The 130118-nt window shown below is 38.4% G+C and overlaps 1 protein-coding gene and 1 long non-coding RNA gene across 9 annotated transcripts; one reads left to right on the top strand and one right to left on the bottom strand.

Moving 5' to 3' along the window:
* The first annotated feature begins 9534 nt into the window (after positions 1-9534).
* Positions 9535-38247, top strand: LOC123382900. Its single transcript, XR_006592038.1, has 3 exons — positions 9535-11200; positions 17160-17264; positions 37905-38247. It is a non-coding gene; the product is annotated as an uncharacterized LOC123382900 (long non-coding RNA).
* Positions 11526-125369, bottom strand: CAMSAP2 (calmodulin regulated spectrin associated protein family member 2). Of its 8 annotated transcripts, none has more exons than XM_011290950.3 (18): positions 124806-125369; positions 102402-102661; positions 63777-63938; positions 51527-51610; positions 41750-41782; positions 38811-38952; positions 38362-38501; positions 30591-30687; positions 28471-28564; positions 24728-24810; positions 23844-23913; positions 21249-23451; positions 19825-19961; positions 19249-19469; positions 18023-18122; positions 17142-17257; positions 15212-15330; positions 11526-14471 (listed from the first exon to the last, which is right to left on the bottom strand). In XM_011290950.3, the coding sequence occupies exons 1-18, from the start codon at positions 124942-124944 to the stop codon at positions 14166-14168; spliced, it is 4506 nt and encodes a 1501-aa protein (XP_011289252.3). In that variant the 5' UTR covers positions 124945-125369; the 3' UTR covers positions 11526-14165. The 8 variants fall into 8 exon arrangements, with proteins under 8 accessions (XP_011289252.3, XP_011289253.3, XP_019677511.3 ...); XM_011290951.3 differs by having other exon boundaries at positions 18023-18095; XM_019821952.3 differs by having other exon boundaries at positions 30594-30687.
* Between the last annotated feature and the right edge of the window lie 4749 nt (positions 125370-130118).

The raw sequence follows: 130118 nt of genomic DNA, 5'->3' as shown, positions 1-130118 counted from the left end.
GGGCTGATGGCTCAGAGCCTGGAGCCTGTTTCCGATTCTGTGTCTCCCTCTCTCTCTGCCCCTCCCCCATTCATGCTCTGTCTCTCTCAGTCCCAAAAATAAATAAACGTTGAAAAAAAAAATTAAAAAAAATATTTCATTACATAGAATTAGAGTATACATAGAATAGACAGTGTGTGTGTATATATACATACATATATATATATGTGTATGTATATATACACACACCACATTTCCTTTGTTGATTTGTCTACCAATAGACACAGGTTGCTTCCATATCTGGACTTTTGTAAATAATGCTGTAATGAGCATAGGAATGTAAGTATCTTTTTAAATTAGTGTTTTCATTTTTTCTGGTTAGATTCCCAAATGTGTGATATTTCTGTTTTTACTGAGGAACCTTCATACTGTTTTCCATAGTGGTTGCACCTGTTCGCATTCCCACCGGCAGGTGCATGGAGGTTCTCTTTCCTCCACATCCTTGCCAACACTTGTTATTTCTTGCCTTTTTGGTATTAGCCGCTTTGGTGTGAGGTGATCTCTCGTGGTGTTTTTGATTTGCAATTCCTTGACGATTAGTGATGTTGAGTATCTTTTAATGTGTCTGTTAGCCATCTGTATATCTTCTTTAGAAAAATGTTTGCTCAGGTCCTCTGCCCATTTTTTAGACTGGATTATTTGGAGCGCCTGGGTGGCTCAGTCGGTTGAGTGTCTGACTTCAGCTCAGGTCATGGTCTCATGGTTCATGAGTTTGAGCCCTGCCCCAGGTTCTGTGCTAACAAACAGCTCAGAGCCTGGAGCCTGCTTCAGATGCCGTATCTCTCCCCCCACCCCCCAGCTCATGCTCTGTTTCTCATAAATAAATGTTAAAAATTTTTTTAAATTGGATTATTTGTGTTTTCTGGTGTTGAGCTGTAAGTTCTTTGTGTATATTGGATATTAACTCCATATCAGATACATCAGTTGCAAATACCTGCTCCCATTCAGTAGGTTGCCTTTTCATTTTGTTGATGGCTTCCTTTGCTGTGCAAAAGCTCTTTATTTTGGTGTGGTCCTGCTTGTTTATCTTTGCTTTTGTTCTGGGTCCGAATTCTTCCTAGCAGACATCCCTCCCATGAGATACTGTGCTGGAACCCATGTTTCAATATGTGTGCTCTCCCAGACCCCACCACACTGTCACCAGGAGCGAGTGACTGACCCATTGGGTGGATTATCAATTTTATTTGATTCAGTTCACTTAACAGTGAGCTCCTTCATGTGGCAGGCACTGTTTTCAGGCATTGAGAGAGAGATGCCACCTTGACCTTGGAAGTTCGTTGTTTAGGCAGGGGAGATAGATACATATACAGTATGTGCAGGGGCCAGCCTGCCAGAAGTCAAACTGGTGAATGTGAAAAGCAAAGTTCTCTTGGAGCTTAGAGGAAAGAACGGTTACTTCTGATGGGAGGGGGTATCAGAAAAGGTCTTCCAGGAGACGGTCCTGGAGTTTAGGTCCAGGAAGGAGCTGAAGCGTGAACAGAGCAGCAGTACATGGGCCCAGTGTGACCAGAGCCCAAGGTGGGAGGAGGGTGGCAGGAGAGGAAGCAGGGAGCAGATCACAGGGTGATCTTGATTTCATTCTGTAGGTAGTGGAGAGCCACTGGACCTTTGAGAGTAGGGCATGACATCCGTCTGTTTTGAAAGGATCACTGGCAGAACTATGGATTGGACAGGGTGGAGGCCCAGGCCCCCGAGTGGACTATTGTGATTATTTGTGTGGGGATAGGGAGCATATGAAATAGATTACTGGCAGTGGGGACAGAAAAACGAGGATCTGTTCAAGGGATCATTGTAACATTGTGGATCTCAGCAGAGAGGAGTCAAAAGATGGGTCTGGGTGGCTGTGTTTGGGAACTGTATGAATGCTGTTCTTTGGGCCCGGGAATACAGAGAGGCTTGTGTGTGTATGGATTCTGTTTCTTGTTGATTTGAGGTCGGGTGATGAAATCATGTATGATCAAACCGGAGCACTTCTGAGAGTGAAAAAGGATCTATGGTAATTAACTCAGGCCACAAACCAGGACTGTTCTGGGCAAACTGGGACCTACGGTCACCCTAGCTTGAGGTCCCTGTGGCCCATGGGAATGCCCAGGGAGTGGGAAAAATTACGGAGAGTTGGGCATGTCTATGTCTAGGTTGTTCTTGTCAAGACTGTTTCTGCCCGGCCAATTACAAGAGGGGGACAGGCACGCAGGAGAAGAGGCCAGGGAGTCGTTGGTTTCTGGCCCGTCCCTCCATGGGCATCCCAAACCTCAGGCTTGAGTTTCCTCTGAAGACCACCCAGAGAGGGTGAGAGCCAGTGGGCTGCTGGAGACTCAGAGCGGTTTTTCTAATGTCTGGTCCCACGGTTGCTGGTGAGTGGCACTGAGGCTGGGTGGCCTAGGGGGCCTCAGCCTCCTTCCCTACAAGGCTGGCAAGGACAGCACTCGCTTGCCAGAGCCTGGGGACAATCGGGGACGGGCCCGGTGCTGCTGGACTTCACCTTCCCTCAGGCATAGTCAGTCTGGGGCAGAGAAGGCATGAGTGACCGTGAAAGCTAGAGATGAATGGGCCAGGAAACCACCAGGTGAGAAAGAAGAATGGGGCAGGGGACTGAGAGGGAAGCCTAGGCAGGGGGTTGAGGGGGAAGGAGAAGTAGGTTGTTTAGCAAAAACACAGAGATTCTGGCTTCCTGGGGCTGTGGTCTCATACCCGAGGGAAGTCTGTGGCCTAGGGCACGTGGTGGATTCTCTGTGCCGTGGCCAAGTCCTGTGGGCCTTTGTGGACCTGTCTGGAGGGGAGGAGGCATCAAAGACTGGATAGATTTCTATCCAACTTGCAGTGACCAAGGCTAACTAACTCCACGATACTCTCTCTCTTCTCCTCCTCAGGGGGACTCCCCACAGGATTAGAAACAAGCCAACGAATAGAATATTCTTCCTGCTTAGCTGAGAATCTTGGCCAGTCTCTGACAGGTGTCAACAAAGCAAAGCAGAAGTGGTCTTCCCTCGTTCTCCATCTTGCCCTGGCCTCCGTACCTTATGGGCCTTCCTCTCTCTGGACCGACTTTGTTATGTGGGTCAGCCTCGCCTTGCGCATAGAGCTTCTCTCTGTCCATCACCATGATTGGTACGAGCCTGAGAACAAGCTACGTAACAAAATACCCATTGCTTTGAACTAGGTTACTTTCAAGAGTAGGTTCCTTTAATTTCTGCCCTTTTATGAGCTATATGTGTAAGCTCTTACATCTTCTCCCCCGCCAATTTTAATTTTTCCGTACACAGAATTTTAACCTTTAGGGAAAATTTTGAACGTTATATTTGCCTTTTTCATGATAAAAGCCATGTAACTAGATTGCAGAATATAAAACAAGCCAAGTCCACTCAGGCCTGGTACTGCACTTTGGTGAATTTCTTTCCGACCAGAGAAGGAGAGAATTTATTTGTAATCCCATATTCTTAGATTTTTTTTTTCACATTCCATTTCAGAGGTTCTCCACATATTTTTTTACACAGCTACTTCAGAGTCATTTGTAATTAGAATGTACATACTTTCATAGGCTGCTTTTTTTGATTAATGCCATATAAATCCACATTTTTCTAGGCTGCTTCTAATACTTTGATTTTGAATATTTTGGATTTTTCTAGTGGTTTTTTTTCCTATTCTAGAAATTTGTAACAAATAGTTGTACTTATGAACTTTTTCTTTCACATCGTTCTCATGATATAAGGTAAAAGTCTGAAAATGGCTTGATATAGATGCTTATAGTGACAGTAATTGTATGGCATTGTACAAGGGTAACAGGTTCAACATAGTCGTGTCAGAAATATTCATCAGCAAAATATACTTTTTCCACTTTAATAGGTAATGAGGTAAAAGTGGTTCCCCATTTTAATTTACATTCCCTTGAATATAAATAAGATTCAAAGTCTTTCTGTACTTAATTCCTCTTATGTGAACTGTCTAATCATGTCCTTCATACATTTATCTACTATAATCTTATATTTTTTATGTATATGAACTATTTAGGATTCGGCATTATCCCATTTATTTTTTAATGTTTATTCATTTTATTTATTTATTTATTTTTATTATTTTTTATTTAAAAAAATTTTTTTACATTTATTCATTTTTGAGAGACAGAGAGCACAAGTGGGGGGTGGGCAGAGAGAGGGAGACACAGAATCCGAAGCAGGCTCCAGGTTCTGAGCTGTCAGCACAGAGCCCGATGCGGGGCTCGAATTCACAAACTGTGAGATCATGACCGGAGCTGTCAGATGCTTAATCGACTGAGCCACCCAGGCGCCCCCTGTTGTTTTTAATTTTAATTTTTTTTAAATTTACATCCAAATTAGTTAGCATATGGTGCGACGTTTCAGGAGTAGTTTCCTTAATACCCCTTACCCATTTAGCCCATCCCCCTGCCCACAACCTCTCCAGTAACCCTCAGTTTGTTCTCCATATTTATGAGTCTCTTCTGTTTTGGCCCCCTCCCTGTTTTTTATATTATTTTTGTTTCCCTTCCCTTACGTTCATCTGTTTTGTCTCTTAAAGTCCTCCTATGAGTGGAGTCATATGATATTTGTCTTTCTCTAATTTCACTTAGCATAAGTCCATCCATGTAGTCGTAAATGGCAAGATTTCATTCTTTTTGATTGCTGAGTAATACTCCATTGTATATATATACCACATCTTCTTTGCCCATTCATCCATCAGTGGGCATTTGGGCTCTTTCCACACTTTGGCTATTGTTGATAGTGCTGCTATAAACATGGGGGTGCATGTGTCCCTTTGGAACAGCATCCCTGTATTCCTTGGATAAATACCTAGTAGTGCAATTGCTGGGTCGAAGGGTAGTTCTATTTTTAATTTTTTGAGAAACCTCCATACTGTTTGCCAGAGTGGCTGCACCAGCTTGTGTTCTCAATAATGTTTATTTATTTTTGAGAGAGAGAGAGCACAAGTGAGGGAGGGGCAGAGAGAGAGGGAGACACAGAATCCGAAGCAGGCTCCAGGCTCTGAGCTGACAGCACAGAGCCCGATGTGGGGCTCGAACTCACGAACCGTGAGATCATGACCTGAGTTGATGTCGGACGCTTAACCGACTGAGCCACCCAGGCGCCCCAAGCATTATCCCATTTAATTCCAATATTTTTCCAGACTTTTTTCTTAGCTGTTTTTCTTTTTTTTTTTTTTTTTGGTTTTACATTTTCATAAGGTCAAATGTGTTGCTCCTAGCAACTTCAGAGTTTAGAATGTTACTTTTTCTTTGATCTGAAAACATTCAATTCTTGTTAAAAATAATTCTCTAGCATCTTTTTTAATCTACCTAAAGTGTAATTTTTTTTTTAGATTTCTGTCCAATTTTCCCAACACTGTTGAATTAAAAATATTGTTTTAAACCCTGCTGTGTTGTGATGTCAAACTTATCAAATACGTATCTTATATGTCATTGTGTCTGCTTGTGGTCAGTGAGCAAACAGAACAGGTCAGATTATTAGCGGCACGAGTCTGGCTTCTGCATCACTTCATAATGTGACAGCGGGGCGATCTTGGGCTCCAGTTTCTACATCTTCAAATGGGTGGGATTCTGTGTACCTGATTGGGTGTCGTGAAGGTCATACTAGCCCCAGCGGAATGAAGGCCCTGTCCCCGAGTGGGGGATCCGGTAGAGGCCCTCCCCTCCCTATGGGCTCTGCACCTGCACTCCCAGCACACTGTGTTCCAGCCTGCACCGCGTCACGGAAGACCGCCCTTGTGTTCACCTGTCTTGATGCCAGACTCGCCTCCTCACACCACTTCTCCTCCCCTCCAGGACATGATGCTTTCTTTGCACACAGTGGGTGATCAGCAAATAATTTTGGGATTGCACTGGGAATCCAGGAGATAATCCCCATGGGGGAGGGGGGTCTTTGAGCCTTAGACAACCAGAGCTCCCTGGGCCTGGCGTCACCGATGGTGGATTTCACAGAGTGATAGAATGCTGCAGACAAACTGCTGACGGGACCAAAGCGCAGACAGATGGCATTACGCCAGCGCAGCTGTGGCCGACAGGGAGGTTAACGGTGACGACTCCGCGTGCTGAGTGGGAGGGCGACCTTGAAAGCCATGTCTCCTTGGGCGTCCACACCCTCTCTTGCTGAGTTATTGAATTGGGAATGGGTAGTCCTCTGTTTTACTCACTGTTCCTGACTGGTTGCCAAGATGAGGTTTCCCATAGACCACATCCCCTTGAGCCGCACAGGAGAAGCTGTGTGTGTGTGTGTGTGTGTGTGTGTGTGTGTGTGTGTGTGCGCGCGCGCGCGCGCGTGCGCGCATGTCAGGCGGGGGTAGTAGATTAAAAAAGGCAAGGACAGTCCTTGCCCCTGCCCTGCAGCCTAACCACCTGAGGGATGGCGGGCACACACCAGGGAAGGGACCCCACCCTGGATGCCGGAGGCCACGCAGAATGTTTCAGATGTTTCTTTCCGAAACTTTCAGATACTAAATCTGGGGTGGCCGGGAAAGGACAGCGTCTGAGTTAGACATGAGTGTTTGGGTTCCAGCCCACGCTGCTGAGGGGTGACTCAGTGTGAAAGCCTTGTGGCCCACAGCTGTGTAATGGTCCCCCGGCCTGATATCCCCCAGACTTCATATTGGTCCTTAGGAGGCCTGGGGGAGGAGTTAGGGTGGAAGTGGAGGGTGAGGGGAAGAGTGTGGCTTTCAAGGAAAGTAAGGCTCCCATCTATCTGCCCTCCCTCGCAGGTTTCCACAGCTCAAAGGTTCAAGGCAAAAAAACCAACCCGTCAGAAACTTAAAAGACCAGCAGCAGGGAAGTCCCTTAATATAAAAATGGACCCAGAATTTGTTTGGAAAGGAAGTAACATTTTCTCTTTGCAATGATTCTGCCCACAGAAGCTTCTAAACTGGGACTTGCCATTAACTTTTCAGTGACTTCACAGAAAGTTGGAGTGGGAAAGTTAGTGTGCATTTCCAGTCATTCGCAGCAGGTATTCAGCAGTGTTCCCTGTGCGTGGATAGGGATGCCCCACCCCAGTGCTGTGATTCCACCACTGACCAGGGAAACCAGTTTCTAAGGTCACCTTCAATTCAGACTGACTGTAAACAGCCCCTTCCTACCATGGGGCAAGCACCTTCTTTCTTTTTTTTAATTTTTTAAAATTTATTTGTGAGAAATGAGAGAGAGAGAGAGAGAGAGAGAGAGAGAGAGAGAGAGAATCCCAAGCAGGCTCCACAGTGGCAGCACAGAGCCCAATGCAGGGCTCCAACCCAGCAACTGCCAGACCACGACCTGAGGTGAAATAAGAGTCGGCCGCTTCATCAACTGAGCCACCCAGGCGCCCCAAGGACTGTGTGTCTGTCAGGCAGCATTATGGATACCAAGATTTCGACATGGTGCTTCCTCTCAAGCAGCTCACACACTACCCGAGAAAATGAACTATACATATCTTTGACGTGAGGCTGACTGTGATATCCTGCCTTCTATCAAGGTCAGAGCAGGTCAGCCTCTCTGAAGAAGAGGTGTGTTTATAGGAAGGAGCACTTACAACATGGCGAGTGAGACCGTTAGTAGTCCCAAGTGCCAAAGGGTTACAGATCACAACACCCCAGTCCCCTCCTCTCTCACCCCCATCATGATACTTCTCGTGATTACTTTGATGAGTTACCTTGAAACGTCAATTTTTTCTGAGTTTTAGTGTGCCTCTTGGGGTGTCTAGGAGATGTTCTGATGTCGCTGAAAAGCCAAGTTGGGGCAAGCCTGTGAGGGCTTTAAATGCTGCTCTCAGGAGTCTGAGTTCTATACTGTGATCGTAAGGCCCTGTGGGAGTTTGTGACCGGTGAGGATGACAAAGTGAAAGCAGTGTTTGAGGAAAATTGAGTACTGGTTGGCGGGACTGTTTGGGGCGGGGGGTGGGGGGGGGCGGGTGGCAACAGAACTAGGGAAGGACTACTTGGACGCTCTTGCAAAGTTGAAGTGCCTGGACGCAAGACTGGTGGCAGTGAAAATGAGGAACAGTTTAAAAGTGTGAAGACTGACGGGATTTGGTGGTTGTCCGGGCATAAGACGCCTTCCCTGTGGGAAAGAGGAAGGAGTAAGAGAAAACGTGAAAGGTTCCGGCCACGGTGGCTACATGTGCGCCAGGAGGGAGTCGGTTTTACTAGGAGGTTGATTCGTTTTTTGAGGTTGAAGACAACGGAATTTCCAGGTGAAAGGCCAAGATGGACGTTGGATGCACGAGTGGGACCACAGGCCGCTTTCGGGGCTGGAAATGGAGATTGCGGGCCGAGGGGTCGGTGGAGCTGGTACTGGTGGCCTTGGACGGAGACTAGGAGGACGAGCAGGGCACGGAGGAGAACTGAGCCGTAATTCGGGCAGGGGCAGAGTACGAGGAGCTAAGAGAGAAGGTAGGGAATTGGAACGTCGCTGTCACAGCCACCAGTGGTTTGAATTTTCAAGCTGCACTTGGGTCCCCTGAAATGGTATGTGTGAACCACAGAGAGAGAGAGCAGGGAAGTCAACGTCGAATTTCCATTTTTAGGGCAGGAGTATCTATAGCAGGAAATTCGTGGGGGCCTAGCAGAAATCAAACTAAACTTTGGGCGTGATTTTGAAGTTGACCCAGACAGTACGAGGCAGCCTTCTTTCATTTATTCATTTGACAAATAACTTCGGAACACCTGTTGTGTTTAGGCACCGACTGTAAGGATAAAGAAGCTAAGCATGAACTGCCTCACGTGCAGATGTGTCCGTGGTTCTCTCAAGTGTTCAAGGTCAGCCCTCTGAGGGGACTGCACAGCCGGCCTTTCTGTGTCCGGTGGGAGGGGACAACAGAGGAGCGAAAACAGTGCCAACACAGGTGCCTCTGGCTAAGGAAGTAAAGAGGACGCAGTTGACAATCAGCTAGTATTGTCAAGCGATGATGATCATAAAGTAGGCCTCTAAGAGGCTCAGCTGCCAGAACCGAGGTCTCTGCAATTCAAAACTCAAGTCGAAAGAACACTAGGATGTGGCATCTTACTGGCTTACCTGCCCTTTACTTTGGGTCCACACTCTATTAGCGCATAGAGTTTATCAGATGTTTGTAAAGGTCTAACCGCATCCGCCCCCAGACAGCGGGCTCCTTGATGGAGGAGCCCCCGTGTCTTTGTGACCCGGTCTCTTGCACCTAATTACGGTTTTCTGGATACATCTGATCAGCCTGCTGGCAGCATTCATTTATTTCCACCACACCTGTAATTTCTCCATTCTTCTGTCCTTAGAAGAGATGTTTGAGAGCACAGGAACACTAGTCTGGTATTGGCTGCTGTTGTGTGGATGCTGGTTACAGTTATTAGGCGAGTTCTCAGTTTTCCTTCAATGGTAAATACGTTAGTGACCAGTGCAACTGTCATGCTTTTAAGTATTTTTTTCTTAGAAATTTTTTAACGTTTACTTATTTTTGAGAGAGAGAGAGTGAGCGAGTGAGCACGAGCGGGGGGAGGGGCAGAGAGAGAGGGAGACACAGAATCCGAAACAGGCTCCAGGCTCTGAGTGTCAGCACAGAGCCCGACACGGGGCTCGAACCCACGAACCGCGAGATCATGACCTGAGCCGAAGTCGGACGCTTAACCGACGGAGCCACCCAGGCGCCCCCAGACTTCTAAGTAGTTTTATTACAGCAGTGGAAAACATGCAGTGTGTGGCACAGTGAAGGGGACGTGAAATCGAATTTAGGCTCCAGCTGTGATGCTGCCTGCCACCTCCTAGCTCTGGGTCCCTGCTAGTTCCTGACCTTTTAAGCTTCATCAACCTCATCTGTGAAATAGAGATGTTAATGGCTCTTCACAGACAGCAAAAGAAATAAGTAAATAATAAGACACTTTAAATCCTAAAGCAGTATTAACGTGAAGAGTTTCGATTTACTTCAGGCTTGAGAGCCGCACTTCCTTTCTCATGTAAACATGCAAACTGTAAAGTATGAATAACTGGGTGGAGTCAGGAATCACTGCAGCTGAATATAATCGTAAACTGTGGCACAGCCAACGACACATGCCATCCTGTGTGTCGAGCCCTGTGATGCTTCTGATGCCAACAGAGGCTACTGAAGAAAGGAACAGATAGCCACCTAAAATAACGGATTGAGGTTAAACAGAAAAAAATACGTCAGTGCTTTTAAGTACCGTGGTGACTTTGCTTAACATGGTTAAAAAAAAAAAAAGCCTCAGTGGGTCTTAAAACATTTTTTTGTCAACTTGTTTGCTTGTATCTTCTTCAATGGAAAGTGAAAGAAGTCATTTTTTTTTCCTTTTTCTGACATAAAATAAGCCACTGTGGATAGAGGAGTTTAGTTGCAAATAGCACAGTGACATGGGACAGAAGCACAGACTAATACTTGCTGTCTGAGCGTCTGGACTTGGAATCCCGAGGTGCTCGCAGGCCCGCATACCACACGGGCCAGAAGCACACAACCGAAGCTAGAGGCTAGATAGCCTCACGGGAAGAGCAGCTGGGATGCCCCAGCCCAGACACACACACCGCTCCCTCCCCCAAAAGGACTCGGAAGTTTTCATTTGCTTCTTTTGAAAGCAAAACTGTCCTTTAACGAGATACAGATTTGTATTTTAAGCACTTCTACACTTCCGAGGGATGACAGAACTTCACACTCATTTTATACGTGTGCTTTTCCAATGCCTGACTCTTAGGTCAGAGTATCACAACTACGTTTCTTTCACTGGATGTTATTCTTTATTACCTCTGTGTGGACAGGTTACAAAATAAAAACGCTCCTCTGCACTGCAGAACATTTTCCTCTGCCTAGTTAGGAACTATCGAGTAGCCAGATCGTGGAGCACCCTCTTAAATTATGTGTGGGTTCTAAGGCACCTTGGTTTCTGTGTCCTTCTCCAATACTGCCTGAGTCTTACGGTTAAGTATTTTTATTTCTGAAAATTACATTAGAAAGTATTGTGGAAGCACGGCTCTGTTCTGAGCTTTGAGTACCCTGTCAAAGGATCAAGGTAGAGAGCCATGCTTCTGTTTAGCAATGGCAGATATTTCTTCAGGTATATAATTATTAATGGAGATTTTGTCGTTTTGTTATCAGGTCTTTTTTTTTTTTTTTAATTGCTCCGGTCTGAATGAACAGAATCCTCAAAATCAAAGTGAAACTTACAGAGTAAATCAGGAACTGTTTTGGCTACGGTGAGTTCATCAGCCATTCAATTTCAAAGGTACAGAGTGTTAACTGTGGTACAATTTAATGATTCACCAAAGGAAAGTGATTTCACATGGACAGAATTAACGTAAGATGAACAGAAGCATTTATACGCCACTAGCACAGAAAGTTATAGACTTTTTAACACTGCCTAAGTCAGTATTCAGATAATGCCTAATATCATTAAAAGTTGCCTCTTCAAACTGTTACGTTTAAACATAGGTTAAGAGATAAACCATACGATGAGTTCACCCGAGTTCAAACATTAGGGGAAAAAAACCACAGTTTATTCAGGAAACAGAAAAGGCGTCATTTGGTGCCATGCTTTTTATTCAAATGAAAGGGGAAAAACTACACTGTACCAGGAAATAGCAAATAGGACAGTATCTTACAGCACAGCATCTTAAAAAAACCTGTAAGCAATGCTCTAGAGTGGACAGGTAAGCACACCATACGCCGTACATTGCCCAACAGTGTCCATGAAACCACAATTAAAAAGCTGAGTTTGGCTTTAAACAGCCAAATAAAAACTGTAACAGTCATTCTAAAACAAAACTGAAAAGTCAAGAGGAATGAAAAGCTTTCCAAAGCTGGGTCAAATAGCAGAATTTGACAGGCTGCACTGGAAACCATGACAGGTGTGTGGCAAGACCTAACCGAATAATCGTCATAGTAATTTGACCTCTAATGATGAAAGCACCAGTGTGTTCCAACAAGGTTGATGGAAATCTCCAGACTTTATGAAATGGCATAATTTTCCTTTGTATAGTTTTTAAAACATAATTTTTTTTAAAAAGCTGCACCATAATAAAAAAAAATCTGCAGACTTAAAGAAATATATCCATATTCCTTCTGCATTAATAAAGTAAAATATTATACTGAGAGCAATGAACTTTTGTAGCAGTGTTCACATTCTACCTTTAGACATTATGGACATTCATTGTTGAACACACATAAATTTAAGAAAGGGTGGTCCTACTTAGTTTTAAACAGTCCCTCCACTGTCTTGCCATCCAATTTTTAAAAATTTAATGGCCAGGTAATATCCCAAAGAAGATGGATTTGATAAGGGAAATCTGATTGAAAAGAACAAATTTAGTCATGTAAAGTGCTTATTCTCCTTTTGACTATTATTTACCATATTTTGATTAGATTTACTATTTTTTAAACTAGTCTTAATCTAAACATGTATCTGACAATCATTTCCTTCTGTGATAGAAACTGTTGTCTGAAAGGTAAAATGTGCAATTCCCCATTCTTAATATTCATATATTATATACACAATATGTATACACTTAAAATATAAGAGTTACATATCCTGGTCTCTTACATGCAAACAGTAGATCACAAATAGTTTTGAGCTACACATATATCTTGCACAGGTATTGGAAAAAAATCTGAAATTTTCTTTACAGTTTTAACAAATATACATAAATATAAGAACATAAATTACAGTAAAATATTGACAGCGTTTGAGAAAATGTTGATAACCCAGATGCACTGATGCCTAAAGGCCTTATAATAATAGAAAAGTACAGTTCAGGGACATCTCATTCCTATTCTCTTTTAAAATAAGTAAATACATCATATGAGATATTAGTTATTTCTCTAAACACCTCGATTAGAGAAATGTATATATTTTAGTCTCTACTTCCCACAAAAGAAAACAAACCCCGCATCTCATTTATGATACAATACTGTCTCTCCCCTCTACGTTTACACAGTTATCACAACACTGAAACATAACAGGGTCACATGATCATTCAAGTCTTTTCCTGAGAATGAAGTTTTTCCCCAACTAACCCTCTGATATACATTGTTAAAGGAACAAAGATCATGAAGAGAAGATTTCAAGTGTGTACTTTAGGCTGTTCCACTTGAAGAGAATAAAAAAAGAAAAACTCAATATAAGTAAAATAATGTGAAGCTATTTTAAAATTAAAATGTAGCCCTTTGTACATGTTTAAAAATCCTAAATATAATTTTTATGTCAGTTATAAATATAAGGGAAAGACCTCTCAAGAACTTGTGACAGAGGCCCTACATCTTCAGATTGAAAGACTACTCTCAAAGTGTCATTTACTTCTGCCAGCTTATAAAGTGACTTACTTTAAAAGAGATAGAAAGCCTTTTTTGTTAAAAGAACGATCTAAATTATTGTGAGTTGGCCAGAAGTGGTGTAAAAACAGCACTGATTTAATCAGCAATTTCTTATACACATTCTTGGTTAAGCTCATGTGGTTTAAAGCGAACCTACTAGCAGCTCTTGACAAAACCTCCTCTTATTTAACAGAGAAATGTTAATACTTGAGTGAATAATAAATACAGAATTGTAAATACTTAGAATAATTCTTGCAAATGCTCTAACACCATTAAAACATGAGGGTTATTGTGAAACTAAACACTAGTGTTTCTCTTAGCATCGTAAGAAAGGTGCAAGTTACCTCTGAAGGCGCATTTCCTACGCTCATGGTCTCCACATGAAACAAAATACAAAGGTATCTTAGAATAAACCTCCAGGAGAGAAAAAAAAGCAAAATCAACTATCTGAAGACAAGCATGTACATTAAAAGGTTAAAAAAAAAAAAAAAGGAACAAATAAAACATACAGTTTGTAATCTTAGCCACATCTCAACCCTAAGTCCAACTAGTGTCCGTGAGAATTCAATGCTTCAGTGTGTCTAATATCAAGCAGGTAAACCCGATGACACAAATCTCCATTTGTGAATCAAAACGTGTCCTTCATCACCTGGACTTGGACTTACCACCTACGTCAGCACCTTCTGCGCTCCAAAATACTGTGGTTTACATTCCAGTTGTTCATGACAACAGAGCTTAGTGTTCAGTCTCAATTAATAAAAGTCTTGTTGGCAATTAGAAAGATTCTCTATAGGCAGGAAAGATGAAGTGCAAATTTACCGTAAATGTTCTGAAGCAGATATTTCCCAAGTCCTATGCTTTAGTGGGTAGGAGTTTCTTGGGTGTTACTGGTCTCTTGGTCTGCCATAGATGACTATGAATGGTAATGGCATCGACACTGGCAGATAAAGTTTTAGCAGGTATGTGGCTAAACTGTTTCCTGTCAGAATTATATTTGTAAAGTCCCTCAATCATTTTTTTAGTGATGGATTTAGGGCCTATCCCCGTCAGTTTATTAATTTCTTCAGTTTCTGGGCAGTAAGTATACAAAGACCTGAATTGGCAGCCTGAATCCCGGAACAAGATTAGAAAGTTGTTGGCATCTGACTTCTCCATTTCCTTTAGAATGAAACAAAACAAAACAACAATAAAAACTCTTAAACATTTTGCTGTATAAAATTTATATAACTAATTCTGAATAGGCAAGATACAATGTATAAGAGCAAACTACATTCTAATTAAAAATGTATGTGAACACATCACTACTGAGGTTCGGTGGGCTTTCTGTGAATATTATCATGTAGGAAACTTTTTGTTTGTTTATTTTGAGGCAGAGCAAGCGAGAATCCTGAGCAGGCTCTGCACTGTCTGTGCGGAGTCTGATGCGGGGCTTGAACTTATGACCCATGAGCTCGTGACCTGAGCTGATATCAAGAGTCAGATGCTTAACCGACAGCCACCCAGGTACCCCTGGTGTAGAAATAGCTGCCAAATCTTGATCTTAGTCAAACAAGCATTAACAAACCAGGCACTGATGATCTCCTTTGCAATAAAGCCTCATTTTAAAAAAGGAAAATTATGTTATTTACACTTACGAAACATGAATGAGTGACTGGACAAAAAAAAGAATTTATAATTTTACATTATCATCCAAGTCCATCCCAATCTTAATGAAGCCTGCAGTCTTCTAGAAAAGTGAACTAATTCAATCTAAAATTAAAACGTAGTTACAGATCTTTTATATGCTGTCGAAATCCCAGCAGGGGATGAAGAGCATTTTCTCTTGGATTGATAGGAAAGATTCTTAATTACAATTTTACAGTTGTTGCCAAATTTAATTTTTATGCAAACATGCTTACCTCCAGTATTTTTTTCTTCTGACCTTCATTTACTTTTCCAGCCAAACAGCAATGAGCTAAAGCATTTTGTATTATGTGCTTATTGGATTTTGCACTGGGTTCTTTGTAGAGCTTTGGTCCTGTAGTAAGAATTTAGAAGCAAAATAAAAATACCATTCCTAAGTGAGAAATACTAGGATGTTTAAATGATACAACTGTTTCTATACTGAGGAAACACTATAACAAGAAGTCAAATTCTGTGTTTGAAGGCCTCTCCTGACCGGCTGTATACTCCATTAGTAAAGTCTTATCCACACAGGGATGTATCTTGAGGATATTCCCAAAGCTGCTCTGGGAGAGTAGTGCTGCAAATTAGACATCGCTAGGATTGTCACACTGTCTGCGTCACCTTTCTCAGATCTGATAAGGTTACTGGTGAACTTCAAGGAGAATGGATCCGTGAACAAATATACCTTTTAAAAAGACAAGAAAAAGCTACATCTTTTTCTTCTTCCACATATATTAGTTTTTTAAGCATTTGCTTTCTTTAACCAATGATACTCCTTGGTCTGGAAAGCACAGAAGCACTTTCTGCCATTTTCCTGGAACTTTCTACTATGAAGGGAACTTTCTACTATGAAGTCTCCTCGATTCATACTAACTAAACTCTATCCTGGAAGGCAGGGACTGTGCCTTACGCTCAGTAGTGAGCTGAGAAACCAGTTTTTTTTTGGGGGGGGGGAAATTAGCATTTACCTATTTCTGGGATATAAATTATTCCTACCATGGCTAATATCAAGCTGCCAATGGTTTTACAGCTTGCATAATTCCTGAAAATTTAACAGTTTAGCCCTACAGCAGGAGCTGGTCGGGCACATCGCTGCTACTCTGTAGCTCTAAGTTTGGAACAGCAAACCTGGTAAACATGATTGTTAAGTGAACCTAACATAGAAGCAGAGGGGAAAACCACGGAAATACTGTCCAATTCCAAGCATTAAAGGCCACAGGAGGAGGCTATTAAAAGCCACTGAATAGGGAGGGGGAAAGTAACAGAGTGAAGTACACATGGAAAGTTGGCAAGTTCTAGCCTCCTTAGACCTTCATGGGGCTTCCATTTCCAGTGGGTCACCAGCAGATGGAGGCACTCTCCACTGCCCCCTGCTCCACCCCTGCATGTCCTTCTGTGCCTTTAACACTTCAGATCTCAACGGCTGCTCACATTTCTTCTCGTTTTCCCTCCTGCTGCACTTCTTTAAAACCATCTTACCTACATTCTGTTACTCAACTTGCTTTTGCTTCAATAACGCCTACCCAAAGGCTGGAAGAGGACCTGATAGAGATATGTGAGGCTGGATGATCTCCTGGATCCAATGCATTCTTCTTCTCTTTTAGAGCCCCTTAATACTTTTTGTTTTTAGTAGGCTCTTTGCCCAACTTGGGTCTCAAACTCACAACCCCTAGATCAAGAGTCACATGCTCTACCGACTGAGCCAGCCAGGTGCCCCACCCCCCCTTAACATGTTTTAAAGATGCACAACTCTAGATACCTGAAATTCCGATGTTAGAGAGGCCTTTGTGGATTCTAGCCTTTTCTTGGTACTTAGGACCTATGTATTGCTGAATAGAACCTCTCTCAAACTTCTTCAGACCCAAACCACAACACAGAAATGGCCAGCATTTTAAAGAAGTAGACGGATGAGGTGTAAATGTTATTGCTAATTTTGTTTAGAAATTGATCTCAATTCATCTGGGACAAGTCACTACCTCCCTAAGTGCAACTGTATCATTGAAACTGAACTCCCTGTAAGGGACCATCTGCACTCAGTGTTCTTGATCATACTTTCCCATGTCTAGACCAAGAGATGAGCCCATGAAACGGTAGTATAGCCTGTATTTATTCTCATGACTGTGTTAAATTAAAATGTCTCTCTAAAAATGGACAGACACTAACCCGTGTATTCTGTTCCAGAAGCCACTGAAGAAGTTGTTGATGCATTTTCCCAGTCCTTTTCCCCATTTCGACTGCCACAACGACTTGGAGACAAGAAGCCTTCTACAGACTCGGATCTAAATGGTAAATAAAATATTTTTTATGTCTCAAACAAAAGAAGAACATTTGGGGGCCAGAAGGGTATATGTGACAGTGCCAACCCAAATCATCCTGGAAGCTTACAAGTCAAAAGATGCTGTAACTGTCTTACTCATAGCTATACATCCAAGTGTCTGGACACAGCAGGCGCTCCATAAGTCCTTGCTGACGGAAAGGATGAGTGTTTTCCATATGAAAATTGGCAGTTACTGGCTTAGGATGGTAATGCAAAGATTAAAACTCAACGCTGATGCCTGTCACTACTAACACTCTCTTTATATATGGGTATTATAGTATAACGTAGTAAGATATGACCTTTAGTTTCTAATCTATATCTGACAGAGACAGTAATACAAAAGAGATCTTTCCTAAGTCAGGCAACCTACTTCGGAAATATTCTAAGGGGAAAAAACTATATTGCATGGGAAATAAACTAGAGAGGCTGGCACTGACATAAAACATGTGCTATTTCTGCACACTGATTTTATCACAACCATATCAGCAATTACTGTCAATGTTTTACAGTTTATAAAAAGTACCTTATCAATGTCAGGAACTAAAAATCTAAAAGATAAAAAACAGTCAAATATGAATAGACCTCTTTATATGTAAATTTCTTTTAACAGAAACACAAATAGTCCCAGTCAGCAAAACTAAAAACTTGTGCTATGATTCATTCATTATAAAATATAACTGTGGGGAACATATTCTTTCTATGAAAAATGTTCACATTATGGATTTACCTTGGTGTCCTCTTGCCTGAATGCACACTCTCGTTATCACCTGTGTTCAGTGATGCCAAAGAAAGGCTAGAGACTGAAAAAACACGATAAATTCGTGATCCTGAATAAAAACAAAATTAGAAATTTAAAAGGAGCAGCTAGAAAAGAGTCTGTTCATTAGAGAACACCAGCATATGAAAATTGAGCTTCTATAGTTTTTTTTCTTTTAATCTAAACACATAATATGCCTGCATGCATATATACACAATTTATATTAAATTAGCACACACACAATTAAAATTAGCAATGAACTGGGGCGCCTGGGTGGCTCAGTCAGTTAAGCATCTGACTCTTGATTTCAGCTCAGGTCGTGATCTCACGGTTTGTGAGATGGAGCCCTGCCTTGGGCATTGAGCTGACCGTGTGAAGCCTGCTTGGGATTCTCTCTCTGCCCAACCCTCCTGCTTATGTGCACATGCACTCTCTCTCAAAATAAATAAACAAACATTAAAAAATAAATAAAATTAGCAATAAATAAAATTAGCTTTTAAGAAATAACAGTAAAACTAACTGTTGTTAGGATTTATTCCACAAGGAAAGTGGTAATATACATTGATACTTTAATCATAAGAAAAAAGTTAACAAAAGAGGTCTCTTTAAACAGTCAATGTTATGTTATTTTCTCTCAGTTTTAGAATCACTATGGGAATACTCTAAAATTCTCCACAGTGTTTAGTTTTAATGCAAATTTTTTTAAATGTCTATGCATGTTAAATTTTAAGAAAAGACACATTCTCTAAGTTCCAAAAATTATAGATTTGGACGTTTGACCATTTCTGTCTTAAAGGAGGGACTCATGAACTCTTGTTTTTATATTCCTTATTATACCAGTGTGTTTCTACATATTTCCATGCACACAATGTTTATCCTTAAATGTACGAGTATAGAGAGGGTAGTTAATAATTCAGAGAGATTATATCTGAGGGCAGAGCTCCCTACTAGGTTAGTATTTAAATTGCATGTTTCAGCATTCACATGTGTTCTATTGAATATATGCATGCACACATAACACATCAAGTCATTAATGTGCTCATTTGCTTTGCTCATTTTGGTTTTCCAAATAAGGAGCATGCATCATCTCAAATAACGGATCCAATTTAGCATACCAAGGCACAGTTGAGTTAGTATGACAGAGCAGGCTGGTGTTTTTTTTTTATGAACAGACTCTTCATGGTAAGCTGTGTTACCTGGAGGACCTTTTATTGGTGTTTTGGGAGATTCGATATGGTCTCTGTGAATAGATTTGGGACGCTGTTTTTTTTGTTTTGCTATTTGAGGACGGGGTTTAATTACTGTGTCCATGTCTTCCATCAGCTTCAGTTGTTTTCGCCTCATATATTCTTGTCTGATAAATTCCCTGCGTGCTCTCTCGTCTTCCTTCTTCTGGCGCTCTTCCTCAGTTTTACGCCTAAGAAACCAAATGGTTAAATTTCTTATTCTGTATACTAAAGAAACCAGACACTGGAGAGTATGTGGTGTGAGAAGGGAGAATTATTATATTTCAGCACCTTGGGAAAAAATGGTTTGGTTAAAATATGCTTGAGATAATTTAGAATGTTAAAATATACATAAACATACCATTAGTAAATGACTGCTTTAAAAAAAATATGTTTGTGTGTAAAAACCAGTGAAGTTATCTTAAACCAACGTTTCTGGAGAACTTTACTTTGAAATGCCTCAAACTGAGGATAAAAATGTACAAGCAACCAATACTCTGGGAAAAGAAAGCACCAGAAATCAGCATTAATTCAGTTGTCTATTACCTTGTCTCTTCTTTCTTATGCTCCATTTCCGCTTCCAGCTGCTGCTTCCGAAGCTGAGTCTCCTTCTCCCTCCGTAGTCGCTTCTCCAACAAAGCTGCCCGTTTCATTGCCATATCATTTTCTGCTTTTTGATCATCCTAAGTAGGAATTCATTGAAAAACATGAAATGTTGTAGGCACCTGTATTCTTATTTTCAATTGTGGTCACATTTATAACTGAAAATATGAACTAACTATCCTATTCCAACCCCACCCATGGACACATTGCAGAAATTATGGAGGAAGAAATGAATTAAACTTAATTACATGTTTTCAAAACCTATTAAGTTCACAAAGAACAACCATAAAAAGGAAATAAAGAAAAGATTTTTTTGGACCCTAATAAATAACTTAAAAGTAGGGAGTTTCCCCTCAGTTTTTAAAATTGCATTAAAATTGGGGCGCCTGGCTGGCTCAGTCAGAAGGGCATGTGACTCTTGATCTCAGGGTAGTGAGTTTGAGCAGTCCCACGTTGGGCGTGATTACTTAAAAATCTTAAAAAAAAAAAAAAACGGCATTAAAATTTTGCTTAAAATATATACTCAACAAAGAAAACTCAAGTAAAAGCACCAAAAAATTACCTACACAGTTCTATCACATAAATGATGGAATGGAAATGAAGGTGTAGATGTGTTTGCCCGTTGGACATTAAAGCATTTCCTCCCCTCTGTGTTCCTTTCTCTGCAAGGAACAGAGGTAACAAGGGTCTCCAAAATTAGTAAACTGTATCCAATCATGTCTATAGTCGTATTCTACTAAAAAAGTCATTTTACATGGTTAGGAGACAAAATATGACTCATGTTCAAATTTCTAAACATTAAAAGAGGCATAAAGGGCAATCACCCTGAGATCAACTTTAAAATAAGTTACAAATTTCCAATATTAAATAACCAAAAGTAGAATTAGCAGTTGTAATCACTTCAATATTCTTGGGTTCTTATTCCAGTAGGATTTGCTGTTTCAATTTAAAATCTTTTTTTTTTTTTTTTTTTTTTTTTTTTTTAGATTTTTAAGAAACAAACATAAGGAAAGATGTTGAAAATTAAGAAAAAAACAAAACCTAAAATACGCTTACATACAATGTCAGGTTATGTGCTTTTCACAAACTGGCAATCTTTGAAGAAATCCAAATAGCTGAACATTTTTTAAAAGGCTTTTGTGAAAGTGAGCAAGAGAGGCAGTGGAGCAAGAACAGTGTATCTACACACGTCTGGTGGCTGTGGTGAAAGGAGGCCTGTTCGCTGTGCTTTAATGTTACTATGGTCCACCAAGGGGAACACCAAAGTGTATTTCAGGGTTAATGGCAGCTTGTAACAAAAGGGGCTACAACGAAAAAAGCTACACCCATCTAATGATAATGCCTAAAACTGGGAAGATTAGTATTACCTTAAAAAAGAACCCACAGCATACTTTCTGGTCATCATCAAATTGTTCCTTATCACTTTCTCCATCATATTTTTCAACGGATACATCAGTCTTTTCAGGAGGTTTCAGATCCGAGAGGGAAACTTCAATCAGATTAACATTTTTTGGAGCAGCAGGTGGGAAAACAGGTTTAGGAGGAGGCTCTGAGGGTTGGTTCAGCTGGTCCTCATTTGGTGTCAGACGTACTGTCTCTGTGATAGGCTGCGACAGGACTTCAGAAACTGTGGACTCAAGAGGCTTGATCTCCTTTTCTTCTGGGTTATGTACATGCTCTCCCAAAGTCCCTCTGGGTTCCAATTCCTCCTTTTTAACTTCTTCCTTAGGTTTGGATTCCTTTAACTGAGGTTCTCCATCATCCCCAAAACACACAAACGACCTAGTCTGAATAGGAACTTGACTTGGTGAAAACCTCCGTAACCGAGGAAGACTATCCACAGACCGAGGGGGCGTCAGTGTTCGATTCAAAGGTGTTATTTTTAATTCATTTGGCCTAGGAGTCCTTTGATTCTTAACAGAAAAAGATGTGCTCTTCCTGTTGGAAGACTGTGGAGATGGGTGGGTAGGACGGGGGGAGTCTGACGAAAAGGGTGCGATGGTTGACGACAGGCCCGCCTGCCTGGAGGGTTTAAAATCTCGAATCTGTTTTTGTGGAGAGGGTTGAGGAGGTGAAATCACCCAGGACTGTTGCTCCCTCATCTGCATTAACATCTCCTGCTGAAGGGACAAGCGCTGCATTTCTTGTTGTAGGAAATGCAGAGATGAATTTAACTTTTCAATGGACTTTGTATATTCTAAGATCTCGCTTTCGTTTAAAGTTTCCTCTGAGGGGCTTGCCAGGTTCCACTGCTTCTCTGGATCAACGGGTGTGGTTGGAGACTTTAGCCATTTGGCTTGAGGATTCTCCATGCTTTCTTTGATATCTGCCAGAGACTTACTCCTCTGTCCATTAGCCTTTTGCAAATCCTTTTCTTTTGCTCGATCAGTATATACTTTCTCATCTTCTGCACCGGCTGCTTCCTCTCGAAGAGGGGAAATCCCTTCCCCTTTCTTTTTCACAACAGTAAGAAATGCTGTCCTTCCCATTTTCTGCCTCTGTTTAGTAAAAGCGGCTTCCATTTTCTTCTTCTGGGCTTCTATAGCACGTCTCTTTTCTTCAAGTTTCATCCTGAGATGCACCATTTCAGAGGCCAACAGCTGGGTAGTGTCCCGTCCTTGTGGAAGGCCTGTTTCTTCTGGAATTTGTCCCCAAGCAACTACGTGAGGGATATTAAGTTCAGAGCCCTCTGGTGTAGTTTTCTGAGAACTGCTTCCGCTACTTTTCCCATCAGTATGGTTCAGTTTCCTGAATTTCTGTTCTGCAAAGCTGGTCATTTTAACTCCAGAACTAGAAGAAGCACTGCTACCTGGCTGAGACTTGGTACTTACAGTACTTGGACAAGGACTCAAAGCTTCTCTGGGATTGCAGGTTCGAATATCATAATCCTGAAGAAATTTAGAGGCATCGTCCATGTCAGAGTCTAAGCTTACAGTATAATCTCTCAAAGAAGAATCTTCATCCATAGTTTCAGGGATGTCTTCAGAAGGAACATGAATTCCAGTGTCTACTTCAGTATTGTCAGTTATGGGACTCAAGGCACCTTTTGTATCAGTTATGTTATCAGGACTAGACTGATTTAGCTTGATGTTTGAATTTAGGATACTCATTTCCTGGTTATGAAGAAAGAAGCCATTGGCAATCTGATCTGGCTGAGATGTATGGGGAGATTTTTCAGTATCATGAATTATTTGTAATGCTTCTTCAATGCTTGGTGTCTCAATCTGATTGCCAAACTCATCCAGAAGTACTCTGTTTTGTAAAGCTCCATTTGGAAGCTTATAATGAATATTCTCATTAGAATTTAGTTCATTTGTATTAAGCGGCATGTAAGATTTGAGGTCACTGTGACAGTCTGTATTAAGTTCTTCTTCAATGCTTTCTGCTTCCTCTTCTCCATTTACTGGCTTGAAGGACAAATTTTTCCTAATATTTTTAGATACACGATTATTGTTCAGAGTAAGTCCTTCATTACTAATAGAACGAGTGATTCCTCGGTTTGGAGTGGATCTGTGTACAGTATTTTCTTTATCAAAAGAAATATCAAACGAAACTCCATGCACTGATGATCTAAAAAAAACATTGAAAGAGAAAATCCTTAAACACTCCCAGAAATGATTTGGTAATCCTTGAATAATTATTTGAAGTGATACTTCCTTTCTTTTCCCATTTCTCATAATCCTATTGTCCTCAAGGTAAGCATAGGGCTACCAGGCGACCTTTAACAAATTTAGCCCCATTTGCCTGTATTGCCCTTTTCAAAATTAGGTACTAATTAAAAGTCTACTGCAACTTGGCTATCAACAACAGCTATCAACAGAATTAGCATTTCTTTCTCTCTTTTTTTAATTACTGAAGTATAGTTGACAATGTTACATTAGTTGCAGGTATACAATATAGCAATTCAAAAAACTGCACTTGTTGATAATGTGAATATACTAAAAATAATTCCCTCTGTTTACCTTTTCTCTTTGGGCCACGTCCCTATGAAACCATCAACATAGGACATAGATGAAGACCTTCTAATTCCTCCTTCAAATGCAAAAAAGAAAAAGTCATTGAAAGTATGTAAAAAATTTTAACTTACAGCAACTTAACAGATTTCAAATATTTGCAGATTAATAGCACTAAAAAGTAAGTAGTTATATATGGAGAAGCAGATAATCATTTTATTAAGAAAAGCAAGTACATCCAAGGGATACAGGTGTGCTGTTTTGAAAGGACACACGCACCCCCATGTTTATAGCAGCACTATCAACAATACCCCAAGTATGGAAAGAGCCCAAATGTCCATCGATGGATGAACGGATAAAGAAGATACACACACACACACACACACACAATGGAGTATTACTTGGCAATCAAAAAGAATGAAATCTTGCCATTTGCAACTACGTGGATGGAACTAGATGGTATTATGCTAAGTGAAATTAGTCAGAGAAAGACAAATATCATATGACTTCACTCATATGAGGACTTTAAGAGACAAAACAGATGAACATAAGGAAAGGGAAACAAAAATAATATAAAAACAGGGAGGGGGACAAAGCATAAGAGACTCGTAAATATGGAGAACAAACTGAGGGTTAGTGGAGGGGGTGTGGGAGGGGGGATGGGCTAAATGGGTAAGGGGCCCTAAGGAATATACTCCTGAAATCATTGTTACAGTATATGCTAAGTAATTTGGATGTAAATTAAAAAAAAATAAAAAAAAGCAAGTACAGAGAAACAGATCAACCTATTTGTGTGTATGTAACACTTCAAAAAAAAAAAAAGACTGGATATTTTTATTTACATTTATTCTCAATCATTTCCCAGTTAACCAAGGCTTTTTCAAAAATATTACCTGAGGCTGAAGAATGAGCTTGGGGGTGTGAATGTCTAGAAGGCAAATGATGATGAGAGTGTGTAAATGCAGCTCCTTCCCCACTGCAATGTAAAATAAATTAAAAATGTTTTAACATGTTTTAGTTCTTTTATATAAACTTTGCATAAAATGGCTGAAATTAGAAACATTATCACCTCTGATTCTTTATCCTAAATAAAAAAAATTAAGAAAACAATATACTGTTTAAACCAAAGTAGCAGTGCATATATGTATCTATATTTTATGTCTTTTAGTCAAAGAGCCTGAAATATTTTCATACACACCTCAGTGTCCTTGTGAGGTGAAATATGGCATATTATTTTCATTTTACAAATAGAAAAACCAAGAAATGAAGAAGTTAAATGAAAGTCATCCATCAGTTTGAAATATCTTGGTCAACTTTAAATCTCTTGAAAATACAAGTGTAATAAAAACCCTTGCAATAGATCCTGGAAGCCTCCCTGCTCACATACCTCTGTCTGTACATCTCTAACAATTACATCAAAATCAATATCGCGAGCTGCACCTTGAAGACTTCAATTCCTATAAAGATATGAAGCTTTCCTGTTATTTCTTCCTATTTAATTCCACCCTATTCAAACTAACGCAGGGGATTAGGTAGTCTAGTTCTCCAATTAATAATGACATTTGGCCTAAATTTTTCTCCAAGTTTCAAGTGTGTCGTAGCCTACCATGTAGTCAAGTGCACAAGTTAAGCATCCCCACCCCCAATGAGTTGAGAATAAATTGGGGGAACAGGTTGTATGTAGTGACTCTGTAGATCCCTCAAATCACATTATCTTTTGGCTATTGTAAACTAAGAAGATGCACTAGTCAACCAAAAAGTTCAAAAGTAAACAACAATGAATGCTCAATCAGTGAGCAAAAGCTCACTAAAGGCAACAACACTTGACGAACTTGCGTGCCTTTGTTCTCTCCAAAGCAGATGTTTATCTGCTTCCCTGTGCCTTTCCTCCCTGAACTGCAGATCATATTTTCTCTCAGTTTTGTCTGTGATCGTTTGTTAGGGACTATCAGGGAATACTCAATTGCCCCGTCATGTTTGTTTGTTAACCCTGCCTCTAAAATCACCCAGTTTCTACTCTCCCTTACATCTATGATGGGAGGCTGATCCTGAATATACAAGTTGGTAATTAAAATATATTCACTCTCTTCTTCTCCAAATAATGGCTAAAGCGTTTTAAATTCCTATTAATTGTTTCACTTCCACATCTGCATAGAGACTTTTGATCTGGTGTAACTGCTGAGCAACTTAGTAGCCAAGTGTGTGGAGTAGCTGCTACAAATGTCTTTTGCTTTTTCCGTCTTCCTTTGTTTTTTTTTCCCCTCATAACTTCATTATTTAGAGGCAATCGTGTTTGTACATGTGACTGCATTATTATCAGAAAGTGTCGAAACTTGACTCCTTCCTGAAAAGCGGTTTATTTTTTTTTAGAGAGACAGTGAGTGAGCGTACAGGCAGGGGAGAGGGGCAGAGTGAGTGAGTGAGTGAGTGAATGAGAGAGAGAGAGACAGAGAGAGAGAATCTTAAGCAACATGGGGTTCTATGCCACGACTCTGGGATCATGACCTGAGCTGAAATCAAGAGTCAAACACAACCAACTGAGCCACCCAGGTGCCCCTCCTTCCTGAAAAATTCTACAATGGGAGAACTCCAGTGAACCGCATGGAGACTTTCAGAAATGAGAGGATTACTAGGATCCTAGACTGACAGCTACACAGTATCTCTTCAAGGAAAAGAATTTAGACATCCATCTGTAGGGAAAATGAGTAAGGACAGCCACTCAGCTTATCCGAGAAACAGAAAAGAGAGTTTTCCAGAGGGTCTTAAGACATTTTCCAGGATCAGAAATGTGAAAAGTGTCCAACTCAGATTCCTAGAAATAATAATTATGGGGTAATCGAGTCTTGAAGTGGAAAGTTTTAGAGATTTTATTTTTTTAATGTTTATTTTTTTTTGAGAGAGAGAGAGAGAGAGAGAGAGAGAAAGTAGGAAAGGGGCAGGGAGAGAGGAAGAGAGAGAGAGAGAGAGAGAGAGAAAATATGAGTGAATGAATCCCAAGCAGGCTTTGGTGCTGTCAGCATGAAGCCTGACACGTGGCTCAAACTCACAAACTGTGAGATCATGACCTAAGCCGAAGTCAGATGCTCAACTGACTGAGCCACCCAGGCACCCCATAAATATTTTAAAGATTTAATAGTACAAGAGTTAGAACCTAGAATACTGAACGCCTTCTAAATTTTCAAAGAAAGGAAATGTCACTATGTAACCAACCTAGGAAAACAATGAGGAAATTAACACGTAGAAAAATGTTTCCCATGGGAAAAAACATAGAGAAGCTCCTAGATTAGCAATATCTTAACCTCTTCCTGGAAAATCTCAGGCATAGTTACAGAATAGAAAACTTAATGGAAGTAGTAAGACAATTCATAGTAGTAAATCAGAGGGTAAGGGAAGGAAAATGCTTTCTTAATTTGTAGGAAGTACTTCACAGACATCAGCCAGTTCAGAGGTAAGAAGCCCTCACAAAGGGATGAGGGTGTTCTGAGGGTTCTGTCAAGGTCCCAGTTTCACACTCATTTACACCCACTTGAGAGAGTGTGTGAGCAGTGGGTGACAGCTCAGTACAAGCTCATATTTTTACATTAAGCCAAGAATTCATAAAGTATTTTCAATGTCTTACTCATCATTTTAAAAATGTATTTTAATGGATTTGCTTGAATTTCTAAAACACCACAAAATACCTCGATTTAAAACTTTAAAAAATCAGATAAATTAGGGAGTCCAAAGTCAATATAAATGTTAGGTTCTGATAAATACACATAAAAAGCTACTTATAGGATCTGCTGAAAAACATTTTTAAACAAACTAATGTCTTTACCACATGTTTGGGTCAGAAATCAGGATTATCCTGATAGTAAATTTTTACTTTGCTTTGAATTCAGTTCCTGATATTAAAAACTAAAACATTGCATATAAAGATTCAGTATTACAGTAAACATTTTATTGTGATCTTTGATTAGCTATAGTAACCAGCAAAGAAAACAAGAGAGAAAATTAATGTCAAAGATTTTAAAAAATCATTAAGGGGCGCCTGGGTGGCGCAGTCGGTTAAGCGTCCGACTTCAGCCAGGTCACGATCTCGCGGTCCGTGAGTTCGAGCCCCGCGTCAGGCTCTGGCCTGATGGCTCGGAGCCTGGAGCCTGTTTCCGATTCTGTGTCTCCCTCTCTCTCTGCCCCTCCCCCGTTCATGCTCTGTCTCTCTCTGTCCCAAAAATAAATAAAAACGTTGAAAAAAAAATTAAAAAATAAATAAATAAATAAATAAAAAGAAAAAATCATTAAAAAGTTTTAAATACAAACAGAATTTTAAAATTTCCCTGAGGCCTGAAAGTTGCCTACATTTAAGCAGTTCTCAATTATAAACAAGTTCTACAGCGAAAGTATGGTTTTAAGCTGGTTATCTGAACTCAGAATGTATTCTCCCACTTTTCAGTGTGATTCATAAAAACCTATTTAAGAAACACTCATTTCTGCGTAAATTTCAATTACATTTAAGTTAAAACAGGCTATAATTCCGTAAGTTAATTAAAACTTATTTCAAAGTGCAACTGAAATTTTAAAAAGTAACAAAATTTTATTTTTATTTCATTAGCAAGTAGAATGGAAATAGTGAAAATAAAGTCACTCTGGAATCTACCTTGAAGTGAAGTCAGAACTACACGAACCGTCCACAATGTTTGTTTTGGCAGCATTCAAGACAGGAACTGAAGGCATATCGTTCATAGGTTCAGCTACAACGAAAGATAAAAGCCTCAAAATTATGTACTTAGCATGTTCCAACATTATTTCATGAATTAATCCCAATTTTTCTTTATTTAAAATTTTCTTCTTAAATAATTTTCAAAGGTAAATTTTAAAACTCTTCCTAAACTGTTCTGGCTTAAAAAATATTCACTTGATTAAGGCTAACTGATGGGGGTAGGGCAGGGAAGAGGCCTAACATAAAATAAATACAGACATTTAAAAAATAAATCTGAATGTCTAATTTTGCTGAAGCTCTTATAGAATCTGTTACATACAGTCATTTTTGTCCCTTTATGAAATAGCTAGTATTTTGGTAATCAGGAGACAGAATTTCACTGGTCAATAATTAAACCCATTGGTAGAGTTTACATTTTTGTAAATAACTCGGGGGAAGACTCCATTTACTTTTTGCCTTTGAAACCTAATGTAATGGCTGTTGAGTATTTTGAATAGTGGGCTTCACAGATAAAAATCACAGAAAGCAGGGGCGCAGGCCTGGGTGGCTCAGTTGGTTGAGTATCTGACTTCGGTTCACTTTAATGTCATGATCTCACATTTCGTGAGTTCGAGCCCCACATTGGGCTCTGCACCAACTGCCTAAAGCCTGGAGCCGGCTTTGGATTCTGTGTCTCCCTCTCTCTCTCTGACCCTCCCCTGCTTGTGCGTGCTCTCTCAAAAATAAATAAAACATTAAAAAAAAATCACAGAAAGCAGTGTATGTGAAAATCTATATTAATTGTGAAAAGTTGTACAAATATTGGTTATGATAATTACTAAAGACACCTGACTTCACTTCATGGCTTTAGGGAAGATCTCAGTTTATCTGTAGGTATTCTTTGATACAGGATGGCTTAATATTCAGAGTCTGCCTTAAGCAGCTTAGAGATGGAACAGATGAAATACTCTTTTCATTGCGTATTTCACAGAATTTTGCCTGAGATGGAAAGCTGGAAGCAAGCTCATTCTACTCACTGGAGTTACATGCCTCTCCTTTGACTACATCTTTTTTCCTTCTTCTTGATCTCCTTCTTTTAATGTTCTTAGAAGGGAGGATACAGGGAAGAAAACAAGGTAATGGTGAGAAAAATACCAAAATCTGGAGCCCAGGAAAGCAGCTAGGTAGCTGGGATGCACAGTAATCATGTTTTGTGTTTGGCAGGACACCCACTGGCAGCAGAAAGAACTGGTCCCATAGTTATGCTGGAAGAAAGTTCTTTTTATTTGTTTTTTGTTTATGTATTTTTGAGAGACAGAGAGACGAGCACAAGCAGGGGGGAAGGGCAGAGAGAGAGAGAGGGAGACAGAATGTGAAGCAGGCTCTAGGCTCTGAGCTGTGAGCACAGAGCCTGACGGGGGGCTTGAATTCATGAATTGGAAGATCATGACCTGAACTGAAGTCAGACACCACCCAGGCATCCCTGGAAGAAAATTCTTTAGTGGAACTAAACTTATAATTTAGGATTCCTTTTTCCCAATAGAAATAAACCTCTGGTTTCATAATGGAAGCCAATAGAAAATCTGTTTGTTTAGAAAAATGATTTTTTTTGTTCTTTATTTCTAGGGGTCTTTACGGTGACCCTCTTATTCCGTATTAGTTTCCTTATGTGCAATCAATACAGCATGATACTGTAATAATCATAAAACATACCAGGCTTTATATATAATATATATATATATATATATATATATATATATAAACCTTTTTATGGTTTAATGGTAAATTCAAATTCTAGATTAAAGCCAAGCCATCACTTAAGTGGATTCTAGGGAACAATATTAAAAATTCAGAATCTAACGGGGAATAAAAGCTAGAGATGGGGATAAAAGATACAACAAGAAGTAGGCAAACAGCTGAAGCTAAAAGTTCCACCACACAAGGCTTCAAATTCAGAGCCGTTCTCTCCTACATCACCTGTATCTCAGAAAATTTACCTGTTTTATAACAATAATAGGATTCTCTCAAATAGAATAACCAGGTGAAGTTATATAAACTTTGTTTACAGGAACACTTACTACCTCCTTGTGGACGAACAACACGAGGCTGAACAAATGATGGCTTCACAACTTCAAACCACCAGAAGAGTTCTGCCATGAACACCAAATAATTACTCTACATAAGAGAGTTAAGAAAATCAGAAAAAAAAATAAGTAAAACTTGACCAAGAAAGTAACGATAAATATAATTTTATTGTTTTACTTATTAAAACACAGGTTTAAATCTCATTCATCATTGGACTATATTTACTCTAGGTTATTAAATCTGGGACAGAGTATTAACACTTTTAGGTAAAATTTATCACAGCTATTCAAAACCTCTTTGCTGCTTTTCTCTACATTTCCAGGACTGCAGTCCAATTTATGTGGCAGGCATTGATACCTCTGTGTAGAACTTTTAATATGTAAGATACTCTTCATCCAAAGTCGGTAAAAAGAAAAACAGCCTTTGACACCAAAGAGTGTCTATCATTTAAAAAAAAAAAAAAAAATTAAGCTCTTTCCAGATTCCTAGAAATTTCTCCAAACCTTAACCAGCTATCTATTGGCTTGATGATGCTAAACTCAACAGTAATTCAGGTACTAAATAACAAAAAGATTCTAGATTGTTAAAATTACTAATTTTGAAATACATTATTTATATAATATATCTACCTAACTTTGAAAAGGTAATAGTAAGTTAACAAGGTCATTTGCCTCTTATGATTTATATTTGAAAACGTGAATAACCTTTAAAATAGCTTAAAATTATAAGAAATACAAGAAAAGACTAAGAGGGTCCTCAAAAGCACATTTCTACTACAAGCTTATATTTTAAGATGTATATATCCTGAAAGCTATAAACCATGAAAAGTTATTTTAATTGTAGGCATCTGGCAAGTTTAAAATATAGCACTATACAAAATCTGTTTTTATAATACTTAAAATAGTATGCCTTTAAATTGTGGGTATTTGGCATCTTATTGTTACTACTGATTAATATTTAATGAGATCTTATTTCATATTAAATTTCAGTTTTCAAAATTATCATTGGAAATATCAGTGTTTTCCAATGCCTTGCCCTCCTACCTGTTAATTATGAATAATCCTCAGAGTTCTATATACTGTCATTTAGAGTTCATCCATTCTCTGTTTTCTCATATTTAAGCTGGTGACTTTCAAATATTCATCTCTTACCTGACAGTTCCAGAAGGCTACTATGTGTGTAGGAAGTGAGAGAAAGAGAAGAGTCAAGGGTGACTTAGGTTTTTGTCTTCAGTAACTTATAGTTTCCCATTTAATGAAATGGGAAAGATTGGGATAAATAGGTAGTGGAAGGAATTCTGAGTTAATACTCTTAGATGTTCATTAGACATTTAAGTGGACTTGTCAGGTAGGTGGTTGAATGCAGGAGTTTGGAGTGTTACACAATATCAGGCATGATTGGTGAAGAGAATTTGGTAAGTTTCCTACTTTCAGCATTTGCTTTGAACTATAAATTCCCAGAATATTCAAACATATACAATATATACTATTTTAAGCAGTCATTAAAATTTGATATTTTTAGAAAGGAAATGAGAATGCTCATAATCCCTAAGGCTATGTGTTGGATCCCATCCCTGCTTACCTCCTCAGAAACTTTACATTCTTAATTATATTTTTTTCTCCTATATATTTATCCTTCCCCTCAACTGAATCCTTCCTACTTGGCTTTTAAACATGCTCAAATCTCCCACATGAAAAACAAAAGAAAACCCTTCACTCAGTAACTCCCCATTCTCCGGTTTTTCCTTACTCCCACCTTCTTACCTCTTCACACACTTCTCTATGGTAGGCCTGTGCTAACGATCTCCTTTCATCCTTCCTGCTCCCTAATCCACTCCAGTCTGGCTTTCAGGTGCATCATTCCTCCAAAACAGCATTTGCTCAAGTCACCAATGATTTACATATGTTGCTAAATCAAACAGATTTTTCAGTCTTCATCTTACTTGACCTCTCAGCAGCATCTGATATTCCTGATGTCTCCCCTCTTTGTAAACTGCCATCCACGCCCGTCAGCTACCAAATAACTCCCATCTGTACTTGCATATGCAGTGGTCTACAGAGCATTCTCTTGGATATTCCAAAGGCACCTCAAATGTCCAGAACTGAACTAATGATCTTCCCCACAAATCTGACCTTATTCCAGTCTTATCTCACTGAATGGCATCACTATCCCAGTATGCAAGCGAGAAATCTAGGAGTCCTCCTTGATGCCTCCTTCTTTCTCCCTCCACATATCCAGTTCATCACCAAAGCCTGCAAATTTTGCATATCCTAAATATTTTTGGAATCCACCTACTCCTCTCCATATTCATAATTACTCTGATTCAAACTGTTTCCACCTCTTGTTTAGAACACACTAGCTTTCTGACTATTAAGCCAAACAAACTTTTCAAAGTATAACACCCCTTCCTCTACTTCCACTGCTCTTGGGAAACTGGTTATGGGCTTTAAGAAGGTACTTGATTGGGTCCCTTTTTAATTTCTCCAGCTTCATCTAATACCGTACTTTCCAGGGTTCCTCAGACTATCAGACTATAAAGTCTAGAAGGACAAAGTTCATGTTCATCATTACATCTTCAGTTTTTAAAACAGTGCCTGGGGGGCGCCTGGGGGCTCAGCTAGTTAGGCTTAGGACTCTTGATTTTGGCTCAGGTCATGATCTCATGGTTGTGAGATGGAGCCCCACATCAGGCTTCACTCTGAACATGAAGCCTGCTCGGGATTCTCTCCATGCCCTTCCCCTGATCATGTGCTCTCTCTCCCCAAAACAAAACAAAACAAAACAAAACAAAACAAAACAAAACAAAAACAATAAAAACCAACCAACAAACAAAACCAGTGCCTGGTACATAATAGATGGCCAATAAATATTTATTGAATGAATAAATATATAACAAAAGGTCACCTGGCAAAATACCAAACTGTTGACAGGCAATCTCTCTGCGAATAAGATCACCATGATTTACAGTTTTTCTTTACACTTATCTCCACAGGGTATTTTCTAAAGCCAAAGTACAAAATTATATTTAAAGTATTGGTCCTAGGTTCCACTCTACTAGTGTATAGTTAACTAAAAGCTGTCTAGATCTTTTGGAAAAACACTAAGTGTTCAACTAAATTGTCAATTGATAAGAAATTAATATTTTAATGACTCTGGTGTTCAGTATCACTAAACATGGGAGAAATGCAAATCAAAGCCACAAGGAGATAACTACCTCACACTTGTTAGAATGGCTATCATCAAAAAGATAAGAATAATCTTATCTTGGCAAGGATGTGTTGGCAAGGATGTGGAGGAAAGGGAACCCTTGTACATTGTTGGTGGGAATGTAAACTGGTACAGCCACTATGGGATGCAGTGTGGCAATTCCTCAAAAAATTAAAAATAGAACTACCATATGGGTCTAGCAATTCTACTTTTGAGTATTAATCTGAAGAAACGGAAACCAGGATCTTGAAGAGAAAATCTGTATTCCTGTGTTCACTGCAGCATTATTCACAATAGCCAAGATACATACATACATACATACATACATACATACATACATACATATGGAAACAGCCTAAATGTCTGTCAATATCAGATCAATGGGTAGAGAGAATGTGATGCATATATACAGTGGGATATAATTCAGCCATGAGAAAGAAGGAAATCCTGCCATTTGCAACAACACTGATGTACCGTGAGGGCATTATGCTAAGTAAATAAGTCAGACAAAGAAAGACATATTCTGTATGATTTCACTTATCTGTAGAATCTAAAAAACCTGAACTCAGAAACAGAGAGTAGAGTGGTATTTACCAGGGACTGGGCGGTTGGGGAAACGGGGAAATTTTGGTCAAAGGGTAAAAACTTCCAACTCTAAGTGAATAACTGGGAATCTAATGATTATAGTTAATGATACTATATTGTATACTCAAAAGTTGCTGAAAGAGTAGATCACCACAAAAAAGAAACGGTAATTATGTTACATGGTGGAGGTGTTAACTAATCCTCAGCGGTAATCATTTTGCACACTTTAAACTTATACAATATTGTATGTCAATTATATTCAATAAAGCTCAGGGGAAAAAATACTTTGGTATTTTTTTTGGAAGATACCATGTTTGACCACAAGATGTCAGCATAGTAAGAGACAGTTTTCCCAGTAACTAAAGCTTAAAAAAAATCATTTCTTTCTGGATTTATGATAATTAAACAGCAATAAATCTGTTACCATATTCCAGGCATGATACCAAATTAATTTCACTTAAAAGCTTTTCTTTCCTTTTAGTTAAGACAGACAACTGTAGGGGCGCCTGGGTGGCTCAGTCGGTTAAGCAGCCAACTTTGGCTCGGGTCATGATCTCACGGTCCGTGAGTTCGAGCCCCGCGTCGGGCTCTGTGCTGACAGCTCAGAGCCTGGAGCCTGTTTCAGATTCTGTGTCTCCCTCTCCTTGACCCTCTCCCGTTCATGCTCTGTCTCTCTCTGTCTCAAAAATAAAATAAACGTTAAAAAAAAATTAAGAAAAAAAAGACAGACAACTGTATATTAACATTCTTAAACAATGTAAACAATGCTAAAAAATTAAGATACAAAAAACACAGAATTTAAATTATGCTTTAACTACTCTCCCCTAAATTCTAATCACACTCAGAAGAAATCACTGTTAACAGTTTTGTGTTTATCTTTCTAATTGACCTTTTTCCATGCATTGATTTGCATACAAATACAAAAAAAATTGTTTTTAATATATAAATTACATCATACTATGTTTGGTACTTTAATAACATCTTGGAGGGCTTTCTGAATCAATAAAAAATACCTACACCTCCTTCCTTTCAACCAGCTCGGCTATATGACAAAATATTTTAATTATGTCCTTCCTAAGATGAATTGTTTCTAACTATTCACCATAAACAATCCTCATACATGACTTCTGTGCATTTCAAATTTGATTAGACAATGGCACACTGGTGTCTAAAAGGACCATACCAGTTTATACATCTACCAAGAGGGGAAGAGAGTGCTCACTCCCTTTATTCTCATAAACACTTGTTATTAAAGTTAACCAAGTAACAAGGTGCCCAGTATCACAGACCAAGCAATCCCTTAAAGGTTTGAAGTCTTCAAATATTCAATGGAAGTCAAAGTTGTGATTCTAATAATTTACCAAAGAATACGGAAAGTGACCAAAGCCTTCTCTGCGGTTACTTTTTTTTTTTTTTAAGCCCCTTTATTTTACCCATCCTTCCACCTACCTTCCCTCTGGCAACCACTAGTTTTTTCTCTGTATCTAAGAGTCTGGGGTTTTTTGTCTCTTTTTTTCTTTGTTCATTTGTTTTGTTTCTTAACTTCCACATATGAGTGAGGCCATACGGTACTTGTGTTTCTCTTTTTTATTTCATTTAGCACTATACCCTCTGGGTCTATCCATGTTGTTGCAAATGGCAAGATCTCATTAATTTTTATGGCTGAGTAACGTGTGTGTGTGTGTGTGTGTGTGTGTGTGTGTGTGTGTGTGTGTGTACACACCTCATCTTTATCCAGTCATCTATCGACAGACATTTGGGCTGCTTCCAAATCTTGGCTATTGTAAATAATGCTGCAATAAATATAAGGTGCATATTTCTTTTTGGATTAGGGTTTTCATTTTCTTTTTTAACAATTTTTTTTAATACAGAGAGAGACAGAGCGTGAGTGGGGATGGGGCAGAGAGGGAGGGAGACACAGAATCCGAAGCCGGCTCCAGGCTCTGAGCTGTCAGCACAGAGCCCGACACGGGGCTCGAACTCACGAACTGTGAGATGACCTGAGCTGAAGTTGGATACTCAACCGACTGAGCCACCCAGGTGCCCCTTAACAATTTTTTTTTAATGTTTAATGTTTAATGTTAAACATTAATGTTTAATGTTTAATGTTTTCGAGAGACAGAGAGAGACAGAACATGAGCTGGGGAGGGGCAGAGAGAGGGGGAGACACAGAATCTGAAGCAGACTCCAGGCTCTGGGCTGTCAGCACAGAGCCTGATGTGAGGCTCAAACCCATGAACCGTGAGATAATGACCTGAGCCGAAGTCGGATGCTCAACTGACTGAGCCACCCAGGCGCCCCAGAGTGTTTTCATTTTCTTTGGGTAAATACCCAGTAGTGGAATTACTGAATTGTATGGTAGATCTATTGTTTGAGGAACCTCTATACTGTTTTCCACTGTGGCTGCAATTTGCATTCCCACCGACAGTGCACAAGGGTTCCATTTCCTCCACATTCTCTCCAACACTTATTTCTTGTCTTTTTGATTCTAGCCAGGTGTATCTGTCAGTGATATATTTTAAATATGCCTGATGTAAGAAAATGTCTTTATATCTGGATCATGCCCAAGTTGATTTAAACATCAGGGCTACATGTTATTTGTTGGCAGTCCAAGGTAAACAACTTAAACAAATGTTCTTGATCTTATGTCACCATGTATCTAATGATATGATTTCTTTTCTTTGTGATTACAGGGGTAGTATTTAAATTTTTTAACAGACAAGTTTAAGAAAAGGCATTAACAAAATATATATGGAAATAGTTATTCCCCAACTTCCATCTTGATCAAAATAAATTAACGTTTCTATTCTGATGCATCAGATAGTGGGGAGTGGGCACTATTTTTGGTCAATAGAAATAGTGGCTTATTTTGGAAATGCCTTTACCATTGGCTCTATCTTCTACCTGTGGTGATCCAGAAATGAGTGAAAGAAAAAATAGGTATCAGAGAGTAAGAATTTAAAGAACCCCAAGGCACTAATCTTATGGTAAGAGGGGTCCATTAGCAGTTTCTGTTAAGGCTGACACTGTGATTGGAATGATAAAAAAGCTGTTCCTCTCAGCCAGACTTAAAAAAATCTATTATCAGATGATTTATTCCTAAAATCCTGAAACAGAAGTGGTCAATTTAGGTCTATAAAAGACATAGAAGAACTTTGTAGCTATGGGCTGCTGGGAATAATGAGGTATTGTGTCACATCATGAAATTCTGGCTGCTTTTTAACTCACTTAGAAGCAGTTATGCCTGACACACATCTCTCTTCACTACTACAAAGCAAGTTCCACCGGAACAGGGATCTTTGTTTTGTCCACTTAATTATCCCAAGCACCCAGAATACTACTAGGTGCTCACTAAATAGTTCTTGAAAGAATGGCCGTAAGCAGTGGCCTAAGACTCACAGGCAGTGTGTGTATGATATTCTGAAGCAAAGCACACACTCATGAAATTGAAGTCCTTTTTAAAAGGTTCATTTCCAGACTATTTTCACATTTCCTTCCCTTCTTTCTTTCCCTAGGTTTTGTCTCAAGTCCTGGGACCTGAACGATTCCTGCTTCTGGACATATTCCATGGTCCTGTTGACGGTGAAAGTGACCAGAACCTCCTTTATGCTCCCTCCTTTATGCTGTATTAGCATCTACCTAAGACTCAGAAACATGTAGTGGCTTATCCTCCATTGTGCTAACATTAGGGCAATAGATCAATTTTGTACTATAACTTTAAGTTTAGCTTTATATTGTAAAAGAAACCTATAGCTAACAGTGTATTTAAACACACACACACACACACACACACACACACACACACACACACACACAGACATAAAATAAGCAGAAAAATAAAACTTTTTTCAAAAGCTCTTTTGACTAATATTACAGTTAATTTCTAACCTTACTATGCCATTTATATATCTAGTTATATTTTTTTTCCAAAAACTTAAAGCAAAACACCCAAAAAACCCAAGAACAAATTACCTTTATGGATGAAGCAGCATACAGCATGTCTTCCAGGGTAAAATGGCAACACTGGTTCAAATATTCTTGGCAAAATTCTTGAATCAGCTGCAGATTATACAGGCTATCGGCCAAAGACATGGTTTCTTTCAAACAAATATCTTCAAATAGGAAAAGAGCAAGGTGATGACTTGGGGTTAATTTGATAATATACATTTCATATTCATTTTGTAACTAGTGGCTTAGAACAAACACACAATTATGTGGAATCTGGTTTACACACTCATACAAACATAGTGGTCACTCCACAAAAAGACTTAGCACTACCACACCTACTCAACTATCTTCCTCAGGGTGATACGTAAGAAGGTTCTTTAAGAGCCTTCATTACTTACTAAATACTGTTACTGTTGTCTTAATATCTGTTACCATCTTTCTGTAGTCCAGCAATATTTCACTGGAACACTTACCCTCTAATCTGACCACACCGGGACAATAAAAATGAATAAGAGCAGCTAAAGCACAGCCATCTGTACCATCTTTCAACAAATTTTCTACCAATGGAATGCAAGGCAATTGCTTGAGCAATGTTTGCTCCTTCCTATAACGAGCCTACAATAAAAAAAAAAAAAAAAAAAGAGAGAGAGATGAAAATCAGTAACTAGCAGCCAACATACAGGAAAAAAAAACCAGTATTGTAGATTATATCAGTAATACAAATCAAGAGAAATAAAAACTACTCACCAACATCCTTCTTTTCTAAATAATACCAAATATTACCAAAGTAAAATACAGAGCAACAGCATTATAGTTCCAAAGTACTTAACATGATATTGCCAATTTATATGAAATGACATTTAGCCTAAACATTTAAATATAAAAGCATCACAAAATAGATTCTGAACACTTTGTATCCAAATTGTCAGTTCTGTCCTTTTGCAGATAATAATATGCATTTATTTTAATGCTAGAATTTAGACCACAAGTTATTTTATGGGAAGAGCAAGAGTGCCACTTGAGCAGAATTGTAAGAATTTTCAAAATTGGGGAGCAGGTCTAAGAATATGATACTATTCCTACAGGAAATTTGGCAATAAGAAATATCACTTTGAGGAACTGGAATATCACCAAGATATTCTGGCTTGGTATCTGAATGTTAAGATAACATAAATGAAGTGTAGTAACTGTGGAACTGAAAAAACCCTCCCAAGTGAGGTTTTCTTCAATGACAGAGCAAGTGTAAGAATTTCTGTTCCCCCTCAGAAAAACAGAAGAAATCTTTGTTTTCCAAAGACTGCCTGGTGTGACCAGATACAACTTTACAAGAGCTTTCTAAAAACCGAGATGTGCTGTAGAACTCAGTGGTGACAAGAACAAGCCCTTGAGTCAGATGACCTAGGTTCAAATCCTGTTTCTGACATTTACTGGCTCTGTGATCTTGGACAAATCATTTAAACTCTCATTTCTCAGTTTCCCCATAGGTAAAATGGGGATAATAATAGTACCTATTTCACAGGATCACTGAAGGAGGAAGTACGGTGACGCCCGTAAAGTGCCATGCACACTGCTGGGCACATAGCCAGCAATCACGAAAGGCTGGCCTGCTACTAGCTATTAGCTCTCCTAAAGCCAAGAGAATAATGCTGATGACTTGAGGATGCATACCGAAGTGCTTTATTAGGAAAATGTATGATTATATTGGTTACTGACATTTTAAGTTTTTTAAAAAGTAACCAAAACTAACTTTTCTTCTAACTCCATCTGAACTGGTCATCTCTACATTTTATAATTCAAATATAATTATGAAATAAAATACTTTTGTGAGAATAAGAACAGAAAAATAATTTACTGAAAAAGAATATTTACTATTAGGTGGTGAAGTGATATCCCTCAGAAAGTATATGCATTAATGAAGAATTATTTATTCCTATTTCTGTCTACCCAAGATTCATGGAACATTTTTTCCTTTTGAAGATTTTCAGAGAGCTTGTTCTTTTTAATCAGTGCACACCAGGCATCCACACTGAATGGTATGTTCCAAACTCAGAGTACCTATATTCAGAAAAAATTTACATACATGCATTATATAAATTCTTCAATGGATTATTGATTTTAATATCCTTAGAAAACTCCCTTACTTTGCTGCTAGTAGACAGTTTAAAATTCAACCATGAAAAAAGAGGAGAGAGGAGGTGAAGGGAGAGGAGAGAAAGAAAGAAAGAAATCAACCAGTAGCATCTTCTAGCCTTAAGCTACCCTTCTCACATTTGGTAAGTAAGCCACAGTTCCAGATCCTTACACCCCTTTCTCTGGCCAGCTAGAAACAAAATAGTCTCCCTCTCAGAAATCCTCCAAACTGGCTGGGCTCATTCCCAAACTTCCCAGATCTCTAGGAGTAGCTTGTTTTCAGCCTACAGTCTGAACTGGACTGAGTCGAGCGCTCAGGGTCATGAAACAAAGAACTGAATTGTGTAACTTGTCCTACTGCTTGCTGCCAAGTAGCACTTCTGTACAAGGCACACACACAAAGCCTTGTGAGGCTTTAGCACTAAATGCCAATGGTTTAGAATAGACTATCAGGGATTTATGAGTGGTATGCTAAAACATTTTCCTGAAGCTTATATCCTAGAAGATGTATCAGGTAAATCAACTTAATCCTCAAGTCCTGTACAACTCCCATTTGCAGTTCATGAGAATTATAGAGTCTTCTGCACTTTATCTTACTATATGGCTTTATAAAGTTACTGCATGGAGACATTCTGTATTCTTTCTACAAACTGAGAAATTTAGCATTTAAAAGGGCATCATATTTTCTCTTTCAACATTATATTGTATTTCTAAGTTATATTTTTATTTCTGAGGGCATAAAATACTTCTTACGTGGTCTATCCACCCAGATTTAATCCTGAAAGAATCACCCTTCAGGTCAAATCAGAACTGAATAAATACAGTTTAGGTCCAATACTGGTAGGACCACAGGGAATATGTCACTTTTTATCAAACAAAAAATGTACCCTACAACTCAGGCTGAAAGTAAATGATCCCTTCAAAAATATTTAAAATACAAAAAATTTACATATACAATTCATACTCACTTTTCTCCTAAAGTTATTAAAACTAATGAGAATCTCTATCCATACATTTTTTTACACCTATTTACCGAAGTCTGTAAATATCAGCAGGACTAGCAAAATAATGGTTACCTTAAACTATTTTTAAAGCTTCTAATCCAAATTTTGGCCAGATTTTTTTATCTCTTTATTTTACATTATGATCAAATACCATAAAATCCAATCTCTATGCAGCAACTAACAGAATTACAGGAAATGATTATACCAGCAAGACATAAACAATACCATTCTGTAATTACACTTCTGGAGAGCAAGTTGAAGTAGTTGGGCAAACTTACTGGAACCAGTTTCCAAAACCATTTGGAAGGAGACTTCAGAGGAAGCAGCAGGGAAAAAAGGGAAAGCAAAAGGTAAAGGGAAAATTCATCAGAATGGTTTTTAATTAACAAGTGACAGTAAAGTTTCTGAAAGTGGAGTTCCAAGTTATAGTTCTCATAGTATTTTTTAAATGTTAATTAATACTTTAATTATACAGGTTCCTACTAATAAAGACCTCCACCTTCTCCTCCCCTCATCTCCTCTCCCAATACAAAAATTCATTTTTCAGATATTCAGGATATTCTGTATACTTTGGCAGCAAAGAATTTTACTTCTGAGTTCTAGAATCACACATCATATTAAAAAATAAATCCAGGGGCACGTGGGTGGCTCAGTCAGTTAAGCATCTGACTTCTGATTTTGGCTTAGGTCATGATCTCACAGTTCATGAGTTTGAGCCCTGCATCGGGCTCTGTACTGACAGTGCAGAGTCTGCTTGGGATTCTCTCTCCTCCTCCTCCTTCTTCTCTCTCTCTGTCTCAGTAAATAAATAAACATTAAAAATAAAATAAAAATAAAAAATAAAACTGTATCACAAAAAGGCAAGTAGAAAGATTCTAGAGCTAGATTTGCAATCATTATCATTCTTAAACATTAGTAAAGCCAAGTCTGATCAGGCAGTGTTTCTTTCCCAAGGGAAAAGAAGAAAGACTGTATCAGTAAATACACGAATAAAGCAAACCGCATTGCAGACTTGAAAAACATAATTTCTTTCAACTATATGACAATTTCATTTAATTAATGGACGGAAGACTAGTTGGCAATTCTTACTAAGATTTTTACAGAGTCTCTAGGGCAAGTAGCTACTTACATAAAGAGAATATAAATGTTATTAATTTTACTACCCGGAGGTATCCCAAAGAATATAATTTTATTTCTTCAAAATGATAAATACAATAAACCCATAATTTCAGTTAATATGAATTAATAATTTGTGATTGTTTAACTCTGTATTTCCTAGCACAATTTCTAACAGCCCTGAATAAACATTTGTTGAATGAACCAAACTAAATGGGGTCTGAATTAAAATTCATATTCAACTTTTATGTAGAAAGTTTATCCTACAGGGGCTCCTGGCTGGCTCAGTCAGTGTGACTCTTGATCTCGGGACTGTGAGTTCAGGCCCCACACTAGATGTAGAGATTACTTAAAAATAAAATTAAAAAAAAAAAGTTTTTCCTACACAAAATTAACTGTAAAAACAAGACTGTTTGGAAAATAATATGAATAAAGTATTTTCAAGAACTTCAAGAATCAGAAAAAATGTCATCTCAAGACTCAGAAAAATTCCAACTTTCCATAAAGAGAGAACATGTCCAGTAAGTTTTTCTTATTGCATCAGGAAGAATAACCTTAACAATTTTGTTGCATATATTTTAATCTGTCATTTCACCAGAAGTCTTTGGCAACTGCAGTTATGATAACCATAAAAAGTATAAGAGCAGAAGCAAAAAGAAGGAAGCCACTGAGAATGTGTCAGGATTCCAACGGATAACAGAACTTCAAAAACGGGTTTTCTTCTTTTTGAGACTAGAAAAATCCATTATATGGAAACTGATAAAAAGCAATTTATATGCCAGTTATTCAAAACAGGAGAGGTGTAAAGGTTCAAGTTACTCCATATATCTTGTAAAATATTCAATGTGACTTTTCACTAATTCAGACTGCTCTGGCCTTCTTCCCACCTCTCCACTGACCTAATTTAGTGATAGCGATCATATTCAAGGGAACAGGAAAACCATATAGATTGGCTATTTGAAGGAAACATGACTAAAAAAAAAAGTAAATATACTAAAAGAACAAATAAATATCTATGCTATTCATGGTTATAAACTCATACTTCAGTAAGTTCAAATATACAGCAAAATTTCCTTGCTGAAGGACAACTGTATTTCTGAAGTGAATAGCAACTTCCCCTCCTTTTACTTTTCAGAGAACTAGGCAAACAGCAACTTCAAATCCTGTTTTAAGATGTAATTATGAGACCAAAACATTTTAAAAGGCCACAGACAATAAGTGAAAATTTTCTTATTTTTATTAAGTCCTTACTGATGACAGGGGCCAACCTGGGCAGTTCAGATTTTCTGGAATAGTTCCCATTTCCAGCATTCCTTTGCACTGTCTTCAACACACATATGTATGACTCATCGTAAATTCTGGTTAGTTGTTTTAGGACTTGCCATTAATACTCCCCAAATATCTCTATGTCATCCTCCGGGTATCTATAGGCTCTCTGGGATTTGGGATAATTCCTGAACTTCTTCTAGGTGTTCTCAAGCCACTTTGGGAGGATGCTGGTTTGACCGGGCCTTTCCTGGAGACCTCACAAAGTTGGAATTCTTTAAGGAGTTAGAGCTGTGACCTGTCACCTCACGACTAGTGAGACCGAAATGTCTTCTCTTTTGTAGGTCTGAGAGCTATGCTGCACTGCCAACAGGAGTGTAAAATGGTACAACCCCCTTGGAGACTTTGGCACTAGCTACCAAGACTACAAATGCATTTACCTTCCAATCTAGCAATCCAAGTCCTAGGGTATTTACCCTGAAAATCCAAGAATACAGAAGGACATTATTCTTTGTAGTATTATTTGTAATTGCAAGATACTAGAAAACACTTAAATGCCCATAGGAAAGTGGTAGAATAAACTATGGTACATACACACAACAGGGTACTGTGCTGCTGCAAAAAAAGGATGAGGAAGGTATCTAGGGACTGTATGGAGTAATTTCCAGGATATACTGTTAATGAACAACACAAATTGCAAAAGATTAAATATATTTTGTTAGAGGAGAAAAAACATATATATATATATAAAACAGTATATATATCTGTTATATATCTGTTACCTATATATAAAATACATAATACTGTGATATATATATACATATACATATATATATACATATATATATATATGTATATATATATATATAAATAAACAAAAATGAGGATAAACCAACTGGTTACCTACAAGGGTTAGCAGGGAGTGAGGGGTAGGAAAGAGGTAGAAGAGATACAGGGAGGGAGTAATACCTTTCTGATTATCACTTTTGTCGAGTTTTGACTTTTGGAATTAATATAATTTGGAAATCATATAATGTTCTATATATTCAAAAAAACAAAATTAAATCAACAAGGATGGTGCAAAAAAGTCACTACAACTAAATGAAAACAGAAACCAATAAACTCAAATATATTTCAAAGGAATAACCCAAGCAACTTCAGAACACAGTATTTTGACCATATATTATCAATCTAAAGAAAGAAGAATTATATTATACTACATGAGATGACGGATGTTAACCAATATGCAGTGCCATATGTCAATTATATTTCAATAAAACTGGGAAACATATAAAAGCATTATAAGGGTAAAACAAACCAAAAAAGAAGAAGAAAAAAGAATTGCAAACAAATCTTAAACTCCTTAGTGGGTTTCTTTTTCACATTGGTATACACATAGAGACTCTGAAACTATTATATACATATTGTAGTATTGAGCAAATTAAAATTAGTACAGTTGACCTTGAACAATACAGGCTTGAAACTGCACAGGTCACTTCCACATGGGTTTTTCTTTTTTTTATTTTTTATTTAAAAAAATTTTTTTTCAATGTTTATTTATTTTTGGGACAGAGAGAGACAGAGCATGAACGGGGGAGGGGCAGAGAGAGAGGGAGACACAGAATCGGAAACAGGCTCCAGGCTCTGAGCCATCAGCCCAGAGCCTGACGCGGGGCTCGAACTCACGGACCGTGAGATCGTGACCTGGCTGAAGTCGGACGCTTAACCGACTGCGCCACCCAGGCGCCCCACACATGGGTTTTTCTAATAAATACAGTACCATCTTGGAAATGTATTTTCTCTTCCTTATGATTTTCTTAATAACATTTTTTTCTCTAGCTTACTTTATCATAAGTATTCAGTATAAAACACATATAACATACAAAATATTGTGTTAATGAACTGTTCATGTTATCAGTAAGGCTTCCAGTCAAGAGTAGGCTATTAGTGGCCAAATTTCTGGGCAGTCAAAAGTTATAATCTGATTTCTGACTGCATGGGTGGTTGGCACCCCTAAGATCCTGCATTTTTCAAGGGTCAAATGTAAATATCAAAGTATGTCATCTCAAATTACTTACTGTAAAAGTAAAAATAATAACCATGAAGTTAAGAAACCAGACAATATCTTAACCAACTAATGAAAATCAACATCACCTAGTAGGGGCAAATGGGTATCATGTGCCTCTTGATATAATACTGTGAGAAGGACACAACTTATATAGCATTCCAGTCTAAAAAAAAAACCCCTCAATTTAATTATGAGGAAATATCAGAAGAAAACAAATGGAGGGATTTCTTTAAAAATGTCAAGGTCACGAGCAAAAAAGAATAGCTAAAGAACTAGTCCTGTTTAAAGACTATAGATATGACAACTAAATACATGACATGACCTTGTACTGAAAAAAAATTATAATGTACAATTGAATGCAACTGGGACAAGTGACGAAAGTGGAATATAGGCTCTAAGTCTGATCAAAGTATGATACTGACATTAAATCACTTGTACTTTGATTATATAAACAAACAGCCTTGTTCTTAAGAAATACACCTTGAAGTACAAAGGGGTAATGGGATATGATGTGTGCAACCCTCTTTCAAATGTTTCAGAAACATTTACATACATATGTGTTTGTGTATGATGTATATGTGTGTGTGTGTATATACACACATACATACCTGCATACACACACATATATAGAGAGAAAATTAATGCGGCAAAATGTTAGACTGATGAATCTGGGTCAAGAGTATACAGGGTTCTTTTCTATCTTGAAACCTTTCAGAAGTCTGAAATATTTCAAAATAAATGTTCTTAAAAAGCTACATTAAGGGGGCACCTGGGTGGCTCAGTCAGTTAAGCACCTAACTTCGGCTCAGGTCATGATCTCACGGTTAGAGAGTTTGAGCTCCATGTCAAGCTCTGCGCAGACAGCCTGAAGTCTGCTTTGGATTCTGTGTCTCCTCTCTCTCTCTGTCCCTCCTCTGCCCACACTCGTGTCTGTCTCTCTCTCTCTCTCTCTCTCTCTCTCTCTCTTTCTCTCCCTCTCTCTCTCTCTCTCTCAAAAATAAACATTAAAAAAAATGTTATATTAAGTCTATACCAGTCCAAATCTTTGTTGAGTCTGTATCCAAATTATCTAACAACACCTATATATCTGTTAAAGAAATCTGTTCTACAATGTTCTTAGGCAAAGATGAAAATCATAGTGCTAGCATACCTAACTCATATTTACATCTCTCTAGGGCAAGCCATCTTTGTAAAATATTGCTTGGAGAAAAAATATCACGGTACCATCTCTGAATTTTAAATATGTTTAAAATGCTAAGTTCCTCATTTAACTATACTAAATAGGTTGATAATACAACAGAGGCATATTCTAGATTGGGAAGTCGCTTTACCAGTAACCACAAGTAAATGACTATGAAGGAAAAATAGTATATTGGCAATAGGTATAAAGAAAGAATCAGCATTGACCACAGAAGTCCACACAAGAATAAACTATGATTATAGAATAGAATCTTAGGGGTAGAATTCCTTAAAAATGATCTAAGTTAGGCAGGTGAAGTCTTCAAAATTATTTGACTGAAATAATGGTATGAAAAAGAAACCAGGTAAATAAGTCTAAGAATCAAATCAAATGATGTATCTGAGAATGATGTACTACTATATTAGAACTTTAAATGTTTTATATATTTATATACGAAATAGGCAACTTCATCAATTACAAAATTATAGGTTACAAATCAATGTTCCCCAAAGCATGCTGCAAATAACAGTAATTCCACAGGATGTTAGTAGAAGTCATTCACAGGAGAGGTCAAAGATTAAATATATTTGAGAAACAGGCTTCTTATGTAGGCCTTCAATGTACTAAAATGGGTTGTAACATTTTTAAAGGGGCACAGACAAGACAGCATTTCCCAAATGTATTTGACTTTAGACTCTTTCTTCTGGGGTGCCTGGCTGGCTCAGTCAGTAAAGCATGTGACTCTTGCTTGATCTTGGGGTTGTGAGTTCAAGCCCCACATTGGACACAGAGCTTTAGAGCTTACTTAAAAAACAAACAACAAAAACAACTGGATTTAACAAAACTTTTAAAAAGTTGATGTTATTTTAAAAAATTTCTTTCCAATAGTATCTAAAGTACTGTTTGAATAAAAAGAATTTTAAAAGTTGGTCATAGTTTTTAATTGCTAAGGAACTTGGGTCAAAGTGGAAATTCACATAGGCTGAGGTAATCAAGCAAAGATGTAGAAGCATTCACCTACTGTCTCACTGGGGAAAGTGTGGTCTATTTTGAGACTATACCTTTAAATGAAAAGCAACTAGAACTCAGTTAATTTCTTTCTTTTCTCCAAAGGCAATTCCTTAATCCAATTCCCACCCTTCTATAAAATATTTCACCAGTATTTCTGTTTTAAAAGTGAAGAATGTTGCACCGAGTAGACATGTATCTTTTAATACTGTGAGAAACAAACTTTACTCTCTATAGAGCTACTACTGTAAATTTAGGAATATAAACCCATGAATATCCAAATGGTCTACTTACCAATTCCTAAATATACATTTTACTTGTAACTTATGTTATTCCCTATGACCTAGTGTCCTCCTATGCAAATATCATAAAACCTACTAAGGCCATGTTCAAGTCCCACATCTTCTAGAAAACCTTCTTAGGTATTCCACAGTTATCATAAAAATACAAGTAACATATACATATATGAAACTTTATGATAACCAACTGCTTAATATTTTCACTAACCTTTTGCTTTGAATTCCTTACTTTTACTAATATACTGAGAAGGAAAAATTTGAAAATCATTTTAGTCACAGAATTTAGAAGCCATTTAATTCAACTTTAAAATTTTTGCAGATAAAGAAAATGAGGCCCAGAGAGGTCAAGTGCCTTGGTAAAAGTCATGAATTTAATCAGTGGCAGAACTATTCTACTTTGTCTATACTCATTTTGCCATAGCACTCTGTACAAACCCCTTAAGAGAATGAATGTTGGGCTTAATGCCATGGCTATAAACTTTAGAGATCTTTTACGTAGGGTTGCCAGATTTAGCAAATAAAAATATGAGATGTTCATGCAACTACACCAAAAAATTTTTGGTGTTTATCTGAAATTCACATTTAACTAGGCATCCTCTTTAGAATAAAAATGAATATTAGAAGCAAAAGAGCAACTTGAAAAAAAACAAACAAACAGAAAATAACATTAGTAAACTTTTTAAACAAAACATTTTCCTAAAACATGCCACTACTTAAAATGCCTTCCTTTTAAGGACACCAACCAATCCAACAGTCAGAAATAGACCATTAGCAGATTTAACAATCTAAAGAAATAGCTTTGGAATTCTACTTTTCATCCAGCATTAACAATATACAGTGCAAGTATCCCTCAATGTATGTATGTATTTTACCAAGAAGATGGTTGTAAAAAAAAAGTTTCATAAAATAAATTTTATTGAACATCTAAGTTGGGAATAGGTGGGCAAGGACAAAAAGTAAGAAATATCATCCAACACCATGGGCTCTGTCTATAGCTGGATAAATCATAGAAAACATGGCTAGCATCTGGGTCACTAGGCAAGCTAGCTTAAGTAGGTGGAAGGCATGGCAACTTCCTACCAATCGCATAGCAATAAGGAAGAGCAAGTCATTCTCTCATCCCTAAAAAGAGGACAGGGTCAAGAATGTTGCTTTTGTAGGAATAAAAATCAAGAATGAAATGATTAAATTTCCAGCCAAATCAACTAGTTCAAATGCCAAAAATCTCACTGTTAGGTAATAGAGACTGCTTTCCCTAGTTTATGCTGTCACAGAGTGATTCTTCATGATGATGACACCTACTTTGCAGTAAGACTATGTAAAATTGACATTGTCAATTTCACATAGATTTCACAGAGATTCTATCAATGGGAAAAAAAAGAAAATTCATTTGAAAATAAAAACGTGTTGTGCTAAGATAAAAATATGTATTAATCCACATATTTAAAAATGAATCACATTCATTCCTTCATTTACTCAGTCATTTACTTAACAAATATTGGTTGTGAGGTTAATATGTGAAATTGCATGGGGAAGTGCTATTATAACACCAAAGTGGTAGTGGCGTCCGGGTGGCTCAGTTGGTTGAGCATCCAACTCTTGGTTTCGGCTCAGGTCACAATCTCATGGTTCGTGGGTTCAAGCCCCTCGTCAGGCTCTGTGCTGACAGTGCAGAGCCTGCTTGGGATTCTCTCTCTCTCTCTCTCTCTCTCCATCTCTCTGCCCCTCCCCTACTCATGCTCTCTCTCTCTCTCAAAATAAATAAGTAAACTTAAAAAATAGTTTTAAAAAAGTCAAAGAGGTATAATACAAGTAGTGTCCAGATTCCATATAGCTTTTAAGAAAAGTAAAGCTTACTTACTCTGTTCGGAATACAAATGGCATTTTTCCCCCAACAGAAATAATGTTTATTGGGTCCTAGGCCAGCATATAAAATCCCTATTTAGTTCATGATGTGTATGCAATACTATAGGATTTAATCATTTAAATAATCATGGAAAAAGTCCATTAGTATTATAATTTAGGATGATGCCATCTAACTTACTCCCAATTAGTTCCAGGCACAAAACTGGGGGCAGAGGTTTCAACTCCTACAGGATGAGAAAGAGAAAAGGAGGGAAACTAATAGGAAAGGACGGCAATGGCGGGAGGTGGGGGAGGGTGAGGAAGCAGGAGGGAAGAGAGAGGCAGAAGCTGGTAGAAGGCAGGGAAATGGAGTATGTGATCTGGGTGATGAAAAAAAAGATTTCCATTCTCATGTACCTTTAGGGGGAAAGGACATCAACAAAGTTAGGATGAAGAATCAAGTATGGATAGTATTTTCAGGAGCTAGTCAGTAAGCTAAATGAGGGAATTCACTGTGATGCCGAAACATCAAGTTCTGACAAAATTTTAGGTGGTCTCCCACAAAGTTTTCTGTTGAAGTTGATAATACACAAAACAGCTTTCCCTTTCCTTCCTTTTTTCTCTTTCTCTTCTTACAGAGGTTATCAGTGACCAGGAGCATTAGCCCAAAATGAATAGAAAAACTGTATAATAATAAACTTTAAATAATCCAAATTGGAAAATAAGGTCGCTGAATAATTATAATTTCTTACACCTCAATTCAAATGCTACACAACGTGATTAAAGAGCTCTCATTATAACAAAAACACAAATTTTCAAAGAAGGAAGCTCTAAAAGCCACACGAATTTTTAAAGAATGAATCCATATTAATGTTGCTTCTTTCTTCACAGAATAACCATATGTACAACTTACAATTACTGGAATATATTTAAAAGGCTGGTCTTAAGAGAAGTCATTGTAAGGCTGGTACACTGAAAATGTTTTCTGTTGTTTCATACATTTTGCCAAAGGCAAAGTCATTATTTCTGCCAAGTACTCCACAAATTGAGTTCTAATCATTAACAATTTTTCCTAAATACCTCCACCCGATTAACCTTCATTTTGCACTTCTACTCACTTGGTATTTATGACCTGCTTTCTAGGGCACACAACACCACCAAAAAACAATTTAATGAACATATCTATTAATTAATATATGTATTTCCCAAACAACACATACATGTGAACATACATAGTCTCATAAAGACACCTTATTTTCTTTGAAATATATACCTTTTGACCTCCTGGAGCTTCAACTGTGTGATGTTCTTTCAATTTCTGTTCTTGTTCCATAATGTCTTTCAAATGCTCATTTACCTTAAAATATAAAAACACTGATTTGAATTTATATTCAAATATGATGATAAAATAACAGGCACCTTGAAAGGCCTGTGGTCAGATCTCTGATGTCAAATATCAGTACTATTCAAATGAGAAAGTTTCATTTTCCCAACCAGAAAAAAGTATTTTACAAGTGTTTCATTTGATATTCTGAAATTCATTAATTTATTAAATATTTGTTGAGTACCTACTATATGTCAAGAATTGCTTAGAGTGCTAGAGAAAAAAGGGTACTCAACAACTTCTAATTTTAATGCTTAGGAAACAATAAAACTTTATTTTTTAATAATTTTTTTCTAATCTCTTATAAAAGAGATTAGCAAAAAAAATTACTTTCCCTAAAATTAATGTTTTCTTATCGTTAGAAAACACTTTAGGAAGGGTGCCTGGGTGGCTCAGTCAGTTGAGTGTCCAACTCTTGATTTCAGCTCAGGTCATGATCCCAGGGTCTCGGGATCAAGTCCCGTATCGGGCTCTGCATGGACAGCATGGAGTCTCTTTAAGATCCTCTCTTTCCCCCCGCCCCCTCTCTTTCTCCCTCTGCCCCTCTCCCCCGCTGCACTAAGAAAGAAAAAAAGAAAAGAAAAGAAAAAAAACACTTTAGGGTTTTTTTTCAAATGGCACAAAGCATTATTTTATTTTATTTTCAATTCCAGTGTAGTTAACATACAGCATTATAGTTATACTAGTTTCAAATGTACAATACAGTGATTCACCAATTCTATACATTACTCTGTGCTCATCAAGACAAACTTTTTTTTTTTTGAGGGGGGGGCGGGGGAGGGAGGGAGAATCCCAAGCAGGGTCTGCACAGTGAGCACAGAGCCAAGGCTCAGAACCGTGAGATCATGACCTGAGCCGAAATCAAGAGTCATTTAACTGAATGAGCCACCCAGGCACCCTAAAATAAGTATATTCTTAATCCCCTTCACTTATTTCACCCATTCTCCTCTCCCCCCTGATAGTAATCTGTTTGTTCTCTATAGTTAAGAGTCTGTTTTTTGGTTTGTCTCCTTTTTTCCTTTGTTTATTCTGTTTCTTAAATTCCACATGTGAGTGAAATCATATGGTATTTTCTCCGACTTATTTCACTTAGCATTATACTCTCTAGATCTATCCATGCTGTTGCGAATGGCAAGATTTCCTTTTTTTTAGTGACTGAATAATATTTTATTGTGTGTGTATATATATATTATATATATATGTATGTATATATATATAATATATATATATATATATATATATATATATATATATATAAAACCCTTTGAATCAAGTTCTTAATCTGTAATTTCATAGATATGTCCTTGAACCATGAGCGGGTTTTAGTGCAGTCATAATGCCACAGCTAAATTAGATGAAAAAATTTCTGTATGAGAACTTTTCTGGGAGAAGGTTTAATTTATCTCCCAAAGATTATTCAAACAGTCCATAATCCAAAAAGGTTAAGAAACAGTCTATGTACTGCATAAAATATTTCTTAAGAATAGTTTAAACAATTCTGGATTTTGAGCTAATAATTTTAAGGTCACTCTAATAATAATAAAGTTCAAATTTATTAATTCTGGCACTCTGGAAAACATTATGCCATTATCAACCACTATAACTCTAAACTAAATCAATAATTTTCTGAACTCTTCTATTGCCTAAAATTCAGTTCAGTGGCTAAAAACAAACAGAGAATTTTCATTTATGATAAATTTAATGAACAATAGTCACTAAGAGTCTTCTATACTCATGATATTTCTAAGGGGTTGTAAGGAATTTAATCAACAAATTTATTTTGGTACGTGAATCTGCAGCGTTCTAAGATTTCCTAGTTGCTCTCTTACTTAGATCATCGGTTTGGTTAAACAAAATAGAAGAGACAGCAGAATTAGAAAAGACCTAGGTTAGGGGGCGCCTGGGTGGCTCAGTTGGTTAAGCGGCCGACTTCGGCTCAGGTCATGATCTCGCAATCTGTGAGTTCGAGCCCCACGTCGGGCTCTGTGCTGACAGCTCAGAGCCTGGAGCCTGTTTCAGATTCTGTGTCTCCCTCTCTCTGACCCTCCCCTGTTCATGCTCTGTCTCTCTCTGTCTCAAAAATAAATAAATGTTAAAAAAAAAATTTAAAAAAAAAAAAAAAAAAGAAAAGACCTAGGTTAGATTCAAAACCTGTACTTACAAGCTGTGACCTCAATAATTTCTTGATACTTCTGAGCCTTAGATACTTTTTAATAAAAGCTATTTCATAAAGCAGTTGGGATATTATGGCTCTAAAATGGTCCCCACTGATCCCCTGGGGTGTGGGCTGGACCTATATTTCTAACCAACAGGACACAACTAAGGTGATGGGATATCACTTCAGAGATCAAGTTACATAACATTCTAATTTCCATCTTGCTAGCCAACTCTGGCTGGCTTTGATGAAGCACGCTGCCAAACTGTTAGCTGCCCTGTGGAGAGGCCCACATGGCAAGAACCTGCCAACCTTGCCTTCAGCCCAGCGACAGTAAGAAACTGGGGCCCTCGGTCCAACTGCCTGCAATGGACACTGCCAACAACCACATGAACTTGGAAGTGGATCATTCTGTAGTCATACGTTGAGATAACACTACAGGTCTGGCCAATGCCTTGACTGCAACCTGGCCGGACTCAGAGAGAATGCAAGGAAGCAGGGCCTGGATCTGTGACCCACAGAAACTGATAATACTGAAATAATTAGAATAAATAGGTAATTAAATAAATAAGCAACTGAGAAAACACAGAGGACAACAGAAATAATATATAAAATATACCAAGTACATGATACATAGCACATGTTCCATAGATCCTTATAAACAATATATCCTCAAAGTTATACCAGATAGTTAAATCTCTATAAGGGCTTTAACAAACCTTAATAAAATACTTTAAGGTGATGTAATGGTATAAGTCATCTTAAATACCAAAATCATGATTATAAGAAAATTTTACATGTTGATAATTCATTAACTTTCAATAGAATAAAAGAAAACTACAAGACATGTTGCAGACATGACAAGACATGACATGCTACTTAACCTACTTGGGTACCCAAAACAGTGAAGTAAAATAATTAGCTTATTATTATAATAATTAGCTTTATGAATATAATAATCAGCTTATTAATAATTATTAATAATTAGTTCCCAAATGCTGGTTAGAAAGTTCTACTACTGAAGTTGAATCATGATATTTTTTTGTACATCTCAAGGAAAAAAATTAAAGGGATGTGATGTATTAGAGAGCTCATCATGACTCAGGGAGGTCACCATCTGAACAAGTGCTGAGGACTAGTGAACTAGAGAACAAAAAACAATATTTGGCTTTAGTAGTATGAATTAGGTAAAAATAAATTTGTTAAAATGATATATTAGATTTTAAATATCTATTAATTTAAAAATATACATTAGCTTTTAATTTTTTTCATTTTATTTATTTATTTATTTATTTTTAATTTTATTTCAAGTGAGTTAATATACAGTGTAGTCTTGGTTTCAGAGGTAGAACCCAGTGATTCATCTCTTACATATGACACCCAGTGCTCATCCCAAAAAGTGCCCTCTTTAATGCCCATCACCCATTTAACCCATCCCCCACCCATCTCCCCTCCAGCAACCCTCAGTTTGTTCTGTCGGGAAGCCTGACTCAATCTATACAGCATGTGACTCTTGATCTGGGCGTTGTGAGATCCACCCCCACGATGGGTGTATAGATTACTTTAAACATTTTTTTTTTATTTAAAATACAAATAGTAATGTGTATCCTTGCCTTAGTACAAGTCTAAAGTTATTCAGTATTTTACCTTCCTCGTGAACAATACAAAAACCTCAGAAAGCCTTTAAATCAAATCATACCCTTTCATCTCCATGCTTTTTCATTCAGAATTATAGTTTGCTTTTTAATGGGCCTCAAAATGAGATATTATGATTTTTCATAATACTTATTGAGATTTACACAAATGTGTAACAATTCTGCTTTTTATCATCGCTTCCTACATCCCACCTCTTTTTTCTAGGTTCAATTTCTTTCTTACTGAAGTACAATCTTTTAGTAGTTCTGCAAAGGTGAGTAATGAACTGCCTTTCTTTGTTTGAACAAATCTTAGTATCACCTTTAATCTTGAATAAAAGGTCTAGAACCCTAAGTTCATTATTATTTTTCTTCAGCACTTTGAAGACTTTGCTACATTGTCTTCTGCGCGCAAATATTACTACTGAGAAGGCTACTACAGTCTAACTGCCATTCTTTTCAGAGGCTCTGTCTTGTATTTTGGAGTTCTTCAGATTTATGATATGTATCGGTATGGATCTGTATTAATTTATCCTGGTTGGAACTCATTGTGATTCCTGAACTTGAAAGTTTGTATCTTTCAATGCTTGTAGAAAATTTTGTATTTCTTCAAATATATTCTCTCTTCCCCGCTTGTCTCTGGTAATCTCTTTTTGGAATTCCAATTAGGAATTCCATTAATCTTGATTTCATATATTCCATCTCATCTCTCTGGGCTTCATTCTGGGTAACTTCCTTTCGGCAAGTAATTCCCTCTTTACATCTAATCTTCTATTTTAAACTTTTGATTTTTAATGAACAACATTTTTGATTTCTGAAGTCATTTTGGTTATTTTTCTGTTATGTCCCCATGGGGCCTTATTCTTTCCTATAGTTTTTATTCCATGTTTTATTTCCAGTCATTTAACCATTTATTTTTGGGGCCCCTGGGTGGCTCAGTCAGTTAAGAGGCCAACTTCGGCTCAGGTCATGATCTCACAGTTTGTGAGTTCAAGCCCCGCATCGGGCTCTGTGCTGACAGCTCAGAGCCTGGAGCTTGCTTCAGATTCTGTGTCTCCCACTTTCTCTGCCTCTCCCCCACTTGTGCTTGCTCGCTCTCTCTCTCTCTCTCAAACATAAATAAATAAAATGTAAAAAAAAAAAAAAAAGCCCACACATTTATTTTTATAGTCTTTTTCAGACTGTCCTTACTCTCTGAGATTCTTGCAATGTAACCCTCACTTCTCCATGTGTTTCATAATTTTTGATTGCCAGTACTTTTGAATTTGCAGCAAAGACTCTCCCTCCCCCGCTGCCTTTGGGTGTGGAAGTGAACTTTCAGAGTATTTTTACATTTGCTTCTCTGACAGGTGCCAGAAAGATTATTACTGGCCTAGTACTAGTATTTTGTTAATTTGTTGCCTTCTCCCATTTTCCTTGATCATCAGCTGAGTGCTCATCTTCCTGCATGTTCAGTTAAAGAGGTCTCTTTCCCAGACCTAGAGGGAAACTCATAATCAGCCTAAGAAAATCATGATAGCCTCATTCTTCTTGCTAAAAGATGGTTTAGGTACAGGCAAAAGAATCTATCTTAGACAACAGGACCTCCTGGTGGGAGGACAATCTGAGGGCAAGTTTTCTTTGTAAACCAAAGAGTCCAGAAGACCCTCTCATCTTTGCAGGACATTATTGTGACTGGGTATGATCCCTGGAATCACTGGTGCCATTATACAACCACAAATGGAAACACTGTATAGAATTAAGAATAACAGAATAGAGGGGCGCCTGGGTGGCTCAGTCGGTTAAGCGTCTGACTTCAGCTCAGGTCATGATCTCGCAGTCTGTGGGTTCAAGCCCCGCATCAGGCTCTGTGCTGACAGCTCAGAGCCTGGAGCCTGCTTCGGATTCTGTGTCCCCCTCTCTCTCTGCCCCTCCCCAACTAGCACTCTGTCTCTGTCTCTCAAAAAACAAAATAAAAACGATTAAAAAAAAGAATAACAGAATAGAAAAGAAGGAAAGCCCCTATATTCTTGTTGCTGCTGTTGAGTCCCTAAATTAACTAACCCTGAATATGTCCCACCTTCAGATATGTTGCCATGTGAGATAATAAATCCTTTAAGCTACTTGTATTTGGATCTTCTGGCAGTTAAAAGCATGGCTGATGTGCTCCCTTTCACTGAGGGTCCAGCTTTCTGTGCATCTTTTGTGGGTCTAAATAGAGGTTGCAGTTCCTACTTCCCACAGCAGGCAAAACCAAGGCCTTTCCTTGTGTCCAAATGACTTTAAAACTCTAGCATATGCTTGACAGCCCAGTGGGAGAGCCACCAAAACTTCCAGGCCCCACTTTTCCTGGCACCTGAGAACTTCCTTTCCTTCTTTAAAGCTCACCTCTGTAATATAAACTTTTCTAATTACAGTTTATCAAATATATGTCTAGGTGTTTATAAGCAGGAGGTTGTAGTCTTAATCCAACATGTTGCCAAAATCACTAACATTTTCTGTCTTGGTAATTTATGTGCTACAAAGCAGCTTTATAATTTACATGCATCTTGACATATTTTGATCAATTTACCAATTGTGTGGTGGGGACAGTTAGGCAGAAAGAGGTGATGGGACTAAAACCTGGGAAAGTTTATAAGTTATTCTGTTGTTTTTGGGGGGTGGTGTGTGTCTTTTTTTTTTTTTTTTAGGTTAAAAAAGAAATACTTTCTAATTCACTGCTATGTAGTCACAACTGATCTATCAGTTTGGAAATGTCTTCATGATTTTTTAAAAAGTTTTTATCTAAATTCTGTTCAAAAAACAAATCAGTCATATATTGATACTTTAAACCATTATTCATTCATTTATTCACACATTCAACAGCTATTTACTGAATGCTAGTTATGTAACAGACATTGTATTAAGAGGCTAGGGACACAGTGATATATATAAATCCAGAATGGTCCCTATCCTCATAGGACCAAAAAAAAAAAGGGGGGGGGGCAAGAGACCCCCAACTCCACCCCACCAAAAAGGCAATTTATTAGGAGAGCTGTAAATAGAGAGATAAGAAGAAAATAATGGGGGTGAGAGGGAGGACCTATTTTAGGAAGGCTGGGTGTGTCGGAGAAGGCCTCCATGAGAGGTAACTTAAGCTGGGACCTAAAAATGAGAAGCTGGCCATGATAAAAATAGAAAAAAGAGTATTCCAGACAAAGAATAAACAATATAAGCAAAGGCGTTGTGGTGGGGAAAATCTGGTATGTTTGAGGAACTGAAAAAACAGTATGGCTGAAACATGGCGAGGAAAGGAGGGGTTACAAGATGAAACCGGAAAGAGAGGTAGAACCAAATAATGTTAAGGTTCATGTATTCACAACTTGTGGGTACCCCTGCATGAGTCAGTCATTTAGTACAATCTTGTCTTCTGTGATTTTGCTTATTTTTAAATTCAAATTCATTTTCTGCCAATCATGCTATTTTAGCCATGTTATTCTCACTTTTCTATGGTAGGTTTTTTATACCTATGGGTGTATTATCCAGAAAAAATGGCAACTGGGTTAGGGTAACCCAAAATAAGAGCCAAAAGGAACAAGGACATACTAAATCTGAGAGGCCAGAGTGAAGTCATGATGAGAAAATAAGTAACAAAGCTGGTGTTCGTAGATTGGAGCAAGAAAAAGTACACTAGGAGGTTCAGGTTGAATCAAATGTTTTCAACCTCTATCTAAAAACTGAATAGGATGGATATGGCCGCATAAAGGTGCTGAACATTCTTAATTAAGTGATTTCTTTATCCTTCTATAAATTCCCAAAGTTCTAAAAGGCCTAGCTTAATTCTGTAGCTTAACCTACCTCTTTTATTTATTATACATCATCTCTCTGCCAAACACTGCACTAGTCTAGGCACCAAGACTAAAAAAAGAAAGATGGGCATTGTACCTATCCTCACAAAGATTACTCAGATTTCTTTTTAGTGTTCTCTTTTTTGAATGTGTATTTATTCATTCTGGGGAGACAGAGAGAGAGAGAGAGAGAGAGAGAGAGAGAGAGACAGACAGACAGACAGAGACAGAGACATTGTGCGCGCACAAGCAGGGGAGGGGCAGACAGTGAGGGAGACACAGAATCTGAAGTAAGCTCCAGGCTCCAAGCTGTCAGCACAGAGCCCGAAGTGGGGCCTGAACCTATGAACGTGAGATCATGACCTGAGCTGAAGTCGGACACTTAACCAACTGAGCCACCCAGGTGCCCCAAGATCATCCTAGTTTGTTTAAGCAATTAAGCAAAATAATTACAAACTCTTGGAAGTGCTATGATGCAAAGAAGACGTGTTGCAGCAGAAAATAAGACTTGACAGGTGCCCACTTCAGACAAGGTTGTGAGGAAAAAGTGCTGTCTAAATTGAGAAATGACATGGGGTGCCTGGGTGGCTCAGTTAGTTAAGCGTCTGACTCCTGATTTTGGCTCAGGTTATGATCTCAAGGTTTGAGAGACCAAGCCCCACATTGGGCTCTGCATGGAGAGCATGCAGCATGCTTGGGATCCTCTCTCTCCCTCTCTCTCTGCCCCTCCCCTGCTTACTCTCTCTCTCTCTCTCAAAATAAATAAACACTAAAAACATAAATACACTGAGATGGGGCAGCTGGGTGGCTCAGTCAGTTAAGTGTCTGACTCCTGATTTTGGCTCAGGTCATGATCTTACAGTTTGTGAGTTTGAGCCCCACACTGGGCTCTGTGCTGACAGTGTGGAGCCTGCTTGGGATTCTCTCTCCTTCTCTCTCTACCCCTCCCCTGCACTCTCTCTCTCTCTCTCTCTCTCTCTCTCTCTCTCAAAATAAATAAAAAAAAATATTTATCAACAAAGAAAGAAACAATGGAATGGAAGCCGTGCAAAAACCGGGAGATGAGCTGCCCAGGAACAGGACACATCATGATCAAAGGCCCTGTGGGGAGGCAGACAGCTAGAATGAAGTGAGTGAAGTGTGAGAGGAGAACAGTGGCCCCAAGCTGAGAATGGAGAAATGCACAGGATGTAGGCCATGGTGCATTCTGCATTTTAAGTGTAAAATGAAGCCCCTAAAAGTTTTAATAAAGGAATGACATGATTCAAGTTACACTGTTAAAAAGACATTCTGAGATTTTGTTCTGATAACAGTGGAATAGCATGTATCACACTAAGCTCCCCAGAACAGCAGATGTAAACTGGACAAAGTACAAAAAAAGCAACTGCTGAAGGTATTGGAGAGCAATCAAAAGCAGACAGAAATGGGAAAGGATGTGACCTTTGAAAGGAGGCAATATGCTGAGTGAAATCTATGTTTTTCAAGGGCTTTCTCCTCAATTCACACAATGCACAGTGGATAGAACCAAGCAGAAAACTAGTTGTGTTGGATTGAAGAACTGAGGGAGAAATGGGAGACTGTCAGAATGGCTGGATATTGAGGAAGATCCTGGAAAAGAAGGAATCACGGTGGAGGGACACCCCAGTTGCACATCTAAACTGTCCTCAAATCCTTGGCTGAGCCCTGAACTATGCACGTGTAGGAAAGACTCAAAAGAGTCAAGGGGGTGGTGGGGTAGAGGGGAGGAAGTGGGGGGGGGAACAACTGCTGAGAGGCTGAAGAAGCTGCCTGCTACGGGGGAGCTGGTGTGGCACTTGAGTCCCCCACCAAGGTAAACACCTTGGGTTCTCCACCAAAACTTTAGAAGGGTCACACATGATTTAGAAGTAAAGGCTGAATTTAAGAGGAGTACAGAGAAGTATTCACTCGATTTGTCAAGATGAAAGCCAACTCCCAAACCAACTCAGTATAGGGGTGGGGATGGGAGAGAATGCAGAGAAGGCCAGTGAATGAGGAAATAACTCTTTGGAGAAGTTCTGTGTATGGAGGAATTGGGTTGGGGAAGTTTTATCAGAATGGGAAACACTAGTGTAAGTCTGTATTCTTGTAAGAATGGTCCAATAGAGAGGGAGAACTGCATGATGCAGGAGAGTGAGGGAATCACAGTGTGGTCCACAGACCAGTAGCATTAGCATCACTGGAGCTTCTTAGAAATGCAGACTCTCCACCCCAACCCCAACCCCATAAAGTCAGACCCTGCATTTTAACAAGTTCCCTGGGGACTCTAACGCACATGGAAGCATGACAAGAACTGAACAGAGGACCAATGACAAAGACAAGGGAAGAAAGCAGAGTTCTAGAGTAATAAGTAATGAGAAACTGGTCTTTGACAGGAAGGGGGAGGGGTCACTTTCTCCACTTTAAAAGCAGGAAAGAAAGAAAGACAATGAATACTGATGTGGAAAGGTTTACAGATTTGGTAGCAAAAAAATTCCCACCTGATGACTTCCCATCTCTGGTCTCAAAAAAAGGATGAGGCAAGGTCCTCAACTGACAGTTAACAAGGGATGGGCTATGGAAGGTCTGAGGATTAGAGAAGAAAGGATGAAATAATTTTCAAGTGTGGGAAAGTGAACTTCTTAGGGACACACTTGTTGGCCTGGCAGTAAGCACTGAGTGTTTATTTGAAGTCTGTGTTTATAAATTTAAAGCGAAACTAGCTTCCTTGTGTAAATTTCTCCTTTATATCCATAGCTGCACCCTAGAGAGAAAGCAGGTAACTGAGCTCAACCAGGGTTGTGTCACATAAATCACAGGGAGAGAAAAGGAGGCAAAGTAACTGACAGTACTTGCAAGAATCTAGTTCAAAAAAGAAATCTTAACTGAGACTGTACGAATTAACAGCCGCAATGGTTTGGAACTCATGATGAAGCTGAACACTGTTAACAGTAGGCATATTTGACTAAGTGAAGGAATTATTTAAGAATGAGATGTTTGTGGGGTGCCTGGGTGGCTCAGTCAGTTGAGTGTTCAACTCTTAATTTCAGCTCAGGTCTTGATCTCACGGCCATTAGATCAAGCCCCTCCATGCTCAGTGCAGAGCCTGCTTAAGATTCTCTCTCTCTGCCCCCCTCCCCTGCTCACACTGTGTCTAAAATTTAAACAAAATAATAATAATAATTAATTAAAAAAAAAAAAAAAGAATGAGATGTTTGCAATAAGATGTGAAGGTTACATCCTGATGATTGTCCAGAGCTAAGGAGGAAGAAATCAAGGAACTCCAGGAACAGAGTATTAAATGGGCTTTCTACCTTGATGCTGATAACGATGATAAATGAAGTTTTTTACATTTAGCTTCTCGTTATGCAAGCATTCAAGGAAGGATACCTGAAGGTACAATTTCTTTTAGATCTGCTCAGGTCTTGCTCATGGGTAAGGTTTCATTTTTTTCTGGAGTGATAGTTACAAACAAATGCAAATCAGGAGGAATTAACTACTCAATTTGGCAAAGGGAGTAATAAGCTGACAATTTAAGCACCTTCAGAGCATAAATAACTAATCACAGTTCCATAAAAATTTCCAAGAGAAATCTACAATCAATACAGTCTTATGCAACCCAGTCAAGCAAACCTAAGAATCAGAGAATAGGAAATAGGAATTACTTCATTATTAGATTCAAAAAATACTCACTGAACACCCACAGTGTATATAACACCCTACTCTGAGTACTGGAAATTTTCTAATAATCTGATATGAACTAAATCATTATTAAATGTAATTACAGATATTGTAGAATATACAGAAATCTATTTTCATCATTTTAACAGATTTTTTTTTAATCAAAAGGTAATGGGAAATTTTAAGTAATTTAAACAACTTTAGCTTTCATTTTGATTTAAAACAAAAACAACGAGTGTGCCTTAGTCTGTTCAGACGGCTGTAACAGCAATAATCACAGAATAGGTGGCTTATAAACAGAAATGTATTTCTCATAGTTCTAGATGCAGGCAATTCCAAGATCAAGGGACGAGCAGGTCTGGTGTTTGGGGAGGGCCTGCTTCCCGGCCATCTTCTTGCTGTGACCTCACATGGCAGAAGGAGCAAGGGAGCTTGCTGGGGCCTCTTTCATGTGGGCATTAATCCCATTAATGAGGGCTATGACCTAATCACCTCCCAGAACCCCACTTCCTAACACCATCACATCAGGGGTTGATTTCAACATAAGAGGGGTGTCTCAGTGGCTCAGTCAGTTGAGCATCCAACTTCGGCTCAGGTCATGATCTCATGGTTCATGAGTTCGAGCAGCATATCACGCTTGGAGCTGTCGGTGCAGAGCCCACTTCAGACCCTCTGTCCCCCCTTCCCATCCCTCCCCCGCTCACATTCTCTCTCTCAAAAATGAATAAACATTAAAAAATATATTTGAGAATAAGAATTTGGAGCAGACAAAACCTGCAATCTATAGCAGAGTGGCAATATATGATTAAAGATTGTACTTTTTCTGGTTAGGAGACTTACTTTTACTCAAGAGAGCATATTCCTACCTTGTTTATCCAGTACATGACAGCATCCTCAATATCATAGGGCAAATCCGTGGCTTGAAAAAAAGCTGAGTACTGTTGAGCACAGGCAATTACTTTCTCTATACTGACCATTTCTACGGTATAAGCCATCATTAGGGTATCTATCATGGCCAAATGAGCACTCTGAAAATATAAAACAAGAACAGAGTTTAAAAATTACACTTAGAAACTGCTATTTATATATTTTACAATATTAGAAACAATTCCTAACAAAAAGTAACAGAACTAAAGACTACAGAAGATAAGCCTTAACAAGAAAGCACAAATGAGAGATACGCTAACTGAACCAAACAAACTTATCACTGAAATAATTAGTGAGGATCTTTAAGACACTCATTCTCTTCTATTCAGGGAATGTTCCTTTTCCTGTTTTTCCTATTTTTGATAATGTTGTAATCATTTACCCATAATACAATTTACAAACTTCAGAGCATCTTTGACTACGCTCTTTCCTCAAGCTTCATAACCACATAGTAGAAAAAGTTTATAGATCCTGCTTCTAAAATGTCTCTCAAATCTGCCGTCTTCCTCCTTCTGACTGCCACAGTTCCCGCGCAGACCATCAACATTTCTCACGCTTGAACAAGGCAAAGGACTCTCTGATTCTCCTGGCTCCAGCTTTTTCCTTATCCTATTCATCCAGCAACCCAGGACCTCCAGTCTTTCCTTTGCCTTTTTGTGTTGTGCGTGTTTGCTTGTTTTTAAATACAAAAGTGTTGTTACACCCTGACGCTTAAAAGTTCCAAACATTACAAAATACATAAAGTAGAAACTACCCCTCCCGGTCCTCCTCCCCTAGCAATGTGAACAGTTTGGTAAGTATTCTTACAAAAAAAGTTTAATGCACACCAAATAGATAAACATTTACATCGTTTCCTATTCGCTGGCATTATAAACAATTCTACAACACTGTATTTCCCCAGGGATAATTCTTCACTGTGGGGCTACTGGACCCAAGAGCAATCACATTTTAAGTTTTCATAAATAACCATTAATCTGCTCCCTAGAAAGTCTGAAGCAACCTTTATCTCCCACCAAGAATGTTATCACTGTGCCTGTTTCCCCACATTTTTTTCTTTGTCAACATTTGGTACCATTCACTTTTTATCATATGTGTCAGTCTGAAAGGTTAAAAAAAAGAAACACACACACCCTCATTTGACTTTGCATTACGCTGAATAATAATGAGCATCTTTTTACATGTTAGGCAACCAACTTGTATTTTGTCCCTTGGAAAACTGCCTGTTCATATCTTTTGCCTATTTTTCTCTTTGAGATGTTCCATCTGTTTTTATTTCTTGATTTGTAAGAGCTCTTTACATATTAGGTATATTAGCTCTGTGTCATTCAGATAGCAAATACATCTTCCTAGTGTGCCTTTGGATTTTCAACTTTATTTGGAGTATAGTTAGCTACAGAGAAGTTCTAAATAGATACTTGGTAAAAGCTGTCAATCTTGCTATTCTCCTTTATGACACAGAACTTATCTCACGTTTGCAAAAGGTTTCCCCACCCCACAAATACAGAAATATTTTCCTCTATTTTTTTCTATTGCTTTAAATCTATCTAGAATTTGCTTTTGAAGATATTATAAACTAGGGACTAGTTATTTTTCCAAATCAGAGATTTCATCATATCACATTCTCTCATGAAGTCTACCTTATTTACTTTATATTAAAGTCTATACTCCTCAAACAGAGGTAAAGTACTTTAACAGCTGGTCCCTACCTATTACTCCAGCCTTTTAACTTACCATTTCCTTCCCCCAAATCACACTCCTTTCAAAACAGCCAGAGAAGACTGCCATTCCCCAAATCTGTCACCAATTTTCAAGTTTCCATGCCCTTGCTGTTGCTGTCCTCCTTATAATCTAGACTAAGTCCTGACATTGGCCTGATTGTTATCTTCATTCTAAAGGCTTTTTCCGATTCACTTTCCAATCAAAATGACTCATTTTTCCTATAGAATGAGTACAGGTTCCTACAAAAGAGTGTTTATACCTGCATTAAATTCTGACTTATCTCAAGTAGGGCATGAGCACTGGTACTTTTAAAAAGTTCCCCAGAAGCCAGGGCTGAGAATCACTGACTTCTCTCATCATAGTACAGTTACCTGTATACAACCCTGTTTCCCTCGTTAGACAGTAAGACTCTTGAAGGCAAGGACATTATCTTAGTTATATTCATACTTCCTACACCTAACATGGTACCTGGCAACTAGCAAGAACTGAAGAAAGTTGGAAGGGAAGAAGCTAGTCTGGGGGGTCACCATAAGGAATGGGGAGCTAGCTTTACACTGGAGCTTAAGAAAGTGGTTTTGACCAGGAGGTAGTAGACTAGCCTATCAAAAATTTAGCACTATTTATAGAAAGGCAGATACTTTATCTTAATAACAACAATCATACAACCAATGGTGACTCCTACTTATTAAGTCTAACTTATGTACCAGATACTGTACTAAGTATGTCATTAATATATTAGTTCTTTCATGTCAAATCTCTTCTGAAATAAAGCCGGAGATAATATACTTTCTACAACCCTCACAACTCTCTAAAGGAAATATCACTTACACATTTTATATGTGAGGAAGCTGAAGTTCAGACAATTAAATAGTTTGTCCAAATCTAATGGGCTCTTTCTATTGTATCATGCAGTTGGCAGAAATTAAGTTATTTAGTTAGGCAAGAAATATGTTTTGGAAATTCTAAATAAACATATGCACGAAAGAAAAATAAACATAAATAATTGTTTCAAATTCAGATATTTTCATGTTCTACTCTATCCAGTAAGTCTTTTCCAGACTGCTACTGCCCAGGTAGCCCAGTTATTCCTTCAGAGTCGAAGTTATCACTTCTAGCACCTCCTTTCACTCAAGTCATTTATTTGTATGTGTCCTCTCCATTCAACTCTTCTGGCCCTAGTGAGCAGACTGTCTTTCTCATCTTTGTTCCTAGCACAATGATTTAAGGAAGAAAGTTCTCAGAAATCAGTATTTGATAGCATTAAAAAGCATAATTTGAACAAAAAGGTGGGAAAACATTTCAAGAGCCACAAAACTATTCATGTACTCTTTACCAAGATTTTTTCTTGGCAATTTATTCTACAGACATAATTTGAGAGGAAAAAACAGAATGAAAGTGACCATTACAGTATTATATATAACAAAAAGGAAGGAAACAATGTTACAACCATAATGAGCTATTTATGGTATCCTCAACTATTTAACAATAGGGATATGCACAATACAATACTGAGTGGAAAAAACACCGTACCATAATAATATTCAAGATACACACACACACACACACACACACACCCCTATACATACACATACATATATGTATATACATACAGGTATGGATATATACATATAATATATATAAAAAGAGGAAAGGAAAAAGTGCAAATAAAAAACTTACTTAGAAATTACCTTGTTATAGTATGCAAAACATACATATAAAATCTATAGTTTACTTCAAAAATTAGGATGGTAAACACTAAGTATAATTAGTAATACATTTTCAAAATAAAATTTTCTCATATTGTCCTTATACTTATGTCTATATGATAATCACCCACTTCTTTAAACTTTCAAATTTTAATATGACTTTTTTTACCCTTTAATTTTACAATATGAGGTACAGATAAATTAAAAATTATATAAAACCAAGTATATAATGAATCTAGAAAAGATCAGTAGTAAGAAAAAAATAATAAGCTCTAGGTCACAATCAATATACAGTAATTTATATCTCTAGATAAAGCACACATATTTAATTTCTTACCTAAAGAGTTAAGATCAGAATAACAACAACTACAGCTAACACAGATACTATGTGCCATGTAATATTTTCAGCATGCAATGTTTTCAGCACTTGTATTAAACTCATTTAATACAACAACCCTGTGAGAGGGACTATTATCACACCTGTTTTCTGGATGAGAAAATCATGTAACCTGTTCAGGGTTACTCAGCAAGGAGGTAGTGATGTAGGGATTCAAACCCAGAGGTCTGGCTCTAGAGCCCATAACCATCTCACATCCACACTGCAGACTCCTCCCAGTGCCCCACTCTATGGGGCTGCATACTGCAGCAGGAGGCAAGACAGAATCTTGCAGTTCCAACAGCCGTGGCAGAAGCAACAGTTGTGCACTGAGGCCACCGGGGGGCAGAGCAGAATATGCTAGGATCAGCAGTATAAAGACTGCTTACGGAATAAAAAGCAGTTCCAATGAAAAAGGAAAGGCTACAGAATTCCACTGAATTTATTGAATAGAGCTTAAAGTATCATACAAAGGCCAGTATTAGGTTCTGTATCTGTGTTACAAAAATTGTATTTTTGTTACCTCCAATCAGTGGACTCTACACAAAACAAGTTACATTTATGTATTAGAAATTAAAGTTAATGCTATTACACAGAGGCAGCTGGGTGGTTCACTTGGTTGAACATCCACCATTTGATTTCCACTTCCAGTCATGGTCCCAGGTCATGAGACAGAGCCCCGTGTGGAGCCTGCTTGGGATTCTCTCTCTCTCCCTCTGCCCCTCTTCCCTACTCATCACATGCTCTCTCACTCTCCCAAAAAAAAAAAAAAAAAAATTAAAAAAAAAATTAAAAAAAAAATTAAAGGGGCACCTGGGTGGTTCAGTCGGTTAAGCACCCAACTCTTGCCAGCAGCTCAGGTTGTGATTTCATATTTTGGGGAGATTGAGCCCTGCCTCAGACTCTGTGCTGACGGCACAGTGCCTGCTTGGGATTCTCTCTCTCCCTCTCTCTCTGCTCCTTCCCTGCTCTCTCTCAAAAATAAAGGTTTTTTTTTTTTTTTAAATATATTTCTTTTAACGTTTATTTACTTTTTGAGAGACAGAAAAGTTTTTTTAATATAAAAATAGCTATTAAATAAGGAGAAGCATTTAAGTGTTATAGGTGAGAAATTTATTAGTCTCAAAAATTAGTAAGATGTAAGTCCTAGTATTGCATGTCTTTTATTATTCTTATATCAGATTTAGACATGGACCTTAAAAAAAAAAAATTCCTAAGAAGAATCCAGGTCTTGGCCTACTGTGGTATAGTAGCTCTAAGTGCCCATGTTCAAGTAGTCCTAGAAGGGTATAAGAAGGAGCCAAGACTTAAATCAATCATGAACATGAAGTATTTGAATCGTTCTGCTAAAGTGATATGCACAGCATATACATATCAGACTGGGGTTTGTCAGAGTTAATTCCAATTCAGAAAATTATACTTTATCATTTATTTATAAAACAAGCTTACTGTAAGCTTCATTTATCTTTAATTAACATGGAGATAAAAGTAAAACAGCACTTATAACCCTACTGAGATACCACTACATATCCATTAGGAAGGCTATAATTTAAAAATCAGATAATAACAATTGCTGGCAAGAATGTGGAGAAATCAGAACTCCTATACACTGTGTGAAAATGTAAATGATGTAGCCCCTGTGCAAACAGTTTGGCGTTCTTCAAAAAGTGAAACAAAGGTTACCATTTGATCCTGTTATTCTTTTAGGCCTATATATCCAAGAGAAATGAAACTATGTGTCCACACAAAAACTGTTCACAAATATCACAATAGCCAAAAAGGTAGAAACAACCCAAATGTCCATCAACTGATGAATGGATATACAAAATATATACATTCTATACAATGGAATATAATTCAGCAATAAAGAGTGATATATAGAACACAGATGAAACCTAAAAATAATATGCTAAGTAAAAGATGCCAATCACATACACACAAAAATACATATCATATTATTCCATTTATATGAAATGTCCAGAATAGACAAATATATAGAGATAGAAAGTAGTTAAGTAGATGCTTACTTAGGGTTGGGGGGGTGGGTGGGTGGGGAGATAGGATGGGTGACAGTAAAGGGTGTTAAGTAGATGCTTGGGTCTCTTTTCAGGGTGATACAAATTTTTTTCAATTGTGGAAATGCCTGCACACATCTGAATATACTAAAACCCACTGCACTATACACTTCAAATGAGTGAATTATATGGTACGTCAATTATATAACACAAGCTATTGCCAAAATAAAAAATCAGATTAATTTCTGATGCTCTCCTCCCACGCTTTCAGTATAAATACCCCATAAATCACCATTTATGGCTTTAAGTAATCCATTCCATATGTTTGCCAAGTATCTTTATAAATATTTCAAGGTGAAAGGTGATTTATTTTTCTAGGTAGTGAAGTATTTTAGTATTTTAAGGAATGTCTAAGAAAGATCATAAAAGATCTTTAAAAATAAACCATATATATTTTATCTAGATTAGTTGGAGCCATAAGAAATTGAAAATAAAAAACTGCAAAAGGAAAATAGAATTTAGCATATTTATTTATTTTTCTTTTTATCATCAATATATAGATATTTCCTGCTTAAAGATATGCAGAATGCAAACTTATGGAAATAAGCAAATGTTATTTTTAATAATATCTAAAATAACTCATTGTTTAGAAAAATAAATCACCCTTCAACCTTGAAGTAGCCAGAATCTTAGAGATAGATGTCTATAGTTGATATGAAAATTGAAATTTTCAAGAAAAAAATGTATGCCTTTTAATTGTCTTAATGTTTAGTTTTGAAAGAGAGACAGAGACAGAGTATGAGTGGGGGAGGGGCAGACAGAGAAAGAGAGACACAGAATCTGAAACAGGCTCCAGGCTCTGAGCTGTCAGCACAGAGCCCAATGTGGAGCCTGAACTCACTAATTGTTGGAGATCATGACCTGAGCGGAAGTCAGATGCTTAACTGACTGAGGCGCCCAAAAATTTATGCTTCTAAATCATAAGGTCTGTCCTCTGGTATAAGGAAATCTTTACATATCAAAAATCCGGCCTATCAAAAGTGAGTTGATCCAAAGAGCAAAAAGCACTAGCTTTAAACACAAAGTCAGGAATATACGTTGACCAACAAAGATTTTAGTTGTTACCTACAGGAGAGTTAGGGCACTGTTGTTCCTGACATACTGATGTTGTACCCAAGCTGTATTAAACATGGTCAGGATCAAAAGTGCCACTGTTGCTCTGCTATCACCAGATGGAATGGTGAAAACGGCAGCTATGCCAAAGGAGACGATGTCCATGGGATTCAAAAATACCCCTCTCATGGGATTCAACATTAGTTCTGCCCAAATTTAACAAATAGAGCACACAGCAAAACAGCTGAGAGTTCTCTTTAATCTGTTTCTACAAGGGTAGTATGAGCATCTGGTTTATATTCTGTCATTTACATTTGGTGAATTTGACAATCACAGTACCCATGGTGAACTATTTTCAAGATCACTTGAAGCAAACTGATACTAATCTTTACTGAAAAAGAATATATACAAAAAAACAGTACAGCTCAAACATCTATTAAAAGACCCTGACCAATGAAAGATATTATGTGTCCTGAGGAGTTCCATCAACTTCATCTGGAATATGTTTAACGTCTAACAGCAAGTGTACTTTAAATGAGGTTCTGCTGGGTGGACATATAAAGGAACGGCATACCAGTAGTCAAATAAATATGGTAAACAAAGGAAATAGTTTATAGCAGTGGCTCCAAATCTGGCTTATCATCAAAAAATTACAAATTCCCTAGCCCAAACCTTAGAGATGGTGATTCTTTAGATCCCCAAAGAGGCCCCAGAATAACATCTTAACTGGAATCTTGCCTCCAACAGTCTCCACAGCCACAAGAAATTAACCTTCTACAGCGCATCTCTAATCACAACATTCTATAAGCAAAAGCCTTCCGTGACTTCCTAGAGCCTACCAGAAACATCCAAAATTACTTGATTAATGAAGTTCTTCATGATCTTAAAATAACCACTCGTCAGGTCTCATCTTCTACTACATCTTATTTAAACCCTATGGTCTAATAGCATAAATTAAGAAGAGCAAGAGCTATTTAAGTAGAGTGCCTGGGTTCAACCTGGACTCTGCCACCTACCATATGGTTTGGGGCAAAGTCCTCAATTTCTCTGTGCTTCAATTATCCTCATCTGGAAAATGGGATAACAATAGTACAAGGCATTTCATGCTCTAGAAAGAACATCGTTTTATGTTAAGAATAGGGTTGGGGTGGACTACTCAAAAGCCATGCCATTTTGTAACCAGGAGGTACCCTGGATTGTCCAAGCAGACAGCTCATCCTGGCTGGAAGTAGCTGCAGTATACATTGAAAAATGCACAAAAACAACTGTAGAAATGCTTCCGGCACTCTAACTAGAGCATGGCTGGTGGACGGTGAAATAGTGCTGATGGAGGTAGATCTCAGCTGGTAAAGCTGTATTAAGGTGGGCCCAGGTGGCAATGCAACTGTCCCCAGGCAAGAGCTGCATCAGGCTGGGGGTGCACCTCTCTGGGAAGGAGTCCTGGGGGAAGGTAGTTATTTTAAGATTCAAATATGGAAGAACCCTATGGTTTCGGTTTTGAATTATAACCAATAAAGAACTCATGATTATATACATCTATTTTTCCTAGCCTTAACTTGAATAAAGGGCCTAGAAGCAATAACTACTAAAGTAGCAATAAATACGTTTGTGCCCAGATCTTGGTATCTAAATAACAGTTCCCCATTAAAATAAAACTAAAGCTCTTTAGAAAATGGCTGATTCCAAGTCAGAGGCAAAAAAAAAGAAAAAAAAATACAAAGTGATCTTGGAATATACAGGCGTGTCAAAGAGAAAAAAATATTCAAAGACTGATGGGGAGATGTCAAAAGATTATACAAGCCAGCTTGCATGGGGCTCCCACTGGCCAAATATGGGCCCACATGGGTATAAAAAAGATTCATGACAAGGGCACCTTGGTGGCTCAGTCAGTTGAGCATCAGGCTTCGGCCAGGTCATGATCTCACAGTTCGTGGGTTGGAGCCCCACATTGGTCTTTGTGCTGTCAGCGCAGAGCCCGCTTTGGATCCTCTGTCTCCCCCCACCCCCTGCCCCTACCCGGCACATGCTCGCTCGCTCGCTCGTTCTCTCTCTCTCTCTCAAAAATAAATATTTAAAATAAAAGATAAATGACAATAATGAATTATAATACAAGGAATTAAAAACAAAAAGCATCCATGAGTTCATGATGATAATCATTTAGGGAGAAAGAAAGACAAAGCTCTTCTTTACAGAATAATGCCAAGTAAGAAATGTAAAAGGAATGACAGTATTTTAAAAATCCCCATATTGCAACCACCAATGCTGTAATTAATTTGGCACAGATCATCAACAGACTATGAAACTACTAGGTGGAGCATTACTGGGAACAATATGCAATCAACTCCACATAACGCTTCCCAATTACAAAAGAAAATATGGTCAAACTTAGTATCACCAATAATGGGACCAATTGACATGATATGCCTCCTGATGAGATTCAACTGAAAGTATACAACATGACCTATGTAGCATTCATGCCCAAAAATCTCAATCTGAATCTAATTAGGAGGAAACAATCAGACAAGTCAGGATTAGGGTATAGTCTACAAACTAACTTGCTTCCATTCTATGGACTATGAATGTCTTGAAATAATAAAACAAGGTGGGGGGAGACAACTGTTCTAGACTTAAAGAGAACAAAAACATGACAGCAAAAAGTAATAGATGATCTTTGATTGGTCCCTGGCTTGAAAAAGGAAAAGAAAAAGCTATAAAGAACATTTTAGGCATGATAATTGCATAAATAAAAATATGGACTATGTGTTAGATAATATTATTGTAACATTTAATTTCTTGGTGTAATTACGGCCCTGTGATTATGCAGAAAAATGTTCTTGTTTTCGTAAGATTCTGGAATGATTGTGTGTGTGCACTCACACACACTAGCAGAGACTCTAGAAAGAGAGAGGAAGGGAAGGAAAGAGGAGAGAAGATAAAAGCAAATATGGCAGAATGTTGGTGTCAACTATTTTTTAACTTTTTAGCAAAACAAAGTTTTGCTAAACATAAAACTCATATTCATTTTTCACAGAAATCAGTTAAGTACATTTTATACATACATCCTTATATATGCTATACCTAAGTCAGGTAAGGTCTAAAGATGAATTTACAGATCTTGTACTGATATTCTTATCCCCAAACATTATGTTTATAGAGCAAGCTCTGTCTGAGTGATATCTGGCTAAAACTGGAGCTAATACATCCACAGAATAAGTGTTTCTGTTTACTTCTTTAATTCCTAGGTTATTGGTGGCTTTCTTCCCAAACTATACCTCATAAGGAATGTATTTCAAATGTTTATTTGTTCAAAAACGAAGTGATTAGATGGGTACAGGAAAATACAAAACCTTAATGTAGTTCCAATTAAGCAATACGTGTCAGTCTTGTCGCTACCATCAGATATAGTACCTGAGAAAGTTTCAATAAGCCAAAAAAAAAAAGAAAAAAAAGATTAAAAAATCAAGAAAAACAGCTTTAAGAATGAAATGCCTTCAATTGGGGTTTCAAAACAAATAGAAGCCACTTTACTGCAGCACCTGAATTAAGCATCTGACTTCGGCTCGGGTCTTGAAATCACGGTTTGTGAGTTCAAGCTCCACATCGGGCTCCACGCTGGCAATGCAGAGCCTGCTTGGGATCCTCTCTCCCACTCGCCTCTCTCTATATATCTCAACATAAAACTTAAAAAAAAAAAAAAATTCAAGCCACTTTACTGATACCATAAATATGGAAAGCAAGACACAAATGTTTTTAGGTCACAACACTGTCCTGGCATCAGTAACATCCAAATGAATCAGGTTTCTTTCCAGGAATCCTTCCAAGACCAATTTTATTCTTGCGCAATTTTAGATCTGAAGTGAAAATAAACTGTATTCCTTTTAGCTATTATTTTGTTTCATCATATACAAGTAATCATTTTTTGTGAGAAGACAGAATTACTCTCAGCAACTTTCAAATATAAAACACAATATTTTTTTAAAGTATAATTGACATAAAACATTAAATTAGTATAATGTTAGCTATGGGTTTGTCATATATGGCCTTCACTATGCTGAGATATGTTCCTTCTATGCCCACTCTGTTCAGAGTTTTTATCATGAATGGATGTTTAATTTTGTCAAATGTTTTTGCATGTAATGAGATAATTATATGATTTTTATCCATTTTGTTAATGTAATATATCACATTGATTGATTTCCATATATTGAGCCATCCTTGCTTCCTGGGAATAAATCCCACTTGATCATGGTGAATGATCCTTTTAATGTATTTTTTAATTCAGTTTGCTGATATTTAGTTGAGGATTTTAACATCTATGTTCATCAAGGATATGGGTCTTTTTTTTTTTTTTTTTTTTTTGGTAGTGTCTTTGGTTTTGGTATCAGAGTAATGCTGGCTTCACTGAATGAATGTGGAAGCAATTCTTCCACTTCTTTTTTTTTTTTTGGAACAGTTTGAGAAGGATAGCTATTAACTCTTCTTTAAATGTTCAATAGAATTCACTTATAAAGCCATCTCACCCTGGACTTTTGTTTAAGTAACCATTTCTTATATCAATACATAGAGGGGTGCCTAGGTGGTTCAGTCTGTTAAGTGTCTGACTCTTAATCTCGGCTCAGGTCATGATCTCATGGTTCATGGGATCGAGCCCCACCACAGGCTCTGTGGAGCCTGCTTGCAATTCTCTCTCTTGCTTTCTGCTCCTCCCCCACTCACGCACATGCTCTCTCTCGTTTTTTCTCTCTCTCAAAATAAATAACCTTAAAAACAATACAAAGCTATGTTATTTTGAATTAATTTGTATAGAAATAAATTCAACTTTTTAAAAACCCTAGGAATAGAAGTCGGGCAATAAAAACCCATCATAATTACTAAAGTTTACTGATCTCTTATTATAGGTCAAGTACATTAGATGCTTCACAAGCACTATTCTATTTAATCTTCACAGTCACAGAAGGTAGACAATATTTTCATTCTTCAATACCAATAAAAAAACCATAGCTCCAGTTTTAGAACTAGTCCAAAGTCAAACAGCTAATTGTGCAAACCCTAATCTGTCCTACTGTAGAAACAAAATACTCAATCACTACAATTCAGCCTCGCTGGCAGTGAAGCATTTGCCAAAAGTCACTGAAATTATTTCTGCTCCAAACTGTGGCATTTCTTTTTAATCTTAAACATCTATTCTTCAAAAACATTTTTGTGATTAACTTTTTATTTTGAGAAAACATGCAATTGTAAGAAACAACACAGAGATTCCATGGACCCTTTACCCAGCTTCCTCAGTGGTAACAACTTCCAAGTCCATAGTACAGTATCACAATCAAGATACTGACAATGATACAATGAAACTACAGAACCTTCCATCACCAGGATCTCTCCCTGCTGCCCTTTGCTAGCCACATGTACTTCCCTCCTGCCCTTCCCTCTCCTTAAACCCTAACAACCATTAATCTGTTCTTCACTTCTACAGTTTTGTCATTTAAAGAATGTTACATAAATGGAATTATCCACTATGAAATTTCTGGGGTGTCTTTTTAAAACAGCATAATTCTATGGAGATTCATGTAAGCTATTGTATATATCCATAGTTTCATTCCTTTTTTACTGCTGAGTAGTATTCCAATAAGCCTCTTAAAACACTGTTTTGAAATTACAATAATCAATACTTTTATAAATGTGAACACATCAGCTTGAACTACACATTAACATGCAACACAAACTATCTCACTTATACCTTTAGAAGACTGCTAAATATAGTAAACTGAAGTACTAAATTATTTAATATAATGGGTAGCTCAATTTTCCCAATTTACCTTTCTTGTTTAAAGTTTTAACTGAATTAAAGTTTTCACTCTCAAAAAGAAGAGCCCCTAGTTATAGGCACAGTTAAAATTAAAAAAATAGTGGGGCACCTGGCTGGTTCAATCCATGGCGTGTGCGACTCTTGATCGCAGGGTCATGAGTTCAAGCCCCACATCAGGTGTGGATCCTACTTAAAATAGTTTATTTTTGGTCAGTATTAATTTAATTTTTAACCTAACTAGTTCATACACAAAGTAAACGCCTGTGAGGGTCTTTCAGGAAATGAAATAATCACAGGAGGCAGCTGCCCCAGAATATACCTTTGAAGGAGAACACAGGAATAAGACCAGAAATATAAGCCTTTCTTGTTTTCAACTTGCAGTAATATTTCAAATTATCAAAGAAGTTGTAATATGAGGCAGCCTACTCAGAGATACTCATATAAGCACAAATACACATGCATGCATGTACACACACACACAGAACTGCCAAACCATAAAAGTCTAAAAATGTTTTTAAAAATTTCACAAGTACTTATGTGGCAATGAATAAAATACACATCTTCTTTTCTGTGCTTTTAAATGGAATCATCAACTATTCCTTTTACCCATGAGAAAATTTTAAGCTAATTTCTATGCATTTCTTTAGTTTTTAGACAAAATACCACAGTATCCAGAAAGTTCCCTCTCACCACTAATCCCTACCTCTGACTAGATTAGGATTAGGTGCCCTCTGATAGGTTCCACAGCACTTAACAGTAGCAGTTTCCATAAAGTAACTGCCTAGTTTCTTGTCTGCTTCCCCTTCCAGATTCTAAGTGTCCTAAAAGCAAGGAATGTGTTCCCATGATGAAGCTCCACATTTAACACACATTAGTGATCACATTTGCTGAATGAATATGCATGAAACACATATTATAGTAATGACTAGAAGACTTAGAAACTAGTTCTTCCATGACATTGAATACAATGTGCTTGTCCATGGTACCCATTTTGACAAAGGCAATTATTTTATACATACATACATGTATATGTACATATATATATATATATATATATATATATATATACACTTTACTTCTTTATTTTGAGAGAAAGTGAGCACAAGTGGGGGAGGGGCAGAGAGAGAGTGAGTGACGGGGAGAGGGGGAGAGGGGGAGAGGGAGGGAGGGAGGGAGAGGGAGAGAGAGAGAGAGGGAGGGAATATGCCAAGCACACTCCATGCCCAGCACAGAGCCCAATATGGGGCTTGATCTCACAACTGTGAAATCATGACCTGAACCAAATCAAGAGTCAGATGCTTAACTGACTGAACCACCCAGGCACCCCTTGCTGGAGACTATTATTAATTATTTTTAAATCAGACACCTTAAGATATAATGCTATGCTTGAAAAATAATTACTATTATAAAAAGAGTAAACACCACTATACCTAAATCCTCTAGAACCAAGTCATTTTTCAGTCTAACATTCACTTACCATGTAGACTGGAATGTTAAGAACTTTAGAGGAGGGGCACCTGGGTGGCTCAGTCAGTTAAGTGTCCAACTCTTGATTTTGTCTCAGGTCATGGTCTCACAGTTGTGGGATCGAGCCCCATGTTGGACTCTGCACTGACAGTGCAGAGCCCGCTTGGGATTCTCCCCTCCTTCTCTGTCCCTCCCCTGCTCGCTTGTTCTCTCTCTCATAATAGAATAAACAAACCTTTAAGGGTGTAAAAAATGTACAAAAAATGAAAGATTCCTGGATGAGCTTAACAGCAGAGGAAGCACTGAAGTAAACTTGAAGACACATCAAGAGAAATTATCCCAAATAAAGCACCAAAAGAAAAAAAAAAAGCATGAAATAACAAAAAAGAACAGAGCCTTAGTGACCCAGGGGACAACAGCTATGTAAATGTAGTACAAAAAGGGGGGGGGGGGGGGGAGACAGATATATTCAAAGAAATAATGGTTGAAATTCTTCCAATTTTGGTGAAAACTACAAACTCACAGATTCAAGTAGTTAAAAAAAAAAAATCCCAAACAGAAAATCTCATTAAGGCATATCATAACCAAACTGTATAATAATAAAGAAAGAAATCTAAAAGTAGCTAAAGAAAATGGCACATACATACAGAAGAATGGTGATAAGAATAACATCTGACTTCTCTCAGAAACAAGGCAAGCCAGGAAGTAGAATGCCATCTTTATTGTTCTAAAAGATTAAAAGTTGCCAATCTAAAATTCTATAACTAGCAAAAATATCCTTCAAAAATGGAGGAAGAATAAAGACATCTTTAGATAAGGAAACACTGAGAAAAGATGACATCAGCAGATATGCACTACAAAAAATGTTAAAGGAAGTTCTTCAAGCTGAAGGAAAATAATACCAGATGGAAACTAAAATCTAATCAAAGAAATGAAGGCACCAAAAAAGTTTATATACACACAAATATGAAAGATTTTGCTTCTCTAGTTTTTTAAAACTCTTGCCAAAAAAGAAAAAAATTCTAAGGTTTATAAAACCTGTACAAATCTCATACAAAGGACAAAACAGAGGGGTTCCTGGATGGCTCAGTCAGTTAAAGCATCTGACTTCAGCTCAGGTCATGATCTCATGATTTGTGAGTTCGAGCCCCTGTATTGGGTGAGCACAAACCCCGCTTTGGGTGAGCCCTGCTTCCCCCCCACACCCCCACTGCTCTCTGCACCTTGTGGAAACTCTCTCTCTCCCCCCTTCCTCTCTGCCTCTCCCCACCCCACATGTGCATGTGAACATACGCTCTCAACAAAAAGAAAAAAGAAAAAACTAATTGGCCTCCATCAAAATTTAAAATTCCCTGAAAGAAGACACCATTAAGAAAATGAAAAGGTAGGGACGCCTGGGTGGCTCAGTTGGTTGAGCATCCAACTTTGGCTCAGGTCTTGATCTCACAGTCTGTGAGTTTTAGCTCAGAGCCTGGAGCCTGCTTCAGATTCTGTGTCTCCCTCTCTCTCTGCCCCTACCCTGCTCACACTCATGTGTCTCTCTCTCTCTCAAAAATAAATAAACATTTAAAAAAAATTTTTTTAAAGAAAATGAAAAGGTAAATCACAGATTAGGAGAAAATATTTGCAATAGATGTACAGTATTTGACAGAAGACTTGTAGTCAGAATATATAAAGAACTCTCAGAGTAATAAGAAAATAAAAAGCCCAATAAGAAAATCAGAAAAAGATTTAAACAGACACTTCACAAAGGAGATTTATGAATGACCCAATAAGCACATAAAAAAAAATACTAAATTACATTAGTTAACAGGGAAATGCAAATTAATTCACAAGAAGACACTAATTCACACCAGACTGGCTAAAAGTAAAATGATGATACCAAAACTGTTGGCAAGGATCTGGAGCAAATGGAACTTTCATACACTGCTAGTGGCAATATAAAAAGCATAACCACTTCGGAAAACTGCTCAGCAGCTACTTAAAAGTAAAATATACACTTACATAAATATGGCCCACCAATTCAACTCCCAGGTATTTACCTAAGAGAAACACAAATGTTCGCTCACCTACTTATAATAGGTGAAAAACTTGGAAACATCAATGTCCAACAACAACAGGTGAATAAACAAATTGTGATATTCACACAATGGAATAATACTAAGCAATAAAAGGAACAATCTACACAGAATATGGATGAATTTCAAAAATATGAGCAAAAGAATCCAATTTTAAAAGAATTCATACATTATGCTTTCATCTGTATGATATTCTAGAACAGGCAAAAATAACCTACAGTGACAGAAAGGAGATTAATGGGATCCTGGAGTAGGGTGATGGTCCGAAGGCAAAGAGATACAAAGGAATTTGGAGGATGATAAAAACATTTTATATCTTAACTGGAATAGTAGTTACAGGAATGCATACATTTGTCAAAACTCAAAACTATTTACTTCAAACAGGTATATTTTATTTTATTTAAACTATGCTTCAACAAGGTTTGTTTTTAAAAGGAAAGATCTGACCTTAGGAAGTCATTTAGACCTCATGGAGTTTCACCTTCCTCTGTTAAATGTGGATAATACCTGATTTATCCCCTCACAACATCACTTGAGATGTGTACCAAAGTAGTCAAAAAAGTTCTAAGTGATATAAAGATTTACAGTGTTTTTATTACTTAAGGTATTAGTCAGTATATGACTACGGAATTAACCTACAGAATAGTCTATTATTTAAAGATAATCTTCTAACTTCATTGTAATCATTTATTTTTATGTTTTCCCAAACAAACAGTATTATCCATTAATAGTTTAAGGAATTAAATTAGGAGATTTCTGTAACATCACCTTCACGTGCCTAGTCCATTAATAAAGGAGTTGCCACTGAGCCATCAAAGACATGTAAGCAGGAAAGAAACAACCAGCACCAAGATAATAAAACCCTGTCTTTATGAAAAAAACACCAGAATAGATTATTATATCCAACAGATGCAGATTTAAGTACAGAATATATGTATTTTCCAAATGTCCTAACCATAGTGACCTGGGCAAGATTTATTTTTATGATAGTTTATACATGGCAGCTCAGGCCTGTCCACCACCACTCAACATAATTACTGCCACCTTATGCCAACAATGTAAAATGACAGCTATGTTCTTTCATTTGCTAACCAAGATGACATTCCTAGTATATTTTAACCAGTCACATGTGGTGTACTTCAAAGTATGTTTGTGCTTTACAGCTTTCCAGATTTGAAAGTTTCCCAGGCATATGTGATGCTGAGTCAAAAACTGCTTCAAATCTCAAATCTAAAACAAGCTACATAAAATACACTGAAATATGCTTTATCATATGAAAATAAGCATCAATAAAAGCTCCACTTAACCCTGAAAAAACTGCCTGAAAGGAAGTCTGTCAGCAGATTTCTTTCAGCTGGGAGTGTATGAAAAATGCTCCCGACAGTACTCACTTTACCAGAAAAAAAAGAAACACAACACAATCATAGCTGTCTCTAATTTGGCCCTACCACCCAGTCAGGCTTCATTTCCCAACACTACCTATGAGAAAGACAAAAAGGAAGGTCACGATGTCTTCCTTGGTAACTACCAATCCTAGGTTTAAGAAAATGCAAAGACAATTTAAGACAGAGAAACAAAAGGGGAAGTTTCACCACATTTGAACATAGCTCTGGCAGAAACTCAAACAGCATAGTAAAAGCACAAATACCTTTCCTCCAACCTACCAAGTATCTAGAGGTCACCCACTTCCTTCTAGATGAATGCCCGTTGGCAAGCAGTGCCCAGACTAACATGGCATAGTGGTGGGACTAAATGATTACATTTTACCTAAGCCAGTCTCATGGCGTCTACACACAGACACTGACCAGAGCCCACAGAGCAACAGCTGTCAGAAAAAGCAAAGAGCTACAGATCTGGGAGGTACCTCACCAGCTAAGTTGCAGGGATGCTCACTTGAAAGAAGTTCAAATACATGAACCAGTGTGCTTAAAATGGATGCTAGTCAGCTACAAAGCTATTTTCCTTGCCCCCCCCCCATAACCTGATGACATAATTCTCAAGAAATGCTCCTACCTACAACAGAACTGTCAAATCTTTACTCTGTGAACTCTAAGGTGAAGAAAAATGCAAAGAGATCAAAAGTCTCAAGTTTTGTTTTACCCTCTTGGATGGCAACACATGACTAGCACGGCTTCAAAAAGTGGACAAGTACTGCCCATATAAAATGTCACCTTCATAATTTGGGTAGACCAAGATATATACAAATCCATTAAAACATTAATTTGTAATGAATCATTAAATATTGACATTATTAAACTTAAATTCTAATTTAGATCATTAAAATTCAACAAATGATGCTATTATTTAATAATGTTATTTAATAAAAAATTAAAAATTAGTTTTCCTTGCATTTTCAGGCCTTCTCCAAGGCCTTCTTCTTATAACTATAGGGAAGCTAGTGGTATGACATAAACTTTGTTAAAGATGAGGAGGAAAAGCTTATTATACACAAGTGGTACCAAGACAGTATTGCAGGTGATAAAATGTCAAAATATCCCCCGAATTTCTGAACCTATGTGCCGCAAAAATTTTTAATTAAAAAAAAAAACAGTACTGTTAGTTTTTATTTCAAAACTACTTTAGAAAAATCTGTAAGATTACTATACATATATCCTGATGTTCTGTATTTATTAAACAGGTTGCTAAAATATTTTCCCTATCTGAGATAAAAAGACCAAAAAATGATTAGCAAACTGGGGGAAAAAATCAGAAGTAGGTATCATATAGATCAAGAAGACTCTGATACAACTCAGGGTTGTTCAATTTTTATTCTACACTTTTGACTCTTCTCCACAGTATCTTCTATTCTGTGCATTACTTAAATATTTGTGCTTCTATCCATGGCCTTCTTTTCATTCTGAAATATCCCCTCCCTGGGAATTTTAACCCCATGGCTTCAACTAACCATTACTACTCAGGTGGTTCCCAAATCTCTGTCTTCAGCCCACACCTCATAGGGCATGTCTTCTTAGTGGAAGTCCTGAAGGCATTTTAAACTTAAATCTGTCCAAAACTAAATCCATGATCAATTATTCACTCTACCATAGCTATCTCCCCCATTTCAATTCCTTCCTCTCCTCTTTTCCCTATTTCAATAAAGGTCACTACAATATATACTCAGCCTGCTTAGCTAGGTAACATAGCCTCATTATTTCTATCTTTTAAAAATTGAACTCTGATCATGTCATTGTTTTGCTTAAAAACCTTTTGGTGTGAAGAAGTCCAAAACATCATCAACAAAGGATTAGGCAACTAAATTATGGTATTTTCATGCCACAGAGTATTGGGAAGCCTTCAAAAATGAGTGTATGAATCTATATTCACCAATATGGAAAGATGGTTATGAAGCCTTTCTAGGCACTCTCCCTATCCCTAACAACATGGTTTGCCATGGCTCCTCCAGCCCTAACTCTACCTCAGGACTCTGCTTAATTTCCTAATTTGCTAACAAATAAATTCCTTCCATGATTTGTTCAGATTTCTGAGGTAAAGAATCTGATCGCTGCACTCATCATCTTATGCAGGGCAACTGAGCAGAAGCCACAGGTCACTTACTACTCTTTAAATTTTATCTATGCTTACAAAAAATGGCTCTGGCCAAAAAAATAAAACTCTGTATCAGCTTTTATAATTAAAATATTTCTAGATCAATACAATGCAACTACATAATGAAAGAATATGAGCAAAAATTTAAACTATATTGTAACTGGATTTAGTTCCTAAAATACATCCTTAGTATTAATAGACCTAATTATATCTCATGCATGCTTCACTTCATGAAAACAAATTGGTAAAAATACAGGTGTTACATATGAAACAGAATTGTTAATTTTTTTTTTAATTTCACCTTCATTGAAGAATAACTGACATATAAAAGTGTAAGAAACTTAAAGTGTACATTGTGGTGATTTGATACACCCATATTAATTGTTATATTCTAACAACACAGCTGAACACAAAAAGCAAAGGTAGAGAGGGGCTACTGAAACCAAAAGTCTATACTCTTTTACCGATGATTATCTGAAAGTGGATAGACACTTATTATGTTAAAACGATAAAGCAGAAAGCTAACAATCTAATCACTTAATCAAATTCTATTATAAACTCCCTGAGTTCAGGAGCCTCCCCCAGAACACCTAATGCTGGAAACTCAATAAATACGCACTTTAGAAATAATTACAGTTCGCTCTATTCAAATCTGCAGGAAAACCAAAACCACATCTCCACTGCTCTCTTAGTGGTAATTCTAAATGACTTCTCTTTCAAAATATACTTAACTCTTCATTTAAATGTTCACTAACATCTCTTATTCCTTCACTGATTCCCCAGGTACTGGAAATAGGAAAAAATGATCAACATGGCCCTGTCTTTGTGAAGCTGATTCTGTATAAAAACCATACTTTCTATTAGCCTTGCTTGGGTGGAACAACTGTAAAGTAGTAAACATTTTTCCCTATTAAGAACTTGATTTGAGGAACTGCACCTTGGCTCGAACACATATAAATAAACTGAAATCTATAATACACCTTTCCTAAAAATGACTTCTAGAAGTTTACAAAAACGGGCTTTAACAGATAAAGTTTTTTAGTACTTATAGTGCATCAGTACCATCTTTCTTCATTTATCACAGAAACAAGTCTCAATAATGGAGAAATAACAAATGTGGTAATCATTTCACAATATAGTAAAACCTTGGTTTGCAAGCATAATTCATTCTGGGAACATGCTTGTAATCCAAAGCACTTGTATATCAAGGCAAATTTTCCCACAGGAAATAATGGGAATTCAGATGATTCCTTCCACAACCCAAAAATATTCATATAAAATGATTACAATACTGTAATGTAACACAAAATAATAAAGAAAATATAAAGAAAAATAAACAAATTAACCTGCACTTACCTTTGTAAACCTTCGTGGCTGGTGTAAGAGAGACAGGAGAGAAGGGGGTTATTGTGTAGGACGACTTTCACTTTCACTAACAGAATCACTGATATCTATTGGTTCAATGGAAATCTTTCTGCATGGGGGCCATTGTATACACTTGCACAGATGTTGACTACAGTACAGTATTAATACACTCTTGTCATATACTGTATTTAATGTAACTGGCAATAAGGCAGCAGAGGAAAGGGTCTCTGTCTGCAGGTAGCCAGAATGACCTAGAATGAAGCTTACTCTTGCATGGTGAAACAAATAACTGTCCATAGGTGCTTTGAAGTGACAAAAAATACACTATTGCCAGTTGTGGGCACCTTCCAATGCTCTGAAAAATCACTGATTTCTGCCAAACGCTGCAGTCTGAGACCAAGCATCCGAGCATGGCAGAGGATCACCCACAATCCCTCAGAGAGAAAGAGAGAGAGAATAACCACTGGCTCAGTTGTGATCATGTGACATTCGCCATCATGTACTACTCATGTTGCAAGACATCGCTCATTTGTCAAGTTAAAATTTATTAGAAATGTTTGCTTGTCTTGCAGAACACTCACAGAACAAATTACTCGCAATCCAAGGTTTTGCTTATATACATATATCAAATCATTATGTTGTATACCTAAAACTAATACAGTGGTATATATCAATTACATCTCAATAAAAACAAGACACTAAAAGAAAAAGCGGAGATAAATGCAATATTCTATACCCTTTCAGATTATTACACAAGATGTTTCACCATGTCTCCTCCAACTAATTTTAAGTGTTTTTTTGAAGTAGCTTTATCATATAGACAAAAAATTTAAAATCTGAATCCTTTTGGGGCGCCTGGGTGGCGCAGTCGGTTAAGCGTCCGACTTCAGCCAGGTCACGATCTCGCGGTCCGTGAGTTCGAGCCCCGCGTCAGGCTCCGGGCTGATGGCTCGGAGCCTGGAGCCTGTTTCCGATTCTGTGTCTCCCTCTCTCTCTGCCCCTCCCCCGTTCATGCTTTGTCTCTCTCTGTCCCAAAAATAAATAAAAATGTTGAAAAAAAAAATTTTTTTTTAAATAAAAAAAAATAAAATCTGAATCCTTTTAATCATAAAGTTGACTTAAGGAGAAGGAAATATTCTTTCTCTTCTGAGCAACCCCATCCTTTCCTTTACTCCATACCCAAGAAAGAAATACTAGTAAGAAATACACTCCAAAACACTGACTAGGCCCCCACATTTTGCAGGGATGGTGTATTTAAATATCAATGTCACCACTAGGTCATGCACTGCCTCTTCTCTGTTGGCTGCCCATGTGTCAGCAGCACTCATGAGCTCAGGACCTGCTCCCTGTAAAGGAAAGGCCAGTCGTCCTTCTCTTGTTCTCTCTTCTCTATGACCAGTAAGATACGAAGAAGATCTGTGAGAAAAACCAAGTTCTCTCCCTCTTCTTTAGAGATTTTCCGAGAGAGCTAGAGGCAGCACCTGCCTGGATGCTAGCTTCTCCCCACTCCAGCTCCTTTCCCCACCTTCAGTCCTCACTGCCTGTCCCTCCTCCTGCTCCTCACTCAAGTTCTCCCACTCCTTCCACCACCGAACAGTTCTCTACTTTTTCTTGCCCTCCCTGCACCCTTGCCCAGGCTTCTCTCTCCTATTCTCAGGTTCTTTTTCCTCTGAAACAGGCAGGATAGCCACTGCCCTACTGGAGTAATCAGTCCAACGTTTGGTTGTGACAGGAAAATAAAGGACATCTTATTATTACTTGGTTCTAGGCCAACATAACTAAGGACAAGAGCCCTTTCACTTGGGCCAGTGTAGCACCAGAATTGTGTACTGGGGGCCAGAACCAAACCTGAGCTAACACATTTTAAATGTTTTCTCTGCCTTGCTTTGCTTTTTCTGCCTTTTCTTTCAAGTATTTCTCTACAAAGCAATCTGAAGTCTTACTCAAAGGACAACATGAATGTTCCTCAGCTCCCTGACCAAATACTAAGATAACAGCACCCAACTCCTTGCATTTTCAACACTTAAGACTAATTTTTTCAAAAGAATATGCTTGGGAGAACTTTATGATAGGAGGAAGAAGCTTTTGAATGTTCTTACCTGTTAACTCACTGGTTCATCACATAAGAAATAGTGATTTTATATTAGCACATAGTACTATGTACTTACTAAAGTTCTCACACACGTGTCTTTTCTTTCCAGTCTTTTCTCAAATTATTTTGTCTTACTATAATGTTACTATATTAAAATACTGACAATCCTGAGAAAGGAAGCTTCTCTGCTATAATTACTATAATGGCTTTTAATGATTCTCTATTCACCTTCTTTTCCTAAGTGCTTTCATTCAGTCCCATGGACTTCTAATGCTCATGACTCTCAAATTTAAATCTCCACCCAGGACTTCTGAACTTCAGACTCACATATTCAAGTACTGACAGCCAAAAGGCACTGAGAACTTAACATGTCTAAAATACAATTCCTGATTCTCCAGACGCGTCACCCCACGCTTCACCCCAGTCTTCTCGCTGCCCCCAACCTCACCTTCTACACCTATTGTCTACAAAGCAACCTGAAAGCACTTTTTAAAAAGTAAACAAGATCAAACTCATCGTCCTACTTAAAATCCTCCAATGATTTCCATGTACACTCAGAATAAAATTCAAACTTCTTATCGTGGTCTACAGGGCTCTACCTGTAGACCTGCTTTGGCTACAATCTTTAACCAGGCCTCATACCACTCTCCCTATCAATCCTGCTCATGACTAACCTCACTGGCCTTCTGTTCCTAAAACACACCAAACTCACTCCTACATCAAGGCCATTAACCTTACTCTATTCCTTTTTTGCCTGGAATGTTCTTTTCCCAGACTGTCACATGCCCATTCCCTCTGGTATTCAGGTCTCAGTTCAAATGTCAACTTTCCAGACAGGACTTCTCTAACTACCTCCTATGAAAATATCGTGTTCCGCTTCTTCTAGCCCCTTCTTCTGGATTTATTTTCTTCACAGCATTTTAACTATCTGAAATTGTTGCGATTTGTTTAGCTTTTTACTGCTTGTCTTTGCTACTAAAATATCAGCTCTGTGAAAGCAAGGGCTTAGTCTGTCTTCTCATTACTACATCCCATTGCCCACGCCGAGAAATTTTCAACAAATGCTTACTGAAACATATACTTCATATTATACAAATTATATAAGCTTATGGTAAATAAATGCAACCCTAAAACTTCAATTCCTGAAAATGTTTCCTCCAGGAAATTCTCAGTTAGGAATCTTATCACCCAGACATGAAGTTTATTTATTTTTTGGACAACCTATCAATTCAGGGCCTTTGAATTTGTTCCTTCTGTCAGCAATGCTCCTTCCCCTTATTTTTGCCTAACCGGATCCTCATCTAGACCTCTGCTTGAATACATTCCATTTAAGGGTGCCCCTAACTATTCTAATTAAAGAGAATAGCATACAATTCCCTCAGATCACATTATCCTGTTTTTACTTTCTTCATAGTCCTTACCATTCTCTAAAGTTATACCTTGTTTTGTTTACTTGTTTGACAGCTTAACCATAAAGTAAAATGTACAGATTCAGGCAAAAAATAATCAGCATTCTTACATTCCTGCAAGTTTATCAGAAGAACTTCCTGAAAAGAAAGATCTCTGGGACAGCTTTGTAACATATCTCACTTTGTAACATAGTTCACTGTAACCCTCTTCAGCCACAAAACAGTACAGACTCGGAAGGAATCTGAGTATTACAAAGATTGTTTTTTTATTACAGAAGCTCATTTATCCAGGTGTCTGAACACAAGCAAGCATCCAAATGGCACAGTTGTTAAAGTTTTTTTTTTTTAATGATCATCTATTCTTTTTAAATCCACATCACTGACATGAATTAAAAACAATTTGTTAAACTGCTATAATCCACCAAGCTGCAAAAATGGATTGGTATCACAGGGTTGAGGTGGGAGATCCCTCTGTTCAACACACGGGGGAGGGGGGAGAGGGACACCTACAGACAACTGCTATGAACACCCACTGCTCTATAGCAATGGACTATAATTGTGCAAATTAGAAAAAATCTACATTTCTATATCAAACCTGCTGAAACATCTCAATCTCTGTGCTCCAATTATATATGTATATGTATAATTACATAGTAATGATTATGTATCATATATAAACTATCTTCTACTGTACCATCTACTGAAGCTTAGTAACCAACAGCGAATATATACTTATCTTTCTTCTTGTTTCAAAAGATGAAAAGTCCTAGCTAATATATGTTTAATTAACCTTCAATAAACATTAAAAATTATTGCTGGCAGGTCTGTAATATCAGACAACGTCCTAAGTATCTTAGCTTTTGCTACTTCGAATGAGTTACGAAGATGGCATTAATTATAAACAAAAAGAATATAAAACTTTCATTATTGCAGACTGAATTATCAAAACATTAACTGGAAAAGATATATGTACTCCCATGTTTATTAGAGAATTAATATTGTAAATACCAAGATACAGAAACAACCTGCATGTCCATCAATGGATAAAGAAAATGTGAAATGTGAACACACACACACACACACACACACACACACACACACACACACACACATTATTTAACCATAAAAAAGAATGAAATCTTGCCAACTGTGAGAACATGGATGGATTTAGAGGGCATACGCTAAGTGAAATCAGTCAATCAGAGAACAAATATCATATGATCTTACTTGTATGTGACACCTAAAAAACAACAACAAAAAAACAAGCTCACAGATATAGATAACAGACTGGTGGTTACCAGAGGTGGAGGGTGGCGAGTGGGCAAAATGGGTGAAGGGGGTCAAAACGTATGTTCAAACTTACATGACTTAAGTTATGAGGATATAATGTATAACATGGTATCTACAGTTAATAATACTGTATTGTATATTTAAAAGTTGCTGAGAGTAAATCTTTTTTTGTTTGTTTATTTATTTTTGAGAGACAGAGTGTGAGCTGGGGAGGGGCAGAAAGAGAGGGAGACACAGAATCCGAAACAGGCTCCAGACTCTGAGCTGTCAGCACAGATTCCGATGTGGGCCTTGAACCCACAGACCATGAGATCATGACCTCAGCCAAAGCCAGGTGCTCAACCGACGGAGCCACCCAGGCGCCCCGCTAAGAGAGTAAATCTTAAAAGTCCTCATCACAAGGAAAAGAAAATTTTGTAACAATGTAGGATAATGCCTGTTAACTAGACTTACTGTGGTTGTCTCACAATACATACAAATATCAAATCATTACGCTGCACAACTGAAACTAATATAATATTACATATCAATTATGTAATAAATAATTCAATAAAAAAACAAAAAAATATTTTAAAAAGTTTTCCATCATCTTTAGAGGCTAACTATGAAAAGGCAAACATATTAAAAAAAAAAAAGGAATGATTAGTTTTTGAATTGAGAAATAAGATAGATATCAAGTGTCATTTCACGAAAATTAATCTGGCAGCAGTATACCATAGAGATTAGATAAAATAAATCTTAAGAAGGCAAGTCTACATACAAACTCTATTCCCATATTTTCTCTCATTAAAACAGAAGCCATTGACAACGGCATATTAAAATACAATTAAAAATTTTTGTTTACATTTATTTATTTTTGAGAGACAGAGAGAGACAGAGCATGAGTGGGGTAGGGACAGAGACAGAGGGAGACACAATCAAAAGCAGGCTTCAGGCTCTGAGCAAGCTGTCAGCACAGAGCCCGACAAGGGGCTCAAACCCACAAACAGTGAGATCACGACATGCACCGAAGTCAGATGCTCAACCGACTGAGCCATCCAAGAGCCCCAAAATACATTTTTAAGAAAAACATGGGAATGTTATTTAGTTTTCAATACCAAGACTGTCATTTATTGCTCTTCTCTAGAATAATAAAGGAATTACTGAGTTGTTTTTTTTTAATTTTTAAAAAAAATTTTTTAATGTTTATTTTTGAGAGAGAGACAGACAGATGGCAAGCAGGGGAGGGGCAAAGAGAAAGGGAGACACAGAATCTGAAGCAGGATCCAGGCTCTGAGCTGTCAGCACAGAGCCCCATGCGGGGCTAGAACTCAAAAATGGTGAGATCATGACCTGAGCTGAAATCAGCCGCCCAACCTACTGAGCCACCCAGGTGCCCCTAAATTGGCTTTTTAACGTGGGTTTATAACCCATTCATGGGTCATAACATGAAGTCAATTCAGTTAGTCACAACTAATATTTTTTCCAACTAAACTGAACAAAAATCAAGTCACAAGTATAAATACTTTTGTTTCTGTAATATACATGTAACTAACTAGACTATGGTAAATACATTTGCAGTAAAATGTACTTCTGTGAGTCACAGCCAAAACAATTTCAAAACTCCAGACCAAATGATTGCTAGGGTCTTTCGGCTCTAAAATTTTAGGGGCAACTGGGTGGCTCAGTTGGTTAAGTATCTGACTTCAGCTCAGGTCATGATCTCACTGTTCATGAATTCAAGCCCCGCGTCAGGCTCTGTGCTAATAGCTCAGAGCTTGGAGCCTGCTTCATATTCTGTGTCTCCCTCTTTCTCTGCCCCTCCCCTGCTTACGCTCTGTCTCTCCTTCTCTCTCAAAATAAACATTAAAAAAAAAAAAATTAATTTTACCCCTATAGCTAAAATCAGTCTTCAACTGGGGAAAAAAATCAGTGAATGGCTTTTTCTTTACTTAACGTATAGCTACAGTTCTAATAGCAAGCAACCAAATATAAATGTTGAATTAACTATGCTAATTTAAACAAAAATTGAGACTTACTGAGAGGACACTAGAATAGTTCATAGAACCTACAGAAGAGCTGAACCACTAAGCTCAGAACGACAGACACTGAGCAGTTCCAAGGAACTCAGCAGCAGGGGCTCACAGACTTCTCTGCCTAGGGCACTGCCTTGGTATGATGGGGTAGTTCCAACTACCTACTATCACTGTGCCGTGATGTGCTCTCCATTTAGGGTTTCAGAGATTCTCAGTAAACAATCCAATCAGCCCACCATACACCAGGTATCTTCACCCTTAGATAAATCAGCAATGGCCAGGAGCAGGGTCAGAAGTATATACATGGTCTCTGGAGAATTAAGAAGTTGTCCACCATCCCATTCGTCTAAAACATCTGTTCTTTGTGGCCAGAAATTAGCACTTCATCTAAATTTTTTTTTTCAACGTTTTTATTTATTTTTGGGACAGAGAAAGACAGAGCATGAACGGGGAAGGGGCAGAGAGAGAGGGAGACACAGAATCGGAAACAGGCTCCAGGCTCCGAGCCATCAGCCCAGAGCCCGACACGGGGCTCGAACTCACGGACCGCGAGATCGTGACCTGGCTGAAGTCGGACGCTTAACCGACTGCGCCACCCAGGCGCCCCAGCACTTCATTTATTGAGCCCTTATGAACCTGACACAATACTTGGGTCAATATGATAAATATATACAATATGTATACTAAAACATTAAGTTGTTCACCTTAAATATATGCAGTTTTTGTCAATAAAGCTAGATAAAAAAGGGGAACTATAAAATATGTTTCAATATATAAAGAAGAAAATGGATTTGATATAAGAACAAAACTTGAAATATAATGAAAATATACTGAACGTTACAATATTTTTCATTTCACGTGTTTTTAAAAACTTAGATATTGTAACTTCTATTTTTCTAAACCAGCATTATGAAAACGAATCCTAAAATATTTTTAAAATAAAAACAGTATTTTGCAAAGTGAATCACTCTATTTCTTAAAATATGTAACTTTATATGCCAATGGTCACTAAATGAGATACACCACTTATATAAGAAAAGAGTACCTGCTATGGTCTAGATGTTTGTATTCTCCCCAAATTCTTAAGTTGGATCCTAATGCCCACGGGAATGGTATTAAACGATAAGGCCTCTGGCAGGTGATTAGGTCATGAGGGCAGAGCCTTCATGAATGGGATTAATACCCATATAAAAGAGGTCCCAGAGAAATCCCTGCCCTTTCCACCACATGAGGACACAATGAGAAATTGGCAGTCTACAACCCAGGAGGCCTTCACCAGAACCCAACCTGCTGATCCTTGATCTTGGACTCTAGAGCCTCCAGAACTGAGAAAAATTAGTTTGTTCTTAAATTACTCAATCTGTGGTATTTTTGTTACAGCAGCCTGAACAGACTAAGACAGTCCCCTTAGTGACCAAAACAATCTCCTTTTCCCCCTACTACTCCTATTCTTGGGATTCCCCTTCATTGCTGCACAGTCTCTCACTGTTATGACATTGTACTTCATGCTGACATTCTCTGCAGACTTCCCCAGAATCAGTGCACATTATAATCGACAAGGACAAGGAAAAGTATGGCAGCACAATTTATCTGTAGAACAAGTATTGGGTGGGGCGCCTGGGTGGCGCAGTCGGTTAAGCGTCCGACTTCAGCCAGGTCACGATCTCACGGTCCGTGAGTTCGAGCCCCACGTCAGGCTCTGGGCTGATGGCTCGGAGCCTGGAGCCTGTTTCCGATTCTGTGTCTCCCTCTCTCTCTGCCCCTCCCCCGTTCATGCTCTGTCTCTCTCTGTCCCAAAAATAAATAAAAAACGTTGAAAAAAAAATTTAAAAAAAAAGAACAAGTATTGGGTTAGGAGTCAGGAAGACCTGGGAACTATCTCTGCTCTGTCACTAACTAGCTATTTGATCATGATCTGTTCACTTCCTCTTTCTATACCTCTTTCAGAAGGAACTAAATAAGAATCGATTAGGGGTGCCTGCGTTGCTCAGTCAGTTAAGTGTCCGGCTTCAGCTCAGGTCATGATCTCGTGGTTCGTGAGTTCAAGCCCCACATCAGGCTCTGTGCTGAAAGCTCAGAACCTGGAGCCTGCTTTGGATTCTGTGTCTCCCTCTTTCTCTGCCCTTCCCCTGCTCATGCTGTCTCTCTCTGTCTCTCAAAAATAAACATTACAAAAATTTTTTTAAAAAAGATCTATTAAACAAATCCATCCATAAAGTTTCCTCACTTGTCAAAAGGAGGTGATAGTAACTGCCCTATCTTTTCCGTTACAGAAAAAACAAAAATGTAAATGAATTATAAACTATTAAGCACCATAGAAACAGTAGCTTTTTTTACCTGAGGTCTAAGTGACATATAATAGTATATTAGTTTCAGGTGAGGTGTACAACATAATGACTCAGTATTTGTGTATATTGTGAAATGATCACAATAAGTTCAGTTAACAACTGTCACCATACACAGTTATGTGGAATTTTTTTTTCTTGCGAGAACTTTTAAGATTTACTAACTCAGCAACTTTCAAATACATAATATAGTATTATTAACTGGAGACACCATGCTGTGCATTACTTCCCCATGTCTTACTTATTTTATAACTCTAAATTTGTACCTTTTGATCCCCTTTGCCCCTTTTGCCTACACCCTACCTGCCACCTCTGGTAACCACCAATCTGTCCTCTGTATCTATGAGCTTCTTTGTTTTGCTTTTCGCTTTTTTAGATTCTATATACAATCTCACTTGTTTTCCTACTTGTTAGCCTGGCTGGACTTTTTGAAAGGCCATGTGGTATAAATGTTATAAACATGGCTTTGGAGGCAGCAGACACAAGGTTTAAATCCTACCATCATGCTTTATCACCTATTTGGCCTTGGGCAAGTTAATGCACCTTAAGGGTGTTAGTTTCCTCACCTAGACAACTTGTAGCCACTTCTCTCACATGTTGCATTAACAACTGACATTTGTCAAATATGCTCAATTCTGCTAATCCCTCATTCCATCCTCACAAATCTGCACCTTCGGTCCCATCCCAGTTCCACACTGCAGCTCTTTCAATCCCACATAACCCCTAGGGCAGAGATCATCCAACTTCTTCACCAGTGTCTAACCTAGTATACACAGTAGGAACTAAGTATCTGTTAAATAAATGAATTCCTATCTGTCCTCATGGTAAATATATAACATAAACTAAAAAAACAGCAAGATATTCTAACAAAATGCATATCAATCTTATTTCATTTTCTGTATATACAAAGACTCACTTTCATTGCTGTACAACCTTTTTTTTTCCCCAATGGTCACTAAGAAGAAAAAAGAAACAGGACAAAACAGAGTCACCTCTATCTTTCTCATCAAAAATAAGAGATTTAAGATTTCTAAACTACAAAGCTGTCCCTTTACTTGTTTGTTTTTACCATCATTATATGAAAATATCAGGGTTAAAAAGCACCAGGAGCAACAGAGGATGGAGAAGCTAACTAACATCTAGACCCTTAGCCTCCCAGAAGAGAGTGAAACCAAGAACCTATTTTTTCTCAGCTTCTAATAGTTAATCACCAATTAATTAGAGTTGATACAAAGGATAAAATCTTTCTGCTGGTCCTATTCTAGCTTCTCTTTTCCTTCATTTCCCAGCCAGCTCTGATGAGTCAAAAATCTTCTCTACCTTAAAAATGCTTCTCCCAATCAAACTGTCTTCTGCATCTCAAAGGCCTCTGCTTTAGTTCAGGTCTCTGGTTATTTTAACAGCCTCATAAGTGCTATCTCTTTCACAATACCACCAGAGTGAAATTCTGTAACACAAACCTGATGGTATCCCTTCTGGTTTAAAACCTTATACTGGTAGCTCCCTATCATTTCCAGGATAAAGTACACACTTGGCATGACATAAAAGGTCATTCATGCCCTGTCCCCATCTAACTCTCTGGTCTCATTTCTCATCATTCTCTAATACGTACCCAATTTCTAAAGCTACAATCAAACAAACTCCTTGCTTTTCCCTAAGCATATCATGATGCTCTCACATTTCCTTTTAACATCCTGTTATATTTTCATATATACAACCTTATAACATGCCCTTCATGTGCCTACCTAGTAAATTCCTTCAAAACTCAGCATTAAGAGTAGGACCAAGTTTGCTGCCTCTATACTCCTAAAATATATGTATTATAATTTGATTATTTTTCTGTAATTCCCAGTAGAAAGTAAGACCCTAGAGGACAGAAACTCTTTTTAATCACAGTAGATAATACACAGTACATAGCAGAAGCTCCATAAATAAACTAAATAAGTTAATAAAAGGCCTGAATGACTTTAGTTTTATTATGAATATAAAAGGTTTTTGTTGGGGCGCCTGGGTGGCTCAGTCGGTTGAGCGTCCGACTTCGGCTCAGGTCACGATCTCGCGGTCCGTGAGTTCGAGCCCTGCATCGGGCTCTGGGCTGATGGCTCAGAGCCTGGAGCCTGCTTCTGATTCTGTGTCTCCCTCTCTCTCTGCTCCTCCCCCGTTCATGCTCTGTCTCTCTCTGTCTCAAAAATAAATAAATGTTAAAAAAAAATTAAAAAAAAAAAAAAAAGGTTTTTGTGAGATCATTTGGCAAAATAAACACCAGTCATCAAGTTATTCCTACAAGAAAGTAAACCTGGAGTTCTAAATAAATTACTACAAATAAACACTAATTCAAACATAATAAACATGGTTATAAAATATCAAAAGATAACATGAATTGGTAACTAAGGTGTATATAATATGTTACCTAGAAATAATGGAATCCAAATTAGGTACATGATTTTTGGGAAAGAGAAAATTGAGACCCAGCACCACAGGTGAATTTTAAAAACCCTCTTCACCAACAACTAGGAGCATTTAAAATAATTTTTCACAGACAAGTTCTGCTCATAACTTTGCAAAGCATTATACAAGGGTGACTAGAAATTAATATCTCAACTACTATTGCAATGTTACATTTATATAATCCTCTTCCTCTAAAGCACAATTTTTAATCTTCTTAAATAGGAGGAATTTTTTTTTTAAGCCTCTGCGTGAGTAAATTACACTGGGTTCCAACAAATGATGCCACCATGGAAATCCATAAGAATAGCTCCCAAACAGGTTCAATATGTTGGAAGGGAGAAAGGCAGAAAGGAAGACAAAGAAAAAAAGAACAACACAATGTTCCTGAGATCAGCTTCTCTGTTCTCAACATCTTTCATATGTCCAGCAAAAATAATGGTAACTAGGTAACTTCCACATTCTTAAAATCAAGATACTCATATCCACCCAGACAGGCTCTGTCGTAACTCTGCCTCATCATCTACTAACAGTCAAACAAGTCAAAGGCTACAGTTACTCCCTACCAGAGGAAATTAATATAACCTTCAAGACAGGAACAGAATGGGTAAGTTACTTTGAAAAGAAGCATGGACAAATAACCAAGATTTAAACCACCAGTCAGATTTCCTGGTAGCACACCATTTCTACTTCCTTCTTCCTCTCCACTTTCTACTTTCCTATTTCCTATTCCTACTATCGTATTCTAATTACCTCCCCTTTACCCAGGCAAAGACAATCAACCAATAAAATACATACACACACACACACACACACACACACACACACACACACACACACCACGTAGTACTTAAGAACTAGGATTTATAGTTAAAACAGAGATGGTCTGAAGACTGCCTTCACTGGTTACTAAGATTGCTCTGTGACCTTACTTAGGTTCTCAAAGCCTCAGTTTCTTCATCAGTAGAACAGAGACAATATATTTTCCTGTAAGGGTTATCCTAAGAATTAAATTATGTGAGATCAGTATATAAAGTGTAATCACACTGCCTGACACAATAAACTAAATAAAAAGAACCACCAGAAAGTCTGAGAAGTGAACAAGTATACAGACAGATGTAAACAAATCAGAAAGATCTGAGAATTAATAAACTGCAATATTTTACACTAAGTTGAAACTATAAGAGCTCACAAAGTATTCCACAGTGTTTTGCAACGTTTTATTTATTTACTACAGGCAGAGAAAAAACAAATCAACAAAGCACCACTACCATCACCACCACCATCAACAAAAACCAAAGAAAAAAATATGAAAACTTACATCCTGATTTGTAACCAAAAAGAAAATTTAAAAGTCCTTAACTTCAGCTCATAGCCTCTTCATGATCTAACCCCAACCTATTTTTTAGCCTCATCTCACTTTTATGTCTCCATGCAGTCAACACCGTAACTTGCAATACAGAACCTAATTTCACACTTCAAACCTGAGTCAAACAACTCCTTCAACCCAGTTACCATTCTTACCCCATCCCTTTTCCTACCCACTGAAACCCTATTAGTCATTCTGTCCCAAGATGCCCTCCCAGATCCTCCCTAGCAGAAGTCATCACATCCACCTCTCAGTTCCCTGTTGCTTAAACTTACATTTACAGCACCTACTTCATGCTAATGAAGTTTTCCTGCAGGCTTCTTTCTCAGTGTCATTCAAGGGAGACATTAATGGTCAGCTGAATACAGACCACAAAATGTGATAAAATGAAATAACACCTCTTAACATACAGGAATATCCTTCTTTAGGGTAAAAAAATATTTCTATCATCTTTCTATGTTTTAACCACAGCTTCACTGCCCTTCCCATTACAATAAAGCAATTTAATGGCTAGTAGCACAAATGTACAACTTTTTAGCTTATATTTTCTAAATATCCAAAAATATCCATTATAACAATACTGACACTTCATGAGAGAACATTTTGTGCCTTACTTATCAAGTGGCCTAACAGCCCACTCTAATCTCCATTAGGCAAATGAAATATTCAATCTTTTTTTGGTAATCATTAAAAGAAAGCAGTTCAGGGGCGCCTGGGTGGCTCAGTCAGTTGAGTGTCCAACTTCGGCTCAGGTCATGATCTCACGGTTCGTGGGTTCAAGCCCCGAGTCAGGCTCAGAGCCTGGAGCCTGCTTCGGATTCTGTGTCTCCCCCTCTCTCTGCCCCTCCCCCATTCATGCTCTGTCTCTGTCTCAAAAATAAATAAACATTAAAAAAAATTTAAAAGAAAGCAGTTCAAAAGAAATTTTGTTTATATAATGATTGTTCCAAAACAAGATTTGACTAATGTTATTTTGCAAGTCATATGAAAATCAATCTCATTATTTCATACCACACATACTATATACAGATTTACTTAATTGACTTTTGCAAATATCAACTCTTATTTCCCACATATGCAGGAATGGTTGGAAAACTGATTCACAATCAAGAGTTTGATTTGTAACCAGGCTAGACAGCTAGGTAAACATGACTTCAGATACTTAATTGTACAAACTTACTTCAGATTACAGCACTGTAAATTATAAAGTCACAATTCTAGTTCATGCAGATTCTTAGTTTTGCTACTACATAACAGTTCTACCTTAGGCAAATTACTTAACCTCTCTAAATTCTAAGTATCACATATACAAAATGACCCTGGGTTAGATAAAATTTCACATACATTCTTGATCATAAAAATCACCCACACCACCTGTTTAAAAATACATATCCCAAATCCTCTTCTAAACGTCCTAATTTCGCAGTTCTGACAAGAGGACTGGAGAACTTAGTCAAAGTTCCCAGGTACTCACGTTCCTCATCATTGGGAATTTTTTATACATATACTGTACATACATATACATATACATATACATATACATATACATATACATATACAATTGGGAATATGTTTTATACATATACTGGTTTCTGATTTCTAACATTCTTTCTGGCTATAAAATTCTGTGAATTTAAGATTTTATGACACTGATCAAATCCCCCAGCCCAACCTGACTGAATGCAATTCACATGCAAATTCATTTTGCTATGGAAGAAAGTTCAAAATCTTCTCTGTACTCTTAAGTTGTCTTTTTCAGCATTTGGCTCCATTTGTTATAATCCCTCAATTTTCACATTATCCTAAATACCAGTATTTATTTTGGCAAATAATTTGACAGATAACATGATTTGGGCTACAATACTTTTGGTTGAAGGATATTCCCCTATGATTTTAGTGTATACAACTCCTCCTCTGGTAACTATTCAGTCATACACTTAATGCTAATTCAAACACACATTAAGGGCAGTTCTCAGAACAGTATGCATTCTAACACTGTGTATATTCTTTTCATTTGTGTCTTACAGTATTTATAACATTCAACAGGCAAATCATAACTACAATCCCTTCTAACAATCCTACAGATGATGATTATGTGCTGAATGAATTTTAATACATTATAATTATTAACTGGCTTTAAAGCAGTTCTGAAATACTTTCCCATTGATGTAAATATAGAAGAAAACACTTTAAAGGTTATACTCTCAAAACAGGTCTATAAAAGCACTGTGATAAAGAAAAAAAAACAAAACATGTTCTCCAACATGTGTTCTCATTTTTCAAAAAAAAAAAAAAAAAAGGCATTTTTCTCAATCTTCACCTACCCAAAATTAATAAAAACTGCTTAGTCAAACTTGCCTTCTAGTTACGTTGATACTTTTGCCACCACCACGCAACTCTTTTCACAAAAGTCTGCAAAGCAACATACAGCGATAAAAAGACCCCAAAAGCACTAAGATAATTTGGAGATGAAAGTGGGGGGCAGAACTGGCAGTCAATACACCCAGTGCAATTAAACACACCATTTTTCATTATACTTCCCAAAAGGCAGGACAAAGAAGGAAAACAAACTTACTGCTCTCATCACTCTAAAACAAAACAAAAGTTTCTTAAAGAACAGTCTTTAACAGTACTCAGAGACGCTTTCTCACATACATTTTAAAAAATGGTAATATAATATTACACTGTCATCAATCAAAATTTCACAGCACCGGAGAAGCTTTAAATCAAATTGTGAGAAAAGCTGAAAGTATACACCTAAAACACAGGTCAATAAAGGTGACACCGTAAAGAGTCAAGATGATGCAGTCAAATATGAAGTGTCCTAAAAACCCACGGAGAGAAGTTAAAAGCAGACAAACAGCAATTCTGTATCACTTAAGTCACATTCCTTAAACACTATTTCTTGCAATCAAATTTAAATGTGTTCAGAGCTATCACCAGGATCAATATAGTGTGAAATAAACCTGATGGTAATGCAACTGGCAGTCTTCCGAACCCCTCATTTTTTAATAGATTGTACAAATACCTTCATATTTTATCTTCACATGCACAAACTACACTAAGAAAATAATGTAGAAAATGTTAAGTTTGTTTCTTTCTCATTAAAGAGGACCTAAAATACAGAATCTATCCTAAGGACAACTAAGTTACCTGATAGATCAAATGGTGTCTGAAAGGGCAGCTACTAAGCAAACACAGATTCACAAAGTCATTGATGTGCTTTAAAATGATCTACTTGGCCTTGAAATAATGGAAGCGGAAACAATCATAGCAGGAGCATCCAATCCGTGCAGTGATTCTGGAGAGGTCAAACATGAGGTACTGCGAGGACACTAAGTGGAATTCTGCTCACCCCTAGTGCTGGCAAACCATTCACATATGTGATATGGACACAAAGCACAATATAAAAATCAGAGGGTAACCCACGAGGTGAATGTAGAGTCATCAATGCAAGTTGAAAATCTCATATCAGCTAATAAACATTCTTAGTTATCCTTAATAATTCTATTATGAATCCATAAATTTATTAACTAAATTTTTCTTAGGACATTATTCGCTATTCCTCTTAAGTAACAAAACAGTTTTGTTTTTTTTTTAAAGAAGGAAAATAGGCAGAAAGTAGGTCACCACCTCATTTAGTACTAGATTTGGTAAACTAATTTTTGTTCATCCTTCTTCAACTTCATAATTTCATATATTTCTAAATATATTCTTCTACATATATCCTTCCCTTTCTATTAGTCTCATATAAGAGCATGATTTAATCAAATGTGTTTTTCCTTCTAATACCCTGCTTGATGGTGCTCAGCGTTTTGTGAACTTAGGCGAAAGTAGCACACCAAACTGAAGCAACATACAATGAACCTAAACTTTGAATTTGTCTCCAGAGACTCATGACAAAGCTCCTGCATGCTTGTCCCAGGCCAGCTTAGAGAGCGTCATTCTGTATGTTGTCCACAAGAATGTATTACTAGTCATTAAATAAACTAAAATATATATGATATGCAGAAATTCACCAAGAGGTCATTCAAGCATGCAAATGAACACTCACAAATCTCATCTCTTTCTTAACAAGAATAAAATCAAGGATACATTTTCTATCTCCTCTAAATAGTCTTTATGATGGGAAAATTAAATTTTTAAATTACATAAAAATCACTTTAAAGTAGCTGGAAAGAATTTAATTGTTTCTCCTGGGTATCAGAATGGCACCAAACATTCCAAAATAATTTATTAAAATCTTCCTTCATTTGGAAACGAGGTTTATAAGAAAATGTTAAGTTTTTAAACTCTAGGCAGAGAGGACAATCCAATCTCAAAACATAATTTCCTCCATTTTACAATACAATTCACACTCAAAAGTATACACTTCAAGCTAAGTAACCTTGGGTATACAAAGACTCACCATCTGTATGGGTTTCTTGTGCAGATCTCGTTCAGTTACCAGTTTTTCTTGGTCAGTTACATAAAGACCTTTCTGCGCTAAAGCCTGGATTACAGCATCATGGCCCAGAAGGGGTTTCGCAGCATCACTCTTGAGAATGAGACTCCCAGCACGACAGTATAGTTCAGCCGAAAGAAGTAAATTAACCACGGGTGGTTTGATGTGTTCCTGGTCATACTGATCTGTGTAAAATGGTTCTCGAAGTTCCTCTGGCACATTTTCTATAAAGATTAAGGGGAGGGGGGGAAATTCTTACAATATGTTTATAAAGAAACACAATTTAATAATTATTATGTCACAGAAGATTCCTTCCAAAAATAACAATACCCTTTAACTGAAAAGGTAATTTATTAGAGCTTGGCAGCTAATCTGGAATGGAAAGGAGAAATTTGCTTTACAGAAAATATTGTTCCGAGTATACTCTAAAACAAGATTACAAAGCAAAGAAAAAGTTTTCTAAGTCTAATGACTCTGGGGAAAGTATTCCCACATGCACACTCAAATCCATAGAATGTGATAAAAGATTCCTAAAAACTAATTTCAGCGAATACTCTCACATACAAGCAGTCAACCAGAAAACGCACTCTAACGGCTATTACAGGGGAAGCTAGGCCTTGCCAACTGACAGCATAAAATCACTTAACTGAAGTTGTATAGCTAATCACTTGCAAAGCAGAAGCTGCCTAACTTATTCTCTCCCTCTATCTCAGGCTCTCTGGTCTCTCACCCTTCTTGCTTAGCCTGATGAATCTATTGAGGGGCAGTTACAGCTATAGTTTAAGGGAGAACTACTCTCAAAAATACCTTAAACTAAGGGTGCCTGAGTGGCTCAGTTGGTCAAGCATCCAACTTCGACTCAGGTCATGATCTCATAGCTTGTGGGTTTGAGCCCTGCATTGGGCTCTGTGCTAACAGCTCAGAGACTGTAGCTGCTTCAGATTCTGTGTCTCCCTCTCTCTGCCCATCCCTGGCTCATGCTCTGTCTCCCTCTCTCTCAAAAATAAATTTTTAAACGTTAAAAAAAACCTTTTTTTTAAATCCCTTAACCTAGAGGCACCTAGGTGACTCAGTCAGTTAAGTGTCCAACTCTGGACTTCAGCTCAGGTCATGATCTCACAGTTCACAAATTCGAGCCCCACGTCAGCTTCTGCACTGGCAGGCAGTGTGGAGTCTGCTTGGGATTCTCTCTCCCTTCTCTTTGCCCTTCCCCCCACCCCCCTGCCCGACTCTCAAAAATAAACAAACATTTTTTTTTTTTTTAAATCCCTTAACCTAGTAAATCACTGTTCTCTCCGCCTTACCCCAAAAATCCCTCCTGGACACCCAACTAACACATTCAGTGAAGACACAGAAAGGAGAGTCTACAAATGGGACATGAGAAGGAAACCAAATTCGTCTGAGTTTCTTTTCTGCTAGCCATTTCCCTTGAAGAATGTCAAGTCCCACTCTCCCAACATCTACTTCTAAATCAACCTCAGGAGCTGCTTTTGCATCTGACGGCAGCCAGATCACTAAAAAAGCAAGACAAACAAAGCACTTCTTACTGTTTAACAAGGTATCTTGCCTTCCTCTTCCCACTCCTTACCTATGAGCTGTGCTCTTAATCAAAGCCAACACAAGAATGAGGTTTGTCTTCCAAAAGTAAAGGCAGGCATCTAAGTTAAAAGTTAACATGGAGCTACAATCACAGAACCTGATAGCTCTGGCTAGTCTGGCATGACACTTAGCCATTTCCTTGCCTGCCTTCTCTTTGAAAAGTGAGGTTTTGAGGCCAACCATCCCCCATCACTGATTTTATTTTATTTTTTTTAAAATTTTTTTTTCAACGTTTATTTATTTTTGGGACAGAGAGAGACAGAGCATGAACGGGGGAGGGGCAGAGAGAGAGGGAGACACAGAATCGGAAACAGGCTCCAGGCTCTGAGCCATCAGCCCAGAGCCCGACGTGGGGCTCGAACTCACGGACCGTGAGATCGTGACCTGGCTCAAGTCGGACGCTTAACCGACTGCGCCACCCAGGCGCCCCCCCATCACTGATTTTAGGAGTCTTCTGAATAGGCAGCTTTAATATAAGCTCAAAATAAGCCATAGTACTAATCAAAGTGAACATTTTTTAAATGTATTCACAAAGTATTAGTATACTTCTTAGCAATTTTCATCCTAAAGTTTTTGAAGAGTTCCTATTATTTAGAAAAATATTTTCATCATGGGGTGCCTGAGTGGCTTAATCAGTAGAGCATATGACTCTTGGTTTCAACTCAGGTCATAATACCAGGGTCATGGGATTGAGCCCCTCATTGGGCTCCACACTGAGCATGGAGCCTGCTTGAGATTCTCTCTCCCTCCCTCCCTCCCTCCCTCCCCCTCTGCCCCTCTACCCTGCTCATACTCTCTCTCTCTAAAATAAAGAAAAGAAGAAGAAAAATATTTTCATCAAATATTATAGTAATGATTGCATGTTCATTTTATATACCAGCATGGTTCTGAGGAAATCCAAGGAATTAGAAATAATCCATACCTTCAAGAAGCCAATAATGTACAAAAAGACTAGACAGACAAATAAAGTTAAGCAATTCAGAAACAATGAATGATTGAGCACCAACTGAAAGAAACTAAGTGCTAAATGAACAATTGTTCTAAATGAACAATTAAGTGCTTAAAGTTCAAAGCAGGAAGCATCATACTGGGCTGACTTGACTTCATCTTAAAGAAATAGGATAGGAAAAATAGGCAGAATTTGCTTAGTCAAAAAACAAAAGTCTATCTAAACAAAGGGAAGAGCAAGGAGAGAGTGGAAGGAAGGAAGGAAGGAAGGAAGGAAGGAAGGAAGGAAGGAAGGAAGGAAGAAAGAAATGATGTGAAGAGATACCAAACTGAACAATTTGGGTGGAGAAAGGCATTCATGTAGGATAGGAGTAAGCAGGAAAGCTGTGATGGGAGGTTCAGATAAGACAAAAGTAATATCTCTTTTAAACACATATATAATAGCCAAACATTTATTTAATAGCTAACAAGGAATTACTTTTAGTTTTAAAGAAGAGTGATATGACGTTTGGGGACAAATAATCTGGTCTTCAATACTGATGGAGGTAAATATCAGACATAAATAAGGAAATGAAGACAAGAATAAAAGACATGAAAGACTGCTTAGGGGTGCGCCTGGGTGGCTCAGTCGGTTGAGCACCAGACTTCGGCTCACATCATGATCTCAGCTCATGGTTCTTGGGTTCGAGCACCGCATCAGGCTCTGTGCTGACAGCTCAGAGCCTGGAGCCTGCTTCAGATTCTGTGTCTCCCTCTCTCTCTGCTCCTTCTCGGCTCTTTCTCACTCTCTCTCAAAAATAAATAAATGTTAAAATTTTTTTTTTTAAACTGCTTATAAAACAAACCCAAAAAGGACTCAGGAATAAAGCAAAGGGAAGGGGTGAAGATGGCAAAAACCATTAGGCCTGGGTTACCTGGGAAACAGTGGTATCATTAATAGAAAAAAGAAAATCAGGAAGCACTAATTCTGGAAGCAAGATCATAAACTCGGTTTTAGACATGCTGATTAGAAACGACAGCAAAAATATCCAAAAAGCAGCTGGGGATATAGGACTCTGGAAAGAGGTCAAGAGTAGATGTATGAATTTGGGATTTTGGTGACATCTAAAAATATCATCCTCATTTAATAATTGAAAACACTTCTTCCTTCACAGCCACATTAACCAGTAGTGAGCCAGCCTTAATAGCTGCCTCAGCATGATACATAAGCCCAGTATAAACTACAGAATACAGTACTGGTAAATTAAATTTAGTATCATAGGAACTAAAAAGAAGCTATTTAATAGTACAACTCTAAAAAAGAATTTATTTAAGGTAATTATTATAAAATGTAGGCCTAGTAGATTTTTATTTACTGTCACAATAAAGAAAACGACTTATATAGGTGACTTGGTATCTAAACATTAGGTGTGCAAAGAAAAGTGACTACTAACATCATCAGGATTACAAGTTTCTCTACCATACCTGTACATCTACCTAACATTCATCTATTGCTTTTACTAATCTTTCTAACAACTTGGTGAAAGCGGCAAATCAGACAATATGCAGATATATATTTAGAATATAGTAACACTAAGGACCTTTGTGTGTCAAGACACTGTCCTAAACATGCCTTCTGTCATTCAATATTAACAATTCTCTTACCCCTATTTTATAGATAAGGAACCCAAGAAAGGTTATCTTGCCAAGGGCACACAGCTGATAAATGCAGTCCTAGCTCTAAGCCATCTAGCTAAATAGCTTAAAAAGTAACAATGGTTGGGCACCTGGGTGGCTCAATCAGTTAAGGGTCAGACTTCAGCTCAGGTCAAGAACTCAAGGTTCCTGAATTCAAGCCCCACAATGGGCTCTCTGCTGTCCATCAAGAGCCCGCTTTAAGATCCTCTGTCTCCCTCTGTCTCTCTGCCCCTCCGCCACTAGCTCTCTCTCACAAAAAAAAAAAAATATATATATATATATATATATATATATATATTTTTTTTTTTTTTTAAATAACAATGGTTGGCCAACATCACAAGGCTAGAAGGTAGAAGACGTGCAGCTAGGGGCTACTTCCATTTTATTATGGCATACCCACAAACCCAAGTTATGAAGGTGTAAGTTTTAAAAAGATCCCAAGGCAGGGTGCCTGGGTGGCTCAGTTGGTTAAGCATCCAACTTCGGCTCAGGTCATGATCTCACAATTCATGAGCTCGAGCCCCACAACAAGATCTGCACTGATGTTGCAGAGCCTGCTTGGAATTCTCTCTCTCCCCCTCGCTCTCTGCCCCTCCCCCACTCATGCACATGTGTGCTCACTCTCTCTCTCTCTCTCTCTCAAAATCAATAATAAACTTTAAAAAAAAAAAGTTTAAAAAGATCCCGACACAAGAAAAAGGGAAAAGATCCACAGCAAGCCAAAGAATATTTCAAAAATATGACAAAAACATTTTCCCACCCCCCCAAAAGAATGCAAAACTGCATATTGAGTAATATAAAATAGGTCACTTTCAAAAACAAGTCTTAAAGAACTAAACATGCTTAAAAGACGACTTCAAAAATATCTATCATTTTGCTAACTATACAAAACTGATTTTTTTAAGTTTGGAACTGTAGCACATTGTGAAACAAATGAACTGAAACAGCATTTTAGGAAACAGACAAAATCAAAGATAAAAGGTTTCACCCTCTCCCTCACCTCCAGAACACAAAAGGTAAGAAATTAATGCTTAAGGAATGGATGAGCGAATCACCACTCCTAGAATTGCAAAGGATAAGAGACAAGTTTTTCTTGTGTGCCAGGACTTAAGCAGAACTTACCTTAATCGTATCATAAATCCTAACTAGATGTAAGTTTTGAAATTAACAATCACCTGAAATGCTTGAAGTACAAGTAAAGGGAGTAGACAGTAATTTACTCAAGGCAATTTTCTATAAAGATGGGCTAGTTACTAGTTGCATACATATGCCAGCAAATGATACAGATTTCTTTAAAACAATGAAGAGTAGAGAGGTAAGAGGGGAATGCATTTCAGAAATTACCATAATGCTCGGTTATGTGAATATTGCCTTATTTTCCAAACCTAAAAAATTATTTCTAAAACAATTACTGAGAGAGAACTAGTGAGTTTCAAAAACTCCAACTGAAAATAATCCATAGACCTTGAACTTGAAATTAACCAAGACCTAAAAATGATCAATAACATGGAAAAAAAAAAACCGACACTACCAGTAATCAGAGAAAGTTACAATGAGTCATTTTTTACCTACAAAAATGGAAAATTATTTTTAAAACCCACTATTGACAAAGATGTGCTAAAATGAGTACCCTTATACATGACCAGAAGGCAAGGACCAGGTCTATCTTATTCACCAGGATATAAATCCCCAGCACCTAACATAATGCCTGGTACATGGTAAGCGCTCAATACATACCTGACAAATGAATGAAAATGTTATTCTTTAAAAAATATTAGTCATTAGTCTTGTCCGAAAACAACTCTAATATTTCAAAACTCCCCTCAACTCCCAGATTCTGTGCTAATAATCATAATTCATTCCTTGCACCTGCTTGGAAAACTTTAAAGTTATCTCCTAGGCCACGCTTTACTTCTGCAAAGAAGTAAAACGCTCAAAACCAAACCTGTTTTCAGTTAACCTACATTCACTACCATTAGGAGGCAGCACGATATGGGGTACCTGGGTCGCTCAGTCGGTTGAGCAACCAACTCTTAATTTCGGCTCAGGTCATGATCCCAGGGCTGGGTGGGGATTGAGCCCCATGTCGAGGGCTCCATCTGGGGCTCCGCACTGAGCATGGAGCCTGCTTAAGATTCTTTCTTTCTTTCTCTCTCTCTCTCCTCCCCTTGCTCTTTTCCCCTGCTCTTTGAAATTTAAAAAAAAGGGGGGGGGTGGGGCAGCATGATATAGTGGGGAAAATTGGGGCTTTGGGAAAAGTATCGGCAATGGAGTTTAAAAGGTGAGTCTGAATTTTAGCAGTTACTTGCTAGGGGATTTTGAGTGCACTAATTAACTTCTCTGAGTTCAAGTTTCTCCATATTTTGCACACATACCAGCTCCTCCTCCTCCGGCTTCAACTTCCTCTCCCTCCCCCAGCCCACTATGCTCCAGACACCCAAGTCTTTCTGTTGCTACAGCATGCCAAGTTCACGCCTTTGGGTCTATGTGCTCGCTATTCCCTCTGCTTCTAACATTCCTCAATCTAACCTTCACATAGATAGCTCATTCTATTCAGATGACAGCTAAATGTCACTTCCTCAGATATACCCTCCCTGACCACCCAATCAGTCATCCTATTTTAATTCTCCATATAACAGCTATTACTATCCTATAATATATGTTTGTTTATTTCTGCCTCTTTCCACTACAACGTAACCTCAAGGAGAGCAGGATACTTCTTTGTCCTGTGTCACTAGTGCCTAGAATAATAGTGCCTGGAACACAGCAGGCACTCAAATGTTTACTAAAAGAATGACAAGTAAGTACCTAAACACTGAGCTTTGCCTTCAAATGAGATGCCAATTAAAAGTGAACTCCCTCTACCCTTCCACTTACCAAATGACGTGTTAAGTGCTGTTCAGCATTCCTGAGCTTAAATTACCTCCTCCACTCCTCCCACTACCCTGTGAGACTAAAGCACCTCTTCCAAGCCCCAGATCCTTATAAGCCAACTACCCTACCCAACTCTTCACTTGGATGTCACAAAGAAACCCCAAATTCAAAATGGGTGCCAAGTTTCTCACTGACAAGGGGAGCTACTAATATAGGAAGGGACTAGAAATGAACTAGAAAGACTAGAACGAACTCTGTGGTGTTGGGACTAAAATGCCAAGTGTCAGTATGAACACATGGTGTTATGTATCCATCTATATACAGAAAAAGAAATATATTTACTTTATGCTATGTATGCATATGTGTGTTTCCTAGCTCTGTCTGCTAAACTCCAGTAGCAATCAGCCTAGCACCTATATCTTGGTTAAGGAAATGTCCCTCTGGCTAAACATCTGTCCTTGGGGGCTACCTAGATGCCAACTGGTTTCTGGGTGCCTCCCGGGCACTCTTGCCCAAATCCTATGGGCAGTGCAGAGATGGTTCCATGCAAGGGGGCAAGAGGGTACATCTGTTGGTGGAAAGACAGGTGGCGGTGGCAGCAGTGATGAGAGAGGGTACAAGGGTGGGTCAGCCAAGGGAGAGAAGAGAAAAGGACAAGAAAAAAGAAAGCCAAAGAAGATGGCAGGAGGAGGAATGGATTGGGAAATGGTCTCTAGTTCCTGGATCTCCATCAGTTTTTGCCTGGGAGAAGGTACGTCTCTGTGCACTTTGTTTTTCTTCATACTGTCTGGGTATTCTTGGGACACTGCCAGCACCAGCAGCCATCATCCCAGTCATCCAGACCAAAGGCAGAGGGGATATCTGCTAAATAGGGGCCCACACTCGAAAGGAGGGTATAAGAACCTAAAGAGGGGAGGCAGCCCAGGTGGCCCTTGCAGAGAACTGGCTGCCTGTACCACAGGCCAAAGGAGGTTTGGCAAGAGCTAAGACAGTGCCCAAGGAAGGGGCTTGAGCCCCAGCTCAGCATGCAGCTCAGGGTGCTCAGTCTATAAAAGTGTCAACATCATGAAAGATGAAGACAGACTGAAGAACTATTTCAGGTTAAAGGAGACCAAAGAGACAAGTCAACTAACTGCAATGCATGATTCTGGACTGGATCTTGGAATGGGAAAAAAAAAAATGCAATAATGACATTAAGATAATTGGCAAATTAGAATTTGGACTGTGGATTAGATAATATTGTATCAAAGTTAAGTTTCCTTATTGTTATAATTTTACTGAGATTATATATAAGAAACATCCTTCATTTTAGGGGATAAAGTATTTGGGGGTAAGGGACACAATGTCTCTCATGCATTCTCAAACAGTTCAGAAAATATTATGTGTATATATATACACACATTTGTGTGGGAGGGAGAAAGAGAATGATAAATGGGACAAAATGTTCACAACTGATAAATCTGGCTAAAGGGTACTCAGGAGTTCCTTGTACTATTCTTACATGTTTGAAATTATGCTGAAAACACTATGAAACCTCAAAATGTCCCAAATCAGTCTTTTCCTCCACATTTCTTCATCTTCCAGCATTCCCCACATCGAAAAACTATACCACAATCCATCTAGTTGCCTAAGCCAGAAACCTAGGAGTCATCATTAATGCCTCCTTCTCCTTCAACTCCCAAATAAAATCCATCCCCTTCTCACAGTCTCAACTCACATCTCTTGGGCCCAGGCAATCAGTGCTTCTCATGTGAATTACTTCATTTACTCCTAATTGTATTCACACATCTACTCTTGTCCCTACTCTTGTCAAAGCATTCTCCACCCATTGCTTATAGGCAATAAGCAAATTTGATCATGTCGCACATGCCACCACGAATTCTAGGGTTTTCAATGATTTCCAACTTCTTTAAGGATTAAAATCCTCCCTCCGACCTTAGAAGGAAGATCCCTGTCTCCACCCACCACCTTGTATTATGCATCCCTGCTAGCCACATTCAGTTCCCAACAATCACACTTTCTTACACTTCAGAGCCTTTGCCTTTGCATATTCTGGTCACTATTTAGAATGCTCTTTCTCCCTATTCTTTACCCTTTCAGATTCTTGGGGGCCAGTGACCCACACAGTTTGGTGCAAATTCCCCCCAGTTAAGGGAAGGAAGTAGCATTTATTCTGCCTTCTCTGTACCTCAGTGTAATGTACTTTCACTTTCTAGACTCTTCAATTCTACAAAAGAAAATGTTTGTAGTTTGTAAAATATAGGTGAAAGCTTTTAAGTATAGATAAGCACTAGTAAGCAAAAAGTTTGTTAAACATAGAATTCAAATATGTTAAATAAAGGTAAGTGGATTGTATCATGTATGTTTAAAAAGAAAAAAAGAATGAAAAAACCCCAAAAGATACCAAATATTCATGAGGTATCTAGACACTAAATATTCATGATATACTAAACATATATGTAAAGCCCTAAATACTCATGCTATATTGAATATGCATGAGACAAACGAACAAGAGACGATGAACACTAAATATACATGAATACTTAATATCCACGAGTCCTTAATTTGGCCACCTACTGGTAACACCCATTCTGGCCTACTTGTCCTCTGACCAAGTAACACAAAGTCCAAGGCTATTCATCAGGCTTATTGGTAACCCACAGCTGTGCCCGGCATGCTTGTTGGCATGCTTGTTCCCTGTGTCTGTCTGATAGAGCAAGTGTGTATCACTGGCCTATGTGTCACTGTGAGCCTCCTTGTTGAAACTTCAACTCTGGTCCTGTGACCATACCATCATCATTAGGGAAGGCTAATGTAGCAGAAAGAGATGGACATATAAACACTGTATATTATGAAAGGGCGGGCCTACGCCAGCCGACTCCATCTTGTTCTGTGTCCTTCACCTTGACCACACCTCCTCCCCTTGACTCCATCTTGTTCTGTGTCCTTCACCTTGACCACACCTCCTCCCCTTGACTCCATCTTGTTCTGTGTCCTTCACCTTGACCACACCTCCTCCCCTTGACTCCATCTTGTTCTGTGTCCTTCACCTTGACCACACCTCCTCCCCTCGAGTAAACCCTCCCTCACCTGCCGGACCCATCCCCAGGACCCCTCCCCAGCCAATCGGCTGAGGCCATAGCCATTACCTCACCAACTGCCCCCAGGCCCCAATAAAACCTTTGTCCTTTTGAAACTCGCGCTCTTTCCCTGGTATCTCACCGCTGCGTCGGTGCAGGTAGGGGATTGAGCTCGAGCTAGCTCGAATAAAGGCTCTTTGCTTTTGCATCGGACTCGGCTCCCTAGTGGTCTTTGGGGATCACGAATTCTGGGCATAACAATTGCAGGATTCAGAGTATGGTTCTTTCTCCCTGCTTGCACTCTATCTTAAATGTGTTAACTTACCTGATCTCTTTCTCCTTGCTTCTCATTGTAAATTGATTTGACAAACCATAGGATTTAACCATTTTAATTAGGTCTGTGAGCTCTTCTTTTCTGTGACCTCTGGAGTAGTTTGCCTGGTAATTTACTTGGAGGCTATCATTTATGAAGGTAATTTCCCACAAAGGGTAACCATATACTAAAAGTTTCTTTTTCTTTTTATTTATTTATTTATTAATTTTTAAGTAATCTTAATGCCCCACACAGACCACAATGTGGAGCTGGAATTCACGACCCTGACATCAAGAGTCAGACGTTTAACCGACTGAGCCACTCAGGCGCCCCAAGAGAAGTTTCTATTTAAAAGACCTTTCTCACTAATATATGAAATCATGATAGAAAAAGAGACAACTAGACATTAAGCACCTCCTGGTAAAAATACACACCACCTGTGAAGTATGCCAAAAAATAAACTTGAATCTACAGAATTCTTTAGATCTAACTGCCAATTTATGGAAACCTATTAAATAATACCATGGAGATCCAGACTTGGGAAATTAAAAAAAATTTTTTTTGAATGTTTATTTTATTTTTGAAAGAGAGAGAGAGCGTGCGTGCGCACGAGTGCAAACATGGGGAAGGGGCAGAAAGGAAGACACACAATTGGAAGCAGGCTCCAGGCCTGAGCCGTTAGCACAGAGCCTGACACAGGGCTTGAACTCACGAGCTGTCGGATTATGACCTGAGCCAAAGTCAGACGCTTAACCAACTGAGCCACCCAGGCGCCCCTAGAATTGGGAAATTTTAAAGGGCAAACACTCTGGTTCCTCCAGTAAATAAATGGAAGAAAGACAAAATGACACAGAGGAAGAGCCCATATATTAAAAAAATTTCAAAAAAAAAAAACCTTCAAAAAAAAACCTTAAAGAGACATACCAACCAATTGCAAAATATGACCCTTATTTGCATATAGATTGGAACAAATGAAGTGCAAAACAAAAAAATAAAGACGATTTATGAGACAATCAGAGAAATCTTAATACTAAGGATACGGAGTGGTATGACAGACAGTGCTGTGATGATGCCAGTACCATGGTTATATTTAAAAAGAGTATTCCCCTGACTAGAGATACACACTAATATATTTATAGATGAAATGATACAATGTCTGGGACTTGCTTCAAATAATCAGTGTGGCCAGAAAAATCAATGTAAATGATAAATCAACATTGGCTATGAGTTGATGATCATGGAGGTTGGGTGAAAAGTACATGGCAGTTTACTGTTACTGGACATATTTGATATTTTCTAAAATCAAATGGCTTTGTTTATTTCAAGAGAAAGAAAAAAAAGAAGAGTACACAACTTTCAATGATTAAGAAAGAGCTCTGAGTAGTGTGATATATGGACGTGGATGGATGTGAGGCCTGGAACTACTACAGCCATTTGCTACCATGAGAGAAGACAGCTGGAGAATGAAACTCACACATAAAGGGCATAGCTAGGGGAATCACAAAGAAATGGAAATGGGACCTGATCAAAAGTCCAACTTATCTCAGAATTTTTTTGGTTATATGAGCCAATAAATCCTCTGTATTGCAAGCCAATTTGAGTTGGATTTTCTGTTACCACAAGTGAAGATACTCTCATTAACTTTCAACCTACTACGGTCACAGTTTTGCTTCTACATTGCCCTCAACATGTCCTCAGCCAAGTCATCAAAAACTTCATCGGTGTTAACTCAATGGAATTTTATGAGACTTCTTGCTTAATCTGTCTCAGCAGTACCTTATACCTCCCTCATCTTCAGTGTTCTCTTCCCTATGCTTGAGATTCCATACTTCCCTGCCTTGTTTTCCTCTTCTCTGGTTACTCTACATCTGGCTCCTTTGCTGGCTCTCCTGTGTTAGGTCCCCTTGTCTCTCCTCTGTACTTTCCTTCAAAGTGACTGACAGTTACTCTTTTTACAACCATGTATGTGTCTCATCCCAAAGATCTTCTAAATTCCACATATGAATTTTTAAGGCCTAATGCACACACCACCATTTTAGATATTCCTCAAACTCCATGCTGTTCTTTGCACATACACACAACCTGGCTCTCTTCCATTATTCCCTTTCTCAGTAAACAGAAGCAATCTTAACACTCCCCACAATCTCATCTTTGTTCCCACATGCCCAATCACCAAGTCTTATCTTTTACATTCACCCACTTCTTTCCATATCCACTGCTGCAATCCAAATTCAAGTTGTCATCATCTCTCACTTGGACTATGACTTCCTACTTATTTCCCCTTTGCAAATCTTAGTCTCTTTTCAATACATTTTCTACTGTTTTTAAGAGATCTTTTTTTTAATGTGGTAAAATACACATAACATAAAATTTATCATTTTAATCATTTTAAGTGTACTTTAAGAGATCTTTTAAAAAGCAGACTTCTGATGATGGCACCTAGCTTTAAATAAATGGCAGTGACTCTGGGTCCAGATGGAAAGGAGACTTTTCACTAGAACTACCCTGACATACCTTTTGAGTTTTCAATCTGTGCCTGTCTCATCTGTTCAGAAAATATTTTGGGGTCAAAAAGTAAATTTTCAAGATATCATCACAATCTTTAGTATGTATTTTTAAAAAATGGAGGTGGCTGGAAAAAAAGACAAATTTCTGCTATTTCAAAATCTGTTACGTTACAAAGTTCTACAAAACTATAAATTAGAGAAAAATTAACAAGGTCAGCAACCCCTTTATTTGAATGTCATCAAAAAAGAGAAGGGAAAACAAGAAGACAGCTGAAAAAGAGAATCTGGAGAGCAGTAGAAAATGCCAGCAGAAAAAAATGAAACCATCTACATTTGACCCTCGAACAACCCAGGGGGTTAAGGGTACCAACTCGACCCCCCCCCCCCCCCCCCGCCATGTAGTCAAAAATCTGCATATCACTTTTGACTCCCCAAAAAACTAATTACTAAGAGCCTACCGCCAACCAGAAGCCACACCAGTAATATAAACAGTTAATAACACATTTTACATGTTGTATTATATACTGGATTCTCATAATACCTAACTTTTCTTAATTTTTTTCAGTATTTCTAGACTATGCAGTTCATCTACAAGTTTTTTCAAACTGTCACAAATCTCCAAAAAGTTTTCCTATATGTTTATTGAGAATAATCTATATATACGTGGATCCCCACGCAGCTCTAATCCATGTTGTTCAAGGGTCAACTGTACTTTGAAACTTACCGTGGTTGATGACAAACATCTTTTAAAATATTTCAAATGTTTCATCAAATGTCTTTTATCCAAGAGCCTAAAGTACTCAGAATCTGCATGCAATTCCCATTTGAAAAGATTTTTGGGTGTTTTTTAATGTTTACTTTTTTTAAGTTTATTTGTTTATGTTGAAAGAGAGAGAGAGAGCAGGGGAAAGGCAGAGAGAGAGTGAGAGAGACAATTCCCATTTTAGAGACAGAAAATGGTGTGGGGGCACCTGGGTGGCTCAGGTCATGATCCCAGCTTGTGGGAAGGAGTCCCACACTGGGCTCCACACAAGAGGGTGAATGAAGCCTGCTTAAAATTCTCTTTCTCTCTCCCTCCCTCCCTCTGCCCCTCTCCCCTGCTTCCACTCTCTCTAAAATTTAAAAAAGAAAGAAAGAAAAAGAAAGAAAAAGAAAAAGAAAAAGAAAAAGAAAAAGAAAAAGAAAAAGAAAAAGAAAAAAGAAGGGGCACCTGGGTGGCTCAGTCAGTTAGGCGTCCAACTTCAGCTCAGGTCACATGAGTTCGAGCCTGCATCAGGCTTGCTGTTGTCAGCACACAGCCTGCTTCAGATCCTCTGTTCCCCTCTCTCTCTGCCCCTCTCCTGCTCACTCCCTCTTTCTTTCTCTCTCTCTCTCTCTCAAAAAGAAAGAAACATTTTAAAAAAGAAAAAAGAAAAATGGTGTGAAGGAGAGAGCTGGGAATTGGTGAATATGGCACTTCCAAAATACCTTTTTAAGATCATACACGCACACTCCCAGGAACCTATGTTTATGAAATATGGAGTGCAGAGATGAACACTTATTCCGGTTAACGGAAATTCCATCTCTTTATCTTAAGAAAATAGAATACTCCACAAACATTACTAGGCATAATACCGCGGAGTACAGCTGTAAGGATTACAGAACGAGCTCAGTGGCCTCCCTACTGCTATATGCCCAGCCTCTAGTTTGTCTAGTTTGTAGTGAAAAATACTTTCAATAAAAATAATTCTCTGAAGTTACTATAAGAAATATAATCCCATTCCACACTGCGCACAGAATATGTAAAGGTAGCCTAAGTGTGAGACTGATAAATTCTAACACTTCCCAATTTTTTCTTCTAGTGATCTCAAAGCAGCATACACATGCTTATTACCATGACTATGCAGCAAGTAGGGAAACCAAGACAAAGAGTACTTCAGGAAAATGCCCCAGAAAAAAAAAGGGAATAAGTGGTAGTATGAGAACTGCAAAGATACTACTGTACAGGCCTTTAATCTAAAATGTTATGTTGATGAAGAATCAATGTTAAAGAAGGAAAGGAAAAACTGTGCAAGGCACAGGATGGAAAGTGATCAATGTCATAAATGAAAACAACTTTTATCTCAGCTAAAGAACCAAGCTTGTCACTACAATAAATATGTAACATTTAAGTATTATTATTTGTTGTCCATCGATGAATAAAGAAGATGTGGTATATATATACAATGGGGTATTACTTGGCAACCAAAAAGAATGAAATCTTGCCATTTGCAACTACGTGGATGGAACTGGAGGGTATTTATTATGCTAAGTGAAATTAGTCAGAGAAAGACAAATATCATATGACTTCACTCATATGAGGTCTTTAAGAGACAAAACAGATGAACATAAGGAAAGGGAAACAAAAATATACAAACAGGGAGGGGGACAAAGCATAAGAGACTCATAAATATGGAGAACAAACAGAGGGTTACTGGAGGGAATGTGGGAGGCGGGATGGGCTAAATGGGTAAGGGGCATTAAGGAATCTACTCCTGAAATCATTGTTGCACTATACGCTAACTAATTTGGATGTAAATTAAAAAAATAAAATTAAAAATAAAGTATTATTATTTGTAATGTACCAATGGAAAAGGTCCATAAACTAGTATACATGGAAAACTAGATAAAGAGATGGAATTTCCGTTAATCGAAATAAGTATTCATCTCTGCACTAAATTAGGGAGGGGGAGGAGACTCTGAAATGACAGACCAATGCTAAATATATTTTATATTTCTGTACTAATTTATCAAATACCAGGTTTGTTGAAGATTAAATAAACTTTAAAAAATTTTTTTACATTTATTTATTTTTGAGAGACAAAGACAGAGCACGGTGGGGGAGGGGCAGAGAGCGAATGAGACACAGAATGGGAAACAGGCTCCAGGCTCTGAGCTGTCGGCACAGAGTCCAACACAGGGCTCAAACCCACAAACCGCAAGATCATGACCTGAACCAAAGTCAGACGCTTCAGGGACTGAGCCACCAAGGTGCCCCAGATTAAATAAACTTTCAATTCTGCAAAACAAATTTAACACTTATATTTGAAAGGTTTTCATGCATTCATGCCTTCACTTCCAATACTATACAATTGTAATGAACTACTGGAGTTCCTGGGTGGCTTGGTCAGTTAAGCATCTGACTTTGGCTCAGGTCATGATCTCGTGGTTCATGGGTTCGAGCCCTGCATCGTGCTCTGTGTTGACAGCTCAGAGCCTGGAGCCTGCTTCGCATTCTGTGTCTCCCTCTCTCTCTGCCCCTCCCCTGCTTGCACTCAATCTCTCTCTCTCTCTCTCTCTCTCTCTCTCTCAAAAATAAACATTAAAAAAATAAAATTGTGATGAACTACAGAAAGCATATATAACATAGAGGTTAAAATACAAATTTTAGTATCATAAAGGCTTAGACTATAATTCTGGTTCCACCACTTACAAGTTGATCAAAGGCAAGTTATTTAAGCCCTCTAAACCTGTTTGCTCATTAACAAAAAGGGCAAACTATCCAATTTCCTAAATTCTTATGTTCCATTTGAATACTTCTGAAATCAGGATGTCTTACAATTAATTTGGACTTTAGTGTACAAACCCCCTTTTTAAATTGCATGTATACCTTAAAATCGTTACGGCAATGGTTCTCAAGCTGGGGTCATTTGGCCTCCCAGGAGACATTGAGAAAGTCTGGAGACATTTTTGGTTGTCACAACTGGAAATGATGGTGGAGAATACTACTGTCAACTAGGCCAAGGATGCTGCTAAAATCCTACAATGCATAGGACGGCCCTCCACAAAAAAGAATTACCCAGCCCATAGTTCTGTGGTTGGGAAACCTTGCTTTAGAGTTATAGAAGAAATAAAATGGTTTCCACTTAATAGGGTCATTCTCAGAATTAAAAGAAATAATAAATATAAAATGTTCAAAATTGTACTTAGCACAAAGTATGTGTTTAACAAATTAGTCATAGCACTTTTTCAATCCAATATGCTTAGAATAATTTATCTACAAAATAAATACCAAGTTCCTTAACCTGGCTCTTCAAACAATTCTGTTCCAATCTACCTTTCAAGCTGGATCTCCTACTACACTTCATTACATAAACCTCCCCAATCCTACTGATCTATGTTGGTTTCAGAACTCCATGCCTGCACAAACTATCTCCTCCATCTACAATGCCTACTTTCCATTCAGCCTGACTCATCTCAGGATCAAGTCTAACTACCACCTCCACTTCAGAGGTCTTCCTTCACAGATCACTGACGCTGGTGGTACCCTTTCCCCCTCCCTACCTCTCCCTCCCTCTGAATGTCACCATTCCAGTTACATGGCCCTTATATATTTCCTGAACTCTACTACAGTCACAACCTGTATCACATCTCCCTTATCAGAACGGCATGCATGGTTTAAAAACCTACAGGTGCACCTGGCTGGCTCAGTCAGTAGAGCATGTGACTCTTGATCTTGGGCCTGTGAGTTCAAGCCCCACACTGGGTGTAGAGATTATTTAAAATAATAAAATCTTTAGGAGTGCCTGGGGGGCTCAGTCGGATAAGCATCCGACTCGATCTCAGCTCAGGTCTTGATCTCAGGGTCATGAGTTCAAGTCCCGCATTGGGCTCCACACTGGGCATGAAGCGTACTTAAAAAAAAAGAAAAAAGAAATAAAAATAAAATAAACTCTTTAAAAAAATAAAAACAAAATAAAAATCTACAGCATTTGACACTGTTAATGAGACCACCCCCTTGAAATTTTTCCTTCCAGGGCCTCAATATTATTATACTTTATTAATTCTCTTTCTAACTCTCTGATTGCTTTAATTCTGCCTCCTTTTCTTCAGCAGCCCCTCTCAAAGTAAAGTGTTCACTACCCTACATTCCATCACCCTCACATCTACTACAATTTCAGTTACATTTTATGCACAGAAGACCCTGAAATTATTATTTCTATCCTCAACTTACCAATCATACTCCATATCTACATTATTAGCTACATACTTTATTGGATTTCTCAGATAAGGTATTTGGGAAACATGGGGCTGCCTGGGTGACTCAGTCAGTCTGTCCAGACTCTTGATTTCAGCTCAGGTCATGATCTCATGGTTCGTGGGATCAAGCCCCAAGTTGGGCTCTGCACTGACAGCCTGGAACCTGCTTGAGATTCTGTCTCCGTCTCTCTCTTTGTCCCTCCCCATCTCTATAAACCGAATGGCTCTGGATGAGTTCCCTAAACCTCTGAGCTTCATTCTCCTCATCAGTAAAATTGGAATGATTAATAGTTTCCATCTCTTAAAAGCTGTTATGAGAATTAAAATTATGTAATACATGCCAAGTGCCTGATACACAGCAAGTACTTAATAAATATTAGCAGCTTTATCATTTCCACTCTACTATAAGCTTTCTTGATATCTTGCCTTAACTCTCCTGCAATAACTTCCCTAACTGGCCTCTCTGCTATTAGTCTTTCTTAACCACAATGCCACCCATTGTCATCACAACCTACACATGTATATAAATTAGAGCTTACATAGGATTTTGACAGCAAAATGTGTTTGGACAAATGATTTTATACTATTAAACTAAACAGTATGAAAAGGAGAATGATTTTTTTAAAAAAGAGAGAATAAGGGGCACCTGGGTGGCTCAGTTGGTTAAGTGTCCAACTTCAGCTCAGGTCATGACCTCGCGGTTCCTGAGTTCAAGCCCCTCATCGGATCTGTGCTGACAGCTCAGAGCCTACAGCCTGCTTCGGATTCTGTGTCTCCCTCTCTCTCTGCCCCTCCCCTGCTTGTGCTCTCTCTCGCGCGCGCTCTCTCTCTCTTCTCTCAAAAACAAATAAACATTAAAAAAAATTTTTTAAAAAGGGAGAATGATAGTTGATAAAGTTGAAATGATATGTTAACACTAGGAAGTGGGCCTTAAATTCCATGTTAAGAATTTCAAATTCAAGAATTTCATAAAGAGGTTTTGTACCCACCATTTTCCCTAAAAGATTTAGAGGAGCAGAACATTTAAAGCAAACTCAGCAATATCATTGCTTAAATGGGTTAAGCTGTTCAAATACAGCAGAGATAGTACAGCTTAACTTGCCCTTTTGGAATTTGCTTCAAGTAATGAGCATCTGTTTATTAAAATTCATCTACACAAACTTATTCTTCATTTGATCAAAACTGTATCTGTGTTATTCTACAAAATAAGCTATTAAGATTTGGGCTATTTGGACTATTTTCAATGTAATGAGAAGAATATAATTCAAAGCTTCAGAAATAAGACTTCAAATGAAGTAAAAACTCCAACTGCTTTCTAGGTATTACAATACTAGTGCTTTATTTATTTTGTATGGTTCAATAACTTCATTCTATGTCCATCATTGATTTCTAGCTATCATTTTAAATGACTTTTCCAACACATATGATTCTAAAATTGACTACTTTTTAATATATCAAAAGTTAGAAAGTTTCTCATAGAAAAAAACTAAATTAATAACTGAAGATTCTTATATCATCGTTAAAGAAGCAATTTGGTAAATCACAACTTCAAGTTGGGCTAATATTTTTGAAAGATTAACTGAATACCCTTAGGTAATACCTTTGGAATACGTTGTCTGTTAACATTTGCCGCTTAAATGTTTGCAGAAAATGAAGAAAAAAAATTACATAAAAAAAATGAAGTGACTTTTCTTCTGTTCACTCCATATAAATGTACACTTTGAAAGTCTGTTCATTAAAGAATAAACAAAATGTACAAACATAACATTCTCAATAACGTATTAAATTCTGTTACTAAGTCACCCTCTTAAGGTCTTCTAACTTTGGTTCTCATTCCATTTTGAGTATGATCTTTTTATCCATTCCAACTGTTGCCAAGGCAAATGTAACCAAGTACCAATAATATTCATCTAAGCCTTCAGAGAGTATGTTAAGAGTTGCCCACTCTTTAAAGAAAATAAAAAAATAAATAAGACTTCTAACATGTACTATGTGCACATTTTTCACACTCTGCACAGTGGTATAAAGAGCAAAGACTTCAGAGTCAGAAAGACCTGAGCTGGCATGCAAAATCCACCACCTGCCAGATGTTTCATCTCAAACAAATTAAAAGCTCTGAACCTGTTCCCTCATCTGTAAAATGAGAACAGTATCTACCTCGAGGGTTGCTGTAGGAGTAAATGAAGCAATGTACTTAAAGTACTAGGCATACAGCAGGTATACCCTGCCCCCACCAATGCCATACCCTTGGGAGTCAGTCAAATGAAAACGTATCTCCACCCTCACTAAAAGCGTGATAGTAGGAAAGTTGTTTAACCACCCTGTGCACTGGCATCCTCATTTTTTAAAAATGGGGAACAAACTACCTACATCACAGACTTGCTGTGAATCCCTAATGTATAATTTCATGCAAAGCATCTAGCAGAGTGCCTGGCACACAACAGATTCCACTGATATTAGATTCCTTTCACTTCCTTTCTTTTTAAGTGTGTTCAATGTGTTCCTCAAGCGGTCCAGAATCTGGCAAACTTGCCTGACATATATCCCGAAAGTAGGCCATTTTCTGGTTAGTAGCCTTTGTGAATCGAGGGCAACATTCTGACATCTGTACTATAAGCATCCTCTCAGTTTCAGAAGGAAAGAAAGTATCCGTGTTATTCCCCTACCTTCCATTTCATACACATTGCTTTTCCACATAGGTCGCCACGTAAATTTCCCTCTGTCTTTCCAAAATACTTAATAGCTTTCATTTCTCCTCCAAACGGATATCAGCTTCAGCATGCTGCTTACGTTAAAACCAAAATACATCTATTACTCTCATTGCTGATATCAATGGTGCCAGAAAATAAAATACACGGACACTTTGTGCTTCTTCCTTCCTATGTGTTACTCTACACATCTAGTTCCAAATAAACCTTTAAAATGTAAATTATTTCAAGATGAGTTTCAATTACACTTACTCCTGATGCCAGTTTTAAAACCTTAACATCTTTCTACTTCAATATCAAAATATGAGAATTTAAATAAAACAAAGTTGTCATAAACATAAAATCACGTTAAAGTTTCCTTCAAAACGAATTAAAATAATTTCCCAAACACTGAGATTCCTTTGCTAGTTAACTAAAATGTGCAGCTCTGAAAACATCCAGCTATGGATGATGTTTAAGAAGAATGAACAAAAGCATTAACTCCCATATTTTCACAGCCTTCAGAGTGGAAATAAGTCATTCTCCTCCCACAAAAAATTAAAAAAAAAAAAAAAAACCCAAACTTAGATTTATTTAACATCTGGAGAAATATCTGCAAAAACTGAGAAACTTTCCAACCAATATTTTACACATCCAAACTTTATTAACTAGGGCAGAGAAACCTTACAAAATGATTCCTGAAGTTATCAGAGGAAATTTCCTTACACGAGCATCTTCCTATGAAAAGCTCTCTAATTTTTTCAGGGCTCTACAACATGGGCTCCTGAAGCAACAGCTAAGGAATTACAACAGGAGGCCCTTTTCCTGTTATTTTGCAAAGACTGGGTAACGGAGAGAATGTTTAATTGCTACCCCACTGTACAATCTGTGTCAACAGCACATGCCCTCAAAGAAACTCGACTATTAAAAAAAAAAAAATCCCATAGTAGGGAGTGTTTGTTTCTCTTAATTTATGAAACCAAGATACACCGTTGGTAAAAGGAATATATCTCACTGATAACAGGAAATGAAAATAGCATCCCACCATCAGCAAGCTGAATACTGGTTTTAAGTAACTGGTTTAATAGAGCCTGGAATGTGTAGGGAAGGATGATACAGGCTTTGAGAATGACAACAAAAATCAACACTGCACTTCGACACAGGGCACCTTACATTCTAGGAAGCCTGAACAGCAGCCATCATTACAAATGTCAAAATCAATATAGTACTATGTGCCGTCCACGTCCTTCAATAATCAAAGAAACCAGCTCAAATTTCTTGGTGGTGTAATCACAATTATGACCGAGGGGGGAATGCACGCAGCACGACGAGGCAAATAACCACAAAACCGCCCCAAGTAAAAACAAGACAAAACAGCTTACTGAACACAACAAAACACCTCTGCTACCCAATAAAGGAAATCTGGGTAAAATCCCACCTGCCCATTCAGGAGCACCTGGCTGGAGACCAAACCTGCCTAATTTCTCCTTTCTTTCTTGTCTTCCCAGTCCCGCATCATCTCCCTGAACCTGTGCGAGAACACACGCACCGAGGGGGCATCCGATGGTCGGAAACAAAAAAACAAACAAACAAACAAACAAAAAAAAAAAAAACAAAAAAAAACAAAAAAAAAACCGGGATGTGTACATCCTAAGGAGAAAGACGGAAGGGAAGACGCCACTTACCTGTCCCAAAGGCTTTGGCCACCAGCCAGGCCAGATTGCAGGCGATTTTGGCCCTGGAGAAATCATAGTGGTCAAAGGGCTTGATGGCTGGAACAATGAACGTCTTTCGCATCTCCCTGGGGTCTGCAGCATCCCCCATCTTTCACGGCGGCTCGTCGGGAGGTCCGGGCTCCAACCTTCACATGGTGTGGCCGCGCCGCCGCGGGGGTCGGGAGCGGACGAGGGAAGGGCTCAAACCATCGGGGCCGGGGCGAGGCCCGCCCGGGCGGCGACGGGGGAGGAGAAGCTCAGCTGTCCGCGCCGCGAGCCTGCCGCCTCCCGCGGGAGCCGCCGCCGCCGCCGCTCCTCCCGGGCATAGGAATGTGACGGCGCAGCGTCCGTCCGTCGGTCCGTCCGCCCGCCCCGCGCCGGCGCCCCGCCGAGCCACCCGCCCCGCGAGCGCGCGTGTGAGCGAGGCCGCCTCCCCTTTGTCTCCGTTTAGTCACACGGGCTGGGGGGGAGGGGGGAGGCTGGAAGGGCCCGGAATTTTAAGGAGGGGGGGGGGAGGCTTTAACAATCACGTTGTGGAAAATGTCCCCGCCATCGCGGTGCCCGCACGCCCCCGCCTCCCCCTTCCCTTCCCGCGGAGCGCGGAGACCCCTCAGGCCCCGGCGGGCGGAGGGACGAGCCGGGCGCGCGGGACGGGGTGGGCGCCCCCTCCGCCCCCCCGCAGCGCAGCCCGGTCGGGGGCCGCCGGAGACCGAGCGGAGGAAAACGTCAAAATCACTGCGGCTCCCAGGCCGCCGGCGGCGCGGCCCCTCCTCTGCGCTCCCCTCCCGTCGCCGTCTCCTCCTTCTCCGGCCGCCGTCTCTGCCGCCGCCGCCTCCCGGGCCTTCCTCCCTGCGGACGGCGAAGGCGGCGGCCCGCGAGAGGCCGTGAATCCCGGGCTCTCAGTCCTGCCTTCTCCGCTATGCCCCCTCGTATTTTTTTTCCCCCCCTTCTGCCGCCCGGCTCGGTCGCTCCCCGTCAGCCGCCGCCGCCGCCGCCGCCGCTGCGGTTTTCCGGCTGCCGCACTGGATGGAGCGAGCAGATGCGGGCACTGAGCATGCGCGCCGGCGCCGCTCCGGCCTGCGCCCCCGCCCCGCTTCCCTCCGGCCGCCGAGATCCCGGCCGCGCGCCAGCCCGGCGCTCTGAGCATGCCCAGCCTCGCTCCCGCCCGCGCCCCGGCTGCGGTGCGGCTGTTTTTTAATCATCGCTTCGGAGCGCTCGCCTGAGTGGACATCCTCCTCGTCCCTGGCGTTCGGCTGCTGCGGCTGCTGCTTACACTGCTGAAAGAGGAAAGGGAAGGAAGGGAGGGGAGGGAAAGGCCTAGCAACAGCTCTCGTACTTTAGCGACCCAGTGGCGACGCAAAGAGCGCTGACATTTGTTAAAATGCTTGTTAAGGGTCACACAGCCTGCTGCGAAGCTGAGGTGCGTGAAGCCCGCTTAGAGCTCGAGGGGACCCTACAGGGTTAGGTGTCCTCGCTGGTTGACCACGAAATTATAGAGATGAGTGGCGTTGGCTGCGTTGATGCAGGCACACCCGGACGGGGCTTCGCCAGGATTGAGAACCTGCGAGGCTCCACACCTGTGTTAATTTCATTACATCAGGATAGTCTTCTTGACTCGATGCTCTCCGTTTAAGCGTTCTCTCTAGGTGAGGGAGCGCATCTGCCAATGCCTCTCTGTTTCCTCCAAATAAAGCATAAATTCTTTCACACGGCAAACTGCCACCCACCGTGATCTGGCATCGACAAACCTGTATGGCTTCATTTTGTCAGAGCTGCTCTCCATTTTCCCAGAAGGGCACGTGTTCTCAGGTCTCCGTGTCCTCGGTGTGGTCCCTCTGTCCACCTGGCTTACTCCTACTTGACAAGCCTCTTCACAGTGATCACTTCCTCCAAGAAGCCTTCCCAGACAGTTCCTGACACATCCCAGTCAGGGCTGTCACATCGGTTCCCCTACTGTTCCCAGAGCACCCTGTTCTCATGAGCTGTCTTTCCTACTGGTGACAGGGGTTTTCGCCAGCACCTGTACATTGCTCAGCCCCCATAGTAGTTGCTCAATTAACATTTAGGGACTAAGGATGGATGTCTTTGCAGTTAACGCTTAAGGTGATGTGACTCACTAATTCCTCCTCATTTTGCATTTAAAACATTATCTAATTTTAATTACTGAAAAATCCTGTGTTCTTCATTTTTCAGGTGAGAAAACCAAAGCTCAGAAAAATTTAAAAATTAGCCAATAACGCACAACTAGTAAACTGGCAGATCCAAGATTTGAACCCAGGACTGTCCTTCTGCAAAGCCCGTGTTTTAACTACTAGGGCCTCCCTGACATTACCTGCCCTTAAGATAGAAACAAGACATATAAAGCATGAGGGGAAGGGCGTTGGACCCCACAATCCAAAAGGGTAGCTCCGCCAGCAAGCAGGCCCTTTTGATCCCATTTAATCCCTGCAATTACCCCACCCTAAACCTACTAGAGCACTACCGATAAGTCTTGCTAATAATGTGGACTAGGAAATGAATGTAAGAAGGAGAATCCACCATAAGGTGGTTGATGTCATTTTGTAATAAGTTAATGAATATTAAAAACATATTCCTCATAGGCAAGGCCTTTTGCTAGGTCCCATAGGGGATAAGAAAATTAACATGTGAATACTAGTTTACAAAGCACATTCCCATTAACTACCTTAATTTTCATATCCATTCTGTGAAATAGGAATTATTATTATCTTGCAATTCTAGATGCAGGAATGAGGGTCATAGAGGTTAAGATTTCATGGCTGATTCATATCTGGGTCTGCCTTCCCAAACAAGCACCAGTCTTCTGGCTCCACTCCTTGGGCACCTTTCCCGGTTCCTGTTCTCTCCCTAGATTATGAAGGCTGACATGTACATAGATAAATATAATACAATGTAAAAGAGGTAAGTGCTATAAGAGTTATAAAGTGCAGAGAGAACATCTAGCTGAGGGATCAAGAAGGTTTTTTTCAAGACTTCTGTTAAATCCAATGTAGTCAAATTCACCTTCAACTGAATTCTAGAGCAACAAATCAAATTAAGAGAAACCTATAACCTGGACATGTTGAAGAGAGATACTGAAACATTTTGCCAGTCATAATAATCTGCAAGTCAATACAAGATTCTCAAGGCCAGAAACCATGCCTAATTGACTTTATGTTGCATATGTGACCTAGCACAGTGCTTTGTTCACAATGGGTGCTGGGTAAATGCTTGTCAAATTTTATTGAAAACCATTTCAACTTAAATAAACATGATGAGGAAGAGAAGGAAACAAAGACAGTTGCTCTGACTTGTCCTTTGATTCAGTGGTGATACATTTAGTAGCAATGGCATTACCATGACCCCAGTTGGGGAGGAGTGTGTTTAGGAAGGGGGGGGGGGGGCAGCCTACACAAAGAGCAGCTTTTACTTTCAGGGAGGCTGTGAAACTTGGGGTCATCGTAGGAAGCTATTATTAACAGAGAAACACCCTGAGTACAAAGAAGAAGGATTCATTTTCAGGGAGACAGACAGTCTAATAGGGTGTTCTTTGTGACACCTGCAGAATGATCTCTTTTAAAAATTGGAAATCTCTGCAGAATACCACTGTCAAAATCGAGTGCTCTCCACTACCTTCTTAAGATACCTGACCTCACTAAAAACAAAAACAAAACCCAATGATTCTTTGGGCCAGCATGTCCAACTGCACAGCTATTTTTTTTTTTTTTATCTCCAGCAATTGACTCTTTATCCATTAGGCAAGTTACACTATTCCTACATATATAATTCTCTTTCTCTCTATTTCCTTTCTCCTGGAAAAATCTATGATGTGAGCCAGACTTTCTTCTTTGTGGCCATCCTCCGTTTCTCTGGCTTTAGACAGATTTCATAAATGTATTCATTCATTCATTAGCTAATATCGATTGCATACCTGGGTGCTGAGAAAGCAATGTTGAACAAGACAGCCGAGGAAGCAAAATTTTAATGAGAAAACATGGGGATCTCAGGGCCAAGCAGTCCAGCTCTCCTTCGTTGTCTTCTCTCTATCTCTATAGGCTAGAAGCCTTGTTTCTTCACTTACAGAAACCTTCAGGGGCGCCTGGGTGGCTCCGTCGGTTGAGCGTCCGGCTTCGGCTCAGGTCATGATCTCACGGTTTGTGAGTTCGAGCCCCGTATTGGGCTCTGCGCTGTCAGCTCAGAGCCTGGAACCTGCTCCAGATTCTCTCTCCCTCTGCCCCTCCCCCACGTGTGCTCTGTCTCTCGGTCTCTCAAAAATAAGTAAATGTAAAAAAAATTTTTTTGAAGAAAAAGAAATCTTCAGTGTATCCCCTCAAAAACAAAGAAACAAAGAAACCATTAAGCACTACAAAGTTATTTTTTAATTGAATGCATGTTTACATATACTATCATCCGCTTTCAAATGGTTACAGCGATAGAGGGTAACTCTTACTGAGTACTTTGTATCAGGCCCACTTTTACATTTGTGTAATCCTCACCACAATCTACATATCTTCATTTGGCAAATGGAGAAACCAAGGTGCAGAGGATTTAAGTAAATGGTGAGGACCTTGTGTGATTTTGAAACTCAAGGAATTAGAATAAGTAAAAAAAATAATAATAATAACTTTGTAGTACTTTGTTTCTTTGTTTTTGAGGGGACACACTGAAGATTTCTATAAGTGAAGAAACAAGGCTTCTAGCCTGTAGAGATAGAGACAGGACAATGAAGGAGAGCTGGGCTGCTTGGCCCTGAGATCCCCACATTTTCTCATTTAAAATTTGCTTCCTCGGCTGTCTTATTCACCATTGCATTCTTAGCACCCAGGTGCACAATCAACCAGGTTAATGACCAAAGAGGGGCACCTGGGTGGCTCAGTCGGCTAAGCATCTGACTTCGGTTCAGGTCATGATCTCATGGTTCATGAGTTCAAGCCCTGCATTGGGCTCTGAGCTGGCAGTGTAGAGCCTGCTTGGAGTGCTTGGAGTTCTCTCTCTCTCTCTCTCTCTCTCTCTCTCTCTCTCTCTCTCTGCCCCTCTGCCCCTCTCCCACTTTCTCTATCTCTGTCTCAAAATAAGTAAATAAACATATATATATGAATGACCAAATAGAGGGGGAGAAAAGATTAAGCTGATGACAATAAGATGTTTGGTTGGCTGAAGTTTTGCAGCTTCTGATAAACCAATATGGGATTGAAAAGTTTACGCTGTATATCCAGCATTCTATCATTTCTGGACACAGTTGTGGCTTCCATCTGAATAGCTAACAGAATTTTATAAGGATTACCT

This window comes from Felis catus, chromosome F1, assembly GCF_018350175.1.
Source record: "Felis catus isolate Fca126 chromosome F1, F.catus_Fca126_mat1.0, whole genome shotgun sequence".
NCBI lineage: Eukaryota > Metazoa > Chordata > Mammalia > Carnivora > Felidae > Felis > Felis catus.
This window is presented reverse-complemented; position numbering and strand designations above follow the sequence as displayed.

Bases quoted from the DNA above. Each gene is read 5' to 3' on its own strand.
- CAMSAP2 (XM_011290950.3), bottom strand. From the start codon at position 124,944: ATGGGGGATGCTGCAGACCCCAGGGAGATGCGAAAGACGTTCATTGTT. The intron at 41,783-51,526 runs GTATATATTTCA...CTTCCTCTGAAG, and splicing joins AAGCTCCAGGAGGTCAAAAG to TCTCCTTCCAAATGGTTTTG. The intron at 23,914-24,727 runs GTAATATTTTTG...TTGCATTTGAAG, and splicing joins AGCTCATTCTTCAGCCTCAG to GAGGAATTAGAAGGTCTTCA.